This window comes from Salvia splendens, chromosome 4 (assembly GCF_004379255.2).
Source record: "Salvia splendens isolate huo1 chromosome 4, SspV2, whole genome shotgun sequence".
NCBI classification, from domain to species: domain Eukaryota; kingdom Viridiplantae; phylum Streptophyta; class Magnoliopsida; order Lamiales; family Lamiaceae; genus Salvia; species Salvia splendens.
The window spans coordinates 35216743-35358662 of NC_056035.1; the positions used below are offsets into that span (position 1 = coordinate 35216743).

At 38.6% G+C, this 141920-nt stretch overlaps 11 protein-coding genes, 3 long non-coding RNA genes, 1 other non-coding gene and 1 pseudogene across 20 annotated transcripts; 9 read left to right on the forward strand and 7 right to left on the reverse strand.

The window, feature by feature from the left end:
* Positions 1-7331: 7331 nt before the first annotated feature.
* Positions 7332-12886, reverse strand: LOC121799658 (pleiotropic drug resistance protein 1-like). The gene is made up of 19 exons (XM_042199088.1): positions 12819-12886; positions 12485-12644; positions 12298-12374; positions 12171-12224; positions 11957-12047; positions 11301-11884; positions 10863-11179; positions 10575-10777; positions 10401-10524; positions 10193-10344; positions 9857-10110; positions 9417-9749; positions 9038-9328; positions 8875-8958; positions 8645-8778; positions 8343-8570; positions 8047-8218; positions 7720-7974; positions 7332-7662 (listed from the first exon to the last, which is right to left on the reverse strand). The coding sequence occupies exons 2-19, from the start codon at positions 12609-12611 to the stop codon at positions 7405-7407; spliced, it is 3738 nt and encodes a 1245-aa protein (XP_042055022.1). The 5' UTR covers positions 12612-12644; positions 12819-12886; the 3' UTR covers positions 7332-7404.
* LOC121801057 (pleiotropic drug resistance protein 1-like) lies at positions 12641-13679 on the reverse strand. Its single transcript, XM_042200527.1, has 5 exons — positions 13411-13679; positions 13196-13316; positions 13024-13112; positions 12819-12903; positions 12641-12682 (listed from the first exon to the last, which is right to left on the reverse strand). Exons 1-5 carry the CDS (start codon positions 13677-13679, stop codon positions 12641-12643), a joined length of 606 nt encoding a protein of 201 aa, XP_042056461.1.
* Positions 13680-14134: 455 nt separating this feature from the next.
* On the reverse strand, positions 14135-20717 carry LOC121799659. Its single transcript, XM_042199089.1, has 12 exons — positions 20609-20717; positions 20419-20512; positions 20277-20343; positions 20078-20179; positions 19931-19995; positions 18493-18585; positions 18101-18180; positions 17805-18021; positions 17557-17612; positions 16213-16341; positions 14850-15033; positions 14135-14476 (listed from the first exon to the last, which is right to left on the reverse strand). The coding sequence occupies exons 1-12, from the start codon at positions 20665-20667 to the stop codon at positions 14351-14353; spliced, it is 1272 nt and encodes a 423-aa protein (XP_042055023.1). The 5' UTR covers positions 20668-20717; the 3' UTR covers positions 14135-14350.
* Positions 20718-22495: 1778 nt separating this feature from the next.
* On the forward strand, positions 22496-33139 carry LOC121799660 (beta-galactosidase 9-like). Its single transcript, XM_042199090.1, has 19 exons — positions 22496-22856; positions 23055-23150; positions 23243-23355; positions 23940-24006; positions 24414-24506; positions 24798-24941; positions 25121-25209; positions 25662-25767; positions 26051-26138; positions 26270-26391; positions 26551-26715; positions 27531-27763; positions 29346-29461; positions 29924-30021; positions 30574-30684; positions 31460-31570; positions 31852-32057; positions 32160-32508; positions 32777-33139. The coding sequence occupies exons 1-19, from the start codon at positions 22683-22685 to the stop codon at positions 32915-32917; spliced, it is 2622 nt and encodes an 873-aa protein (XP_042055024.1). The 5' UTR covers positions 22496-22682; the 3' UTR covers positions 32918-33139.
* Positions 33140-34020: 881 nt separating this feature from the next.
* LOC121799661 (RPM1-interacting protein 4-like) lies at positions 34021-37644 on the reverse strand. 3 transcript variants are annotated; one of them, XM_042199094.1, is made up of 5 exons: positions 37480-37644; positions 35167-35868; positions 34603-34791; positions 34401-34448; positions 34021-34206 (listed from the first exon to the last, which is right to left on the reverse strand). In XM_042199094.1, the coding sequence occupies exons 1-4, from the start codon at positions 37483-37485 to the stop codon at positions 34416-34418; spliced, it is 930 nt and encodes a 309-aa protein (XP_042055028.1). In that variant the 5' UTR covers positions 37486-37644; the 3' UTR covers positions 34021-34206; positions 34401-34415. The 3 variants fall into 3 exon arrangements, with proteins under 3 accessions (XP_042055028.1, XP_042055027.1, XP_042055026.1); XM_042199093.1 differs by having other exon boundaries at positions 34021-34300; XM_042199092.1 differs by having other exon boundaries at positions 34021-34448.
* An 880-nt stretch (positions 37645-38524) lies between these two features.
* Positions 38525-54473, forward strand: LOC121801058 (annotated as a pseudogene).
* Positions 54474-62851: 8378 nt separating this feature from the next.
* LOC121799662 (probable sucrose-phosphate synthase 2) lies at positions 62852-68167 on the forward strand. The gene is made up of 12 exons (XM_042199095.1): positions 62852-63353; positions 64094-64323; positions 64445-64508; positions 64586-65275; positions 65347-65475; positions 65571-65702; positions 65771-65947; positions 66034-66087; positions 66166-66228; positions 66372-67316; positions 67408-67535; positions 67733-68167. Exons 1-12 carry the CDS (start codon positions 63102-63104, stop codon positions 68013-68015), a joined length of 3147 nt encoding a protein of 1048 aa, XP_042055029.1. The 5' UTR covers positions 62852-63101; the 3' UTR covers positions 68016-68167.
* A 2100-nt stretch (positions 68168-70267) lies between these two features.
* LOC121799663 lies at positions 70268-70939 on the reverse strand. The gene is made up of 2 exons (XR_006050348.1): positions 70819-70939; positions 70268-70729 (listed from the first exon to the last, which is right to left on the reverse strand). It is a non-coding gene; the product is annotated as an uncharacterized LOC121799663 (long non-coding RNA).
* A 21183-nt stretch (positions 70940-92122) lies between these two features.
* Positions 92123-93701, forward strand: LOC121801351. The gene is made up of 2 exons (XR_006050583.1): positions 92123-92620; positions 92947-93701. It is a non-coding gene; the product is annotated as an uncharacterized LOC121801351 (long non-coding RNA).
* Positions 93702-93931: 230 nt separating this feature from the next.
* LOC121799411 lies at positions 93932-95109 on the reverse strand. The gene is made up of 2 exons (XR_006050266.1): positions 94927-95109; positions 93932-94410 (listed from the first exon to the last, which is right to left on the reverse strand). It is a non-coding gene; the product is annotated as an uncharacterized LOC121799411 (long non-coding RNA).
* A 696-nt stretch (positions 95110-95805) lies between these two features.
* On the forward strand, positions 95806-95891 carry TRNAY-GUA. The gene is given in 2 exon segments: positions 95806-95842; positions 95856-95891. It is a non-coding gene; the product is annotated as a tRNA-Tyr (tRNA).
* Positions 95866-99681, forward strand: LOC121799665 (actin-related protein 2/3 complex subunit 4). The gene is made up of 8 exons (XM_042199097.1): positions 95866-96008; positions 96114-96179; positions 96325-96377; positions 96644-96671; positions 97768-97842; positions 98321-98425; positions 98949-99038; positions 99292-99681. Exons 1-8 carry the CDS (start codon positions 96006-96008, stop codon positions 99379-99381), a joined length of 510 nt encoding a protein of 169 aa, XP_042055031.1. The 5' UTR covers positions 95866-96005; the 3' UTR covers positions 99382-99681.
* Positions 99682-102039: 2358 nt separating this feature from the next.
* LOC121797859 (stress response protein NST1-like) lies at positions 102040-104508 on the forward strand. The gene is made up of 2 exons (XM_042196616.1): positions 102040-102525; positions 104078-104508. Exons 1-2 carry the CDS (start codon positions 102127-102129, stop codon positions 104258-104260), a joined length of 582 nt encoding a protein of 193 aa, XP_042052550.1. The 5' UTR covers positions 102040-102126; the 3' UTR covers positions 104261-104508.
* Positions 104509-104836: 328 nt separating this feature from the next.
* LOC121800486 (alkaline ceramidase-like) lies at positions 104837-109581 on the reverse strand. The gene is made up of 3 exons (XM_042200053.1): positions 109321-109581; positions 107290-107620; positions 104837-105597 (listed from the first exon to the last, which is right to left on the reverse strand). The coding sequence occupies exons 2-3, from the start codon at positions 107541-107543 to the stop codon at positions 105084-105086; spliced, it is 768 nt and encodes a 255-aa protein (XP_042055987.1). The 5' UTR covers positions 107544-107620; positions 109321-109581; the 3' UTR covers positions 104837-105083.
* Positions 109582-121911: 12330 nt separating this feature from the next.
* LOC121799668 (O-fucosyltransferase 1-like) lies at positions 121912-127750 on the forward strand. 3 transcript variants are annotated; one of them, XR_006050350.1, is made up of 10 exons: positions 121912-122154; positions 122260-122407; positions 122688-122766; positions 122950-123020; positions 123943-124031; positions 124399-124522; positions 124604-124887; positions 125564-125693; positions 126551-127282; positions 127433-127750. XR_006050350.1 is itself a non-coding variant. In XM_042199104.1 (9 exons), the coding sequence occupies exons 1-9, from the start codon at positions 122147-122149 to the stop codon at positions 127166-127168; spliced, it is 1551 nt and encodes a 516-aa protein (XP_042055038.1). In that variant the 5' UTR covers positions 121912-122146; the 3' UTR covers positions 127169-127406. The 3 variants fall into 3 exon arrangements, 1 of the variants encoding a protein (XP_042055038.1); XR_006050351.1 differs by having other exon boundaries at positions 122263-122407; XM_042199104.1 differs by lacking the exon at positions 127433-127750 and having other exon boundaries at positions 126551-127406.
* Positions 127751-127886: 136 nt separating this feature from the next.
* LOC121799669 lies at positions 127887-129564 on the forward strand. 2 transcript variants are annotated; one of them, XM_042199106.1, is made up of 5 exons: positions 127887-128322; positions 128426-128457; positions 128558-128647; positions 128766-128831; positions 129314-129564. In XM_042199106.1, exons 1-5 carry the CDS (start codon positions 128282-128284, stop codon positions 129451-129453), a joined length of 369 nt encoding a protein of 122 aa, XP_042055040.1. In that variant the 5' UTR covers positions 127887-128281; the 3' UTR covers positions 129454-129564. The 2 variants fall into 2 exon arrangements, with proteins under 2 accessions (XP_042055040.1, XP_042055039.1); XM_042199105.1 differs by having other exon boundaries at positions 127887-128457; positions 128523-128647.
* Positions 129565-141920: the final 12356 nt, after the last annotated feature.

The window sequence follows — 141920 nt, forward strand, 5'->3', positions numbered from 1 at the left end:
AATAAGGTATACTGAACTTCGGTATACCGAAAATTTTGGTAAGGTAAATGTATGATTTTTTCGCATATCAAATTTACGATAAGGTATACGATATGGTGGTTTCGGTAAGGTATACCGTACCTACCCACCCCTACAATAAATCGTGAATTTCTTGAATTGATAATTATGAATATATAATTAATTACATATGGAGATATAACTAAAAATAATTCGAAACAAACTTAATTTAAGTGGCGCTACAGAAAACATAAAAATAATGAATATTTGGTCAAATAACCTGCCACCTCAATTTTAATGGAGTAGTATCAGCACAACATAAAAATTAGCTTCACTGTTCTGGAAATTCTAACACTGAATCAGTCAATTCAATGGAGGAAGCAGTAGTCGCCGTAGCTCTAGGAACACTACGTGATCTTCTATTAGAAGAAGGAAGATTGATAGTCGGCGTTGGCGGCCAAGTACAGGTGCAGCTCAAAGAGATCAAGTGTCTCCTCAGAGATGCCGCCAGTAAACAGCACCAAAGCCAAACCGTGCGTAATTGGCTCTCACAGATCAGAGATCTCTCCTACCGAGCTGAAGACCTCATCCTTGAATACGCAATCAGAATCTCCTCCGATGGCCGCCGCCGCGGCCTTAAGAGCATCCGCAGCGGTGGCGAAAGTCGCCACCGCCGTCCGCGTCGTTGGCAAGGCGAAGGACCGCCGCCGCTGGCACGGCGCTGCTCGATGTATCGAGCACGTCCGTGCCAGCGGACGCACACGTGTCGCCCTCCCATTCGTCAACGGCATAGCCGTTGAGTTTAAAATTTTTTTATTTTTTTTTTAAAAATCGGTTTTTTAATTAAAAAACCGATAAAAAATAAAAAAAAAATTCACTTCCCGAAAAAAATATATCCGTTTATAACCGTTTTTTACACCTTTTTATTTTTTTTTCATTTTTTTTACCCCAAAAATACACAATTTCATCTATAAATATCCTCAATTTCACTCCCAAAAATTCACACTTTCACTACACAATTCTCATCATCATTCTCTCATCTCCATTCTCATCTTCAATCTCTCATATCCATTTTCATCTTCCTCTCACACCCTACAACACCACTATGTCCGGTCTGGACGACAACCCAAGCGGCTCCCACGGTTGGAACCCCGAATGGTTCGGTTCGCAACCGTTTCCTAGTCCGGATACGGAATATTCGGCCCCTCCTCAAACCCAAGATTCGGGCGTTCGGGTGGCTACCGGCCATACCCGATCGACGACCAAGGTGGCTCCGATGGGCGATACGGGTGGACTCCGGAGCCTAGGCCTCCCGTCCCTTCCCAAACGCAGACTCCTCCATCTCGCGCCGGTGTCCGCACACCGTACTCACCGGCGGAGATGGATAGATTGTTCAAGTCGTACTTGGAAATCTCCGAAGATGCGGTGGTTGGCACGAACCAATCCGGCGATCACTTTTGGTGGTGCGTCTCTCGGCGGTACAATGCAAACCGGCCGCCGGGAACGATCGAGCGCAACGAGAGTATGGTGCGCAACTGCATCGGCCCGCACCCTATGTTCCACCTCCACCCCCGAACAACTCGTTGTGGACCCTTTTGTCCCAACTCAATATGGCCGATAGGTCAACTATGACCCCCACGCAACCTCAAACGCACGAGTCCATGATATTGGGTCTCCAAAAACAATTGGGGTTGGTGCCGCCGGATGCGTAGTCTTCCTCGGGTAATATTAGCCAATAATTATGTAATTTTTAATTTTTAGGAGTTTAATTATGTAATTTTTAATTTTTAGTATTTTAATTATGTAATTTTTAATTTTTAGAATTTTAATTATGTCTTTTTATTTTATTTGTAATTTGTAATTTTTATTGTGGTTTTTTTAATGAATTTTGGTATTATGAAAATGTTTTTGTGTAATTGAATTTGTGCTCGTCCTTGCGGAAGAGCACAGTTGTGGGTGTTGTGCTCTTGCCAGAGAGCAGGCATGAATAGTACCGCTCGGGCCCACAACCGTGCCGCTGGCAAGAGCACGGTTGTGGGTGCTCTAAGGAGCGTCATATAGTTGGGAAATTTGGGAACACTGCTTGATTGTGCTTGATGATATTTGGGAAATTTGTCAATGGGATGGACTCAAGCACGCCTTTCTTGTCCGGAATTTGAAGAGCAAGATTTTGGTGACCACGCCCAAACAGAACGTAGCAGAGATTGGATTCTCCGTGGAGCTTGGTCTGCTTAGCTCGGAGGATTCGTGGGAATTACTAAAGAAGAAAGCATTTCTACATAAGAAAAATCCAGGTAAAATCACCAATTCAACTTATATATTCCACTTGATCATTCTGATTGTAAGTCTTTTGAAATCATGATTTTGAATACAGAATTTGCATTGCAAGAAATGTGGTTCTTTGCCCTTAGCAATTTCTTTAGTCGGAGGGGTCTTGAGTAAGAAAACTTGTGTGAGAGAGTGGGAGTTGGTGAATGAAAATATATTTAGAGGTGAAGAGCACGGCGTAAAGGAAAATCAGATTGATGGAGTGCTAAACCCTATAGTTTGAAGCCGTGTTTTCTCTATTTAGGTAGACATAAACCGGATGAAACTATATATGCTCCTGATCTATATAGGATGTGGATAGCACAAGGCTTGATTTTGGATGAGAATTTTAAAGGTAATGATGCAACTTTACCCGATATGGCAGAGCTCTACTTAGGTGAGTTGGTCTCAAGGAGTATTGTTCAGGTTGAGCTTGAGAGCATGCACAACGGTGGACGCTGGCCCCGCGTCCGTCCGTGCCAATGGCAAGGACGAGGCTCGCTGCCGTGCCAGCGAGCAGGCGACGTGGCGGCACGCGATTGGGCAACGGCATAGCAGTTGTCTTTGAATATTTTTTTTATTTATTTAAAATTCGTTATTTAATTTTAAATAATGATACAAAATAAAAAATAAATATTTGCCAAATCCCAAAAATATGGCCGTTTTTTGCCCTTTTTTCTGAATTTTTTTGAATTTTTTATATTTTTTTTCACCAAAATCATCTATAAATACACACATTCATCATCCATTTATCACATCAAATCATCTCCCAGTCATCTCTCATTCATAATTCTCATACAAACTATCAACACATTCATCCCTCACTCAAAACCTCAAATGGATTTCACCCATCTTATGGCGGAAGCGGAGCGCGAAGAACAAGAATACTACGAACAACATCGTGCCGCTTACGAAGCATATGTCGCGACGAATACCCCCGCTCCTCCTCCTCAACGAACTAGATCAACTCGCCGCTACATCTATCGTGACCGGGAGGGAGCCCACGAAAGGCTCGTTGCCGACTACTTTGCCGACCAGCCGTGGTTTCCGGCAGATTACTTCAGGCGCCGTTTTTGCATGTCAAAGCGCTTGTTTATGCGAATTGTCAACGCATTGTCCGCACGTGTTGAATTCTTCCAAACAGGTCCAGATGCAGTCGGCCGGCAAAGTATCACGCCGTTGCAGAAGTGTACGTGTGTCATCCGACAACTCGCTACTGGGAAAACGGCCGACATCTTCGACGAGTATTTGCATATCGGTGAGTCCACTGGAATTCTTTGTCTAAAGAATTTTTGCGAGGGCGTTCGTTCAGCTTTCGGGGATGAATTCCTTCGGGTACCCACCACCGATGATTGCCAACGGTTGTTCGTCTTCACGAATCAGTCCATGGCTTTCCCGGAATGCTTGGCAGCATTGACTGCATGCATTAGAGATGGAAGAATTGTCCGACTGCTTGGAGGGGGCAACACTTAAGCGGTCACAAACGCGGCGGCCCAACATTTATCCTTAAGGCGGTCGCCGACTACCGCCTATGGATTTGACATGCATATTTCGGCGTTGCCGGATCCAACAACGACTTGAACGTGCTCTATTCGTCACCCCTCTTCAATGATGTGATGAATGGTGTAGCATCGGCGATCGACTTCACCCTCAACGGAACTACATACCACATGGGATACTATCTCGCCGATGGTATCTACCCAAGGTGGTCGACTTTCGTGAAGACGCTCAGCAACCCGCACGACCCGAGACGGGTTCTTTTTGCGCAGCGTCAAGAGTCCGCGCGGAAAGACGTCGAAAGAGCCTTCGGGGTCCTTCAACCACGATTCAACATTGTGAAGGCCGCGGCTCGGTTGTGGTACGTGAATAATATAGCCTACATCATGTTCACGTGTATTATCTTACACAACATGATTATAGCCGACGAAGGGCCGAGGGCGACTAGCTTCTACGACGAGGATGAAGCCGGAAGCTCAACAGCGAGGTCTCCCCCACGCCGAGGTGAGCATACGACGGTTGGCCAGAGGATCGAGACAAGGCACACAATGCTCGATACCCGAACCCACATTCAGCTACAAGAATACCTAATCAAACACATGTGGACGAAATTCGGCAACGAGTAGTAGTTTTTTTAATTTTTAGTATTTTAATTATGTCGTTTTTATTTTATTTGTCATTTGTAATATTATTTAGGTTTTTTAATGAATTTTAGTATTATGGAAATGTTTTTGTTTAATTGAATTTTAAATTAATTGTGCTCGTCCTTGCGGAAGAGCACAGCTGTGGGTGTTGTGCTCTTGCCAAAGAGCAGGCAGAAAAAGTGGGCACGGGCCCACAAACGTGCCGCTGGCAAGAGCACGGTTGTGGATGCTCTGACGATGTTATACCCAAACAAAAATTCAAGATATGCAAACTCCATGATGTAGTAGTCATGTTTATCAATGAGGAAAAAGGAGGATTTTGGTGTACAAGTTTTGGATTATCAAGGTGGGAAGTTTAGTACTTTACTGCGGGAAGCTTTATCTTGTACTAAGACACGACACTTGGCTGTCCATTTTAAAACAGAGCTCCAACTAGAGCATGATGAGCTAACTGTCACTAGTGCTGAAGATAGTCGAAAGCATCTTAGATCTCTTGAAATACTTAGTGATATAGAAAAGAGGACTATTGAATTCCCTCCGCAAAGTATAGTTGATTTTTGGAAATTCAAGTTGCTTAGAGGTCTAGTTATCTTGAGGTTCAAATTTGCGGACCGAAAGTTACCAATGGGAATAACTGATCTTGTTCACCTTAGATACTTACGTCTACGAGAATGTGGACTTGATAGCCTGCCCTATTCCATAAGCAATTTGGCCTACTTAGATACCCTTGATTTATATCTTTCCAGGAACGTTCTAGTTCCAAATGTGCTGAGCAAGATGTCCAGATTAAAACATTTGCTTCTTCCTCTTTATGACAAGGAAAAAATTGGAAATTACCGATTGAAATTGGATGATTGTGCAGATGAGCTGGAGAGTCTAATAGGGTACGATAGTTGAGTGCACGAATTCAAACATATTACAAGAATGGAGAATCTACGACGTTTATCAGCATCAGTATGTGACAATGAAAGCTTATCAGCTCTTACGAATGCCATCGCAACAAAGTGGAACAAGTTATCATACTGCACAGGTTCAATCAAGAAGGGTTGAGGATTCACAAGAAGTGAAGAAGGGTTGATGAAGTTGAAGCAAGCATTCACATGTCCCAATATTTATGCCTTGAGAGTTTGTGTGAAGTTAGGGAACCTTCTAGAAAAGTGAATAAGCGCCATTGTTACCTCAAAAATTGTGAAGCTATCATTGTTAGAATGCGAGATTGAGCATGATCCAATGGGGATTCTTGGAAAGCTTCCTTCCTTAAGAGAACTGTATTTAGGGCAAAATTCATTTGTCGGAGAGGAGATGACGTGTCCTGCATCCAGTTTTCCTTTACTCAAAGACGGTTTCTCTAGCTAGATTACCAAACTGGAGGAAGTGGGAAGTGGAGCAAAGGAGCCATGCCTCTTGTTACTGAAATAACTATTACTCGTTGTTCTCGTTTTCAGAAGATTCCAGAGGGATTCAGTAACATTCAAACTCTTCAAAAATTAGTGTTATCTGAAGACCGCATGCACAAGGGTCGAAAACCGCCGGTTCAGGGTCATGAACCGGCGGTTCAAGGGTCGGGGAATGTATGAACCTGAACCGGCCCGCCTAGCTCCCGGCGGTTCCGGTTCCGGTTCAAAAAACCGGCGGGTTACGGGGCGGTTCAAAACCGCCGGTTTTCGGCTTGAACCGCCGGTTCCGGGCCGGTTCGACGAATTTTTTTTTTTTTTTGCATTTTTCAACTTTTCAATTTTAATCAACTTACATTACACTTTTCAAGTTTGTTTTTTTATGAAATGTGAGTAAATAAAATTGAAAAAAATACGGATAAAGTTGTAATTTTATTGAAATTGCATGTTTACAAATTACACGTTACAAGTTACAACAATTACAAATTGAAAACATATGGAGGTCTTGAAGTCTTAAACAAAATTTAAATACAAATGAGACTACTAGTGAAGAACTAATTACAAATGACAAGAAACGATGTTGAAGTTCTTAAACGTATAAGTGTATTATATATATACTCTTAACCGGCGAAGAAGATCTTTCTACATAACTAAATTAAGGACACCTTTAGCAATTCAACTTTAAATGTTGAGTTTCGTCTAACAATCAACAAATATAGTAGAATTGTCAAAAGTTTCCCTCATTTAGCCGTATAGAGAAATATACTTCATCGACTAGAGTATATACAAATACAATTATGTAATTGTTTTTGCATATACAAAAACATATGGCGGTTCAACCCTAAACCGGCGGGTTGTCCACGGTTTCCGTCAGAAAACCGCCGGTTTCTGACCGAAAACCGGCGGTTTCTGACCGGTTTTGCAGGCCTACACACTGACCCTACGGCCTAGCCTCTGAAAAGTTGCCGGAACCGTCAGAAACCGGCTCCCGAACCGGCGGTTTACCCCTCAAACCGGCGGTTTACCCCGCGAACCGCCGGTTCCAACGGCTATACTAAACCCATACGCGAACCCTACGAACCCCTAACCTACGAAACACTATTTAACCCTTTGAACCGGCGGTTCGAACCGCCGAACCGCCGGTTTTGAACCGCCGGTTCAGGTTCAATATATTGCCGAACCTGAACCGGCCCTTCCGACCCTTCAACCCTTCTGCCGGTTCAACCCGCCGGTTCCGGTTCATGAACCGGCGGGCCCGAACCGGCGGTTAACCGCCGGGCCGGGTCGGTTTGTGTATGCCTATCTGAAGTGCCACGATTGAGGAAAAGGCTTTTGGGATCAGGCCAAGGGGGAGTGGATTTTCACAAATTAGGTTTGTACTCAAATCTTGTAATGTTCTTTGCACTCTGTCTTATGCAATTTTATATTATCTCTGTTATATACTAGTATTAGTATTTAGTTTAAATGCAATGATGCAATATGATTATATTATAGTAACATATATAATATTAATACTTGTTACGTCAAATTGTACATGAGCATACATGTTGAAGGAAAGTCTACCTTCACCTTGTCTGGAAGTTAAAAGCCCTTATGGAGAAGGCAAAAATGAAGCCAAAAACTAGAGCAAAGGTAGCTACAATAAGGGCGACGTATCCCACAAACTCTTGCTCGAATCCAAAATAATCTCTTATAAATTGCTCCACAGTTTGATTAGTCTCCAACACATCCTGGACGTCTCCGAATTGTGAGGCGATTAATCCATACAAGGTCCATGCCACTGGACATAGATAATAGTACCATCGCCACCATACCGGAATTCTCTGTTTTATCAACACATGAGATTGAGAAAGAGAGAAAAAAAATTAAAAGTAACTTACAGTTTTAGGGATGAGAAATCCTGAGAAGACGTTCCATATGCCGTAGAAGGCTGAGGAGACTATGGCAGCAATGTTGTGGTTAGGCGTAACAGCGACTGTCATCATCCCATACAACGTGAAATACAGCAATGTCAAGTACGTGAACAAAATGTACCAAAAAAACTTCACCACGCTCCACTCAAATCCAACCATCGCATACACTATAACGCCGTATATAACTGTTTGAATCAAGATATGAGGAAGTTCCACTACAACCTGTCGAGTTTATATAATATTATGAACATGTCAAAATTTATGACACTAAAAATCAAAAGATTTGTTTCTGACCTGTCCGAAAGCATAAGGTAGAGCTGAATACATTCCGGCTGCTCTTTCCCTGTAAAATACAGTTCTTTCTATGGCGACAACTGGCTGCACTGATGATGCATTCTGTACTCCAAGAAATAGAACGGCAGCATACATAGACCCCATAGCGTTGAAGATGTCTAATGACTTTTTCCTGATATAAAAAACCGACCCATGTTACTTAAGGACTGTGGAACCATATATCTGGAATTCAATAACATGATGGTTTCAACACTTTGATTCAGGTAAATATGATGTGGCTACATGTGCATACATACCTTTTGGAGCCAAGATCCCAAAATATGGTCCCGAGCATTAAGGCGATGAATGTTGTGAACATAAGTCTGATGGCAATGTAAGGCGGGTTCCTCGAGTATGAGAGGTGCTGTTTCCACAGGCATGCCTTGCATTGGTTGAAGAATGTTTGTGAATAACGACCACTGAAATGTACATCTTTTGAATCAGGGACCGGTTTGTTCAGCTCTTCGATCAATGCCCTATTTCTCCTGATAAACCAAAATATAAGAATGTTTCGAGTATAAGAAAATGTTTCTCAAGTTTTAACATAATTTTACTTTACCTGTATAGTTCTGAGCTCTTGTAGAGTTGAGCAAAATCAACTCCTAAAGCAGCTTCTTGTGCTATTGAAGTTACCTCCAACATCCATGTAGCAGGGTTGTAACCATCTTTTATTTTAGCAACTCCATCAATTCCCTGTACACAAAATAGTATAAGATCTTGCTTATCGTAGTGAAATTCTTAACTGTTAATCAGAGAATTAACTTATATTATCAAGAAATTTCTCATCACCTCAAAATATTGGATTAGTTGAGAACTATGCCGCCCCAATGGACCCACAAAGATCTCTTCGCCTCCCCGTTTCAGCAGCATCAACTGAATTGGCATTTTCTTCAGGTATTTTCCATGTATGTATATGTCTTGCAGAACAAAAGGACTAAAAGTGTCGAAGTACCTCATCAAATGAATCAAAAAGGTCGATGCTTGGTTGATGAATGGTGCATACAACAGTTCTTCCTGTATCCACCGTGTTTCTAACAGCTCTCATAACTATGGCAGCAGCTCTAGCATCAAGCCCTGATGTTGGTTCGTCCATGAAGATGATGGAAGGGTTTGCCACCAGCTCCACTGCCACGGTTAGCCTCTTTCGTTGCTCAGGCGAAAGACCATTTAAACCGGGAAACCCCACTATCCCACCCCTTATTTCAGTAAGCTCGACCAGCTCCATAACTTCTTCTATGAACATCTATTTATTCATTCATTTGTTAATACAAAGTCAGTGTTTATAACCCTACTAGAATCGTAACAGAAATCAGGGGGATGGGAGGTATGACCTTTCTAGTTGCAGATTGGACCTCCGGTAGCAAACGAAGCCAGGCAGAATACAACAAGGACTCATATATGGTTAGATGAGGAGAGTGAATGTCAGTTTGCTCGCAGTAGCCTGAAAATCTGGCGAATGTCTGTTGCTTCTTTGGATACCCAGATATGGTGATTGTTCCGCTGATATAACCCGTTGTCTTCCTCCCTGATAAAACGTCCAGTAACGTAGTCTTACCGGCTCCTGTAATTCCCATCAGAGCTGTCAAAACACCTGGTCTGAAAGCACCATTTATGCCTTTGAGAAGCTCCAGTTTATCCTCTTCAATGCCATGAGCTTTCATTTCCTGTCACCATTGAGTATTCATTTACATTCTATTTGAATTCTTTTTTTTTTTGAGTTACCATTTGCTGTAAATTTTCTTGAACATTACAGTGGCAATCATGTAGATACCTGTGGCATATCGACTAAGTAGCGGATATCTTCAAAAGTAATTGAATGAGGCTGAAATGGTAAGACCATGCCTCTCTTTCTAACGGAATTTGCCTCGTCACCATCGCCATTTCTGCCGCCTACCACTGGTACGCTATTTTGATCCGCTTGGCTATTCCCAGTTGATGATGGTTGATTATGTTTATTCCATGCAACTTTTGCATTCCTTTCTGCTAATGTTTGTTCAGACAAAACTGGTTGAGGTTTCCCAAAAGCTGCATCAAGATATCCTTAATACTTAGTAATTTGGACATTACAATTACAACACCATATAAAATCAGAAAATTTGCAGCTTACGGTTAAGATACATGAGAGCCATTGTGTCCAGGAAATTGAATAGAAAAACATATCCAACAAGAGCTCCAACTCCGATCCAATACCAATATGCTTCTGGGAAAAGCCCGCGTGACTTTAAGATTGTTACGCCTAATGCCTCCCCGGAGCTTGAGCTAGCCTGTCATTGATTTTTCTATTTTACGCTCGCATAACATTATGTAACATATACTTACAGCCAAAGTGACTTACATGACTCCAACTCTTTCCAAGAAATTCATTCACTGCTATAGCATTCTGCCCGTACATCATTGGAGACGACCAGTAGCCCAATATCCACCATTTATTGATTTTATCTAAGAACAATAAGAAAAATTGTTACTAATATACTGTTATAAATTGTTACCATAAGCACGCCCACACAAGTTTTTGTCGTATTGAAATATACCTCTTGACACAATAAACCCGCCCAAAACGAAAACAGTAACTAAGGAGCAGGTTCCGAACGAATTGGCAACAGTCATGTTTCTTGCGATTGACCCCATCAATCTAAACATCGCAGAAGCCATTTGGTTCGCCCATAACAGAACCAACCAGTACTTAAAAAATCTGAAAATGAATAAAACAAGTTGGATCACATCAGCAAGAGGTAATTATATTTATAACCATATCAAATACTAATGCTTATGATTACCTAGTAACATCAGATTGAAATCCAATGCAGTAATAAGTAGCAGCAGCCCAAATGGCAACATCAAGAAAGGAAATGGGAATCCTCAAGATCCAAGCCGGTAGAGAGTAGGACCACACCGGAAAAAACCCAAGATCACGTTGCTTGTACAACACAGGAAGCCTCAGTATACTCAGTGCCATGTCTGAAAATCCATTGAACATTACTACAATCAGTGTGAAGAACAGAGCGGCTAGGTATATCCCACCGTCTGCTTCTGTTTTCTTGTGCATTTCTGTCCTTAAAAATATCGTCGACGTTATTGCCGCCATCACAACAAGCTGGAACAATTACAGATCAAATAAAATAACTCATCCCAAAAAAAAATCAGCTTATTAGAAAAGAGAGTCTATTTGGTCTGTAAACCAGACCAATATGGAACACTGGAGTCCGTAACAGTACCTGAAATATTCTGAATACGTAAACAGGTGAATTTCTCTTCATAATGAGAAATTCTCGAGAAATGTTAGCTTTCAAAACTTGGATTTTGGTGAGGCCGTATTTGTGAGTAGTTAAAGCCGCAGGATGGCTCTTAGCCTTGTCGAAAGGGACGGATAAGTCGTCCCTCATTTGTGTTCCAACGTGAAACAACCAAAATGCATCGGAAAATTGATCCGCGGAGACAAAACTGTAAGGCTGGTCTCTACGGGCCCAATACTGCTCTTGATCTTTCCTTGATGTTACTTGCTGAAGAAAGTCTGCAACTCCTTTTCTGTCGGGACACCTGAAGCCCAAGCTCTCGAAAAATTCTAGAACGTTCTGTTGAGGGCCTTGGTACACTATTCTCCCATCAGACAAGAGAATGATGTCGTCAAAGAGTTGGTAAGTCTCAGGTGCAGGCTGCAGCAGTGAAATGACGGCGGTTCCTCCAAGAATGTGGACGGATTGTTTTACTGAGTTCACGATTTGAAAGGTGGTCGAACTGTCCAAACCAGTTGATATCTCATCCATGAATAAAGCTCTTGCTGGTCCAACCAGCATTTCACCTTCAAAACACATTTATCTTTTACTTTTCTCCTCTTGTTTGCAGACATTTTAAAAAATTTAATTCAAGTTACCTATTGTCACTCTTTTCTTCTCCCCTCCGGATATCCCTCGAAACAATTCGTTTCCAATCATGGTGTCAGCACAAATGTCTAATCCCAGTATCTACAAACAATTCTCTAAAATAAGATACACATAATACAATATTGTATCTACAATTAATTTGGAAATTTCACATGATTCTTTATGAGCAATTAACCCCTTCACACACATGTGATTTAAAGTTACCTTCATAATATAATCTGTCATTACACTGACCTCCTGCCCCTGAATCGAGGCCGCCTACAAGATCAAAACCATTCATATTAACGAACACGAACATGAGCAGAAAACCATATATATTTTGTCACACTACCTTCATGAAAATGTCAAGATCATGATCTGGTTTGATGTTAGCTTCTTTCTCCCTCCTCAGTAATTCAGATAGCATTTCTGCACATGTCCAAATTTATTACTACTATGCAGATTAACAAACAGTAACAGAATTCGCACTTCCAAATCACGTAGCATGCAAAAATAAAATATATGAGATGAATGGTTACCATAAGCAGTTCCAACTCCTTGACAGCGAGCAGAGTAAGCTAGCGTTTCTCTGACTGTCAATTCTCCCAAGTGAATGTCTTGCTGTCCTATATAAGCTGATGTTCGTTGTGGTATGAACTCCTCCATCCCATGACCGTTGTACGTTATTTTCCCCCTTAACTGCATTGTTTCATGTAGAATGTACAAGTTGAGACCATCTGAATAATGCTAAAGCTCAAACTTGACTCGTTTATATTTCAATTCTAGCTTGAGCTTTATTTATTAAGGCTCGCCAATAGCCAAGCAATTCGGTTAATTTATTAAAATGAACCTATTCATAGAAAGAAGTGTTACCTGTAATTCTTGATCAAGTTTTCCTGCTAGCGCTGTGAGCAACGTTGTTTTTCCAGAACTAGGTGGTCCTAAAAGTAGAGTCATTCTGTAGAAGCAAATATGAAGGGAAAATAAGTACCAACTTATCAAACAAACGACATGAAAATAGTACTCGTACTAACATATTAGTGTTTCTATGTGTGTGGATAAATATTACTACTAATACCTTCCGGCTCTGATGATGCCATTCAGATCATGAAGAACTGATAGTGGTTTCTTTCGACTAGGTAGAATATGTAGCTTTGTCAATAAACCCTTCAACAGTGAATTGGCTCATCCATAATTAGTTTAATTGTATAGAAATCATATATAGTAGGATATATATGATTGAAATGTACCTGGACGATATTAGCAGCGAAGTTGGCTAGTGTTGGGAGTGCTCGGGTGCCCACATAAGTTAGAGCATCAACACTAAGCTCCTCGAAACGAACTTCTACAATCGGAAGATGAATCCCAACCCTACATCAGCACTTCATATTATATTATATGGTTCAGAAGTTGATGGTAACAACTTGTAATTTTAGTCTTGTCATGTTTGAGACTCAGAAGTTACCTGTCGATACGACGTTTGATGTTGAGCAGAAAGAGCTCATTGTCTTGGTGTGCAGTTTTGAGCAGTCTATCAACTAGTTTTTTGGAGTCTGCTAATCCAATATGCATCACATCAACCTCTCTGGCGTCACCTTTCTCTTCCGAATACTGCACACCTTTCCTTATACGCGCATACGTCGGGAGTCTCTGCAGCGCTGCCCATATCAGCGCCGCTTCGTCCTCATCCCCTTCTCTACTCGACCGTGACCATTCTCTGCTACCTTCTTCCATTGATCTTTTTTTAGCAACCTCTATACATATATTTGTATTGAAGACAAATTCCAATTTACTGTTTAGAATCCTATCTCTGCCGCTGTTAATTTTATTTTTATACAAGTGGAATTGCTAAGTCAATGTCGTTTTAGGTGTAAATTGGCCGGCCAAGTTTTAAGTTGGCACTACTACTCGGATATATATGTATGGATTACTATAGCCTATAGCCAAATATTTTTGTTCTTATATTGCTAACATGATTTTATAGACCACATTATGCTGCGAGGGCGTCGTACATATCCATTACTTAGGACATTCTTGTACGGTTGTATTTGTGATTTTCATTCGTTTATTTGTAATTGTATGGTTTTTTATTTGTTGACAAAACACCTTCAACGTCGTTGTGCAACTAACCAATAGCACTCTTAGCCTGATAGAATTAGCCAGAACCAAGCAAGCTGACACGATTGACATTACTACGAAATATAGTTTAGAATTTCTGCAAATAATAATCGGAATTGGCGATTCGACTTCCATGGAGTTGACATATAGGCCATGGCCTGTTCACAATGCACTTGCTACTATCTAATTCCTCTCCGCGATGGAAAATAAACTGCAAATTTATGATGAAAAAAACAGGAAAGGGCAGGGATATATGGTGCTGCTACTTGAGTAAATACAAACTGTATTCACTTGGAGCTGACACTATTGGGCTGTAGTTCTCCACGCATTTGTTGCATTAGTATCTCTTCAATGCTATCAGCGAAAGTCGACATGTTATGGCGTGTGAGTGCGTTCAACGAGTTCGCCATTTCCTAATGGATCGTAACACAACAGAAACATCAAAATTTATAGAGCACAAAAACAACACTGATATGCATATCTGGCAAACATAAAGTTTTTCTTCAGTGATGTCTGCCTATGTAAAGATGTATGATCACAGTGAAAAATGCTTTTTAACCTCACTATTTCGAGAACTAACTGAGAACTGTTTCACAGAAATGCAAGACAACAGTATTTTCAGAGCAGATGAAGAACCAGAAATTGGAAAGCTTGATGGCTCGTACATATATTATATATATAGGGTCTTTGAATAAGCTTGTAGTACTTATGAAATGGTTTAGAATTTTGTTTCACGATGTCCATGTTCACGAAGTAGACTGATTGCATAAAGTGTGCGCAACTTACCAAAATCTTGCAAAGAAAGCTCAAAGAAATTTCTTTAGAATACTGGCTTGTGCTCTTGAGTGATATTAGCTCCAATGCCAGATCTGATAATGGCCAACCTTGAGGCAACTTTATGAAAGCATCAATCCCACCTACCACATGAGCTACTATTGTGTCCTCCCTGTCTAGGTACTCAAACGAGTGTCTGAAAGAATACAATGTTATAACTTGAAAATAATTTGATAAAGAAAACTAATATATAAAAATGTAAAACAAACTAACAAAAGGGAAAATAAGAAATTCCTCCCTATCAATGTTATAGTAACAGTATCACCAAACTGGGGTCATTTGAGTAAGACAACCCTTACAATGGGTACTAGGGGACAACTCACTGGTACACTACTCAAACAAAGGGGTAAATTACAAGAGGTATAAAGAAAGATTTGGCTAGATACAAGGATTTAAAACCATGTTAAAAGCCAAATTCTAATTCGCTAACTTCGTTATCACTAAGAGCATCTCCAAGGGGAGAGGTAAATGAAGAGGTAAAGTCATATAACTACCATATTTACCTTTTTCCATGAAAAATCATTCTCCAAGGGGAGAGGTATTTGAGAAGGTATCATACTTTTTCCCATTTTGAAGAGGTATCTTTACCTTTCCATCAATAGAGAGGTAAAATCTTATAACTACCATATTTGTCTTCTATTCATGAAGAATCATTCTCTAAAGGGAAAGGTATTTGAGAAGGTATTGCACTTTATGTCTTTTAATGCATTAGTACTTATATTTTATTTTTAAAAAAATGATTTACCTTCCCATAGTACCTTTTTCCTTTGGAGTGTGTTAATTTTTGGAAGGGTATATTCCACTTTATGAGAAGGTAAATAGATAATATACCTCTTTCATTTATCTTTCCTTGTTGGAGATGCTCTAACAACCTTTTTTTTCATGCAATTTTCATTTAAATTTTTTTTGTTGAGTTATAGTCCATAAGTTAGGACATGTAGACATGGCAAACTCTTGTGGAATCAGATGATATGTATAGAAAATACAACAGCATTAAGTGAGATATTTTATCATATGATGGTTGTTGTGTCCAATTCATCCATTGTTCTGAAGGCTTAATATATGGATGGTAAAACAGACAGAAGGAAGGAAAGTCACGGGGGCTAAAAGAAAAGAAAAACTAAAGCTGAATTATTGTGTCAAAAGTTCATCACTCTCATTGGTGTTTTTATTTATTGAATATTCATTTTTACAGTTTTAACTACTAATATCTATTAGATTCAACCCCTCCAAGATGACGAATTCAAAACTACACAGGGCAAAGTGAACAAATATTATAAGCTCAATTTACCAACCAATGAACCATAGCACTGACCTCGAGTTATTTGCATGCTTGACAACAAATCGTCTAAGTGAAGAAAGGGCAATTCTATCTTGCACCCTTCTCACAAGAAGTTCCAAGGACGACCTGGTCTCAGTGACTGAGTATGAAGAATAATGCTGCCTGGAGGCACAACGGTAAAAAATCATACAACTAATAAACACAAATCACAATACAAAATAGAATAGACAACAGAGCCTTAGATTCAGCATTTCTTACGAAACTATAAAGATAGGCCTTCAAGCAAATAGAACTAAGATAAACTTGGTGTATATCAATAGGTTACAAAATTTTGAAAGTACATTGATGCATTTCCAGTCATGGTTATTAAAACCTTTCAAATCCCACCATAAGTTATGAGCAGAGGGAAAGATCTAGTTGGGGTATTTATATGTAAACGCATGCTTATATAGATTCTGAGTAAAAGGTCTAGTGGAGCAAAAGTAAGAAAAATTTATGAAGGATAGCTACAACATGATTCATGGGTAAAATCTATGCAGGAAATAACAGGATGCAATATGGAAGCTATACCATTTGCCCTAGTATTGTTATTGTCATTTATTGTGCATGGATGCATATATGTGGCTCTGATATGCGGCCTACGCTACGATACAATTTAAGTCATAACAGCATAACATCAGTCGGTATCCCCTAAAATACAGTGGTATATCAAAAAAACAAAGCATGTTAGAATATTCTAATCTTCAGCTAGATAAATAAAAAAATTAAAGGCTAATTAATTTGAGGAATCAAAATCAGAAATTAATGGGATGAGACTAAAGATGGCTGTAGTTGCATACACAAGAAGGCACTCTCTGATTTTATCTAAGGTGAAAGGTAAACTAATAGATTTTTGCAATAGTTACATTTTAGTTTAATGCCCTGCAAGAACAAAGGAAAGGGTTATATTTCCACCCCTCTAAAAGTAACCATCTGGCATATAATTCACATTCATTCTATTTTTGTCTACTATGCCTTTGGTCATCATTCACTACCTAAATAAACAAAAAAACCTACACCTGCAAAATAAGCCTGAGCATGCTGTGCATCATAGCATGGGAAAATTCCTTAGTGGTGATACAACTTAGCAATTAGCCAATTACAATTTTTCATCATCACTCCTCTCTGATGACAGCCAGAGAGCATTCGGCAACAATCTTTTTCTTGCCACTCCTTGAGCATTTACCTATATGTCAAGGCTTGTTTTAATTCATTGAACGTTCATGATCCCACAGAGACAAGCCAACTAAATATCTCGCTAACCAATTTTAATTATTAACCCCAATACAAACAATAAAAACAAGAGCGAGAAAGACAACGCTGAAAGAAGTTACAAACCTAAAAGCTTTTGTAGCATCAAGAATGTCACCAATGTATACGTCATTTGGAAATATCTATACCATTCAACAGGGTACAAGATTAGTATATAAGATGTTAAATCTGTAAAAACATGATTTTAAACAATCACGAAGATAGTCAAAGAGTATAACTGAAATAGTCAAGTTCAATGTTGGTTGTTAATGTTGCTCTCATCTGAAAATATTTTTATTATGAATTGTAGCCAAATAATGAAGAGCATAGCCCACCTCAGCATTCTTTAGTTCCCATACGTCATCCACAATTTCTATCATCAGTTCATGATTCAATTCCAAGGGTTCAATGATACTTTCGATATCCTGTTTGTGCAGTACAGTTTCAAAATATGGAATATATGTCTTCAAGGATAATCTAATGTTGTTCCCCTCAATCTCGATCACTTTGACACCAGTAAATGCTTCCTCAATTTTCTCAACAGCTTCAAACCTGACAACTCAACAATTAAGTAGCAACTTACAAAGAGAAGGAGAACAATGACACAAAATTTTCTGAAAGGGCCAAAAACCTTTTAAAATTAGAATCAAGATCTTGCAATGACTTCAAAGTTCTCTTCTTCTTCTCAATCTGATGACTCAATTCTAAGATCTGAACATATAGCAGAAAAGGCACAAATGTTCAATAGACAGTGGTTTTGCTTGCCAACAAACATTTGAACTGAGACGAGGTTAAGCAACGGGGGGCGAAGAAAGCGGGCTGCAATTTAGAATATCATCTAAGCTCCATGAAGCTAAAGAAACATACAACTATTATGCCATTTCACTGTTGAATTCACAAATAAAAAAGAAGCATGCTTTTGAGAAAAATAGGATACTAAATTCTCTTCACTTATTTTATCCACATATGATGCTTCACGTATGAAAGTAAGTGCATATTAGTGTTAAACCAAGCTTCATGAACCTTAAAGTTGGAGCTTTGTTCATTAGAAGAGTTAGCACGACCATCTGTTAAAGATGAGAGGTCTATTTGAGTATTCCTGTTTGCACCCTCATTCTGCACAAAGAATATCAAGCTTTAGCAGGTTAGTAGCTTAATAAGAGCAGGTAAAAGAAACATAATATCTCTTCAAGAGTACCAACTACCAACTTATCATTCAAGATCTATGGATTCAATTTTGACTTTTTTAGAGGAAAAGGCCCATAGTTCAGATAAATAAACATATACAGATCAGCATGCCAGAAGAATGATGTAATGCTAGGTATTGTAACTTATTCAAAACAGCCGTTCCATGTTAATAGAGTCATTTTTCTATTTTGGGAAGTTCCAAGTTAATTGAGTCATTTCTATTTTTGGCAAAAAGTAATTCTCCCTTTTACTTTATTCTCTCTTCATCTCTCTTACTTTCTTCTCTCTTACTTTTTTCACCATCCATTTAACACACTATTCTTAAACTCCGTGCCCAAAAGAAATGCCTCTATTAACAAGGAACGGAGGGAGTAGATCTTTGATCCTTCTTTTCCCTCCCTCTGAAATGGTCATCTAAACTGAAAATTGAGGGAGCAGGAGGTGAATATATATTATGTGTCTCAAGTATATTATTTTGATAGAGCAAGCAGATTATACGAATTCCACTTGCCCAACACAGCTCCAAAATTTCACAATTGAAATTTTTTTAGCTAATTAATGGATATCCAAAATCCTATATCCATAGAATATCAATTGAATTACTTACTGCAAAATGCACTTCAAATTTCTCCCATTTTGTGATCATTGATTTTTTCTATTGAAACACATGTTTTTAACTTATACCAGATTGCCTAATTTACTATTGTGCACTTATCTTTCCTTTCTGTATGAAAATATTTCCTTTAAGGCAGAGAATAGATGGGTAATGCCACAGGTGCATGGATTTCGGACCCAGTAGCAATACTATTGCACAACATGCTCTGCTGCTGGAGCATTCATTCCCAACTAAAGTTTCTAGAAGAGTCCATAAAACACTTATTATGATAAAGCATTTCCTTTTTGCGGATGACATTGCATTAAACACTCTCGTAAAGTACTCCATTCGCTTCCTCGTGTTTATTTGGGCATTAAACAGTTTTATCCTTCCATAATGTCCCTCCTCTCACCCCCTCTTCTAGTCCCTTCCACCAACAGATGACTCCCAGTGTTCTACCAACATTCGCTAACCCTGCTACCACCATTTGCTATATTTTATTAATAACATACACTTTCTGGAAAAGGACCCTTAAACCAGGAATAGGCTGGTATTAAAATATCTGAGCAAAAATCATTTTAGCATGCCTATGTGAACTGCAATTGTTTTGGCATTGAAGAAATTACTCTAAGACCAAACAAAAGAATTTCTTTAAATACTTTGGATCAAGTAACGAACCCGTGACTCTATAAATTCCAAATAGCAACATAATTTCTCCAGCTCAGTATCCAGTTTCTCATAGTCTGCATTTCAGGAAAATAACACAAATTTATAAAATACAGAAGTTACATAATTATTCTTAAAAGTGAAAGATGAAATTCACACCTTCCACGCATCTCCTTTGAAGCTCCCCAACTTCATGTTCGACGGCTACACTCTCACCCTCCACTTCACTAAGCTCCTTGTTTAATTGCCCCAGTATTTCATCTAAAGTTTTAAAAATCAATTAATTTTGATTAACCAAAAATAATAAATGTAATAATTTACAATAATACTCCATTTTCTAATAACCAGCATATCTTACCTAGGTCTTCCCGTGAAAATGAGCTTAAATTCGATAACAACTCCGACGAAATCCAATCAATTTTACTCTGAGAAAAAAGGTACAATTCTCAATCAATTCGAAACAAGAAAGAGAACAAAAAAATAGTTTTTCAACCGCATACCTCAAGCTCAAAACCGACGTCGTTTATGAACTTCTCCATCTCCCCAACTCCAAATTCAGAATTTTCATCGACATTTCTGAGCTCCGCAATATCACTGCCGTTCATAGTAAAACAGAGCGAATGTGAAACCCATCATTCTTTATAGAAAATTCCACCATGAGAGTTTGCATTTTGAGTGAAATTGCAGTACCTTTGGAGAACGCTGAGATCAATTAGTTGAGGGGAAATAGTGTTGCTTGGTTCGCTCATGATTTTTTCTCCCAAAATTTTCTTCCTACAGTTATTTGAAAAAAATATTGTCATCTGTCATTTGAAATCCCGCCAAACGACAATGATATAGTAACCTTTTTCCTTTCGATCAAAATCATTAAAATTTAATATGTTAATTAATCTATTTAACCTAAGTAATTTAACATTTTAAGTTTATAAATGTTTTACTTTATACTTCTTTCGCACGTGAACATATAATATAATCAATGTTTTAAAAACCGGACCGGCAAGCGAACCGGCGACGTTACTGGTTCACATTTCAACCGGTCCAACCGGTTGAACCACCGGTCTAACCGTTTTACGGTTACAAATATATATAAAAATATATTAAATTTAGTACATGATTTACAATTAATAATATATCGCAAAACATTAAAGCTTATAGATAATTAGTGATGTATAAATATAAATAATATTAAAATTTAGTAAATATATTCAGATATATATATATATATATATTTAATACTAGTTAGTCTAGATAAAAAATTTAATATTTCATGTATTAAAATAGATAATGTTTATATTAATTTAAGAAAATTTATTTCGTAAAATAATATATAATTAAATACGAATTAAATACTTATTAATTAGTTTAGATAAGATTATTCATTAATGTCAATAGCTAGGGTATATAAATTAAGTATGTAATATAAAAAATTTATTTATAGTAAATAATGAATCTTATATGGTACTAATAATAATATAGGTGGTAAGTAGAGCATCATTAAAATATAAAGAATGATAATTATATATATTATAATTAACAATTATATTAAAGAATAATAAAATTAAAATGAATTAATAGTTTTTGTAGATAAAATTAATGGTTAATGTATAAAAATATTTAATGTTCAAATTGTTCAATGAGCTCATGTGGTGGAGTGGTAGAGGTCTTCTTAACTAGAAGAGAGGTCTTGAGTTCAACTTCTACCAACAATAAATTTTTAAAAAATAGAAAACCGGTTTTTGGTTCACGGTCCGACCGGCCAGTTCCACCGGTTCATGGCGGTTCAATGCAGTGGTGGTTTAAAGGGGTGAGCCGGACCGGGCTACCTACCGGTTCGCGGTCCGACCGATTGAACCGGCCGGTCTGGTTTTTAAAACATTGAATATTATACTTTTGTGTCGCACTCTTTTATTCAGACAATTCATTTACATGTTTTTCTTTTTTCAATGTAAAAAATGGATGTAAGTGTATCGGGATGGGATGGATAGTACGACGTCCATAACTTACTCCATTAAATACGAATTCATAGAAATCATGTTATAGGATTTAAATTCACATTTGTTAAATTGTGTTCAAGCATATTAATTACACATAATTAAATTGTAAATATAACACAATGTATTTTCCCTTCAATCCAATCCCTTCAAGTTATAGTAGGTATATTGTTTTTTCAAACAGTGCCATCTGATTGACGAAGATGAAGAGCATGATGTAACAAGGTTTGGATTTAATTTCACAATCAATTAAAAATAACGGTAGAAAAATATAATTAGCAACATGTATATCATTTGAATTTTCATTACTGCAATGTTGCGTAAAGTCATGCAAAAAAACGTAATTTGGTATTGATATTGGTGAAAGAAAACACCCTTTTGTATCATATTCTGAAAAAAGGAAGTATCCTCCAATCCATTGGTAATTTGGTATTGAGAATTTGAGATTGATGAATGTATTATTTGTATTTTGAAATTAAAATATGAACATCCGTATACCGACCCGTGCGTGTGAGGGGAAAACCCGGATCCAAATTACATGGAGCTTGAGCTTGACGACACTGGACTGGCCCACCAACCTCAAAGCTCTCTCATAATCGCTGCGTAAAAGAGAAACAAAAACAAGTCTTGCTCTCTTGAATATTCCCGGAATTTTATTCCATTCCTGTAAAATTGAGAAGCAAGAGTAGTATACCTGCCACTGAATTCACTTATTCTATTATTAAAGTATGCATTGCTCTCGAAGCTCCTAGCTGAAGTCCAATTGGAAGAAAATGGGGCTCAAATTTCAACGCCTTCTATTGGTATTGATCGTCCAATTGGCGGCTGTCTCCGGAGAGTTTTTCAAACCGTTCAATCTGAGCTACGATGGCAGAGCTATGATCATCGACGGCAAGCGGCGGATGCTCATATCCGGCGGAATTCACTATCCCAGGGCTACACCGGAAGTAATTCATCGCCTAAGTTTGTTTCTACTTTAATTCATTAATCCAAAATACATGTTTACTTGGTAAATTTATTCTCGTTACTATCGTTTGTCGGTGTTTACCACGAACAGTGAACATCCAAAGATAAAATTTCAACCTTTTACATTTTGTCCACTTTTACAAACTTTTGTATCTATCTGATTGTTCAATATATTCTAGATGTGGCCTGATTTGATTTCTAAGAGCAAGGAAGGTGGAGTAGACGTTATCGAAACATATGTATTTTGGAATGGTCATGAGCCAGTAAGGGGACAGGTATAGTTTATGAACTTTTTTCTGCAACTCACTCTTATTTTTTGTGAGCATCAATTAATTTTGTTCTTGATATATATGGCTTGGCTTTTCAGTATGTCTTTGAAGGAAGATATGATCTTGTGAAGTTTGTGAAGCAAGTGGCTGCCAATGGACTTTATTTTTTTCTCCGTATAGGGCCTTATGTCTGCGCTGAGTGGAATTTCGGGTTGGGTTTTTCCCTCCTTGCTTATTTTCATTGATTGCATACTAATCATGAGCAGACACTATTTATCAAAATTTTCATTCACTAATTTTGAGATTCACTAATGTAGTGGGATCATAGTCTTTACTACTATTTCTATATCTATTAGTATAAGCGGGAAACTATTAAGAATGATTATTTAGTCTTCTCTTACTTTAGTTTAGATAAGGGTCTCAAACTTAACACTCGAGAATTGTTAATACGTATAGTAGTATTAATTTTATTAAATTATTATATAATGAGGTTTAGTTTATTGATACCAAGGTTTGATAGAGCTCTACGTTTGATTTCATAATAACAAATTCATTCACGCACACAACCAATGGATAATACAATTATGATTACTTATAGACCATATAATTATCAAATTACTATCTCGCATTGCTAACTTCTCAACAGCATGCTCTGTTTCAAATCATATAAAGATTTTCAAAGATAGCACACTATTTACCCCCCTTGAGCTACAAATGAAACACATTATCTGATTAAACATATTATATATGTGTTTGTGTATCTAACTCATCCTCTTGAGTTTCAATTATATGTAGGGGATTTCCTGTTTGGCTTCGTGATGTACCTGGCATTGAATTCCGAACAGACAATGCGCCCTTCAAGGTTCTCTAAGAGGGAAACATATTTTTTAAGTTGTTAGATATTACCATGATTAAATTGAATTTCATGAAGACTGTATATATCACTAGAGTTCTTTTTTTGTCATGTGTTACATTGATTTATTATTTATTTTCTTCTTTAGCTTCTTCGATGGTTTTATCAAATTCCAACACAAGTTGATCTTGTTGGAAAATTTAAATATGTGCTAATGGTGGAACTTTGATATCATAACTTATAAATGTGGCTACAACCTATTTAGCTTATGTTAACCTTATGAATGTGGCTACGAGATCCCTCCCTAATGTCTTTGAAATCAGTATTCCCTTTTGTAATATGGACATATAGTACTCTATATTAGCCTTTGTTACCTTGTTTTGGATCTAACCATAGCATTGTGTTGTTTTCTCTAGGACGAAATGGAGCGATTTGTCAAAAAGATAGTTGATTTGATGCGAGAGGAGTCACTTTTCTCATGGCAGGGTGGCCCGATAATTATGCTTCAGGTGTGCTATTACTTTCTACTGTCACTTGACTCACTTCTATTTCTTGCTCAAGACTAGCAATTAAATTTCAACTATGCAACTGCGTAGTTGAATGTTTGCCAACTCTTGTTTGATTCCATTCTTTATGATCCTAGAAACAATTCGAATGGAATGAATGAATTAATATGCTACTTATTTCCCGTCTCTTGGACGCTTTAGTACATATCCCCTTATTTATTTTTCAAACAAGGGAAGTACATCAGCATCCTATGAAAATTGTAGCATGGAACTTAATTTTATTGTTATTTGCAGATTGAAAATGAATATGGAAATATGGAAAGCTTTTATGGCTCTAAAGGAAAAGACTACATGATATGGGCTGCTAAAATGGCAGTTGGCCTTGATGCTGGCGTTCCATGGGTCATGTGCAAGCAAGTTGATGCACCAGAGAATATAGTAAATTCATGAATCTTGCAAAATTTACTTTTTAGCTGGATTGTCAGATGATATATTGTGCATGTGGCAGTCAGATGGTTGTTAGGTGGTGGGGGATGAGTTTTTCCTTTATCATCTAATTATCTAATTGGGCCAACCTACCTAGTTAGTCACCTTACCATATTTATATGCCCTATCAGATCGATACATGCAACGGATACTATTGTGATGGTTTCAAGCCAAATTCCAACAACAAGCCAATTATTTGGACTGAGGAATGGGATGGATGGTACGGCGTCGCCTTTGATATTGTTTTTTCGTTCACCAAAACTGATGAGATAAAATCATTTTGACATTGCATGCAGGGCAAGAGATTACAAGTTGTCTAGCTGTAAGTAATTTCGTAGGATCATCAAAGGAATTCAGTAATTATTATGACAATGGCATAACATAGTTAGGGTTGGAAGAGTTTTCATCCAGAATTTTGTCTTGGTCTAAAGTTTTGAATGTTGTCTTGTGTTTACATAAGGAATTTCTCTATACTGCAAGTCTCTTAACACTGATAGGCAGGATCTTCATAAGCCCTTTTCCAATAACTTTCCTAGTCCCTTTCACTCATACGTGGAACAGGACTTATGAATCTGGACTTGAAAGTTTCATTTGAAGCTATTTGTTAGTCTGTATTAAGACCTTGTCCTCAATACTTGAGATTGACGAGCTATTTCTTTTTCTTATTTCAAGGTATACTTGTTGGGGCGACAGAGTTCCCCATCGCCCTGCACAAGACATTGCGTTTGCAGTTGCTCGCTTTTTCCAACGTGGTGGAAGTTTTCAGAATTATTACATGGTATGTTAAATACATCATTAGTGTTCAGGTTGCACAGTACCTAAGATGATGCAATTGTAGATGCTAAGCCATTACCATCGAGAAGGAGAAACATTTCTAACTGTTGAAATCTGGGGACTTACATAATGTGTACCACACATGATCTAAAAGTTCAAATATAAGAGTTTCTATTTATTTTAATCTAACTGTTATAGATTCTTTTGTTGTTTGATAAGAACATTTTAGTAGTTGTATGGCATCTCTTTGACTGGTGAAATTATTTAACTCAGTTTTCTCATTTCAGTATTTTGGTGGAACAAACTTTGGCCGAAGTGCAGGAGGGCCAACTTATATTACTAGCTATGATTATGATGCTCCACTCGATGAATATGGTAGGCCTTACAATTTCGAACTTTCTTAATTAAAAAAAGCTTGTTCTCTCTGAATAATCATCTGCCATCAAGGTAATACATGGATTCTTAAGTTGAGTTCCTTTTTGCTTATTAGTTTCATACCTACTCAGGACTTCTTAGGCAGCCTAAATGGGGACACTTGAAAGATTTGCATGCTGCCATAAAGCTTTGTGAGCCTGCTCTTGTTGCTGTTAGTTCACCTAAGTATATTAAATTGGGTTCCAAGCAGGAGGTATGCACTTATTATATATCTTGGTCAAGTAGTCAAAGTGAAAACTTGTTATGCATACTTTGCTTGGGAATTATGACTCAATTGAGTGGTATGCAGACACTCATTCTTTTTCTTTTTTTCTTTCTGTATTTTCATCTCTCATATAAATACTATTTTCAGGCACATATCTACCAGGATAAGGGACAAAAGTGCTCAGCATTTCTTGCTAATATTGATGAGCATAATTCTGCTACAGTGGTATTCCAGAAACAAGCTTACACTTTACCTCCCTGGTCAGTGAGTATTTTGCCGGATTGCAAAAACGTTGCCTATAATACTGCCAAGGTATCTATTGATTTCACTGCTAGATGATGGGCTTTTCAGTATTGTGCATATCTGAAGCTGTTTTCCTGTATGTAAATGTGAGTGCCACCCTTCCATAGGCTATAAACTGGTCTGGTATATTCGTTGATCTCCTGTGTATCGTAACTTTTAGAGCTTAAAAACATGAAGTATATATATTTTCTCTTGCGATTTTTGATTCTGTTAATTATGAAGTCAACTTTAGTTCAAGCTTTTCAACATCCGGGTAAACTTTAATGTCGCAACGAAAGTAATTTCATCCTCTACTATGAAGAAATGTATATGTGACATTAGTTCTTGTTGAATATTTATATAATTGGAGTAACTCTATCTGCTGGCCATCTAGACTGCTCCACTATGTTATGACAAACCCTACCTGATTCACATACTGTGAGAAATTAAGATGCAAGCTAATTTTAGTGCCATGCAGATGTATTTAATCTAGGAAACAGTGATACTAACCAGAAGTGGGCTTTTATTATGGTGAATAAGGGTTTGTATTGATTAACTTATGGCCTTAGAACTGTTACTTGAAATTCCACTTACATTTGGCTTGCTGTCCTCTAAGGATACAATTATGTATAACAAAAACATCAATTGGTATGATTACGGAATACACTAGCATCATAAACATGTCAGTAAAATTTAAAAAGTATGGAAAGGAAGTTCATAACTTTTCTACATAAAAAACCATATGATATTTACCATATGAGCCTATCCAATTATTGTCAGCATTAAAGCATGTAGAATTTATCATCATCCTTGCAACTGAGCTCTAACTCTGATATTTGGAACAGATTGGTGTACAGACTTCAATTAAGACTGTTGGAGTTGATTCTGTTGCTTATTTAAATGAACCTTTACCTATGAAGTTGATGGCACCATACGAAGTTGAATATATTTCGAAAACCTGGGAGACTGTTAAAGAGCCGATTGGTATCTGGAGCGCCAGAAACTTCACATATCAAGGCATTCTGGAGCACCTGAATGTAACAAAAGACCAGTCAGATTACTTATGGTATCTGACCAGGTATGTTTTCTTGATGTAACTCATGGAAGGGTGATGCAAAATATAACGTCAATAGTTCTCTTTTTAAACCTATTTCCAGTCAGCTTGTTTTGCTAGGAACTGAGTTTGTTCGGATGAAACTCGCATTTGTGTCTACCTTCTATGCAAAATGTAGCAAGGTCCTCCATTTCGCAAAGCAGAGTAGCTTTATCTATCTAATATAGTAAAGGGATTAAAGTGACATCACAGAATTGAAATATGGAACTGAATATGAATAACGATAAAGAAAATAAAGTTCACAAAACTCTGTTCCTGCCCAAGCATTGGAATGCACATGTCAATGCCAAAATCAAGTCCCTTGATATCTAGCAATTAACTTTTCAATTAAACCAAATGAGGTGAGCCTATGAAGATGCCTGAAACCCAACCACATTAAATATATAAGGAACTAATAAATAAAATTGAGATTATAATATTGCTAACGTGGTGCTTTAGGATTTCCTCAATTATTTTTTGCATCTTGAATAATATATGAATGAGCTTCAGCTTCCTAGCTTTCACGCATCTTAGTTTTTTTTAATTAAAATGCTTGATTGGTTTATATGCCCGTTGGTGGGTCATTTACTTATAAAATATTAGAACTGTTTGTAATAGGTGAGTTTTATATAAGGTTCATTGCTAATTACCAAATAAAGAGGTGAGTTTGACGATAGAGTTAATTGCTTATTACTAACTAAAGTTTGATCTTGTTCACCGTTTGATTATTTTTATTAAATAAATGGAACTCTTTTCATATCTAAAATATAATTGCTCCGACATTTCCTTATTAAAAGTAACTATAAGTTTTAATTTTACATTATATTTTTAATGCTCTTTCTTTTCTTTATGTAAATTACATTTAAGTTTATACTAAAGTAAATTTTTGTGTTATAATTTGTTATAACATGAGTATTTTGATTGCTAACTTATAATAACATGTACTGTAGCAACTTATCAAAATATAATAAACTTTTAATTTAGTTTTCAAGTTACAAAAATTATTGTATTTTATTTATATTGCCATTAGTCCCCTCTCCCTGGTGGTCCATTCTTGGCCAGGGTCAATGTTAGAGTAAAAAGGAGATGGAAGGCTGGCAACGAGCAATATGAACACAAAATATATTGATATAATAATTGAAAGGAAACAAAAGATAATCTTGCGAGGCCACCCCTCTCGCGAGGCCTACCGTGTAATACTGTTCTTTTACTAAATTCTAGACTTAGACATCCTCTCAAATCTATAGGTACTTATTTATAGGACTCTCAAAATACTAAGGAAATAAAGATGACATTTAAAGATAGACTTATTGACTTCTAATATTTAAGGATAAGACTTTTAGACTTCTAATAATTAGAGACTAACTTCTGGACTCCTAACTTCCAAACTCTTGATACTTATCACTCAACCATTTGCATATTTTTTCACCCTTTAACTGTACTTTCTGCAATAATTTTTTTGAATCAACTATTAAGGTTTCCGTTCTTATTTTTATTTTTCACTTCTGATTTTGATTGATCATTGACATATGGTTTGTGGTATTTATAAATTTCCCATGACATGCAGAATATATGTTTCTAATGAAGATGTCAAATTTTGGGAGGATAATCAACTCATTCTTGTGCTTACCATTGATAGCATGCGTGATTTGGTATATATATTTGTCAATGGCCAATTTACAGGTATAATATTCTATTCTAATTCGTTTTATGCTCTCCCTCTCTCTCCCAGAAGAAAAGTTGCTAGGCAGAAAAATAGAATCCATTTAGGGAAACCAGAAAGCCATTTGGAATTTATCACTATGCAATCTGTTCTCTGTATGTGCATGTGTTAGATGTAGTTGTGTTAATTTCTTAATTAGCATGAATTCTCTAGAAAAATATCTCAAAATGCTCATAGCTAACAAATGAACACAAATTACTCCCACAACCATTATGGTATCAATTTGCTGTTTCTAATGAAAAATGTACTTCAAATCATTTTCTTCATTGGATATGCTTTATCCAATTTTCATGACAAACATCAGTCATGCCTAATTGATACCATATAAATCTTCATTTCTTTTTTTTTTTATAAATATTTTCCCCACTCGAATTGCTATCATAAACATCAGTTTTGCCTAATTCAAATTTCTGGAACTCAAGGTAGTGCAAGAGGGAAATGGGTAACAGTAACTCAGCCAATTGACCTGAAAGAAGGATATAATGATATCCTCCTATTATCTCAAACAGTGGGCTTGCAGGTAATCTGTTTGTCTGTCTTATGTTATGGCTAAAGATCATCAATTCTAGTACTTTCACAATGGATGGAAAAGTTCTAGTTTAGCTACTAATTTGTTTACTAAAGTTTCAACTATCTTTATACTATCTACTATTATAAATCTGCTTAAAATTATTAATTATATTAACCACTTATATTTTCATAATGTTTACAACTATATATATGATAAAGAATCCATCCACCCCACAGTTTCTTGAAATTATTTCCGTTAAGTTAACTTAGAGGAAGTAGTTTAACACCAATATCAACAACTTTAAATGTTGTTTCTGTAGATTGTTGCAGCTTTTACTTCTGCACTCTGATTTAAAACTTCATGTCAAACGATTCAAACCAAAATTCATATTTTAATGAATTTTGGCGCAAGCATTGATAATGTGTTGCAAGGAATCTTAACAAGAACATAACTTGAAAACAGAGAATTTCTGATTGAACACTACTGGTTTATAGGTAATCATTTCAATACAATAGGGTCTTTATCTTTTCATGCTAAACAGTATTTTTCCCCTCGCTTCAGAATTACGGCGCCTTTCTTGAGAAGGATGGTGCAGGTTTCCGGGGTCAAATAAAGCTATCTGAGTTTAAAAATGGAGATCTTGTTCTTACAGAATCTAACTGGACTTATCAGGTATCAGATCATAGATTCATACTTCTTTGATTTATGCTGCATTTGTTGCCACTTGTTAAATCTTGCAAAAATCTGATATAGTCTCTCCACAAATATATTTTGCATTTTGATGCTGATTCCTGGTACCTCCCCCATGGAGCATTTTCATGGCTCGGCTTACTGCATGATTGGATATGATGAAAGTAAAAAGTTTCTGAGTGTGCATAGTAAAATTTTAATGTATCATACTGGGATAATTATGTGAATGGTTTGTAAGGCAGGCAGTTAGTAATGGTTTGAGCCTATTTTATGAAGATGATGTGGTTTTTCGACTTCCTTCCCTCTTAATACAATAATGTTGCTTTCCTTAGCATTAGTTACTGACAGTAATATGTATGCTAGAGTTTTGAAGCCAACTGAAAGTGGGACTGCTATTTGATCAAACAAAACTTGGAAATTTTACCAAACATACTGTTGTCCATAAGTATAATACTAAATCACACATTCTCATCATTTGATGATCAAAAGTCGTTAATTTTTGTGAACTAGTATTGAACCTTCTTCTTGGCGTCATGTTTCACCAGTAAATTGTGGATCTGATTAATTATGTAGCGGTCATAAGTCCCCATCATGGAAGGATGGTTACTTGTAAGCTTGACAATGAACTTACCAAAGAAACTCCAAAAAGACATTCATCCGCAAAGTTAGAATTTCATCATATTGACTGCATGTGGAGTGTACCTCCATAGCTACAAGCAAACAACCAGTAATGCTAAACGTAATAGCTTGATTGCAGGTTGGGCTGAAGGGAGAGTACTTTAAAATATACGCCATCAATGAAAAGGGAACTGTAGAATGGTCTGAATTGCCACGTGATGCGACTGCAACCAGGTTTTCCTGGTACAAGGTATTGAGTTGGACATTGCCTGAGGCATGACTATCTCTTAAATCATCTCAAGTTTCTCTTTCTTCTAGTTAAAATAATCCCAAGTCATGTTAACTCTTTTCCAATTCATGGGTCTGCATCAGTTGCTCTATGGGAACAAAGGCTCTCCTTTATATTAACACATCCTCCCACAGAACTTTTCTCTATCTATTTGTTTCGGTCTCTTTTCTCTATCTATTTGTCTAATAGAACCTATTTTTACGGTCCTCATCATTGTCCATTCCTACATTTTGTTTTTACAGACATATTTTGATGTCCCTGGTGGAGTAGATCCCATTGCCATCGATCTGAGTAGTATGGGAAAGGGTCAGGTATGGGTCAATGGCCACCACATAGGAAGGTATTGGACGTTATATGCCCCCAAAGATGGATGTCAAACTTGTGATTATCGCGGTGCTTATGATTCCAACAAGTGTTTAACAAACTGCGGGGAACCTACTCAATCCTGGTATTGTTCAAACTGTGCATCAATTCTACTTGAGGATTACGAATGAAGTTAGCATTTTAAATTTAGAAACTTCTTGAATTGCTAGCTGACTTGTGCATACAGGTATCACATACCACGATCATGGGTGCAGGCTTCAAATAATCTTCTTATCATCTTTGAGGAGACAGAAAAGAACCCTTTTGAGATTTCCATCAAATCACATTATACAGAAACCATCTGCAGAAAGGTCTCAGAGGATCATTTTCCTCCCCTACATGCCTGGTCGCTGCCAGAGACCTTGAATGGAACTGTTGTACTGAATCACTTGGCTCCTGAAGTGTACTTGCACTGTGATGCTGGAAACTCAATATCCTCTATAAAGTTTGCAAGCTATGGAACTCCTCAAGGCAGCTGCCAAAATTTCTCTAGAGGCGATTGCCATGCACCCAATTCATATTCGGTTCTCTCTCAGGTATGCACGACAATAATTTTGCTAATCTCATTGCTTCATTATATGCCAATTAGCTAATTGGTCACACTGTTCTCTCAGTCTGTGTCTGTGTGTGTTCTGTCTATTCTTTTGAGTGATTGATTAACAGTGTTGGTAAAATCCGATTACTAGCCATTTCTTATCTTGTTGAAGAAAGGATAAGCTAAGTGCGTGCTAAGTCTTTGACAACATGTTCTTCCATTTGATCATTTCGGTGGAGAATTGAATAAGCGTTAAAACTTACACGCAGGCGTGTTTGGGAAGACAAAACTGTACAATTAGTGTATCGAACGATGCATTTGGAGGAGACCCCTGCCATGGTGTTGTCAAGACTTTGTCCGTAGAAATGAAGTGCTCTCCATCACCAATCGTCACTTCCTCACTGATGTAGTCGCCTCGCCACACCTCCTCCACTTCAATTAGAGGTGCGTATGCGTCTAAGTACATAGTGCAATATCGTTTTCTTCGGCTTACGAGGCAGACGTTGTCAGTTCTATATTTCGGCATTGTAAATTGAAATTCAGCCACAAATGACAACTTTATGTTGGATATTTTTTACACATTTTTCTTTTTTTGCAAGATACGATCAATAAAGGCCATATGTTTAGAAGAATTTATGCTTCTTTGAGATTTTATATTTTCCTTTGAAAGTGTGCAAGTTTTTTAAAATGTTGAGATTTTTTCTGATAAATTATAAAAGAAATTCGTATTTCAAAGCATCTTGTTTTTTAAAATACACACAATGGTTCAAACTTTGACATATTAATTTATTATGGAAATTAAAGGGGCGTCAATATATATCAGAAGGCTAGTTCAGGACTTTCCTTTGAAATTGATGGTTTTGGTAGGAATGGGAGTGGAATCGAGAAAATCGACTAGACTTTTTTGTGTTGACTGTGATGACCACTGTGGAACCAGCTGTTTCAAAGTCAAATTTCCCCTTGGATTTGGAAATTGTGTATGGTAGTAATTCTATTAATCAATTCATATTTTCTTTAACAAATGGAATCTGTGAGCTATGTCACAATAATAATAGAAGTGCATTATGCCACGATTTGGCTAAGAGACACACCCAATTATATAAGGACTTCATGATCAAATTTGAGGATGCATTGGAATCATAAGAGGATGCATGCAAACGTCTTCAAAATCCTTAAAATTTACATATAAACTAATGAGAGTTTGATGCAAAGTTCCCAATCAACAAAGCTTTCTTTATATTAGAAAATATTCATCTTGATTAAAATAATTATGTATAAAGTTCCCACTCGTTATTACCCTCAATTAATTTATGTCACTACAAAAAAATTAATGTTTACCGAGTAGCCAAAGTGCGTAAACTAGCATGCACCGAGCATCGAGAGTGCTCGGTATTTACTCATCTACCTTGGAGTTATATGACATGTTCTTATTATGTTTTGTAATTTATCTTCCCTACCAAACTGCTAATGCTAAAGACTAAAGAGTGCTAGTCCACCAAAACAGAGATGGAAATACACAAAGTCATATATCATTAAGAAGTCAATTGTCCAGCTAAATAGATTATACATAACGATTAAATAGGAAACAAATTTCAAACCGATGAAGCTCAAGTGAACTCAGACAAACAAACTATCTCCAACTCAAAACGCCCAAAATTGCAAGAAAATAGCATTTCATCAGAGGCATCAAAGGGACCAACTGAATAAAAAGATTACAGGAAAGCAGAGTAAGTTGAACTTACATTGGAAAAAATTTATATCAGAGCCTGTCTTTCTGAATAAAAATATCAAGTCTGTCATAAAAAATTGTATGACTGAGTAATGCAATTTGTGCCGCCGCGCACAAGCTATACAAAAAAAGAAATGCCTTACAATACGACTGATCTCACATACCATGTCTAATCATTGTCATCTTCTAGTCCACGAAAAGCAAAAGCACCCCTACAATGAAAAACATAGTTTTTGAAAATTTACCATTTTAAGATTAGCAAGTGATATCCATGTGAACGGCTGAATACATTAATCATCTATGGAAAATAATTACTCTCTGATACTTTAGAAGTGTAAATAAAATAAGCTGAAATTACATATTTACCGTGCCATTTTCATTTGCTTCCTTCTGGGTACTGGAATAAGATGTTTCAGTCGGCTTTACAGGTACCTTTCCTGTCTCGTTGTTTTTCTCTTCTCTTACTAGGTTAAAAACTTGAGTGTAACCTTCTGCTGCTGCAGGATCAGTCTCATCCCAGTCACCAAATTTGGGAACAGCAGGGCCTCGATCAGGCTGCCATAAACACGAGAAAATGAGGAAGAGACATGAAAGGTCAACGTAGTAGAAGTAAAACCTCTAGCCAAATGGTATTTAATTTCCACACACTCAGACTACAATGTAATATTTCACAAACTACTAGCATCAAAGGCAGCGAATCTAAAAGGACTAACTCTTCATGAATGGTGTATTTCAAATAATCAGACAAGACTCGAAACCTCACAGTCAAAGATCTCTACAAAGTACCAACTTTAATACTATCATATATACTTGAAACAGCCAAGGAGTTTTTGAAACAATCTACCTTAACCTGTGAACTAATTAATCTCCACAAGAAAGACATAAAAGCAGTTTTTGAAGCATGTGCAAAGAAAATAGGTAAAACATTACTGAGTCATCGCCTCGTGTAACTGATCTCAGCCGAGACCTTCCAGGAGTAGTGGGTGCTAAACTTAGGCTCCCATCAGATGTAGCTTTCCTTTCCCACGAAGGAGAAGAAACTCCAATATTTCGTCCTCCAACTCTTGCCTGGGAATGCGGATGTAGTGGTGAATGATCGGTACTGCGATCAGACCCTACACTGTTCCTTGCATGCCTCTTAGGTGTTTCACCAGCACTCGAGCCACCATAGCGATGGTGAGGTGAGTTGGAACTATTTCTTCGGCCCGCAGTCTCATGACGCAATGGAGAATCAGTTAGCCTTCTCATTTCACCGTCTTCTCTGCTAGACCGCCGATCATGCCTTGGTCTACGGATTTCTATAGGCTTCAACGCTTCTACTTCCAATTTATCACTTCCAGATTGTGAAGAGTTATGCCTTCTATGAGATGCGTCATTTGCAGGTTTAAGATTGACTACATCTGGGGAAATGGTTGATTTCCTTACTTCACCCTCTTCTTGACTAGAAGGTCGCTCATGCTTTGGATTTTTTTCTAAAGATGTTTTTTTATCCTTAGATTCAGCCTCAACACTGTCATCGGGATTCATTTGGTAAATCTGACCACCCTTCTTATCCTTCCTTGCATTATCAAAATACATAGTGTAGGGGATTTCTTCAGTTTCCCAGTCACCGAATTGAGGTACTTGTGCGCGCTGCTCGAAAATCAAGAATCAATATCAAGAGTAGGGCCATGCTATGTCAACTTAGTGAATAGACATTCAACCACTTTGGACAAAAGTAGGCTTCAGTTTGTATTCCAGATAACATTACAAATATCAAACACTGATTGGAAGGAAATACATACAGCAATTACTTGATTATAGCATGCATAAGATGACAAGGTCATAGGCCAACTCTCAGGTGATGAGACAAAAACTTGTTCCAGGGAGGGGATGACGTTAAATTTATAACAACGCAAACATATTTTTCTTACTTCCAGTTCTAGGAATTTTCTATCTCTGTCCCTTTTTGTAAAGGCCAAAACATGGATTTTTCCATCACATGTTACAGTTTGATGATATATATGTATGACACTCAAGGCCATACGGATTTTACTGATCTTGGAGCCTATACCCATATTAACAATTGAAAGCATTAAGAAGATCAAACATGAGCCAAAAACTCAACTTGTTTGTAATTTTTCTATGAAAAATGGAAGCAAACGTGATTTTCTCCTTTGAGCCAGGTTCAAAGTATTCATCAACAGTTAGTTCTCTCTGTTTCTAGTCAGCGTTATAATTCCAAACTAGAGTTCTTTGTTTCTCCTAAACTAGTAATAGAATCCGAGAAGGAAAAACCTAACAATGTTGTGTCAAATTTCACATACTTTCTTGTCCTATACACCTATAGAATTAGAACCTTGTACTTAAACCAGTACAATCAAAATCTGAAAATAACTATACGAACTAGCAGTATAAAATATGAAAAAATGCCAATATTCCCACATTGATAACAATGTAACATAGAATTGTTATGTGTTATTTCTGTTCAGTTTGTGGGAAAATAACTTTCTAGGTAGAAATTTTATCCTATCAACAGTTCAACACACATATTCATGTGTTTTTTCAAGAAATAGAGTACTAGAAAGATAACAACCATAATAATTGTATTACTATTTCTTTGCAGCATTACCCATTAACTTAAGTTTCATGATCACATGACTTAAAGCGATCTAGCTAAACACTTTATGCCTCTGTCTTGCCTCTACAAAACTATTCTTAATAAGATGCTCATCCCATGAAATGAAATCAAACAAGAAGAAAATATCTCGTCAGGGAACGACCAGATCCGAAGTTCATATTTTCATGTAGAGTAGCCTGTTACTATCAGAGTTGTGAAATGATGAATCAACTACAAAATATTAAAAAAAGGCTAACATAATCTATTATAGCTTTAGCATTAACCATTTATTGATGTGTTGCAAGGATCCAGACAAATAGCCATCCACATTGCCTATATTCCTCATACAAATAGCCCGCGTATATAATCAACAAGTAGCAAAAATCACAATAAATCTCAAACCATATTCATCTGCTGACATTAAACAGAAGCAGCCTCCTACCGCACAACAATTTGCAGAGCATAACTCAACTTCTTCAATCAAATCACAACACAAATAAAATAAAATAAATCAACTATTAACAAACGAGGAAACACCAAATCAAATGGAATGCAACCCCAAAGCATTAAAAACGCAGCAAGGTTTAGCATTATGGATCAATTAACAACTAAAAATCGAGCATAGATCAAGAAATAGCACTTACAGCCATAAATCTTTGTGAAAGAAAACCAAAGTTTCGAGCGAGAGGGGCTATAGATTGTAGAAATTGCAGAGGGGGAGCGGCCGTGAAGATTGAGGTGATCAGTTGGAGTGAGAGAGAGAGATAAGAAGTCAAGTTGGAAGTAAAAACACGTCCTGCTTGTGTTTGTGTTTGTGTTGGGTGTATTTAATGACATCTCAGCTGTACAACAATATAATGGATCTAAGAGCATCTCCAATAGCAATAGGACAGCCATAATTTAGCCACAAACTCCTCTTGACATATCATCAAAATTAAAAACTCTCCTGTCACATCAACTGGACAAACAATAGGCTAGCCACAATAAACAAAATTATAAAAAATAAATAATTAACACTCACACAAAATACAGAATTAAATTTACGACACAAATACGTGAAAACTCAATAATAATATTTAATTTAAAAAATACATTAATTAAAAAAAATACATAATTAAAAAAAAGGTAGATTTAAAAAAATACATAATTAAAAAAAAACTAACGTCGTGCAGTCCTCCGCGCTCACAACTCTTCAATTAAATCATTTTGGAGTCGAATATGAGCATCACTTGGCGCATGTCGACATGTGCTTGGAGGCGGCCGACTTCATCGTGAGGTACCTCGCTTCGTACGTTGGGGGCAGCCACGCCGTGGCTTGGACCGGCTTCATTATCGTCGTTGGCCCAACTAGTCAGTTGTACACCTTCATCTTCGACAATCATGTTGTGCATGATAATACAGACGTACATTATATCAGCAATGCAGTCTACATGCCACAAACGCGCTGGACCCCTAATTGCCGCCCATCGAGACTGGAGCACACCAAATGCGCGTTCCACGTCCTTGCGCGCCGACTCCTACCGTTACGCAAAGTAGGCCTTCCTCTCATCTGATGCGCATCTGATCGTCTTCACAAAGACGGGCCACCTAGGGTATATCTCATCCGCCAAGTAGTAGCCCATATCATGCCGGTTGTCGTTGGCGACAAAACTGATGGCCGGACCGACGCCCTGGCACTGCTCGTTGAAAATGGGCGATAAAACTGAAGCCCGTCGGTGACGTCCGACCGGACGTCCGCCATTGGAGATGCTCTTATAGTACTACTATTGTATTACTCCATCCGTCTCACAATAATTGTCACTCTTATTGTGAGCACAAATTTTAAGAAATGTAAAAAAAAGTTGGTTGAAAAAGTTAGTGGAATATGAGACCCACTTTTTTATATTGATTTTATAATAAAATGTAAATGAAAAGAGTTAGTGGATTGTGAGACCTACTTACCATTTATAATAAAAATAAAGTATGATAATTATTGTGGGACGGACCGAAATAGAAAAGAGTAATAATTATTATGGAACAGAGGGAGTATTTAATAAACTAAATTAATGTTTTATGATTTTAATTCAGAGTAACTACTCAGGATTTTGCTATTTGCATATTTGTAGTTTTTGGAATTTAAAAATATCATTTGCAGTATTTGGACTTTGATGTTTGACATTTTTTAATCTTTTATACTTTTATAGGACTGAAATACCCCTAACACATATAGGTCATTTTAACAGTTACTACTTTTTTTACCAACTCATTATTTTATTTTGCATTATATATTAAGTCTTAAATATCTTTTATTTTTATCTTTACTAGTGTTATCCCCGTGCTATGCACGTGCCATTTATTTATTTTTAAATTTTTTCAAATTTTTAAACAGTAAGCTATAAAGAAAATAATATAAATAAATATATATGTAACAATAATTTAATCTTATACAATATAATTACAAATTTAGATTTTTTAAACTAGCCTCTCACGTTTAGATTTTTTAAAATTTGTTAAAAAAATTCTGAATTTGTAGACAAAGAAATGGTTTGTTTGTACAGGTGCAGGAGAAGTATACCAAGGAAATGGAAGCATTGAAGAAAGTAATTGGAAGCATGTTGATGGCTGCGGAGTCTACCAAATTGATATTGATATTGATATTGATCGACAAAATTGAGCGTTTGGGAGTCGCATACCATTTCGAGAAAGAAATTGAAGAGAAGCTCAATCAAGTTTATGATTCTGCAAAGGAAGAAAAAGATGATGACTTATTCACTACTGCGATTCGATTTCGTTTACTTAGAAGTCATCAGTATCATGTTTCTTGCCGTATGTCGATTATATATCATTCATATATTATTGTAAATATTTAAATATCACCTATTTTCGGTAGGATAATATATAGAGTAAGGGCCAAAAGTGATCCTAAACATATACACGATTTTACGATTATGATCCTAAATATTATCTTTTGAATTATTTTATCCTGAACAATTGAAAACGAGACGGATTTGGTCCTTTTTGGACGGCGCCGTCTAAAACTAACAGTCAGCCCCTGTTTATGTGATTTTGACTAGATTAAGTTACTAATTACGTTTTTTAGCACCTAATTTTATAACCTAATATTTTGTTTGCAAATTTTTTAATGTAAAATACTTTTAACTACCAAAAAATGCAAAAAATACAAAACTAAAAAAAATTTCTCTTTTACGTTTCTCATTCTGAATTAAGAAGGCAATTTACACAAATTGAAACCTAATTCCAAAAAAAAAATTAAAAAATAGAATCAGCGCAGATTCACGTTGCCGCAGTTGGTGATGGGGCAGACGAGCGAACACGGTGGGATTGCAGAAGCTTGAAGGCGGAAAGAGTTTAGAAAGGGAAGGAGGAGAAGAAGTCGAGAGAGGTGAGTTCGCCGTGGAGAAAAAAATAGGAGGAGGAGATGGCCGCTACGTGCTGTCGCACGGAGGAGACGACAGCTGCACTGGCGGCAGAGTGAGATAATCAGCGACGAGAATGTGGAAGAAGAAGGAGGCGCCCCCTCTCCTTTCCAATAATATTTTTAGTTTGCTAGGGTTAAAGGACATCATCTTCTCTAAAAAAATTTAGAATAATAATTCTAATTCTAAATTGTTTTGAAACAATTAATAAATTCTAATTCAAAAACCTAATCCGGTCAAAATCAACTAAATAGTCGTTGATTGTTAGTTTTAAATGACGCCATTTAAAATCGTCATATGTTCTTTACTCAAATATATATCACTTTCATATTAACACATGCATGCAGGTGTTTTCAACAAATTTGTCGAGAAAGACTGCAAATGGAAATCAGAAAGGCTTAGCAGCGACATGGAAGGCATGCTAAGTTTGTACGAGGCAGCTCATGTCCGTATCCACGATGAAAAAATATTAGACGAAGCTGCGAAATTCACGGTTGATCAATTGAAGAAAATGTTACCAACACTAGAGTCTCCCATAAAAGAGAAAGTGGAGCAAGCTTTAAAGCACTCCATTCATTTTAAATAGACTAAAGTCTCAATTTGGTCCTTAACATATTGCGTTTTTTTATTTTTGTCCAAAACATTATCTTTTGAATTATTCGGTCCCTCACATTTGAAATCGGATAACATTTGGTCCATTTTGGACGGTTCTGTCAAATTTTTGACGGTTTTAATTACCGGGTCACAAATCCGTCACTAATCCGTCACAAATCCGCCACTAATCCGTCACTGAATTGCGAAACTATCCCTGCGGTGTACAGAATTTACTCAATCTCGCATCGCGCGGCCAGCTCTGTGAAGCAGTTGACGCCTTGCCCTATTTATCTAAAGGAGGCGTTTTGCTCAACTACAAAACCATCGCCTCTCTCCTCCGCCGAATTGCCGATGAGAAGTCGCTCAAGGCGGGGAAATTGGTGCACCTCCATTGGAAGCTGACAAGATCGAAGCATCCCGACACTTTCCTTGCCAATCATTTGATAGAAATGTATGCGAAATGCGGCGATCATTCTTGGGCGCGGGAGGTGTTCGACAAAATGCGCGTGATGAATTTGTATTCTTGGAATAATATGCTCTCTGGTTACGCGAAGCTGGGGATGGCGAAGGCTGCGCGGAAGGTGTTTGATAAAATTCCGGAGAGAGATTTCGTCAGTTGGAACACGATGATAATGGCGTATGTGCAGAGCGAGAGGTTAGATGAGGCTGTAAGTTGTTATTTGGAGCTGAGAAGGTCGGATTGTGGGTATAATGAGTATAGCTTTGCTGGGGTGTTGACGGTTTTTGTGAAGTTGAAGGCTTTGTGGTTGTTAAAGCAGCTGCATTGCCAAGTTTTTGTACTTGGATTCTTGACAAATGTTGTTCTATCGAGTTCTGTGATGGATGCGTATGCGAAATGTGATGAGATGGGAGATGGGAGATGGGAGAAGGTTGTTCGATGAGATGAAATGGAGGGATGTTCTTGCTTGAATGTGGTGAGATGGGAGAAGGTTGTTCGCGAGTATTAGTGACGGATTTGTGACCCGGTAATTAAAACCGTCAAAAATTTGACGGAACCGTCCAAAATGGACCAAATGCGATCCGATTTCAAATGTGAGGGACCAAATAATTCAAAAGATAATGTTTTGGACCAAAATAAAAAAAAACGCAATATGTTAAGGACCAAATTGGGACTTTAGTATTTTAAATATACGGTTTAACATTTCCATTTACGAAAGTGAGGATGGAACGGATGATAGATCACTTCTCAAACTAGCCAAAATAAATTTCAATTTCTTGCAGAATATCTACAGGAAAGAACTGGCTGAATTAACCACAGTGAAAATCAATTATATATGTGATTCTTGACCTTAATTAGTTTAAGACATGCTTTAATTTGTGGGTATTTTGGTGAAGGTGGTGGGATAAATTCGACCTAAAGAATAAATTGTCATATGCAAGAGACAGAATTGTAGAATGTTATCTTTGGGGAACTGCCTTCCGCTACGAACCTCAATACTCTTACGTTCGAGTAGCTGTCGCCAAAAACACGCAACTTGTGTCAATTATGGATGACACTTATGATAATTATGCTACACTCGAAGAAGATGAGCTTTTTACCGCAATTTTGGATAGGTACGCAATAATATACTCCGTACTTATATATACACATGCACGTGCATATAATTTTTTTAAAATCATATAATAAGAATAATTTTCTACCTAAGATCTTTCAAAATTGTACAATATGTAAGCTCCAATATATATTGCACGCACTATTTTACTACCTGTAGTTATACACTCCATGTGATGAAGAAAAAATTAGAGTGAAAGTAATTATCACACTTTTAATTTTCTCAGGTGGACTTTGAATGAGATTGATGTGCTCCCGGATTATATGAAAGTTGTTTATAGATTCATTATGAGTATATATGAAGATTTAGCACTAGATGCAGAAAAGCAAGGAAAATCCTTCGTTGTTCCTTACTACACAGAAACAGTATGGCTTAGTATTAATTTCCACTTCAGTTTACACAAGTTTATTTGAAAAATCAAAGGCGTGCATTAACCGAAAAGTAATGTTTAAATTAGAAACATAGTATATATGTTTTGAATTTCGGGACATTAATGTTTGTTTTGTGAGAATAAGGTGAAAGAGATTGGTAGGGCTTACAACAAAGAGCAGAAATGGATCATGGAAAGGCAAATGCCAGGTTTTGAAGAGTATATGAAGAATTCAATGATTACGAGCTGTATCTATGTGTTGTTCACATCTCTTGTCCCTGGCGTGGAATCTGTTGATGAAAAAGCAGTTCAATGGCTGCTCAGTGAGCCCAACGTCGTAATCTCCGCTGCTAAGATGGGCCGAACCAACGATGACTTAGGCAGCCATGAAGTAAGAGATGCTAATAAAATGGGATGATTGTCATTCAAATCACAGAATTTGTATTAACAAGCGCGAGAATAGGGATGGAAAACTGGCAAAGGTTATGAATTGGTACATGAAAGACAAAGGTGTATCGAAGGAAGAGGCTATTTGTGAGTTTGTGGAATTTATTGAAAATGGATGGAAGGATATTGATGGGGTACGTACTAAACAAGCCCAATAGCAGTGACGGCCCATCAGCCCAAAGCCCAAGGAAGAGTATCAGTTCGGCATTACCAAAGAGTTCGGCCCCAGCCTACAGCTCGGTAAAAGCCAACCAATCAGTTCGGCATTACCAAAGAGTTCGGCTCCAGCCTACAGCTCGGTAAAAGCCGACCAATCAAGCTCTACTCTCAGATCGGCAAAAGCTGCTCGGCGATAGTTCAGAAGTTCGGTCTCAGTATTCGACCGAACTGGGAGATAGTGGACTCATGCAGAACCTCCACGACCTCCACTACATGATCTATTTAGTGGTGTCAACTCATGCAGGATAGCGGACCAAACAAAGAGATAGTGGACCCATGCAGGATCTCATGACCTCCACGACATCCACTAACTTAGTTAGTGGTGATGCAAGCCACGACCTAGTTAGTGGTGATGCAAGCCACGATCTTAGTTCAATGTATAAATAGAACTTAGATCAGATAGAAGAGGGCTTCTCTAGACATAAAATATCATATAGCAAGTCTGTATTTGTAAGCTGGAAAACCAGATCAAGCAATACAATCTTGCCCTCCTTTCTTCCCGTGGACGTAGATTTACCTCAGTAAATCGAACCACGTAATTCCTTGTGTCGTGATCTATATTCATTACCTGCATTTACTACTATCAAAAATTCGCCCAACCATCACTGGCGCCGTCTGTGGGAAACAGAGAACCAAATTTGTGATAAAGCGAGTTTTTGATCCTCTTCCACCAAAAAAATGCATACCAGATCACGTAACACCCATAATACCGTTCGTGATAATCATGAGGAAGCTAGTCCAGCCCGCAGGTCTGGAAAACAGCCTCGGGAGAAATCTACTTCCAGTTCTCACGGAGAAGGAACAAGCCGCTCAAAGACTCATCGCACCGAGTCGTCCCAGCAGCCCGATTTGAACGAGGCTGTCAAATTGTTTTTGGCCGAGAAGCAGGAAGAGTTCTTAATCTTCCTGCAAAAGAGCCAAAAGCCGGAGACGAAAACGGTGGATTCTCCCTCCTCATCCAGACATGAAAGTCACTACCGCAGTAGTGCTGTGTCTTCCAGGAAGAAGAATCCTCAACCCCGACATGTTCCTGTTCCTCCTCGGCACCGGAATCACAGGAGAACTCCATCTCCTCCATAACGAAGAGATGTCGGGTTCGCCATGTACGGAGCATTGAAGACTCCGTTCTCGGACGATATCACCCGAACTCCCTTGCCACAGAACTACCGAACTCCGTCGATGACTTATGACGGGTTAGTGGATCCTCATGATTTCTTGGGACGCTATCAGTATAACATGGCGAACCAGGGTCTCAATGAGGTCCATATGTGCAAGCTGTTTCCCGAGCTGCTTATCGGGAACGCAAGAAGGTGGTTCGATAGCCTCCCCCAAGGCAGCATTAGATCTTACCGAGATCTAATGGATGCTTTCCACAGGAGGTTCTTTCAGAAAGCGGAAGCCCGAATCACTTCGGCTCAGCTGCTTTCTATACGTCAAGGTCGCGACGAAAAGATCAGCGACTTTATGACGAGATTCCACCAGGAATGCCTACAAGTAGATGATCTCAATGATCTACTTGTCATTTCGGCATTCCAAAATGGAATCCTGCCCGGAGCTCTCTACAGAAAGCTCGTGGAATGCAGTCCGCAAACAGCTCAAGAGATGTGGGACATTGCGGACCAGTTCTCTCGTGCCGATGAGGCAGACCGTCGCAAACGGTCTTTAGACAGCTCATCCCGAGGAGACAGGAGGAAGCCCGATCATAGCGATCAGGGACATCCTCGCCGAACTCCTTTTGGCGATCAGGGACATCCTCGCCGAACTCCTTTTGAAAGGATTCAAAGGACTCCGGTGCAAGACCGATTGGGGCCACGTCTCAATCCTGAGAAGCCGCCCGCTCAGTTCGTACCATTGAACAAGTCGAGAGCGGAAATTTTCGAACTGCATTCCGATATGTTCGAAAAACCAAAGCGGATGACGAAATCGGCCGCGCGTCGACCTCAGGATCAATATTGCTCCTTCCATCAAGACCACGGTCACGATACCGAGGAGTGCCGACATTTGGCTGCAGGTATTGACGCTCTTGTGAAAGCAGGAACGTTAAAAAAATACCAAATCAAGCAGCCGAAAAAGAACAAAAAGCAGAGAGGTGCAAACTGCGCTCCTCAGGATCTGAAAAAGCAACAGGACCCCGAAGACGATGACGAGCTGCAATATGATGGAGTAATCCTGACTATTGATGCTCTCCCTGCCGGGAAGACTAAATCGTCCCTGAAGTCAGAGCGCAGAGGCTCCAATCGAGAGGAGCCAACGCATAAAAGGCTGAAGCAGGACGAAGTGATTACATTTTCAGATGCAGATCCCGTCCCGGCCATCTCTCCTCATCAAGACGCTATTGTCATCCAAGCCGGAGTGGCAAACAAACTGATCCACATAGTGTTTGTGGATACCGGAGCGTCAGTCAGCGTTCTTTTTAAAGAATGTTTCGATAAATTAGAAGTGGATCCAGCTCGGCTCAGTCCGGCTCCACTTCCTCTGAAAAGTTTCGCCCAGGAGGACACCCGCCCTGAAGGTATTATCAGCCTTCCGATCACGGTGGGAAAAGCGCCTACAAGCTCCAGTACGATGATCGAGTTCTTTGTGGTAAAAGCTCGGTCCCCGTACAACATCATCTTGGGAAGAGACTGGCTCAACGCAGTTCGGGCCGTTTGCTCTACTTATCACCTCACCATCAAGATTCCCACTAAAGGTGGGATAGCGGTCATCCGAGGTGATCAAAAGAGAGCAAAAGAGTGTCTGCAGATTGCGCTTAAAAGTGCCGAGCAATCAGATCGGCATCATCAAGCATAGCAATCACAGCAGCCGGAGTCAGAGGCAAGCGAAATGACCGAAGTCATACCAGAGTCGAACTCAATGACCGTTCAGTTATACGAAGATGATCCATCCAGAACGGTCAAGATCGGTTTCGCGGGAACGCCCCTACTCCGGGAAAAGACCATCCAGCTCCTCAAGGAGTACAAAGATGTCTTTGCATGGTCTCCGTTGGACATGACCGGAGTGCCCCCTGAGGTAATCACTCATCGATTAAATATTGATCCTTCAGTCCGGCCAATAAAACAGAAGCAAAGACTCTTTGCGGCAGAAAGAAATCAAGTCATCCATGACGAAGTCCGCCAATTATTGAAAGCGGATGTATTATTCGAGGTGAAATATCCTTCTTGGGTGGCCAATCCTGTGATGATCAAGAAAAAAGAAGGAGGATGGCGGATGTGCATAGATTTTACCGATCTAAACAAGCACTGTCCTAAAGATTGCTATCCCCTTCCGAACATAGATAAAAAGTAGAAGCTTTGATCGGCTTCGAAATTTTCTGTTTTCTTGATTTATACAAAGGCTACCACCAAGTTTTAATGGATGAGAATGATGCTTCAAAAACGGCTTTCATTACTGACTTCGGCATCTTTGCTTATAAAAAGATGCCATTCGGTTTAAAGAATGCCGGAGCCACATATCAAAGGATGGTAGATAAGCTTTTTCGGCATTTGATAGGAAAAGAGGTTGAAGTGTATGTCGACGACATAGTCGTCAAAAGCAGAAGCACTTCGGAGTACGAAGACAACCTCAAATCCACCCTCGACGTGCTCAAAAAAGCCAACCTCAAACTCAATCCCCAAAAATGTACCTTTTTGGTAGATTCGGGAAAGTTTCTGGGTTGTTGGGTTTCAAAGGACGGACTCAAGGCAAATCCCTCAAAAGTTCAAGTTGTTCTGAACATGGCGATGCCGAAGTCCATACATGATGTGCAAAGGCTAACTGGATGTCTAGCCGCACTGAATAGATTCCTTTCCCAAGCAGCCGAAAAGCAACTACCGTTCTTCAAAGTGTTGAAAAAGGCACCAAAGTTTGAGTGGGGAGCCGAGCAGAAAAAGGCTTTTGACGAGCTCAAAAGTTATTTAGCCAAGCTTCCAATTCTCTCTGCTCCAACAGATGCCGAAGTGATATTCTTATACTTAGCGGCATCAGATCAAACCATTAGCGCGGTGCTTGTACGAGAAGAAGGCCTAAAGCAGCTTCCCATCTACTTTACAAGCCGAGCATTAAGAGGTCCAGAAACAAGGTATCAACCTCTGGAAAAAATTGCTCTGGCGTTAGTAAATGCAGCAAGGAGACTGCGGCCATACTTCTATGCTCACAAGGTATGCGTCTTAACCGATCTGCCACTTCGGCAAGTTTTGACCAAGCCAGAAGCATCAGGCAGAATCGCCAAATGGGCCATAGAGTTGGGAGAACACTCAATAGAATATCTACCTCGGAAAGCCATCAAGGGACAAGCCTTGGCAGATTTTCTTGCAGAAGCAAAGTTCGATCAAGCAATCCCTGTTATTGCCGAACAGAAAAATCCTGCCAATGACGAACTAACACAGCCCCAAGAATCCGAAGTAGAACCGCCGGACTGCTGGAGTGGATTCGTAGATGGAGCTTCGAATAAGACGGGAAGTGGAGCTGGTATTCTACTTATCGCTCCCGACGGACACGAGGTAACTTATTCACTTCGGTTCTTATTCCCAACTACTAATAACGAAGCCGAATACGAAGCCCTCCTTGCCGGACTTCAATTAGCGCAAAGTCTATTTGTCAAATCTCTCAAAATCCATTGTGATTCACAAGTCATAGTGAATCACATGCTGGGTACAAGTGAAGCCCGAGATGAGAGGATGAAAAAATACTTGGACAAAGCGCAAAGCATTAGCCGAAGTTTCTCTTATTTTCGGATAATCCGCATTCCCAGAGCGGAAAACAGCCGAGCAGATACTTTAAGTAAGTTGGCCTCATATCCGAGCTCAAAGGTGGAGGAATTACTACACCGAAGCATTGATGAAGCTGAGGTACATTCAGTAACCAGCTCGCCGAACTGGATGACGCCGATCTTACAGTATCTAGATCAAGGACAACTGCCCGAGGATAAGAGAGAAGCTCGGAAAATCACATGCCGAGCACTTCGGTATGAACTTCATGAAGGAGTCCTATACAGAAAGTCCTACCTTCAACCGTTATTGCGATGTGTAGGACCAGAAGAGACGGACTACATCCTTAGAGAAGTTCATGAAGGATCTTGCGGTAGCCACATCGGAGCTAGAGCTTTAGCTAAAAAAGTTCTGAGATGGGGATATTATTGGCCAACTTTGGTACAAGAAGCAGTGCAGCTCGTCAAGACATGTACGAAGTGCCAAATTCATGCAAATATCCCAAGGATGCCGCAGACCGATCTATGTGCTATGCAAAGCCCTTGGCCTTTTATGCAATGGGGCATAGACATAGTAGGACCACTACCACAAGCTCCTCGGCAAATGAAATTCCTTATCGTTGCCGTGGATTACTTCACGAAGTGGGTGGAGGCTGAACCATTAGCTACGATAACGAGCTCGAAGGCATTGGATTTCGTCTGGAAGAACATAGTGTGCCGATTTGGCATACCCCACATCCTCATTTCGGATAATGGGACTCAGTTCACCGACAAGACATTCAAGAATTGGTGCCAAGAGCTGAATATTCAACAGCGGTTCACTTCGGTCTCCCACCCACAAGCAAACGGACAAACGGAGGTAACAAACCGTATCTTGGTGAAAGGGTTAAAAGCTCGGTTAGAACAAGCCAAAGGACAATGGGTAGAAAATCTCCCTCAAGTCCTATGGTCCTACCTAACTACACCCAAAACCTCCAACGGTGAAACTCCGTACAGTCTGGTGTACGACACTGAAGCCGTGATTCCGGTTGAGATCGGCATACCCAGTCCCCGAACTCTTAATTTCTCAGCAGAAATGAATGATGACGGACTGAGAGCCGAACTAGATCTGGCCGAAGAAAGAAGAGAATTGGCCTGCATAAAAGCAGCCAAGTACAAGGAGCAAGTAGCCCGGTATTATAACCAAAGGGTGAAAAAGCTGCAATTTCAAGTGGGAGATCTCGTCTTGAGAAACAACGAAGTAAGCCGAGCAGAAAAGCTGGGCAAACTCGAACCCACATGGGAAGGTCCATATCGGGTGTCAGAAGTCCTCGGCAAAGGGTCTTACAAATTGACTCACATGTCAGGAGAACAAGTACCCCGAACATGGTACATTTCCAACCTCAAGAAGCTCCATTTGTAAGAGACAGTCCGGTCAGTCAGTCTTGTGTCTAGTTCGGTCCTAGGGGTATGTGCTTTCTTTGTTTTTTACTTGTTTTTTATGTTTGTCTATGTGCGTTTTGTTCGTCTATGTGCGTTTTGTCTGTCTATATGCGTGTCGTCTCTTACAAATGTTACTGAGGTATCTTGTTCTTCGAAGGCTGATCCCCTTTTTAGAACATATATAAGCCAACGATTGTGAGTCCAAGCTTCTAAGGAGGATACAAGACCACAATTCAGCTTAAGAAACAAGCAGTTCGTCTGAAACGAACTGCAACAAAGGGAAAGTCCGATCCACGCGATAAAACTCGCCGAACTAGGACAAGGGAAAGTCCGATCCACGCGATAAAACTCGCCGAATTAGGACAAGGGAAAGTCCGATCCCCAAATTAGGACAAGGGAAAGTCCGATCCGAGCGATAAAACTCGCCAAATTAGGACACAAGCTTAGTCCGGTCAAAGAAATTTACTTCATAAGACCAAAGACGAGTCCGGTCAAAGAAATTTACTTCATAAGACCAAAGACGAGTCCGGTCAAAGAAGTTTATTTCATAAGACCGAGGATCAAGTCCGGTCAAAGAAGTTTACTTCATAAGACCAAAGACGAGTCCGGTCAAAGGAGCTTACTTCATAAGACCGAGGACGAGTCCGGTCAAAGAAGTTTACTTCATAAGACCGAGGACGAGCACGATGAAATTTTTTCGCTGAGCTGTAAATACGCAGTGATAGAAGCGAAATGAAGATTTCATTTATTAAAACTTGTTCGGCATACAACTCCGCTGCCCTACGAGAAGGCGTTACGCTATTACAAAGGACTATTCTACTGTCCCTGGTTGCTAAAGTTGAGCCATCTATTCACAAAATCCTCGTGAAGCCGAGTTCGGGCGTTCCGGGCAGCTGAAGAATAAGCAGGTCGACGAGATGCTCTGATCGACCTACCGCCTCTTCCTTGAGTCCGGGAAGTACTGGCACCTCGGCGGCGAAGAGTCTCTTCACGAAGCATTTGTTGATCTTGCTCACTCATAATCACAGCTCCTCTACGAACTTCAGTCCGTCCTTGTCTTGACGTTTCCGGTTGCTCCTGAGTCCGTTCTCGTCTTGACGTTTCCGGTTGCTCCTGAGTTCGTTGCTGATTTGGAGTAGGATTTTGAGCAAGTGGATCAGAGGTTTGAGCTGGAGTATGAGCATCTGTTGGCGGGAAATGCCTAAGGAATCTCTCGATTGAAGGACGCCGGGAAAGAACGATGTCGTACCGAGAAGCCCATCGCCGCAATGATTTCACAACTTGTTGGCAAGCCGAGCTCTCCAGCGCATTGTTCCTCCGGAGTACGTGATATTCCTCCCACAGTTCGTCAACTCGTTCCTGAACTTCAGAGATGGTCATTCCCCCGCGCCTGCTGATGAAATCCTCATATGCAGTCCTCTCAGCGACGGCAGTGTTCAGCTCGGCCTCCAGATCTTTCTTTTCGGACTCTAAGTCCTTATTGTCGGCCTCCAGCTTCACTAAACAAGCCAAGAGTTCGTCATTCTTCATCTGGTCAGCTATGGCTTTTTTCTCAGCTTCGTCTAAAGCGGAAGAGTACAGCCGCTTCCAGTGAAGTACCTCCAGCTCCTTAAAGAGTTAAGAATACAAAGCAGCTATGTCAGTTCGGCATTTCAGTTTACTGAGCAGGTAGTAAACCACAACAGGAGTAAAAGAGAGTACGAAAAGCTATACGAAGACACAAGTGCAGAAAGAAGAATTTTTTCATTCATAAGAAAAAATTTTTTACACAAGGAGGGCTTCAAGGCCATTTTACAAGAAGGAAGAAACTAAACTAAGAGAAGGGAGACGAAATCATACTTCGCCAGCTTCGTCTCCGGCTCCTCGGTGAGGTTCAGCTTCCTTCTCCTTGTCTGCCTCAGCTTCAGCCTCGGCCTCCCTGCTCCCCCCAGCCTGCTCGGTGCCCCCATCACCGATCAGCAGCACCTCTTGCTCGGCCTGCCTGTCTCCGGTCTGCTGATCAAGCTGCTCGGTCTCACCCTCTCCGTGGAAAATTGGAGCGGGTGAAACTGGCCCTAAGGAGGCAAAGATAGCCTCCATATTCTCGTCCCGGTCAGCTCGGCAACTACGAACTCGGTCAGCAGAAAGCAGGACCGAGGACGAAGCAAGCTCCTCAAGGAGCGGCAGACTCTGGAGACGAGCTGCTATCTCTCGGCCGTACAGCGGCAGAACGACTTCGGGCCCCTGCTCGGCATTATCGGTCATCAGTTTCAGCAGATCACCGACAAAGGCCGAAAATTGATTGCTCAGAAAGAGTTTCTCCGCGAAAGCACGGAGAACCTCCCCTTGGGCAACCACGGCGGCAACATCCCTCCGTTTCGTCTGCTCTCGCTGGATGACGAGCTGGTTTTTGGCAAACTGGGCTTCATCCTGGGCCGAGATCCTAGCAGCTCTGGCCTTCTCAAAGTCTGCCTTAGCCTGTTCGGCCTGGTGACGAGCAGCCGCCAACTTCCTCTGCATTTCAGCATAATCGTTGGACGCTTTGGAGAGTTCAACGGCGACGAGCTTGGAGAGCATATCGTTCCTCTGAAAATGGAAAAAGGAAAAAGTCAACCGAGGGGCCACAAAAAATACAGGAAAAAAGCAAGGCCAGAAAATCAAGAAGACAATTCACCTCGGCGAAGTCCGTGGGCCATAAAAATGGCTCACAGATATGCTCCGAAGGAGGCGCCAAGACCACGTCTTTCTCTGGCGCTCTTGGGGGCTTCTGGGTCTTCCCCTTCCTACTTGCCGAAGTCGACTCCGGCTTCTTTGGATCCGAAGAGGTCTTTTGCCTCTTCGGATTCTTCTCGGCATCAGGCGCCGAGCTGGTAGACTTCTCTTTCTCCGGCTCCTTAAGCTCGGAGGATTTGCGGCTAATCTTATTCAGCATGTACACTGCCAAAAAGCAAGAAAGCAAAGTTAGTTTTCGCCACAAAAGCAGTAAGGCACAAAAAAGAATTCCTCACCCTCGGTCTCTTCATCCGAAGACGAGGAGTCGAACACGAAGTCGCCCTTGACGAGCTCAGACTCCAGGTACTGCTTCCTAATCATAGGAATCTTATTGAGCTCGCCCTCGAGCTCGTCCAACGGTTCTAACCGAGGATGAGGAATCACGGACTTCGGCCCTCTCCAAGGAAAGCCCGGAGCCGCTGTCCTATTATAAAAAAAGAAGCGATGTTGCCACTTTGGCCACTTGGTTTTGCAGAAGGCCCTAAAAGGCTGTAAAGGGATCAAGTAAAACCAAGATCCTTTTCTCTTAAACTGGAAAAAATTAAGGATTGCCCTCAGAGACAGATCCTTGTCTAGCCTACGCAGTTCGGCAGCAAAGGCCGATAAGTGCCTCCAAGAGTTCGGAGTCACCTGACCTAAAGGGAGTTGAAAAAATCTAGCAGCTCTACAAAGGCAGGGGGAAGAGGGAAACGAAGCCCGCATTCCAAGCCGGCTTCATAAACGGTGGCGTAACCCTCCGGCGGCGAGTCAGCCCTATGAAGGTCGTCGGGAATCGCAACCTTCCCCCCAGGAAAAAAATATTTTTCGTGTAAGGATATCACAGTATCCTTACTCAAGATGCTGTGAAAATACTCTACGGTCTTCTCCCCGGATTCCTTCCGGCTAGAAGACCCCTTATCCCCTTTCCTACCGCTACCTGACTCAGAAGAAGAAGAAGAAGACATGGTTCTTACTCTTTGAAAGTCTGAAGAAATTCTGAAGAAATTCTCGAAAGCGGAAGGAAATTTTTACGCAAAAGAGAGAGATTGCAGAAGAAGCAATAGCAAAAGTGTTCAACTGATGAAGAAAGGACGTATTTATCAGATTCGGAGAAGATTTCAAAATCATCGCACCGTTTCGAATCCCACCTTTTCAGGATTCAACGGCCGGATTTTACTGTCGCATTTAATGCAGTCACGCGCAAGGCACGTCCCCTGACGTCAGCCTCCCCCGTACCTTTATCCAGAATGCCGAAGTGACTCGCTTCGCCGAAGTGATTCACTTCGCTTTTCGGGGGGGTAGTGATGGGGTACGTACTAAACAAGCCCAATAGCAGTGACGGCCCATCAGCCCAAAGCCCAAGGAAGAGTATCAGTTCGGCATTACCAAAGAGTTCGGCCCCAGCCTACAGCTCGGTAAAAGCCAACCAATCAGTTCGGCATTACCAAAGAGTTCGGCTCCAGCCTACAGCTCGGTAAAAGCCGACCAATCAAGCTCTACTCTCAGATCGGCAAAAGCTGCTCGGCGATAGTTCAGAAGTTCGGTCTCAGTATTCGACCGAACTGGGAGATAGTGGACTCATGCAGAACCTCCACGACCTCCACTACATGATCTATTTAGTGGTGTCAACTCATGCAGGATAGCGGACCAAACAAAGAGATAGTGGACCCATGCAGGATCTCATGACCTCCACGACATCCACTAACTTAGTTAGTGGTGATGCAAGCCACGACCTAGTTAGTGGTGATGCAAGCCACGATCTTAGTTCAATGTATAAATAGAACTTAGATCAGATAGAAGAGGGCTTCTCTAGACATAAAATATCATATAGCAAGTCTGTATTTGTAAGCTGGAAAACCAGATCAAGCAATACAATCTTGCCCTCCTTTCTTCCCGTGGACGTAGATTTACCTCAGTAAATCGAACCACGTAATTCCTTGTGTCGTGATCTATATTCATTACCTGCATTTACTACTATCAAAAATTCGCCCAACCATCAGATATAACTGCAGAGTGGGCTAAGGGAAGCAGCTGTGTGTGTAAGGAAATGGTGGAAATGCTCCTTAACTACTGCCGCATGGCTGAGATCACTTACAATAACAAACAAGATGGCTACACCGATCCTAAAAACTATTTGGGGCCACTGATTGCATCTCTTTATGTGGATCCTCTCCACATTTAATTGTGCAATTTAACATCTTTTATCGAGTCGTTAGTCCAGTTAATTGCGTCGACTATTTAATTTTATACAATAATTTCCGGGTTTTCTTTGTCGGTTCTTTCTCGGATCGAATGAAGAGTGTCGCACCGCATAGGGTCTAGATATTTATAGTCTTGTTATTCCTTTTACAGTTTAACAAATATAATTACTTTCTTCAAAACCCTGATTTGCCTTCTCCTACCCTTTCTGTCTACCGTACGTTAGGGCATCAATAACCCCGTCCCCATTTCCGGCCCCAAGTCCCCTCCACGTCATCATTCCTCTACAGTTGCGGCCCAGGCCCCAACTGCTGTAACCCTGGAGGTTGCGGCCCGGGCCGCAACTAATAAATGACACTATTCACAACTCCAACCTATTTTGAACGTAAAATAAAATACGTTGAGCAATTATAACACGAGCAATTCATTTTTATTACAAAAATAATAAATTATAAACTAAAAAATATACAAAAAATTAGAGTAATAAAAAAAATGCAAAAAAAAAATAAAAAAATTAAAATTCTGCAATACACGTTGCCCTTCTCCATCTCCTTCTTCCTCTTCCTTCTTCTTCCCCCTCTCCCCCTTCTTCTTCTTCTTAAAAATGCAAAAAATAAAAAAAAATTAAAATTGATGAAAAAAACGTCGCCCCTCTCCATCTCCTTCTTCTTCCTCTTCCTCCTTCTTCCCCCTCTCCCCCTTCTTCTTCTTCTTCTTCTTAAAAATGCAAAAAAAAAAAATTTAAAATCGATGAACAATAGCGGCCCGTCACCGTGCAACCCCCTCCCGGGCCGGGACGCGGGACGCTCCCCAGGCCGGTCACGCGTCACCGGGACGGGCCTGAGCCGTGCCGCCCTTCCGTGTAATGCATGGGACGGGCCGGGACTCGCGAGATGCGGCCCGGCCCCTTGCGTTACGCATGCTCTTACCTCCTCGGGACACCGTATGACGTCAATATAGGATACAGTAGGTTAACAGTACAATACACACAAATGTTTTAAATAAAAAATCAAACACAACACCATCGTATAAATTTTTTTAAAAAAATTAATTGTTGGATCCATCCAAGTTAAAATGATAATTGATTTATTAATTTTAGTTAGAATTTATTTATTACAAATTGGAGTTTGTATTGGACAGATTGTTAGGAAATAAAGACAATAAATCGAGCCATAAACATACAAACTTGTTTACCCACTTTGATACGATAATGTATTGATATCGTGAGGACATTGCGTATAACAAGAGGTAGATTTGGTTTAGTTTGTGCTTGGATTTATCATAGTTTTCCTTGCTTTTATATATGTGTGTTTTCACCAATATGTAACCCGTTTGTCGAGTTTTGCCGTGGAAAAGAGCAAAAATAGGTGAAATAAGAGAAGTCTTCGAATTGACAAGTTTTGGAGTACAGAGAATGTCACTCGCTCGAAACTTTAAAAGCTTATTATTTTAACAAAGAGTGAACTACTTCATTAGTCCCCACTCCATAACGTTTGGGGTCGTAGCACTATAGACCCCTAACAACAACAAAAAATATCGGATGACCCTAAGATTTAACATAATCACGAATATAATTTTTTTAGCTACTTTTCGGACGAAAATGCCAAAATCATCTGAAGGGCAATTTAGTCAAATTGTGTCTGCCATACATGCACACCTGCACACTCTTATGTCACACCTACACCAAATCTTCAAAGAACTTATAGCATCAGTAGTGGCAGACATCCGCCATTGCGTTGACTCCCATGGACGTCCGCGCGGAATTCCTGTTTATTGCATTAAATGTTTTTTTCCCGGTTCCTATAAATACATCCCGTTGAACTTTACTTCATTCGCACCACTTGTATTAACAAGTTTTTCTCTCTCTAAATTTCTTTTATATATCCGTAATGGCCGGTATTGGTACTGGTAGTGGTAGTGGTGGTGATGGGCATTATGAACACATGATGCGGCTGATTCACGCACGTATGCGGGATGCCGTGGAGAGGGAGGAACAAGCGGCCTATGCGCCGGCGGTGCCTCGACCCATCCACCGTCGCACTATGGTACCCCGAGACCACCTCGCTGCCCACCGTAGGTTGTACGCGGATTACTTTACGCCGGAGCCACGGTTTGGGGAGAACCTATTCCGGCGACGGTTTAGGATGCATCGTCCGCTCTTTCTGCGTATCGTGGGCGCTTTGGAGCGTCGATACGGGTATTTCAGGGTGCGGGAGGATGCGGCTGGTAAACCCGGACACACGCCGATTCAGAAGTGCACTGCTGCAATCAGGCAGCTGGCATACGGAGGCGCGGCCGACATGTTCGACAAGTACCTCCACATCGGCGAGACGACTGCCCGAGAGTGCCTGAAGTATTTTTGTCAGGACATTAGAGAGATATTCGAGGATAGGTATCTTCGGAAGCCTACCCCCGAAGATTGTCAAGCTATGTTGGATATGCACGGGAATCAGCACAGGTTCCCGGGGATGTTAGGCAGCATAGATTGTATGCACTGGGAGTGGAAGAACTGCCCCGCTGCCTGGAAAGGGATGTACACTACTGGTTTCAAGGCCAAGAATCCCACGATGTTCCTTGAGGGGTAGCTGACTACCGTTTGTGGATTTGGCATGCCTATTTTGGAGTAGCCGGGTCGAACAACGACATCAACGTCCTCCAGTCGTCACCCCTTTTCAACGACTAGTGCATGGGCGTCGGTCCGACCGTCAACTTCATCGCCAACGGCAACCAGTGCAATATGGGCTATTATTTGGCGGATGGGATATACCCGATATGCCCCGTCTTTGTGAAGACGATCAGGTGCCCAGCAGATGAAAAGAAGATATACTTTGCGCAACGTCAGGAGGCAGCGCGCAAGGATGTGGTGCGGGCATTTGGTGTGCTCCAGGCTCGATGGGCGGCAGTGAAGGGTCCAACACGGCTATGGTACATTGACAACATCGTCGACATCATGTACGCATGTATTATCATGCACAACATGATTGTCGAAGATGAAGGTCCAGCACTAACTGATTGGGCCAATGATGATGATGATGCTGATGCTGCGGGTCCAAGCCACGGCGTGGCCACCAGCAATGTACACATGGGGATACCCCATGACGAAGTCGATCGAGTCTGTGCATTTGCCGACATGCGCCAAAAATAAGCCCATGTTCGACTCCAGAAAGATATTATTGAAGAAGTATGACAGCGGAGGGGTCGTCGTTGAAATGTATTTTTTTTTAATTTGGTGAAATGTACTTTTCTTTTTTGAATGGAATTTTTTCCCTATTTGTGTCGAAATTTTATTTCCGTAAATTGTTTAATTCCGGAAATTGTTTAATATGTGAATTTGTGAATTTTTTTTATTGTGGGAATTCCGCAGGGGAATTCCGCCATTGTGCAGTGGGAAGTCCGTATGACGTGGCAGTGCAGTGGGAAGTCTGTATGACGTGGCAGGAGGTGTTTTTGGGAATTTCGCGTGGAATTCCGCGGGGAATTTCGCGCCACTGCTGATGCTCTTATTTTTCTATTTATTAGTAAAGTTATTATATTTTTTATTGCAAAAATACCGTCTCAACAAAAATAATAGCCGCATATAAAATCAAGGGATATTGGTCTCTAAAATTATGTATTTTGCTCAAATTTAGGTATTTTCCATGAACTTTAAAATTGGTCTAAAAATATCATAAACTTTACATTTTGTTTGTTACTTCCTATGTCGGACCATCAACATATCCAACCAACTTCCAGGCATTTTTTTATCATACTTGACACTATTAAATCAACGTGATTTTCTACATAGATTTTTATCCTACTTGTCACGACCTTAAAAAGTAATGTAAAATATTATAAAATTTCACGATTGCCACGTATAATAAGATTTTTGCCGAAGATTTCTTATTTAGGCTGCCATGGGAAATAACAAACAAAATATAAAGTTTGTGATTTTTAGACCAATTTTAAAGTTCATGAAAAATACCAAAATTTGAGCAAAGTTCATAATTTTAAAAACCAATATACCTGAAATCAATATCAACTCCCTAGTTTAATAGATCATTGAAAAATCTAAATAGTTATCATTTTAACTATTTTTATAGTAATAGTATTTCATAAATTGCTAAGTGCAACAGAATGAAACTTCACAAGTATAATATTCTTAGAAAGAAAATAACTTTTTGAATTAAAACGTCAATTTAATAATAAAAAAAACGCCTTTATTTGAACGAAATTACACGTGTCGACACGTGAGATAGACAGATTAAGCTATATTGTTATGAATGACTCTTTATTTTCTCGCGTCGTCCTCATGATAACTCGGCTGCCATTGTTAATTAAATTTCTTCTTCTTCTTCTTCTACAATTTCAAAATTCAAGCCCCCCTTCCCATTCAACTTCCGACGATTTACTCTCAAAAATATTAATTTGGTGAGGGCCGAAGATAGTTTCCAGAAATTTCAAACATTTGAACAGTAGATATTTGAAAAAATTAAAAAATGGCTGCAGGTTTACAAACTGTTTGCAATGGCCTTCGATTGTGGGTTAACGGTCTGTCCTTGATCAATACATAAAAATTGATTTACTTGCTCAATCATCCTAAGCTGAATAGCAAAATTGTTAGAAAGGAGTGACAAAAATGCCTTGGCATGAGGGTGTTTTAGTCCGAAAAACCTCATTCGTGATTATATTAAACGTTAAGGTCATATGAGAATAATTTTTTAGGGGTTTGTGGTGCCAGAATCCTAAATGTTACGAACTAATTGGGCAGTTCACTCTAACAAATTTCAAACGTTATAATAACATCTGATATGTAATCAACTTACCCCAAGGATCAAATCCCACTACTGTCGTGTAGTTGCAACACCTCTCAGGCACAAGTGTGAGGTCTTGGGAGGTGGACTTCCGACAGGCAGTGGGTTAGGCCATCCCCTTAGCAGTGTGTATCCTGATTTAACCTCACTCACAATACTGTCGGATCGAGACTGGGGGCCTTAGAGTTGAGATTTCAAACTTTTTTTTTATGAACTTACCCCATAGTTTGTAACGATCACCTAATTAATTGAAACAAAAATAATGCGGGCACACACTACACACACATGTGCGAAGTACAATTCAGTGAAAGAACAAAAAGTGTTAGCTAGTGAAAACATGAATAGATAGATACCCTTTCCTTAAATTGACAAAGTGTCACTCCCTATATACATGGAATCCATCTGTATCACAAAAATATACCTATTTCATTGGAGTAATTGCTCTGTAGCTTTATTTGCTTGAAAGCTCGGTGCAACATGAGCTGTTGATGATAATAATAACCGAAATTATTACAATATGATGGAAGCTATTGCGAAAGCAACTTGTTTGAACCTATTCTTAGCAAAAAAATGACAACAAGATAAAGTTTGGTTGATTGTGGTTATTTTCAACTTGGATGATCATTTTTCTGCCACATATACTATTTTCTTCTAATTCCCACATTCATGATAATTTTTATTTGATGTTAAAGGCACTATTTTTAGCCTCGCGCTAAGTGGTAGGCTTTACTTTGATGAGTTGATCGAATGAATCAACAATATAATGGTAAACTTTTGAGTGGTGAGTCAGTTCGATAAATGAAATATACTAGTATAAGAATTTACTAAGGGTAAATTATTGGAAAAATCATAAATTTAGTTAAATTCTAGTACGTTCGTGTGAACTTTCGGTGAACAATTATGATCACCAATATTTGACTTTTTTAATCAAATGACGTTGTTTTTAGTATGGACGATATTGTTTAATTCACTGACGATGACGCACATGTATATACTCACTCCGTCCCATCATAAGTGAGATGTATTTCTTTTTGGACCATCCCACTATAAGTGGATATTTCCTTTTATTGCAAAAAACAAATAATACTTTGTCTCTCTTATTTTATCATCTTGCCTATTTTTTTCTCACTATTTTTTTTCTCACTCCTATTTTATTCTACCTCCATTTTAACCACTAAATATCACTATCTAAAAACAGGGGTGAGATCCCCTGCTGTGTTTAAAAACACAGCACCAAATGCTGTGCTATGAAACGCACAAATTTAGGAATAAAACGGCACATTCTCTCCACTTTCTCAATCTTTTAATATTTTATTCTTATTTTTATATTTTTAAATTATGAAGACAATGAATGAGTTGAAAGTATATTACCATGCGTGAATACGGAGTATAATATTGCTAAAAAATGTCAGTACTACTATATTAATTTGTTAAATCGGAAAATATTAATGGTAGGTATCCTTTTTGAAATAAAATATTTAAAAATAATAACTATAATTAATAGTGTTTAAAATTGAATGCCCAAATTAAATGTTAATCAAATTATCAAATACTATAAAATAATTATTAACGAAAGGAAATATGAAGGATAGAAAATGATATGCTATGCCCTTTATGTGAACAACTTATGTGAGTACCATCCTCGTTTAACACATTTTACATTTTTAGCATTGTTTGTTTTGTTTTATAGTTTGATTATAATACATTTAAAATTTAAATGTTATAGGCCACAATCCTCGTTCGACGCATTTTTAGCGTTATTCAATTTATTTTATAAAATTCATAAAAGTTCGATTTGTAGTTTTATTTTTTATTTGAGAAAACGAAAAATTCGCAACTTTGACTTTTATAAATTTTATAAGATTAAAAATACCAATAAAATTTTTAAAAATGTATTAAATCAAACTATAAAGCAAAACGAACAACACTAAAAATGTGTTGAACGGGGGTGGTGCTCTCATAAGTTGTCCACATAAGTTGCGTATCATGTCATTTTCTACCCTTCATATTTCCTTTCGTTGTTAATTATTTTATAGTATTTGATAATTTGATTAATATTTAATTGAGGAATTCAATTTTAAACGGTATTCATTATAGTTACTATTATTTTAAATATTTTATTTTAAAAAGGATACCTACAATTAATATTTTCAGATTTTACAAATCTTTCAGTAACTGAACGAAATAAAAAAATTAAGATACTACACTTACATTTTTTAGCTAAATTTATTCACTACTTACTCATGCTAATACTTTCAATGCATTGTCTTCATAATTTAAAAATATAAAAATAAGAATAAAATATTAAAAGATCCAGAAAGTGGAGAGAAGCAGCCGTTTTATTCCTAAATTTGTGCGTTTCATAGCACAACATTTGGTGCTGTGTTTTTAAACACAGCAGGGGATCTCACCCCCTAAAAACATGGCAAAAAATAAATGCATCACTTATGATGGGACAGAAAGAGTACAATTTTCGGCTACCATATAATTTCACCAATTTTTTGCTAATGATTAGGAACAAATTCCGAAATTCATGATTTTTTGGTAATTTAATCAACTCAAAAGCATGCATGCAAATTTCATGTAACTAAAATTAGATAAGTATTATTGATTCTGTCGCTAAATCTAAGTAACACATTTTCATTTTTTGGAATGTAATGATACTACGAATCTATCACTTATCTACTATTTCATTTATTATTTTATTTTATTTTTCATTTTACTCATAAAACAGTGCAAGAACTGAACATTATAGTTATAGGTAAATTTATTTATGCTCAACTCCACAAAATTAGTGTAAAAGAAATAGAAATCCACATAGGAGGGAGTACTACTTAGGCAATCAGGCCAGAGTGTGTTGGAATTTCCCTGACGTGTCATGAATCCATTTACTAAAGCAATGAAAATTTCAACAATATCCAAATTGGTTAACCAATGAACCGATCAATTATAAGATATCGATTTGATTCCAATTCTGTCTTACTCGGTTAATTGACATTTTAGTCCGGTTAGAACCTTAGTAATTGAGGTGGAAAATTGGATCGTAATGCGGTGCTACCCAAAAATTGGATTCCAACTAATGACTGCTCTTTCGTTTAACAGTATTTCTTTCCTCTCTAATTTATTCTAAAATGTTGGCAAATTATAAAATGTAGGTAGTCTGAATTTACCCAGAGCTTTCATGTATGCATGCGTATGAGACTACCTGCCTTTGGTTTCTCTCCTTTACCTTGTTGAGTGTTAGTACATTTTTTATTCTGGTAAATTTATTTTCTTTTGGATAAATATCAAATTTTATGTCCCGCCATTTGTGATTTTCTGCATCAGGAAGATGATACGTCGCCTTTGTGTCGTTTACTCGCCATTTAATTAATTAATTTATTTACAAATTAAAAATTGGAACTCCCGATTTATATATCGGTGAAGCATCTGATTAATGACGAAAATTGGAATGCACGATGATGAGCCGTTAAACCTCCGCAGATCTAGACGCCACGTGTAAATGAAGGGACCCGCCTATAACTGCCATGTGGTTATCTCCTTCTTTCTTCTTCTCCCTCGTTTCACACACTCACACACCAGATTATGTTGATTTCAATTTTGACATGCCACATCACCATCAACTCACCCTTCTCTGCCTCTCTCAATAGGATTATATGAAGCAATGAAAACGAGAAACCAAAAGAAACGAAATCGAAAAGCCAACATCACCATCACCTACTTGCATGTGAACTCACTCCTTTTCCTTTAAATCACATTCATTTCCAACCCAAATTAATCTCCAAACTAAACATCTCTCCCTCCTGAATAAATAATAATACATGGCTGGAAACGAGTGGATAAACGGTTATTTGGAGGCGATATTGGACAGCGGCGCCAAGCCTTCCCTCCGCGAAAAACACACTTTCAATCCAACCAAATACTTCGTCGAGGAAGTCGTCACCGGCGTCGACGAGACCGACCTCCACCGCACATGGATCAAAGTCGTCGCCACCAGGAACACCAGAGACCGGAGCTCTCGCCTCGAGAATATGTGCTGGCGTATTTGGCACCTCGCCCGCAAGAAGAAACAGGTCTTCTCTGTTTCTACACTCATCATTTCTTCTATTTCTGCTTAATTGTCGAATTCTGAGTAGGATTTTTGTTTCAAATATTTTCTGTTGCCTTTTGGCCCCTTTCTTTAATTTGATTGATGAACACCATTAGTACTATGTTAACACTTGCAAAAAAGTGTTTTTTTGTCAAATACTGTTTGTTCTCTTGCACCTTTTTCTGCTTCCTCACAGTTTTATTCTATAATAGTCACATAGCTCCATTTCAAAGACGCTTTCTTATACTCCCTCCGTCCCAAGGAAGATGACCTCTTCCTTGGGCGGCACGAGAATTTATGCAACTTTATTTTGCGTGTGGAGTGGAGAGAGTAAAGCAAGAGAGAGAGAATAAAGTAGAGAGAAAGGGGTTTTCATTTACAGTAATGAGTCATCTTTGTTGGAACAAACCAAAAAGGAAAGTGGATTATCTTTAATGGGACGGTAGGAGTACTACTAGTACTATATTTTACTTAAAATAACTCAGTTTTATTAGTCAATTGAGTTGGTTGCTAAATCTAACTGAACAACTAAGCCTAAAAATCTTATGTAGCCCTTCTTTTATTAAGGTGTCTTTGTGACTCAAATGTATGCATCTTTGATGAGTTTGTCTTCGAAATCCTATTCTGGCCTGCATTTTTATGTTGGTTTAGTAGTAATTAATTGCAATTGCGTGGTGTCCAGAGACATGGTCGTGGCTTTAACATTTGTGTTTGGTTTGGTAGTTGGAATGGGAGGATGTGCAACGGGTAGCGCACAGGAAGTTGGAAAGAGAACAAGGTCGCAAGGATGTAACGGATGACATGTCCGAAGATCTTTCTGAAGGTGAGAAAGGAGACATTATAGAAGCAGTTAAACCGGACAGTCCCAGGAAATGCTTGGATCGGAACTTCTCAAACGTGGAAGTATGGTCCGAAAGTAACAAGGAGAAGAAGCTTTATATTGTTCTCATAAGGTGCAACTATCTTGTTTTCCGAAAATTCATTACACCAGTATTTTGCTAACATATTCTTTATGCTGATTTTATATATTGATTGTGTATTATAATGTCTGATTGTGTTTCTCGTCTTGGTTAGTCTACATGGACTTATCCGTGGTGACAATATGGAACTTGGTCGGGATTCTGATACCGGTGGTCAGGTAGTATGGTCACATATTATACAACCAATAACCTTCTCTTCTGGTGGTTTAGACTAACAAGTTTTGTTCGATGATAGATAAAATATGTTGTGGAACTTGCTCGAGCACTTGCTAAGATGCCCGGTGTGTATAGAGTAGATCTCTTCACCAGGCAAGTATTGTCTTCAGAGGTAGATTGGAGTTACAGTGAGCCAACAGAAATGCTAAGTGCCGGCCCTGAGGATGCCAACCTTGGAGAGAGCAGCGGTGCTTATATCGTGAGGATACCATTCGGGACCAGGGACAAGTATCTGAGAAAAGAGTTGTTGTGGCCTCATGTCCCAGAGTTTGTTGACGGAGCACTTGCTCACATTCTCAATATGTCTAAAGCTTTGGGAGACCAAATTGGTGGAGGGCAGCCGGTGTGGCCGTATGTGATCCACGGTCATTATGCGGATGCAGGGGATAGTGCTGCTCTCCTTTCGGGCGCCTTAAATGTTCCGATGGTTTTGACAGGGCACTCACTTGGTAGAAACAAGCTAGAACAGCTGCTTAAGCAAGGAAGGCAATCAAAAGAGGATATTAATTCAACGTACAGGATTATGAGGAGGATCGAAGCAGAAGAGCTTTCTTTAGATGCTGCGGAGCTGGTTATCACAAGTACTAAGCAGGAGATCGAGGAACAGTGGGGGCTGTATGATGGTTTTGATGTAAGACTTGAGAAAGTTTTGAGGGCTCGAATGAGGCGTGGAGTTAATTGTCACGGTCGTTTCATGCCTCGAATGGCGGTAAGCATAATATGTAGACCTTTATTGATTTTTAAGATTGAATCAAGAGCTCAAATCATTATTACTTGCAGGTTATTCCTCCCGGGATGGACTTCAGCAATGTTGTGGTTCAAGAAGATATTGCTGAAGGTGATGGCGACATTGCGGCACTAACAAATGAAGCTTCATCGCCAAAAGCAGTACCTCTTATATGGACAGAAGTAAGCATCATATCTATGTTTTCTCTTATTTACCATCAGAATAATGCACTCCAGTCGACGTATCATACCAAATTCTTTTTACTGGGCTTCCTTAGGTGATGCGTTTCCTGACCAATCCACACAAGCCGATGATTCTAGCACTATCACGTCCTGATCCAAAAAAGAACATAACAACTCTTGTGAAAGCCTTTGGAGAATGTAAACCATTACGAGAGCTTGCTAATCTTGTAAGCCGGCTGACACTGTTTGTTATGAATCTATGCACAAAATAGGCTCATGACTAATATCATTGCAGACTCTTATAATGGGAAACAGGGACGATATAGATGAAATGTCCGGAGGAAATTCTAGCGTGCTCATTACTGTATTGAAGCTAATAGATAAGTATGACCTTTATGGGCAAGTGGCTTTCCCTAAGCATCACAAGCAAAGCGATGTTCCAGAAATATACCGCCTAGCTGGCAAAACAAAGGTTTGTTTGAAACTTCAGTTACCAGATTTTAGTACACAAATATTCTATGATCCTTTCTCATTATCTGTTGAATATGAATGCCACAGGGAGTCTTCATAAATCCAGCTTTTATTGAGCCATTTGGACTCACACTAATCGAGGTTCGTTTTTAGTTGTACAGCTGATATATGATATGATAAGGTAGATATGGTCTGTGAATTTTTAGTTCGGAATTACAGGCTGCTGCTCATGGACTTCCGATGGTGGCAACAAAAAATGGTGGACCGGTGGATATCCATCAGGTAATAAAGCTGCTGACATTTCCTAATTATGCATTGTAATCTGATATCTTCGGATGTTAATTAACACAATATTATACATACAATTATAGATATCTACATTATGAGGTGTTTTGTTTAGTGATGCAGTCGTTTTTATAATATAGGCACTACATAACGGACTACTCGTAGATCCTCATGATCAGGACGCGATTGCTGACGCACTTCTTAAGTTAGTGGCCGAGAAGAACTTGTGGCACGAATGCAGAAAGAACGGCCTAAAGAACATTCATCTTTTCTCGTGGCCAGAACATTGCCGAACATACTTGACAAGGGTGGCAGCGTGTCGGATGAGGCACCCGCAGTGGCAGACTGACACTCCAGCAGATGAACATGCTGCTGAGTACTCCTTAAACGACTCACTCAAAGACGTTATGGATATGTCGTTGAGGTTGTCTATAGATGGTGACAAAACCTCGTTGGACGATTCACTTGATATGTCTGCTTCTGGCGACAACCAAGTGCAAGACCAAGTCAAGAAGCTCTTGAGCAAAATGAACAAACCGGAGCCAGGGGCACAAGATTCTGATGCTGATAGGAAATTGGGTGATGTGCCAAGCAAGTACCCAATGCTGAGGAAACGACGTAGGCTAATAGTTTTAGCAGTCGACTGCTATGATAGCAATGGAGCGCCTGAAAAGAAAATGATTAATCTGATCAAGGAGATCGCAAAGGCATTCAAATTGGATGCACAATTTGCAAGACAATCGGGGTTTGCATTGTCGACAGCTATGCCAATGTCAGAGCTGGCCGAGTTTTTGAAGTCGGGAAATATCAAACTAACGGATTTTGATGCTTTGATATGTAGTAGTGGTAGTGAAGTGTATTATCCAGGCACTTACACAGAGGAGGGAGGAAAGCCATGTCCTGATCCTGATTATGCGACACATATTGAATATCGATGGGGTTCAGATGGTTTGAAGAAGACCATTTGGAAGCTAATGAACACAACAGAAGGATTTAAATCTAGTCATCCTTCTGGTGTTGTTGAACATGATTTGAAATCGAGCAATTCCCATTGCCTTTCGTACGTTATAAAGGATCTCAGTAAGGTCTGTCCTACAAAACATGATATCTTAATCAATTAAAACGTTATGGATGAGAGTTGAACTTAAGTTTGATTATACTACTTGTTTGGAACAGGCCAGAAAAGTCGACGATTTGAGACAAAAGCTTCGGATGAGGGGCCTGCGTTGCCACTTGATGTATTGCAGAAATTCCACAAGAATGCAAGTCGTCCCTCTTCTTGCATCGCGATCACAGGCTCTCAGGTATTCTAACCAGTTAGATAATAGCATCGTTATTTTCCTTTCCACTTGAGTCTCACTAATTCTGAATTAGAAGATGGTTTTAACAAGTTTTCGTGATATTTTCTTGTTGCGTGATATACTTGAGATAAAGCATTTGGTTCCTTGTGTTTATAGCCGGCTATAGATGATGTTAAAGAGCTTATTTTGTTGTTGAATAGGTATCTGTTTGTGCGTTGGCGACTAAATGTGGCGAACATGTGTGTGGTTCTTGGAGAAACTGGGGACACGGATCATGAGGAAATGATATCCGGAACGCACAAGACTCTGATCATGAAAGACGTTGTGGGAAAAGGATCGGAGGAGCTGCTGAGAACGCCGGGAAGCTACCTAAGAGACGATATAGTCCCAGAAGACAACCCGCTGATCGCGTATATCAAAGGAGGGGCTGCAGCACGGGAGATATTTGATACATTAAGGCAGCTCTTCAAAACAGCAGTGTGAGAAACACTTACCATCTCTGTATTTTGCTTGCCAACTTATTTGTATTTTAGTAGATCTAGGTTAAGACACTGCCATGCCCATGAACAGACTGTATTATTATTAACTTCAAAAATTATAAATAATCTTAACCAATTTATTGACCCTGTCGTGAATTTCATGTACTATGGAATCTCCTCACATTCATAAAATACATTTTAAAATGTCACAATATTGCAATCTTTAAACAAGGAAATGTAATTGTTCTATACGTACGTAGCTCTAAATATTGCTATAGTCATCAGTTTCAATGACTTCACCATCTATCTTCTCTGATTGTGAATTAAAAATTGGGAATTGTTGGTAGAGATAGAGATTGGAGTGTGTATTACTGTTATAAGCATGCAATTAAACACATTCGTAGCGATATAAATATTGTCCCTTTTATTCACAACAATAAAGCAAGCAGAGTGAAATATGAGCTAAAATCGCAATTCACATGTATTTTACATTTCCCAATATGAGATTTATTAGTGAAATCAAACATGAGACATGAATGTTAATGGGAGATTAATTCAACAGCAATTGCAATAAGGGAGCTTTCCTCTTCCGCTTCCACAGCAGCCATTGGGGCATCTAAACGGAGGCTCATTTTCCATCATAGCAATATTTTCTTTCTCAGCTGCAAAAAACCAAATAGTAAATGTTTTACTCCTTTAATTACCCCAGTACGAAAATTTATAAATACAAATTTACTCATTAGATAAAGAGTAAATGATAAAAATATGAAATACAAAAAACATTAACCGAGAAACATTGCGAGAATCTTGTAGAATATTTGGAATTTATTTTTATTTTAAGTATAAATAAATAATTAACTTAAAGATCAATTATAAAATTCCAGGGGATAATTCCATGAGAGTCTAACTTAAAATAAATAGCATGTGGAACAGTCAAAAATAAATGTTCCGTTATTGAAAATTTTGATTAGGAAAAAACGTAACTTTCATTACCTAACTTAAAGGAGTTATTGACTTTAGACAAAAACGTTGATAAAAGTCATTGAGTTTGAATTTAACATATATACTGCTTACCTCACAAGGAAGATGACCCCTTCCTTGGGCGACACGAGAATTTATGCAATTTTATTTTGTATATGAAATGCAGAGAGTAAAGTTATTTCTATTTTTAATAATGAGTCATCTTAGTTGAGACAAATCAAAAAGAAAAAACGATAATCTTCAATGATATGGAGGAAGTGCATCCAATTCACTAAATACTTTTCTCTCTCTCTTAATTTTCTTTCTTTTTTTCATATTTTTAGCAACGAGAAAAATCCATGGTAATCCCTATGATGTGTCTGAGACTTGTTATCAAACGTGCATATCAATCCATTATTTCGCTATATATATTTGCAAAATAAGATATATATTTAATTAGGATTGATTATGATTATAAATATAGATATTTAATTAGGATTAATTAGGATTGATATTTAACACAAGAGAAATGATATGCTACATACCTTATGTGAGCATCACTCTCGTTTAACGCATTTTTAACGTTATTCGTTTCGATTTATATATTTAGTTTGATTCCAATGCATTAAAAAATGGTGGAATTTTCAATTTCACAAAATTCATATAAATCAAAGCTCGATTGGCTCATTTATCTATAAATTCAAAAAAATTAATAAACTAACAAATTAAGCTTTGATTTTTATGAATTTTGTGAAATTAAAAATTTCAGTAACATTTTTTAATGTATTAGAATCAAGCTAAATATATAAATCGAAACGAACAACGTTAAAAATGCATTAAACGGGAGTGGTGCTCATATAAGGTATGTAGCATATCATTTCTCTTTAATACAATTCTTTCTTCACTCATATGCTTTATTATGACTTTCTGACTTTATTATGTTTCCGTTTAACTTTTTAATTAAATGTGATCAAAGAAATATCTTTCTTATAGCGGGACGATGCGAGTAATAAATAGGTATTCTCTTGTCCAGAAAAAAACAATGCTACTCAGTGGAAGTTGTGTTAGAATAATGGACAATGCTCGTCAATGCATGGGTAGGAACTAGTATAATATAGTTATATTTCCATACGGATGTAAATAAATGAAAATAACGAATTTCAAAGCCCCCATTAATATGTGCATGTATGTATGTCAAGAGAATAGTCTAAGTAATTCTAATTATGGCTCCACCTCTTTATATGACATAAAAACATTAATTTTAATTCTGCAAAAGTCGGTGAACACATCCTAATGTTTGCAAAACAAATAAATAGCCCATTGTTCATTTTAAATCACATATGAGTAGAAAATAGAAAAACCAAGAGAAATAGTATCACATAAGTATTCCATGATAGTACTATCATTTATCTTGAGTTGGGGTGAAAATGAGTTGATCTTGATCCTATGACTCCTTACTTGAAATTCATAAACCATTCTTTGAATTTCAAAATTGTGTTTTTGTAACGACAACACATACACATGCTATCATCACCATATCGCGACGTGGACTGTAAATTAACTGACTCATCATTACATCTCCACTCTAATGAAGTGCAAATTATCATCGTGGATTGGTTGGATATTGATGTTGATGTTGATGTTATTAACCGCAGCAATGGCAATATGAGGCATCTTTAATGTCACAACAATCGGAGCCACAATCATACTCGTTATCAGTTCCTATCACTTCATCACCTATCTTCTCAGATTCCTTTGCTGAACATTACCAATTACAAAATGAGTACTAATTAACACTTGATATATAATCTACTTTCTGCAGAGTATTGAAAAAAGGATATACTCACATCTCGCTGCAACTTCCGACGAGGTGAGAAGCACTATCACTAATAAAACAGCTATAAATACATTTCTTTTGGAAACCATTTTTTGATCTGGAAATTTAATGAGTATGTATGTAAGTATGTTTTGATTTTGTATCACAAGGCTTTCCTTCCACTCTGTATTTATAGATACATTATTCAACCAATGAACGGATTGGTCTACAAAGTCAAACTGGAATGTGTTAGCATTTAAGAGCAAGTGGATGTGTATATCTATATTAAGTCATTTCTACTGATAATAGTTTAGTAACTAAATGTGTGTATTTGGTTTTATTTTTTTGATATACTATAGGATAGAAATATCTATTTTGTATATAAATTAAAGACAATGAGTAGGAACGATAAAACGCTTTCTAAGCCAGAGGACTAGGCGGACCCTCAATCCGTTCATTCCACACAAAGTAGCTTCATATTATACCCAAAAGTGGTGAAACAAACATGACTAACACCAACAATCTAGCCCCATTATAAAACTTATTTATGTAGATATAATAATCTCTCTTTTATGTTAACATTTTTAATGTGTTGATGTGCTAAAAACTGAAGTTCTGATTTTCATTGTTTGACAATTAAATCAATAAATATAATATATTATTCACGGGTTGAAAATAGTGTGTGAAATTGAAAAATAAATGAAGACTTTGGGGTTTGCCAATTGATTCAACGAAGACTGCGTCGGATTAAAAGCGACGGGTGTGCTATAAATAATGTGAAAATATAAAAGTGCATTCGAGGAAATTTCCATTGACGTTTAATATATATGCATACACTAACTAGCACAATGTTACATTAGTCGATATATAGATATATAGAAATAAAAGTTGTGTATAGATATATAGATATATAGAAATTTCCATTGACGTTTAATATATATTGTTTGACGGAAAGTTTAATACACTGTTGCGAAATTTAACAATCCAAAAAGTTTTATACGTACATCAAATAAAAATAGCCAATTAGAACATTTAATTGTCCAACTCAAGATTGATTAAACGTCGTTCATATTCAGTGTCATGTTTTTTTATTTTTTTTCTACTAGTAATACTTAATTGTGTTTGTGTTTCTGCTTGCCATATGATTAATATCTTTAACTTTTGAATATGTTCTATACTCCATATTATAAATATAGAATCCTTAGGAATTAAAAATACAAAGCCTAATTAGTCTATTGGGTTAGACTGAAACCCAAATGTTTAGGATTATTGTTGGAAATTTATGAACAGATTAAATATCAGTTTGATTATACTGGACCTGATTAGCCCACAATCCAATGAAACTTTTGATTAAACTGGACGTGATTAAATATCAGATTAAATGAAACTTTTTTTGTAAAAGAAAAAATTTACTTAAAAATAAAAATTAGACTAATTTTGTAGGACATGCCAAAAAAAAGCCTATTATTTATGGAATGAAAGAATATTGGTTATTCCCCCACATCGGCAAAAAATGGAGTACTACTCTCTCCGTCCACCATTTAAGAGTCATTTTGACTCGGCACGTGTTTTAAGAAATTGTTTAACTTTGTGAAGAAAAGTAAAGGAAGAAAGTGAGTGAAATGTGGGAGCTATTTAAAATATTAGTTTTATATTAGATTGTGAGTGTAAAAGTTGGTGGGATGTGAGATCCACAAACTAAAAGTGGAATAAAGTAAATGGTTCTATAAATCATGGACAAACTAAAATGGCAAAAGAGTTCTTTAAATAATGGACGGAGGGAGTATTACTTTTTTGGGACATGTGTTTAAATAGAAAGGTCAATGGTGAATAGTGTTGTGACTGAGTAGTATAACTTTTAATAAAGTAGTTATAGATAAATTAAGTGATGTGTGTGAACTAATGGTCATATTAATAGCAAGAATTGAAGATTAAATCCTACCGTTTTAAACGGACATAAAAAATTGAATTCAAAGAAAGTACTATAATATTATTACTCCATATATTAAAACATTTTATCTGTCTCAAATTAGTTCAGTCGCATTTCTTTCTGTGATATTCCAATTTAATTGTATCATTTATTTTTATAGCAAAAAATAATACACTTGATCACTCTTATTTTATCATTTCTTCTATTTTATTCTCTTTTATATTACCAATTTTATTTTCTCTTTTATTTTATTATATTTGTATTTATTTTATTTGAATGTACATGTTTTTAATCTTTGTGCTAAAAAACACTTTAACTAAATTGGAATGAAGAAGAGGATAATAATGTGATAATAAAAGAACGAGACACAATTTTCTTACTGTATATTAAAATTGCGTATTACTCTCTCTTTTCAACCCACTTCCATTTGTGGGATTAGGAATCAAATGAGAATTTTGATAATAAAGACTAGTTCGTGGGAAATTTCCAAACGCATAGTGTTGTAGTAACAAATTTCTACAATATCCCCAATATAAAAAAAATAATATTTCTAATTCATTTTATTCCCACTTTAATTTCATTATATTAAGAAGAGTGTTAATTTTGTAACACTTGTTTGACTTTGTTCAGTCGTAATAACCCGTTGTTCATTTCATTGACTTTGAAGTATTGACATTTGAGGTGCTTTTGCTTTAGATCTTTTTTTCAATTTTTTTTATGAAAATGCCCTCAACCCATGAATGATATATTCGTATATTTTTACATTTCAAATAATATACTTCCTACGTTTTCAATTATGTTTCCCAGTTTTCCATTTTGATTCGTTCCTTATTGATTGTTTCACTTTTACACTTTTCATGATAATGGTCTCACGTTCCAGTAACTCATACTCCCTCTGTCCCCAATTATATTCTTGATTTCTCTTAAATCATCTAGATCTAATTCTCAAGTTCTTCACAATATAGGATTCGTTGTCTCTAGATCTATCAATTCCTTGTACTAACTCATATCCCTCTTTAGGCAACCACTTAGAAGAAAATGTTAGTTCTCGAAAACATAATTAAAAACTGATTTAAAAACAAAATACATACAATACACTCATTATAAGCTGCTAGAAAATCCTAGGGATCTAAAAGAAAATAAAATAAAAATGAAAAAATTAAAAATAAGTTTGGAAAAACGGTAAATTGTGTTCCACACCTATACTTCCATTTTATTTCATCTTTTATCTGCAATTTTAATTTTATGTTCTAATTATAATTTGGTATTTGATCTAGGGCTAATAAAAACCAATTAGGGCACATAAGTATGTTTTAACATTGAATTATCTAAGGATTAATCATTTGATAATTAGAAAATAGGAAAGCGATGGGAGTGTGTGGTGGGAACATATAAGTATAATTTTGGTTCAAGTCATTTTACTTCCACAGATCGTTGTGAATTAATGGACCAAGGAAGAGTATTCATAAAACAAACTGGGTGATCTAGTCCGTTTTTCTCTTAGCCCTATGTTGAAAATTCACTCAAATTAAAATCAAAATCGATATATAATCGCAGCATCAGCGCAAATTATATGCTTAATAAAAATTTTACGCTGTTTCTTTAAATAGGTAGTCCGATTTCGAAATGAGAAATTTCGGAATATGGGTTCAAATTCGCTGACCTTTCGAGATAAGGGATTCAATTCGCTTACCTTTCGAAATATGGGTCCGAAACATGCGAATTTTTCGGAATAAGGGTTTTACACCTTTTTATATTTATTCTCTTCATTTTTCTTATTATTTCCCTGAAAATAATTATAGATTTACTAAATTATCCTTTAACCAATCTCTAAAAAATTTCATTTTACCCTCTCCGAACGATCCGCCTCCGCCTCCGCCCTCCACTTTATGAAGCACAGAGTCGGTGAATTTCCTCTTGATTTTTCCAGCAATTTTCTTGGTGTTTTTAAGCAAGCCCGCTTGTTCTTCTTCTTCAAAAGTGAGCTTTCTTGAAACGCCGGCGCCGCAGTGTGGGGGCAGCAGAGGGGACCAGATGGAGCTCTGGGCGTAGTTGAAAATTTCCAAGGCGGAGTTGTCGGAGAACTTGCGGAGGAGGTCGTTCGACTTGGAAGGGCCGAGATACTCCACAACCGTAAAGAGTGGTAGCGGAGCGCCGCCGCAGGTGATCACAGGCATCGGAAGTGGCGGAGATAAAAATTTGTGATTAGGCGGTTTTTACTTGTCGAGAAAGAGTAGAGCAATTGAATTTGGAAGAGACACTAGCCCTTGTTTATAGGGTTTAGCCATTGGTGGATTGAAGTGTAGAAGATGAGTTAGGGTTTTAATTTAAGGAGGAAGAGAGACGACGCATTTGAGATGCAGAGCAGAAGCTGCTGTTGGGAATTATGAAGTGGAGGGTGGAGGCGGAGGCGGATCGTTTGGAGGGGTAAAATGAAATTTTTGAGGGATGTGTTAAAGGATAATTTAGTAATTTATAATTATTGGAAGGAAAATAATAAGAAAAATGAAGAGAAGAAATATAAAAAGGTGTAAAACCCTTATTCCGAAAAATTCGCATGTCTCGGACCCATATTTCGAAAGGTAAGCGAATTGAATCCCTTATCTCGAAAGGTCAGCGAATTTAAACTCATATTCCAGAATTTCTCATTTAGAAATATAGTATTACTATAACCGTGCGCAAATTAGATACTATTATATATGTCCACTTTGAGATTTAAGTTTGTCTGGCTTCGAATTAAGACTTTCGGACTTGGCTGAAGTCAAACATGTTGGAATATTAAAATAAATACACTTGATTTTTGTAATAGAATTATCTATCATGGAAATATTTAGATGTTATAGAATTCTATAGAAGTATGTAAGAAAATATCTAGATATTTTAGTAGAAATATATCGTGTAGAATTCTCTAGAATGTAGATTTTTTCTAGTAAGATATCTAGATTTTACTGGAGAAATGAAACTCAGTATATAATAGTTCTCACCAAGGTTTCTCTTCTAGTGCTCCCATGTATAATTTTGGATTCGCCACACATTATAATATTTGGTTGATCCGATCTAGACAGTGAAACGCAACTCAGCTGGTAAGACATTTCCTCTCCAACCGATAGGTATGGGGTTCGAGTCATCATGAGAATATATGGAGAACCATTATTAATCTTCTAAAATGATGTAGCGGCACAGTTACAAGATCTATAATTTTCTAAAATGATGTAGCGGCACAGTTACAAGATCTACAACAATGGTTACTAGATGTAGCGGCACAGTTACAAGATCTATAATCTTCTAAAATGATGTAGCGGCACACTTACAAGATCTTCAACAATGGTTACAAGATATAGCGACATCTATACGATAAACTGTTACAACAATACGTAACTTCAAAATCGAGTGATCGATTTTCTTCACTCTATTCCGTTTTTAAAATAACATCTTTGTTTTTAATTTTTTGCTTAAGAAACTTTATCGTATATAAAAAAATGATTACTGAAAAAATTATTTTACTTTTTGCAGAATATGTTATTTTTATTAAAAACCATCCCTTAATTTATTTGAAGAAAAATCTCAATTACTTTTTTATATAAAAAAAGACATGCATCCTAACATTTTCTATATAATTTATGTCTCATATTTAAAAAATATTTTTGATATATTTATGTACGGTGATTTGAAATCTATATCAAGAAAATAATACAAATTTAACAAAACAAAGCCTTATGAGCTACAAATGAGTGAAAAAATGTAACAAAGAGTCAAAATAAAAATAAAAATAAAAATAAAATCAAAATAAATCTATAAAAGAATGTAAAAAAGAGGCTAAAAATGAGTGAAAAGAAAATGTAACAAAGATTAAAAATATATAAAAAGAAGTCCTAATAGATCTATAAAAGAGTGTAAGAAAGAAGTGGGTAGCCGAAGGGAATCGAACCCACGTTTCCTACGCACGCTACAATTGAAGGATCAAATCGAACCCACGTTTCCTGCGCTACAATTGAAGGATCAAACCACTGGTTCAGTTATAATATAGGTCATATGTGTTACTTACATTATTACCAAACTTTTGGGGTACACTCGTACCCCTTGCTCCTTACTAGATCCGCCAGTGTCCAAAAATATGGAAGCCACTATGTTACTCGATGATTGGTTAAAGGCAGACATGCGAGAACAAGAGCTAGATTGGGACACTCAGGGATGTTTAAATTTCTCGTGCATGCTAGTTTCATTCAGTGGATGACTCATTAATTGATATACTGCATTGTTATTCATAATAAAATCCGACATGAATCGCAATGAAATGAAAATCTATTCTCAATCCACATGATCATCAACGTGATTTTACAATCCCCAACATAGATTTGTGGAAGTATTTATGAAATTTAACACCAATTAATCCGATAGGCATAATAAGATCTCAACAGCAAAGGCAAAATCGAGTTCCTGTTCCACAGCACCCATCGAGGCAGGTATACTCAACATCATTTTCCATCAGATCCACGTTTTTCCTTTCAGCTGCAATAAAACCCTAATCAAATTTTACTTCGTTTATTGGTTCAAAATACTAGTACTACATTTTAACATATGAAAAACTACTCTAGTAAATATTTAAAAAAATAAATAAAAATCACTATCATCATTTTTGTTTCATTTTGAAATCAAAGTATTTATCTCAAAATTTCAACAGTGTAGTATATCCATAATTTCATTGATTTAAAGAGAAAGAAAGTATGCTTACATGCAACATTGTTGGACGTCTCAGCCAGTTGTCTCGCATCTGCAACTTCCATAGATATGAGAAGCGCCATAACACACAAAACACCAATAAATACAAATCTTTTGGAAACCATTTTTGCTTAGGAAATTAATGTATTTATGTTTGATTTTTTTTATGAGAAGGCTGTGATCTTTAATTCCAGGCACTCTCTACGCCAATTTATAGATAACTTCTTTAACCAATTAATATATTAATTTTTCATAAAACTCTGGTTCAACGAAGACTGGGTTTTGTTGATTGACTTGATGAACGTGTGTATAAGCATATGACTTTGTTGCAGAATTTGATTATCCTAAGAAAATCAGGAATAAGAAAAAGATGGAAAAATATTATTATAATAGCTAGTGAGATCTTATTCTCTAGGTTGGAAAAGATGGGAAAATTGAAATATTATCATACCAATATATGATATTTATCATGATAATATTTTCGTAAATTCGATTAAAATTTAGTAGCTCCATGTTTTTCCCCTTCCTATCTGGGAGAATAATATATTCATGTGAAATGGTGATAATTGGAGAATTTTATGTTTACTAGTATACCATTTCTATCAAAAAGAATAAACTTAAAATTCATGATGTTTTAACCAACAACGTCAAACGTTAATTGTGTCAAAATTACTTGAAATTCGTATTGAACTTGCAAAACATGCTAACGAATCAAAAGCATTGATTTGGCCATGACGTAGGATGGATCTTGGCCATCTGGCACTATATAAAATTTATAGCTTTTAGAGCTATATTTTAATTTTTTGTAATTTCATTTTATTTTCTTTTAAACTAATTATAAATAGTGGTCTCATTGTTTTGTAGTAGTCAGTTTTTAATAGTAGTATTAATATTAATATTTTGTAGTATTATAAAGATGTTAAAGACAATTCAAATTTGGGAATGGACTGTATTAATTTGGAGCGTGTAAGAAAGAAGTAGATTATTAATTTCATGTACGTAGATGGATTATTTTAACACTTGGATATAGGACATGCGCGTGTTAGTTGGTAGATTTAATTAATAACGAATTTATATGTCCACATTTACACTTGCATTAGAATTAGAATATGAATATGGGAAGATGTTGGTCAAGTCGTGCTGCTTCTTAATTCGTCTACATTTCCACTTGTATTAAAATATGAATATATGAATATTTTATTTATAAAATTGATACAACGCTACATATATGCATAATTGCATATAGAGATTGGATGTAGAGACAAATGGCGGATCAAAAATTTTTTGTCTGGGGTACGTAAATAAGTTATCCAAGGACTTAGGAGCTTCAAATCTGGTTGATCCTCTTTCCAATCAAAATTAAATTAAAAGAATTCTTTGTATAAAAAATTAATAACTTTTTAATGACACTTAGTTCGTTATATATTGAAATTAGATAGCTTTGGTGTTAATATTTGAATGATTTCACTATTTGTAATGAAGATTTTTAGATTTATATATTATGTTGAATAGATGTAGTACTACCACATTAGAAAAGAATTAAACTACATTAGAAAATTCAAATAATAAAAAAATACTATAGAAGATAAGTGCATTAGAAAAGAATTGAAATGATTAAAAAAATTATACATTATGCCAAAAAAAATGTATTAGAAGAAAATAAAAAAGTATATGCGAGGATATTGGGAAAAACAGAAAAATATGTGTTAGAAGGATACTAAAAATTGATTGTACTATACTCCCTCCGTCCGCGAATAGGAGTCCCGTTTTTCCATTTTGGTTCATCCGCGAATAGGAGTCCCGGTTCATAATTACCAAAAAATGGTAAAGAAACACCACATTTCACCAACTCATTAGACTCACGTATCATTTAAAACTAATATATACAAATGAGACTCAGAGCATCTGCAACGGTGAGCACAAGCTCTCCGTTCGTCCTTGCCGCTGGCAAGGACACGCTTGTCCGCCGCTGCGCTCTTGCCGATGGCACGGACATGCTCTTAGCTAAGAGCACGTCCGTGCCAGCGAGCAAGGCGACGTGGCGTGTTTCTATTGGCCGTTGGCATTTTCTTTTTTTTTTCTTTTTTAAAAAAAAATTGAAAATAATACCAAAAATTAAAAAAAAATTCGGATTTCCAAAAATATAGCCGTTTTATTACCGTTTTTTTGAAATTTTTTTGAAATTTTTTTAAAAAAATTTAATCCCAAAACTATCTATAAATACACACATTCATCATCCATTTGGACGAAATTCGGCCACTTATGAATTTAATTATGTAATTTTTAATTTTTAGGATTTTAATTACGTACTTTTTAAATTTTAGGATTTTAATTATGTAATTTTTATTTTATTTGTAATTTGTAATATTATTCCGGATATTTTTAATGCATTTTAATTTTGTGGAAATGTTTTTATTCAAATTGAATAATAGAATGGTGGGGTCCTTGTGCTCGTCCTTGTGGAAGAGCACGGCTGTGGGTGTTGTGCTCTTGCCTAAGAGCAGGCAGAAAAAGTGAGGCCGGGTGATGGGGTACGAACTAAACCCTAATGGCAAGCCCAATAACAGTGACGGCCCATCAGCCCAGAGCCCAAGAAAGAGTATCTGTTCGGCACCAAAGAGTTCGGCACGACCAAAGAGTTCGGCACGACCAAAGAGTTCGGACTCAGCCTACAGCTCGGTAAAAGCCGACCAGTCAAGCTCTCCTCTCAGATCGGCAAGAGCTGATCGGTAAAGTCCAGCAGTTCGGTCTCAGCATTCGACCGAACTAGGAGTTGGTGGACTCACGAAAGGCCTCCACGACCTCCACTATACCCACGATCTATTTAGTGGTATGAAGCAGTTATTGAGCAGTTATTGCTCACCCACGATCTTGTTAGTGGGGCTGCAAACCACGATCCTAGTTCAATGTATAAATAGAACTTAGATCTGATAGAAAAGGGTTAAGCTCTCTAGAGATAAAATAGCATATAGCAAGTCTGTGTTGTAAGCTGTATTTTCGCAGATCAAGCAATACAAACCTGCCCTCATTTCTCCCCGTGGACGTAGATTTACCTCAGTAAATCGAACCACGTAAATTCATTGTGTCATAATTCTCTACCAGCATTTACTAACATCAATAATTCGCGGATCCATCACTGGCGCCGTCTGTGGGAAACAGAGAACAAAATTTGTGATAAAGCGAATTTTTGATCCATTTTTTCCACCCAAAAAATGCATACCAGATCGCAGAATACCCGTATTCCAGCCCGTGAGAACCAGGAGGAAGCCAATCCATCCCATAGGTCGGGAAAACAGCCTAGGGATAAATCCACCACCAGTTCTCATGGCGAAGGAACAAGCCGCTCCAAAAATCGTCCCACTGAGTCTTCCCAGCAGCCCGATTTGAATGAGGCTGTTAAGCAGTTTTTGGCTGAAAAGCAGGAGGAATTCTTAACCTTCCTGCGAAAAAGCCAAAAGCAGCCGGAGACGAAAACGACGGATTCTCCTTCTCCCTCCGCACAAGAAAGTCACTACCGCAGTAGTGTCGCATCTCCCAGGAGAAAGAATCCTCAACCCCGACATATTCCAGCTCCTCCTCGGTACCGGAATCACAGGAGAACTCAATCTCCTCCATACCGACGAGATATCGGATTCGCCGTGTACGGAGCACTGAAGACTCCGTTCTCGGACGACATCACCCGAACTCCCCTACCACAGAACTACCGAACTCCGTCGATGACTTACGACGGCTCGTGGACCCTCACGATTTCTTGGGGCGCTATCAATATAACATGGCGAACCAGGGTCTCAACGAGGTCCACATGTGCAAGCTGTTTCCCGAGCTGCTCATCGGGAACGCGAGAAGGTGGTTCGATAGCCTCCCCCAGGGCAGCATCAGATCTTACCGAGATCTAATGGATGCCTTCCACAGGAGGTTCTTTCAGAAAGCGGAAGCCCGAATCACTTCGGCTCAGCTGCTTTCCATTCGTCAAGGTCGCGACGAAAAAATTAGCGACTTTATGACAAGATTCCACAAGGAATGCCTGCAAGTAGACGATCTCAACGATCTGCTTGTCATCTCGGCATTCCAAAATGGAATCCTGCCCGGAGCTCTCTACAGGAAGCTCGTTGAGTGCGGTCCGCAGACAGCTCAGGAAATGTGGGACATTGCGGACCAGTACTCCCGGGCCGATGAGGCAGACCGTCGTAAACGGTCGTTAGACAGCTCATCGTCCCGAGGAGACAGAAGGAAGCCCGATCATAGCGATCAGGGGCATCCTCGCCGGACTCCATTTGAAAGAATTCAAAGGGCTCCGGTGCAAGACAGATTGGGACCTCGTCTCAATCCCGAGAAGCCGCCCGCTCAGTTCGTACCGCTGAACAAGCCGAGAGCGGAAATTTTCGAACTGCACTCTGACCTATTCGAAAAGCCAAAGCGGATGACGAAATCAGCCGCGCGCCGACCACAGGATAACTACTGCTCCTACCATCAAGACCACGGTCACGATACTGAGGAGTGCAGAAACTTGGCTGCAGGTATCGATGTTCTTGTGAAGGCAGGGACATTGAAAAAATACCGAAGTAAGCAGCCAAAGAAGAATAAAAAGCAGAGTGGTGCGAACTGCGCCCCTCAGGATCCGAAAAGGCAGCCGGATCCCGAAGACGATGACGAGCCGCAATATGATGGAGTAATCCAGACTATTGACGCGCTCCCTGCCGGGAAGACCAAGTCGTCCCTAAAGTCAGAACGCAGAGGCTCCAATCGAGAGGAGCCAACGCATAAAAGGCTGAAGCAGGACGAAGTGATTACGTTCTCGGCTGCTGATCCCGTCCCGGCCATCTCTCCTCACCAAGACGCCATTGTCATCCAAGCCGGAGTGGCAAACAAACTGATCCACAGGGTGTTTGTGGATACAGGAGCGTCGGTTAGCATTCTTTTTAAAGAGTGCTTCGACAAACTAGAAGTGGACCCAGCTCGGCTCAGTCCGGCTCCGCTTCCCCTGAAGAGCTTCACCCAGGAGGACACCCGCCCTGAAGGTATTATCAGCCTTCCGATCACGGTGGGGAAAGCGCCTACTAGCTCCAGTACGATGATTGAGTTTTTCGTGGTGAAAGCTCGGTCCCCGTACAACGTCATCCTGGGAAGAGACTGGCTCAACACAGTTCGGGCCGTTTGCTCCACCTATCACCTCACCATCAAGATCCCCACTAAAGGAGGGATAGCGGTCATCCGAGGTGACCAAAAGAGAGCAAAGGAATGTCTGCAAATTGCGCTTAGAAGTGCCGAGCAGTCAGATCGGCACCACCAAGCATAGCAATCACAGCAGCCGGAGTCAGAGGCGATGACCGAAGTCATACCGGAGCCGAACTCGATGACAGTTCAGCTGTACGAAGACGATCCATCCCGAACGGTTAAGATCGGCTTCGCGGGAACGCCCCTACTTCGGGAAAAAACCATCCAGCTCCTCAAGGAGTATAAAGACGTCTTTGCATGGTCTCCGTTGGACATGACCGGAGTGCCCCCCGAGGTAATCACTCATCGGTTAAATATTGATCCTTCAGTCCGGCCGATAAAACAGAAGCAAAGACTCTTTGCGGCAGAACGAAATCAAGTCATCCATGACGAAGTCCGTCAATTATTGAAGGCGGATGTGTTATTCGAAGTGAAGTACCCTTCGTGGGTAGCCAATCTTGTCATGATCAAGAAAAAGGAAGGAGGATGGCGGATGTGCATAGATTTCACCGATCTAAATAAGCACTGTCCCAAAGATTGCTATCCCCTTCCGAACATAGATAAAAAAGTAGAAGCTTTGATAGGCTTTGAAATTTTTTGTTTTCTTGATCTGTACAAAGGATACCATCAAGTTTTAATGGATGAGATTGACGCTTCAAAAACGGCCTTCATTACTGATTTCGGCATTTTCGCTTATAAAAAGATGCCATTCGGTTTAAAGAATGCCGGAGCCACTTATCAAAGGATGGTAGACAAGCTTTTTCGGCACCTGATTGGAAAGGAGGTCGAAGTGTATGTTGACGATATAGTCGTCAAAAGCAAAAGCACTTCGGAGTACGAGCACAACCTCAAGTCCACTCTCAACGTGCTCAAGAAAGCCAACCTCAAACTTAATCCCCAAAAGTGTACCTTTTTGGTAGATTCGGGAAAGTTTCTGGGTTGTTGGGTTTCAAAGGACGGACTCAAGGCAAACCCCTCAAAAGTTCAAGTTGTTCAAAACATGGCAATGCCGAAGTCCATACATGACGTGCAAAGGCTAACCGGATGCCTAGCCGCACTGAATCGATTCCTTTCTCAAGCAGCCGAAAAGCAACTGCCGTTCTTCACGGTGTTGAAAAAGGCACCAAAGTTCGAGTGGGGAGCCGAGCAGAAAAAGGCCTTTGACGAGCTCAAAAGTTATCTAGCCGAGCTTCCTATGCTCTCTGCTCCAACCGAAGCCGAAGTAATATTCTTATACTTAGCGGCATCGGATCAAACCATCAGCGCGGTGCTTGTACGAGAAGAAGGCCTAAAGCAGCTTCCCATCTACTTTACAAGCCGAGCATTAAGAGGTCCAGAAACAAGGTATCAACCACTGGAAAAGATTGCTCTGGCATTAGTAAATGCAGCAAGGAGACTGCGGCCATACTTCTATGCTCACAAGGTATGCGTCTTAACTGATCTGCCACTTCGGCAAGTGTTGACCAAACCGGAAGCATCAGGCAGAATCGCCAAGTGGGCTATAGAGTTGGGAGAGCACACAATTGAATATCTACCTCGGAAAGCCATCAAGGGACAAGCCTTGGCAGATTTTCTTGCAGAAGCAAAGTTCGATCAAGCAAGTCCTGTTATTGCCGAACAGAAGAATTCTGCCAATGCCGAACTAGCACAGCCCTTGGAATCCGAAGTAGAACCGCCGGACTGCTGGAGCGGATTCGTAGATGGAGCTTCAAACAAGATGGGAAGTGGAGCTGGTATTCTACTTGTCGCTCCCGACGGACACGAGGTAACCTACTCACTTCGGTTCCTATTCCCCACTACTAATAATGAAGCCGAGTACGAAGCCCTCCTGGCCGGACTCCAGTTAGCGCAAAGTCTGCTCGTCAAATCTCTCAAAGTCCATTGTGATTCACAAGTCATAGTAAATCACATGTTGGGTACAAGTGAAGCCCGTGACGAGAGAATGAAGAAGTATTTGGACAAAGCGCAAAGCATCAGCCGAAGTTTCTCCTATTTTCGGATAATCCGTATTCCCAGAGCGGAAAATAGCCGAGCAGATATCTTAAGTAAGTTGGCCTCAGATCCGAGCTCAAAGGCGGAAGAATTAATGCATCGAAGCATTGATGAAGCCGAGGTACATTCAGTATCCAGCTCGCCGAACTGGATGACGCCGATCTTGCAGTATCTGGATCAAGGACAATTGCCCGAGGATAAGAGAGAAGCTCGGAAGATCACGTGCCGAGCTCTTCGGTACGAACTTCATGAAGGAGTCCTCTTTAGAAAGTCTTACCTCCAGCCGTTATTGCGGTGCGTAGGACCAGAAGAGACGGACTACATCCTCAGAGAAGTTCATGAAGGATCGTGCGGTAGCCACATCGGAGCCAGAGCTTTAGCTAAAAAAGTTCTGAGATGGGGATATTATTGGCCAACCATGGTACAAGAGGCAGTGCAGCTCGTCAAGAAGTGTACGAAGTGCCAAATTCATGCAAATGTCCCAAGGATGCCGCAGACCGATCTGTACACTATGCAAAGCCCTTGGCCTTTCATGCAATGGGGCATAGACATAGTGGGACCACTTCCTCAAGCTCCTCGGCAAATGAAATTCCTTATCGTTGCCGTGGACTACTTCACGAAGTGGGTGGAGGCTGAACCATTAGCTACGATAACGAGCTCAAAGGCATTGGACTTCGTCTGGAAGAACATAGTGTGCCGATTTGGCATACCCCACATCCTCATCTCGGATAATGGGACTCAGTTCACCGACAAGACGTTCAAGAATTGGTGCCAAGAGCTGAACATTCAACAGCGGTTCACTTCGGTCTCCCATCCCCAAGCAAACGGACAAACGGAAGTAACGAACCGGATTCTGGTGAAAGGGTTAAAAGCTCGGTTAGAACAAGCCAAAGGACAATGGGTAGAAAATCTCCCTCAAGTCCTATGGTCCTACCGAACTACACCCAAAACCTCCAACGGTGAAACTCCGTATAGTCTGGTGTACGGCACTGAAGCCGTAATTCCGGTGGAGATCGGCGTACCCAGTCCCCGAACTCTAAATTTCTCCTCAGAAATGAATGACGACGGACTGAGAGCAGAACTAGATCTCGCCGAAGAAAGAAGAGAATTGGCGTGCATAAAAGCAGCCAAGTATAAGGAGCAAGTAGCCCGGTATTATAACCAAAGGGTGAAAAAGCTTCAATTTCAAGTGGGAGATCTCGTCTTGAGAAACAACGAAGTAAGCCGAGCAGAAAAGCTGGGCAAACTCGAGCCCACATGGGAGGGTCCATATCGGGTGTCAGAAGTCCTCGGCAAAGGGTCTTATAAATTGACTCACATGTCAGGAGAACAAGTACCCCGAACATGGCACGTCTCCAACCTCAAGAAGTTCCACTTGTAAGAGACAAAGTCCGGTCAGTCTGTCTTGTGTCTAGTTCGGTCATAGGGGTACATGTTTTTATTTGTTTGTTTTTTTTACTTGTATCTTTTACTTGTCGTTTTATAAAAGTTTAAAGTTTTTTTTTTTTTTTCTTTCGTCTTTTTCATTTTTTCTCTATGTGTTTTGTCTCTATGTGCTTGTCGTCTCTTACAAATGGTACCAAGGTATATCGTTCTTTAAAGACTGATCCCCTTTTTAGATCGATTATTAAAGACTATTGTGAGTCCAAGCTTCTAAGGAGGATATAAGACCACAATTCAGCTTAACAAGCAGTCCGTCTGAAACGAACTGCAATAAGCCAACGATTGTGCGTCCAAGCTTCCAAGGAGGATACAAGACCGCAATTCAGCTTAATAAGCACTTCGTCTGAAACGAACTGCAATAAGGGAAAGTCCGATCCACGCGATAAACCTCGCCGAATTAGGACGACCGAGTTCGGTCAAAGAAGTTTACCTCATAAGACCGAGGACGACCATGTCTAGTCAAAGAGGTTTACTGCATAAGACCACTTCGGTTAACTGGGAAAGTCCGATCCACGCGATAAAACTCGCCGAATTAGGACAAGGGAAAGTTCGATCCCGGCGACAAAAATCGCCAAATTAGAACACAAACCAAGTCCGGTCAAAGATGTTTATTTCATCAGACCAAAGACGAGTCCGGTCAAAGATGTTTATTTCATCAGACCAAAGACGAGTCCGGTCAAAGATGTTTATTTCATCAGACCAATGACGAGTCCGGTCAAAGAAGTTTATTTCATAAGACCAAGGACCAAGTCCGATCAAAGAAGTATACTTCATAAGACCGAGGACAAGTACGATGAAATTTTTTCGCTAAGCTGTAAATACAGTGTTAGAGGTGGAAACAAAATTTCATTTTTCAAATCTTGTTCAGCATACAACTCCGCTACCCTACTATTACAAAGGACTATTCTACTGTCCGGGGTTGCTAAAGTTGAGCCACCTATTCACAAAATCCTCTGGAAGCCGAGTTCGGTCGTTCCGAGCAGATGAAGAATAAGCAGGTCGACGAGATGCTATCCTCGACCCAACGCCTCTTCCCCGAGCCCGAGAAGTCCTAACACCTCGGCGATGAAGAGTCTCTGCAATAAGCATCTGCTGATCTTGCTCGCTCATAGTCACAACTCCTCGGCGAATTTCAGTCCGTCCCTGTCTTGACGATTCCGGTTGCTCCTGAGCCCGTTCTCGTCTAGACGTTTCCGGCTGTTCCGGAGTTCGTTGTTGACTTGGAGTAGGATTTTGAACAAGGGAACCAGAGGTTTGATCTGGAGTGCGAGCATCTGTTGGCACGATATGCCGAAGGAATCTTTCTATGGAGGGGCGCCGAGAAAGAACAATGTTGTACCGAGAAGCCCAACGCCGTAGTGATTTCACAACTTGTTGGCAAGCCGAGCTCTCCAGCGCATTGTTCCTCCGGAGTACAAGATATTCCTCCCACAGTTCGTCAACTCGACTCTGAACATCTGATATGGTCAATCCCCCGCGCACACGGATGTAATCCTCGTACGCAGTCCTCTCAGCAATGGTCGTATTCAGCTCGGCCTCCAGATCTTTCTTATCGGACTCTAAGTCCTTGATATCGGCCTCCAGCTTCACTAAACGAGCCAGAAGCTCGTCATTCTTCGTCTGATCGGCTATAGCTCTTCTCTCAGCTTCGTCCAAAGCCGAAGAGTACAGCCGTTTCCAGTGAAGTATCTCCATCTCCTTGGGTACAAAGCAGCTATATTAGTTCGGCAGTTGTACCGAGCAGATAGTAAAATACAACAGGAATAAAGGCGAGTACGAAAAGCTATACGAAGACAAGTGTAGAGAATTTTTCATTCACAAGGAAAATTTTACACTAGGAGGGCATCAAGGCCATTTTACAAGGAAGAAACTAGACTAAGAGAAGGGAGACGAAATCATACTCCGCCAGCTTCGTCTCCGGCTCCTCGGTCTGGTACAGCTTCTTTCTCCTGGGCTACCTCAGCCTCAGCCTCGCCTCCTGCCGGCCTCGCCTCCGCCTCCTGATCGGCCTCCTTCTCCGGATGCCCGGCCCGCTCGACTTCGGCTTCCTTCTCCGGATGCCCGGCCTGATCGACTTCGGCCTCCCGCTCCAGCGGCTCGGCCTCACCCTCTCCGTTGTAAGTCGAAGCGGGTGAAACGGGTCCCACGGAGGCAAAGATAGCCTCCAGGTTCTCGTCCCGATCAGCTCGACAACTCCGGACTCGGTCTGCAGAAAGCAGGACCGAAGATGAAGCGAGCTCCTCAAGGAGCGGCAGATTCTGAAGCCGAGCTGCTATCTCTCGGCTGTACAGAGGCAGCACGACGTCGGCCCCCTGCTCGCCCTTATCGGCAATTAGCCTTACCAGACTACCGACAAAGGCCGAGAACTGGCTGCTCAAAAAGAGTCTCTCCGTGTAGGCACGGAGACCCTCTCCTTGGGCAACCACGGCGGCAGCATCCCTCTGTTTCGTCTGCTCTCGCTGGATGACGAGCTGGTTTTTGGCAAACTGAGCTTCATCCTGGGCCGAAATCCTAGCAGCCCTGGCTTTCTCAAAATTTGCCTCAGCCTGCTCGGCCCGGTGACAAGCAGCCGCCAATTTCCTCTGCATCTCGGCATAGTCGTTGGACGCTTTGGAGAGTTCGACGGCGACGAGCTTGGAGAGCATATCATTCCTCTGAAAATGGATAAGGAAAAAAGTTAACAGAGGGCACCAAAAATACAGGACAGAAGCCAAGCCAAGGAATCAAGAAGACAATTCACCTCGGCGAAGTCCGTGGGCCATAGAAATGGCTCACAGATATGCTCCGAAGGAGGCGCCAAGACCATGTCTTTCTCTGGCGCTCTCGGGGGCTTCTGGGTCTTCCCCTTCCTATTTGCCGAAGTCGACTCCGGCTTCTTTGGACCCGAAGAGGTCTTTTGCCTCTTCGGATTCTTCTCGGCATCAGGCGCCGAGCTGGTAGCCTTCTCTCTCTCCGGCTCCACAAGCTCGGAGGACTTTCTGATAGCCTTATTCAACATGAACACTGCCAAAAAGCGAGAAAGCAAAGTCAGATTTTCTTCGTTAAAGCAGTAGAGCATAAAGATAAAGAGAAATCCTCACCCTCGGCCTCTTCGTCCGAAGACGAGATGTCGAACACGACGTCGCCCTTGACGAGCTCAGACTCCGTGTATTGTTTCCTAACTATGGGAATCTTGTTGAGCTCGCCGTCGAGCTCGTCCAACGGTTCAGGCCGAGGGTGACGGATAACGGACTCCGGCCCTCTCCAGGGAAAACTAGGAGCCGCGGTCCTATCATAGTAGAAGAAGCGATTTTGCCACTTCGGCCACTTCGTTTTACAAAAGGCCCTAAAAGGCTGTAAAGGGATCAAGTAAAACCAAGACCCCTTCCTCTTAAATTGAAAGAATTTAAGGATCGCCTTCAAAGACAAATCCCTTCCTAACCTACGGAGTTCGGCAGCGAAGGCCGACAAGTGCCTCCAAGAGTTCGGAGTCACCTGGCCTAAAGGAAGCTGAAAAAAATCTAGTAAATCTATAAAGGCAGAAGGGAGGGGGAAACGAAGCCCGCATTCTAAGCAGGCCTCGTACACGGTGACGTAACCCTCCGGCGGGGAGTCAGCCCTGTGATCACCGTCAGGTACCACCGCCTTCCCCCCAGGAAAAGAGTATTTTTCGTAAAGGGATATCACAGTATCCTTACTCAAGATACTGTGAAAATACTCTACGGTCTTCTCCCCGGATTCTTTCCGGCTAGAAGACCCCTTACCCCCTTTCCTAACGCTACCCGACTCCGAAGAAGAAGAAGAAGACATTTTTCTTACTTTTTGAAGGTGAAGATAGTCTGAAAAAAATTCTTGAAAGCGGAGAGAGAATTTTCGCAAGAAAGAGAGTATAGAAGACGCAACAGCAAAAGTGCTTCAATGATGAAGAAAGAGCGTATTTATCAGATACGGGAAAGATTTCGAAATCGTTGCGCCGTTTCGAATCCCACCTTTTCAGGAATCAACGGCCGGATTTTACTGTCGCATTTAATGCAGGCATGCGCTAGGCACGTCCCCTGACGTCAGCCTCCCCCTTACCGTTATCCAGAATGCCGAAGTGACTCACCTCGCCGAAGTGATCCACTTCGCTTTTCGGGGGGGGTAGTGATGGGGTACGAACTAAACCCTAATGGCAAGCCCAATAACAGTGACGGCCCATCAGCCCAGAGCCCAAGAAAGAGTATCTGTTCGGCACCAAAGAGTTCGGCACGACCAAAGAGTTCGGCACGACCAAAGAGTTCGGACTCAGCCTACAGCTCGGTAAAAGCCGACCAGTCAAGCTCTCCTCTCAGATCGGCAAGAGCTGATCGGTAAAGTCCAGCAGTTCGGTCTCAGCATTCGACCGAACTAGGAGTTGGTGGACTCACGAAAGGCCTCCACGACCTCCACTATACCCACGATCTATTTAGTGGTATGAAGCAGTTATTGAGCAGTTATTGCTCACCCACGATCTTGTTAGTGGGGCTGCAAACCACGATCCTAGTTCAATGTATAAATAGAACTTAGATCTGATAGAAAAGGGTTAAGCTCTCTAGAGATAAAATAGCATATAGCAAGTCTGTGTTGTAAGCTGTATTTTCGCAGATCAAGCAATACAAACCTGCCCTCATTTCTCCCCGTGGACGTAGATTTACCTCAGTAAATCGAACCACGTAAATTCATTGTGTCATAATTCTCTACCAGCATTTACTAACATCAATAATTCGCGGATCCATCACCGGGCCCACAACTGTGCCCGTTGGCAAGAGCATGGTTGTGGATGCTCTCATATCCACTCACATTTCTTAAAACCCCATACCGAAAAGGAATGAGACTCCTTGTCACTCTACAACCAATTGCCCGCAATCACAAACGTGCAAATGAAACTAATTGAAAAATGTAAAAAATTGGGAGAGTTACATCCGATGATGTTTCCGAGATGGAGAACGTTATTGACATAAGGCAAAGCGCTGGTGATCATCCATCTCTTGGGAATGTTTGTTAATAAGAAATAATTTGGAGGGTTTGGGCTATGGTGTGGAAGTCTGCTTCTGCAACAGAGGACGAAATGCTACGTAACTGAGGGAATGTATGAGGGTTTTAGAGTATTCTATTCACAGTGCGCACCTCCCATAAGTAGGGCTGGAGAAAAATATCGAAAAAATGATATATCGCTCGTATCGTATTGAAAAATATCGAAAAATTATCGGATTTTCGATATATCGTAATTTTCGATACGAAACGATACCGTATCGTAAGTTTTCGATACGATAACGATATGAATTTCCTTATATCGCGATATATCGTTTTATATCGAATATGTGATATATATCGATATTTTCGATATATCGTTTTATATCGAATATACGATATATATCGAATATACGATATATATCGATATTTTTGATATATCGAATTTCGGTACGATATATCGTTTATATCGAATATACGATATATATCGATATTTTCGATATATCGAATTTCGGTACGATATATCGAAATATCGATACGATAACGATATAGATATCCTCCATATCGAAAGTTCGATATATCGAAATTCGATATATCGAAACTTTCGATACGATAACGATATGAAATTCTTTCATATCGATATTTTCGATACGATATACGATACAACGTTTTCGATACGATATATCGTATCGACCCACCCCTACCCATAAGCACAACTCCCAAATAATTTTCATCATAAATAATAAATCAATTGTATTATATGTAATTAATTTTATTAATTAATAAATTAAAATTCTTCTTATTTTCATTCAAAATATGTATATACATATTACTTTTGGAATGTAGCAATTGATTAGCCCCTAACTTTTGTGACGCCAATTTGTAAATATTGAAATTCAGCAAAAAGTACAATTTTTGTAGTCAAATAAATATACGGATATATTAAAATGACAACCTTTTAATATAACACCATACCACCAATATCAGCCCTAGGATCTGGAAATTGGACGGTTGTTTTTTATTTTTCTTTAATCAAATTAAAAGGCTGATGGGCATAATAGGAATTATCTCTTCTAATTCATCTTCACACCATTCACGTCAATTTCCTTGTCATTCTCAACCCAAAATCACGCAAGATATTGCAAATCACCCAACCAATCTCGATTTTGATTCTCGATTCTGCAATATCTAACTCCAAATTACACACGACATGTTCAATCCAGTTTGAATTCATCTCAATTCGAGCTATCAATCACACGATCAGTTCAATTAATTTCAATTTGATTACTCAATAATTGCAAGCGATTTCTCTGCATTCACACCACTCGTGCAATCGCTTTTTGTGCTCTCTGCAATTCACTCCACAAATTCGTTCGAATATGGGTGAATCGATTAGCAACTTTAATTTGGATGTTTTTCCAGAATGTGAGCTTTGTCAGATTATCAATTGTCCATCGATTTTTCATGCGTTGTTGCGATGTGGATTATTTAGATTCAGTGATGGATTATTTGCCGATTTTGTCAAATTGAAGAGTAGTTTGTGATTTTGATTGACGAGAAGTTTTTGGTAAAGTATCGTTCTGTTACTGTTTCTGTTTAGTAGTTTGTACGAATTGTTGTTTTAAGTATTACATCTTGCTGTTTATGTAATTATATATTGCAGTCAATACTATCTGAACTAATTCGGCTTATGTTTTGTCATATGGTTGCGTAGTGTTCTATTTCATAAGGCATAATGCAGAATATTGACCTATGATTTTATAGCAATGCTCTGTTTCTGTATTTCGTATTTTGTATGCAATAATTGTTGATTTATGTATTACATGTTGTTGTTCTACTTATTGTATATTGCAGGCAATTATATCTGAACTAATTCAGCTCATGTTTTCTCAGTTGATCCAATTGTATTTGCATGTGTGCCAGCATGCCCCGGCAAACTCTGGCCATATGTTGGTAAGAAAGTCCTTACATTAGATGAGGGCTTTGGCTTTTATGAAGGTTAGCCGATGTTGTTCGTGGACCAGCTCGAAGTTTGGGAGAAACTGAAATTCCATCAGATCCAAAGCAGCTCTCAAAGAATAAAATTGCTGACATTTTTTTCAGTTACATGAAAAAATCTAATGGTGATAGTGCGATCATTGATTCTTTTTCAGCTGGAATGGATGAGCTTGGGAAGAGTCTTTTGACAAGAATCCATGAACTATCTTTGACAGACAAGGGTAACACAGTTGAAGATTTCTATTTTATTGAAAAGGTGGTTGTGGTTGAATTACATCCACCATCAGTTGTGTCGACCAAAGGTTCGGCAAGTGATCCTAAAAGTCGTTTGGTGTCCGCGAAGGAGAAGGCTATAAAGTTGAACAGCAAACCATTGAGTCAGTGTAAAAAATGTGGAGAATTAGGTCACCATGACTCTTGGAACTGTGGCCGACAAAAGGGAAAATAAAATTGTTAGTTCATTTTTTCATTACCAGATTGCAGTCTTATACATTGTATATTGCAGTATTAGTATCGCCATATTGCAGTCTTATACTTTGTATATTACAGTATTAGTATCGTCATATTGCAGTCTTAATGTAACGATTGCAGACCACACTATTTGTTTCAATCTATTATTTCCAGAAGGATTAATTATTAATTTTATACTATTGTTTCCGGGTTGCCTTCCATTTCAGTAAGAAGTGTAACTTCAATCCTTTTTAATTACAAAATTTTACATTATCATATTGTTGTGTTGTTCAATGAATGTTGTAGTACACGGCTATATGAGTTGCAGTGCACCTAATAACAATATTCTGTATAATGTTGAGGCGAATTCTTTACCTATATTTAATCTCAAGCATGCAAGCATTTTATAATTAACTGAAATCAAAACAACTACAAAAAAAAGTCAATCAAATTAAGTCACTCACATTGTCTACACCAAAACAAAACTACAAAACTACATGTTTCAATACTGAGTTCATTCACACAGCCAAGATTTCATTCGTGTTCAAAAAAGCCAAGAATTCATTCATTGTTTATGGTTCCTTGTACTCCGCAACCATATTCTCCACATCTATCGGTCCTCTCTTTTTTGCCTACTCGAACTGATGTGAGGCAATTCTCAACACACAGCCAAAGACCCTATTGTCGTTGTTATACAACATTGATGTACAATATTTGGCACGAAGAAGCTGCAAAGACTTTGATTGTTTGTTTGTATGATCACATTTCCAGTCGGTGACCTTCGTTCCCATATGGCGCATTGCATAAAGGTCACAACATGTGGTGTCATCTTTTGTACTTCATTTCAGCTCTAGAACATTCACTTTTGCTTTTCGGGTGATTTGTCCGTAGCTAGAACATTCACCTAAACTACAAAAAAAGATAGTATTTCCATCATGATAACCAATACTGCAATATTGTAAATAATGCACTGCAATATTTGGTGATAAACAATACTGCAATATTGTAAATGATGCACTGCAATATATAATCGGCAATACTGCAATATTAGTATCACGTATATAACCAGCACAACTCAGTTGTTGTTTGGGCATGCAACTATACAAATTCGTAAAAGATAAAATATATGAAACTGGAATTCCTAGATGCACGTCACAACCAACCAAAATCTCAGTTCCTCTAAGCTTTCCAAAACATCAACCAAAATCTCGCAAAACCCCAGATCTAAACAATAAATTTAGCAAACAAACACCAATCAACATTAAACAAGGCATAAATTGAATGAATAATAAATTAAATCTCACAGCAACATCAAGGATACATGAATAAAAATCGATTAACACATACATAAATCTGCATACACAAATAGAGTAACATTCTCAAAACCTATTTCGATCAACACCAAACGGAATCCGATTAACATACCTTGTGGGTGGTTTCGCCGTTTAATTGTTGTAGGCGTTTGGAATTCCTGAAATTAGAGGTAAATATCACAATTCACGGTGTAGTGGTGGCTGGAAATTGAAGATTCACAGTGTACAGGTGGAGGCGGCGGGATTTAGTGAATTAGGGTTCTCTCAATTTGTGAATATCGTTGTGTGGGAGAGAGGGGGGGGGGGGGGGGATTTGGAGAGTGACATTATTTTTGGGGGATATCCCCAATTTGATTCTATTTCAAATATATGAAATGACTAAAATGCCCACGACAACAATTCCTAATACACTAGACAACAATCTTAGGCGTTAGATTTCCGGATCTAACAGTGTATATTGGTGTTATGTTGTTATCATATCTATGGTGGCACCATAGTGTGTCCCAATAAATATATATTTAAATGTTTTATAAATATTGAAATTCAGTGAAGTACAATTTTTTTTTGTAGTCAAATGAATGTATATTTAAATGTCGCGTTATAGCGGACTCAGAAATTTTTGGATTCAAGCATAACTATTTTATGGCTAAACCAACTCACACACCAAAGTAATGTATTTTTTGTTATGTCACTCTCTTAACCACAGTAGTAATATTTTGATAATTGGTTTGATGATACTTATGAATTGGTAAAAAATGCTCTAAATTTTGGAAAATTGTCTAAACTTTAATAAAATTAAAGCAAAAAAATGCTTAAAAATTTGAACCGCGCGTTTAATCAACGAGAAATTTGATAAACACAATTGAACTATGAAATAATGGACAATGTCAACTAATAGATGGATGAATTAATTCAAGTCTTTCACTCTCCCTTACACCTATGTTCTCTTCCTCCTTAAATTAAATAATATTTAATCTTGCCTCATAACAAGCCGACCTTAGCTCAGTTGGTAGAGCGGAGGACTGTAGTGGTTCAGCTGTTATCCTTAGGTCACTGGTTCGAATCCGGTAGGTCGGATTTTTTCTTTTTAAAATTATTTTGCATTTTTACTTTGATAAAAATTTTATCTTTCAATTCATCCGAAAAATCAACTTCTCTCACTACTCCTGCCCTTTTTCTGATCGAGCGATTATGGTAAGATTTTCGTGTAAATGTTTTCCTTCACATGTCGATCTTTTCTTCACTGAATTTCATCAAGATTATTCCTTTTTTTTTGGATCCTGTGGTATAACTCTGTAGGCGAACTCATTGAGATTGTACCTAACATGCATTCGGAATACTCTAGAGGCTGCCTTGTGCTTGCAGGTGTGTTTTAATTCATTTTCACTTTCGGGATTCTACGAGTTTATTTTGGATTGGGAAATTGCGTAAATTTTCCGGGTTTTCTTGCTCAGTATTTGTGGATTTGATCATTCTGTAAATTCTTTTTTTTTTGGTTTGGTCTCTGTAGAATTTTCCCTGTCAAGAAGTGGAAAGGCACAATAAACCAGAAGTTGAACTCAAGTATGGATTAGTACTCCTTATTAATTAATAGTACTACCAATTTAATGGCGGTTACTTCCATTTGTTGTGTTGGACGAAATAAGCTTTAATTTTAGAATGTGGTGCACAATAAAATATGTATGCTTTAGTAGATCTTCTTCGCCCTTTGATATGCTAGAATTTGTATCAGAATGTCTATTTGGTTTATGAATCAATTTAAGATTCAGCATTAACTAAATGCATAATCACTTCCATGGAAAACTTTATCATTTGCTTTGTGGTTTCAGGACCAGTCCAGAGCTTCTACTGAATCCAGTAAGAATTCTTATTGCCTTATTATGCTGCAATTTTTTCCTTACTTAAACGTAATATGTTCGGGTTGGTTCTTGGTACTGATCTATATGACTGGTCCTCTATTGGTTCTTGTTACTAATCTCTATGGTCCTCTAGTAAGTAAAAAAACTTGAATCAGTTGAAGAACTGCAGACTAAGTAATTTTTTGTACAAGCCATATAACAAGAGCTTTATAACAAAATAACTGGACTTCGTTGGACCGTATTTACAGAGCCATCAGATTTAATCTACTTTGAAACTCTTTCGTTGACTGTCCCTTTTCTTTTGCTTTCTTCATTGTGCTGACTATATTGAACTTGATTTGGCAACTTAAAACTACAAATTAAAAAGCTGTTTCCTTACATTTTTTGGTGCATAATGCATTCTAAGAGTTCTTGTGTGGATGCCCAGTTTTAGTTAGTATTACTCTCTGCGATTTGTTACAAAATGGTGCCAATATCTGCATCGCATACTTTACTGCAAGTGCTATATGCATTGCATAGCATTTATCTTATTGGTACTGATGCCAATTTCTAACTCTTTGTCATTTTTAGTCTTAGTTTGAGGTCACCAGTATTTTTTTCCTTAATTCAGAACTTCTGTAACTATTTTAAAGCTATGAGGCGCTAACTACGCTTCATCTTGTATATCTGCCAAATTTGGGTCCTGTGAGATGGAACATTAAGGCTTGTTCACTTCAAAGATTTGTAATTTGGTGGATTGTTTTTCTTTGCAGATATGTTGGACGTGATAAAATTTATCATTGTTTCCTTGTATACTACATGGGATAAATCATACTCCTATTTCACTTCTATGGATTGTCTACTTATTATACATTTAGATTGAAAGTCAATTTAATCAGTGGTCTTGAGTTATCATCTAAGTATTTGAAATCTAGAAAAGTAAAGATTTTTCATAGTTTGACCATTTCTAGCAAACCAACCATATCTACCAAATTAAACAAGGCTGAAGAGTTTAACATTGGAGAGTTCTTTTACTTTATGAAACTATGGTTTCTTTTATTCTGTCTTTGAGCTATTTTATGCTTCATATTATGTTTACTCTGTCTTTCTTCCAGGTTCTGATATGTAGAAATGAAGCTGAAAAATGTTTGATAGAAACATCTATAAATTCATTACGCATTAGCCTTAAGGTAAATTCCGGTAAGCTTCATGAGTTTATTGGAAATGTATATACTATATGTTCATGGCCTGGTGGTGCAGACTCAGCATATTATGCCTAATAATATAGTTATATCTATATCCTGTGTTGCTACCAGTACAAGTCATACTTTTATGAGTCCTATTCGATTTCTGCTAAGTTCAAGGTGGTCTTTAGTTTAGTTAAGAGGAGGGATGGGGGCAACAGAGATGATAGTGGTGATTGTTGAAATTTATGGTTCCTGAAGATGTTACAATCATGCTTCGACAGATGTGATAGGGAGGGCTTCCAATTGTTGTAGCCTGGACTTTTTGATTCATAATTAGCATGGGAGTGACTGACTATTTAGTGCTGTAGAGTGATCAGGTCTTTAGTTAACGCTTTCAAGCTAACTATATCTTAACACAAAATCTATTTGGATGTCTCAAGAAATGAGAAACTTGACATTCTTTATATCATTGTTGTTATAGGTTAAGCAGGCAGATGAACTTGAGAATATACTGACAAAGAAGTTTCTTAGATTTTTGTCCATGAGAGCAGAAGCATTTCAAGTTTTAAGAAGAAAACCGGTGCAGGTTTGTATTTTTCTTGTACTATTAGTTTTTTGTTGTTGTCAAGCATCAGAACCAATATTAACTGATATTATATGCTCAGCCGTTCTAGTTTTTCATTAAAGCCCAGTGGTTTGATAAGTACGTGCCTGCTATTCTAACAATGATGGACAAATACTGGTTTGTAAGTGGGTTTGATTGACTCTCCAGAAAGGACATAAAAAACCAACCATAAGCTTATGTTGTGAATTTTGGAGTTATTGGAATTGAGAACACTATATTTCTTTGTTTTCTTATTCTGAGTTTCCACATATCCATTACTACACTTGGGTATTAGAAGGATATCTATGCATGTACATTGAGCAGCACTTATTCCTCAATTTTTTTAGATCCCCATGCATTGCCATGTGAATAGTTTTCACCTTCATAAATATGAATATATTAATCTCAATATAGCCTTGCCGATATACTGTCAGTTTTGCTGATCTTGTATTACCAAGACATTCCCTTATGATCTGTATTTCTTTTAATTTGTTTCGTTCATCAGGGGTATGACATCAGTTTCCTCATCACCAATTATCACTGCGAGGACATGCAGAAGCAGAAACTGATAGAATTTATAGTTCAGTTCATGGAGGTAATTATATTAAGTAATGAAGCATCTAACATTATATCTAATAAAAGTATAAAATGTATACTTAGTTATAAGTATTGGCAAAATGAAGTGTTGCTAATAAAAGGATAAAATGTATACTTGTTTTGAGTGATGCAAAATGAAGCCCTAAGTGTTGCTAATAAAAGTATAAAATTTATACTTGTTATCGATCATCACTCAAAACAAGTGGCAAAATGAAGGCTTCTAACTCCTAATTCACATCTCTGAACTGCAGGACATCGATAAAGAGATTAGTGAACTGAAATTGTCTGTGAATACACGAGGGAGACTAGTTGCTACAGAGTTCCTGAAGCAATTCATCTGATCATTTCCCCATGAGTCGAAATCTCGCATTGTAGCGTATGACAAGTTGTGGCACATTCTTGGAAATGCAGAATTCCGAAGGCTTTAGCAACGTTGAATGGTGGGTTGTTATTACTTGCGTAAATTCAAGAAAAATCTTGATGCGTATCCTAAAGCGCTATACCATTAAATGTTGAGTTTGTGATTGAGATAAAATTCACAGTTCGGTCGTAGCAATATTTTGATATACAGTAGTGGACTTAATGTTAACATTCACTAAACACATTTATTTTTTTAATTTGTGCTATATTTTGGAAGATAATCCAGACGAATGCATTCAGTTATAGTTGGCTTTTGAGCAATATTGTTGAAGTACTATAATCTAAAAGTTTGTCAAACATATTTTTTTCGTTGCATTTAAAAAGATGTTAAGTTTGTCAAACACATTTTTTCCGTTGCAGACAGAAAAAAACGTTGGTGGGAATTCAATTATTTTTATAATTTTGTAAACATGGGTTAAATAAGGGGTAAAACTTAAAAGATAATTTTTTAATAATTTCACAATTTCTAATAGAAGATAAAAAGAAAAAAAAAATCAATTCACACATAAGCTTAAGCCCTGGTGAGGCAATTTAGTTCCACCATGCACATGAATCTCTTTAGATGAGAGAATCACTTATTTTATCAACTACTACTACTACTACTAATATGTATCTTTTCATTGTTTTGGTAGCATACTTATAAGTTATTCCGGATTATTATTATAGATATTATTATTAGCATATCTTATCTTAACCAAACTAATTCATATCCTCAACAAATAGTTACATACAAACATGAGCCAACCATCTTCCTTCTTCTTTCCAATATGAGAGCATCTCCAATGGTCGGCGTCACCACCGGAGCGCCGATTTTTCGCCCACGCCGGTTTGACGCCGAACCATTGGAACCGGCGTGGGCGAAATCGGCGTCAAAATCGGCGTCGCCATGCCGATTCCCGCGCTGACGCCGGTTCCCACGCCGATCCTCACGGGCGCCATTGTGGCTCCCGGATCGGCGCCAAACCGGCGTCGGATTTAAATATTTTTTTTTTTTTTTCGCAAAACACTATATATACGCGCGTTGAACCTCATTTTCATTCGCACCACTTGTTTTAACGAGTACTCTCTCTCTACCTTACTTTCTGTACAAGATCAATTTAAGAAATGAGTAATGCCGGTGGTAGTGGTGGGGATGCGGATGAGTACGAGCGTATGATGAACGAAGAGCTTGATGCCTATTCAAAAGTGCACTGCGGCAATCAGGCAGTTGGCCTACGGCACCGCGGCAGACATGTGGGACGAATACCTCCACATCGGTGAGACGACTGCCATCGAATGTATGAAGTATTTCTGCCAGGGCGTGATCGAAGTATTCGGTGATCAGTATCTCCGAAAGCCTACCCCCGAAGATTGCCGGAATTTGCTGCGGATGCACGGGGATCAGCACGGGTTCCCGGGAATGCTAGGCAGCATAGATTGTATGCATTGGGAATGGAAGAACTGTCCCGCTGCCTGGAAGGGGTTTTACACGACCGGCTACAAGGGAAAAAATCCCACGATGATCCTCGAGGCCGTGGCTGATTACCGGTTGTGGATTTGGCATGCGTATTTTGGGATAGCCGGTTCGAACAACGACCTAAACGTCCTCAACTCGTCGCCCCTTTTCAACGAGCAGTGCCAGGGCGTCGGTCCGGCCATCAGTTTTGTCGCCAACGGCAACCAGCATGATATGGGCTACTACTTGGCGGATGGGATATACCCTAGGTGGCCCGTCTTTGTGAAGACGATCCGGTGCGCATCAGATCCGAAGAAGGCCTACTTTGCGACGCGGCAGGAGTCGGCGCGAAAGGACGTGGAGCGCGCATTTGGTGTGCTTCAAGCTCGATGGGCTGCAGTTAAGGGACCAACGCGTTTGTGGCATGTCGACTGCATTGCTGATATAATGTATGCCTGTATTATCATGCACAACATGATCGTCGAAGATGAAGGTGTACAACTGACTGATTGGGCCACCGACGATAATGAAGCAGGTCCAAGCCACGGCGTCATCACCGCCAACGTACGAGGTGGGGTACCGCACGATGAAGAAGCCCTCCTCCAAGCACATGCCGACATGCGTCAGACGGAGGCTCATATTCGACTGCAAAATGATTTAGTTGAAGAGTTGTGGGCGCTGAGGACTGCAAGGCGTTAGTTTTTATGCAAATTTATGTAATTTTTTAAATGTAATATTTTTAATTATTGTACTTTTTTTTATATTAATGTAATAAAAAAATTTTAATATTATTATTCGAATTTTCCGTATTTGTCTCGTAATTTAAATTCCGTATGTTGATACAAGTGTAAATTAAATTATATAATTGTTATTAGTGATGTGGATAGGTAGTGTGAAGGCTATTTGATGGCTATTTGATGTCCAGTTGATGTGGCAAGCTGATGTGGCAGGAGAATTGTAGTGCTGATGATGTGGCAGTGTGAAGGCTATTTGACGGCTATTTGACGTCCGTCAGCATTGGAGATGCTCTGATAGAGAATCTATAGAGTGTGCACAAGATATAAAATACTGACGTGGAGCAGGCGCTCACAAGAGTCGCCCAAATTTGTTGCTCAGCAGATCAATTCTCTATGAATAAATAAGTAAAATCAAAATACAAAAAATTGGGCAAAGCAACAGAACCAAAACCCTTTCAACGGAATCCCTCCCTCACACACACGAACACGCACAAATGTCGCTCTCTCGTCACCTTCTCCGGCGTGGCTCCTCCGATTCCGCCGCCCTCCGTCACTACTCCACCGCATCTGGATCCTCACTCGCCCACCACCACCAGCACGAATTCGACCCTCCAAGCTCCTATATAAACTCCTGGAAGCCGCCGCGAAACCCCAAGGAAGCCAACAGGCAACTGGCATTGCTCCGCCGCGATTACGATCGCAAAATGAAAGAAATCCGCAAGGATTATATCAATGAAATGGAGCTGCAGAGAATCGAGAAATTACGGAAGGACACGGCGAGAAACGAGGCGCTGCGGATCGCCAACGAAGAGAGGAGACTGGCCAAGGATGCGAAGAAGAAGGCAGAGGCCATCGAGAGACAGGCTGCTGAAGAGGAGTTCCGGCAGATGTTGGTATGTTAAATTCATTCGATTTCTCTAAAATTCGATTTGATTGTTATTCTAAGAATGAGGCATAACAACTGAGACTGTAATATATTGCATAATTTACCAGGCATAGCATACAAGACTACAAAGTATAGCATTTTTCATTTCCGTTGGTATAATTCGCAAAACTAGTTTTATTATTGTTCTCTGAGCTTATACAGATTCTATTAGTTCTAACTTCTATAAGAGAAAATTGTTGTTGCCAAAATAACCAAACATACTCTTCTATGCATATTTCGCGGTGTATTAACTTTTCTGTATGTATTGCGTTTGAAAATGAAGATTTTTCTGGCCATTGTGAGTGGACTTGCGTTTGTTTGTTTGCTTAGTAGCATAATTTCTAGGTATATTGATATGTAGTGTGGTCACTGTGGGGTATGAGTGTAGTTTTTTCTTAAATTTGTTTTACGAACTTTTGTCATTTATAAGACTCTTCCCCTTGAACTACATTCATTACAAAAATCAAACTGAACTTGTGCTAACCTTACAGATTGCAAATTTCTGCTCTTTCAATCACCAGAAGGTCATTTTAAGGTTCATTTTGGCATGTAGCTTGTTGTGCAGTGACTAAATAGTCAATGTAGTCTTAATTTGTCACTCCCAAGTGAATTGTTCACGAATAAAACCCTATGTATTGTTAAATTTGTAAATTAATATGTTTAGAATGGTTTGGGAAAAATACTTTTATTCTACTTTACCAAATAATATGAGTTGAAATGACTGTGTAATCCCTAAAAATAAGCTACAATGTTCAAAATACTCCCTCCATCCCCTAAGAAGAGTCCTATTTGGTTTCGGCACGGGTTTTAAGAAATGTGAAAAAAAGTAGATTGAATAAGTTAGTTGATATGAGTTCCACATATATATATTGGTTTTATGATAAAATGTGAGTGAAATAAGTTGGTGGAATGTGATACTTACTATTTATGGTAAAAATGTAATAGGATTCTTAGTGGGGGACGGACTAAAATGGCAAAATAGGAGTCTTAATGGGGGACGGAGGGAGTACCTCTTAATGAAAAAAACTCTTTAAGATGGTCATCTGATTAGGAAAGTCGCCTGAAAACAAGTAGTATGAGGTTAAACATGTAAAATTTGCAAAAGTTTGCCTCTTTCAACCGAAAAAATGAGGTTTCTAAGTTCAAACTCCAAAGACAGGCATTATTCTGGTAGCTTCTTGAATGGTATGTGCTGTGCTGCAATTATTTGTAGTCTCAACCATTGCCTAAACTACTTTTTATCATTTTTTATATTCACTGCTCAAAGTTCAATATAAGGTAGTACATTGATCAGACTTTGGAGTTCCAAATTTTATGATATGAAAAGTTAGAAAAGGTCATAACTTGATCATGATTTTTCCCAATTGTGAAATATATTCATCAGCCCAGTAACTGTTTCCTTCTACTAGGAATGTGCAAAGTTGACATTGAATATGTGAAAAACAAAAAATACCAGCATTGTAATTATTCTGAAGATGAAACCTAGTTGCATATGCTTTAATTTTTTTGATGTGATGCAGATGAAAGAAAGAGCAGAGAAGCTTGAATACTGGAGAATGAGAGAGAATAAGATTGAGGAGCAAAAGAAAGAGAAGAAAGAGCTTTTGCGTAGGCAAAGTTCAAAGTGGATTGACGAACACAATCTAGTGAAGACAGCAGTGAATGCAGTGTTTGACAATGTTCCACTCCCATATCCCAAGTAGTGTGTGTAGACAGCTTCATCCTTAGCTCTTTTCGACTTTGGATCTGATCGTAAGGCCTGCCCAACTACTAGTTACTTGTTCAAGTTAAATGCTGTCACGGTACTAGGGCAGCTGGGGGAGTTTTTATATTTTCATCCTGGATTTAATCCTTTAATCATACGAAAGCGTAATTGCTCTCTGTATTTTTGCAGCATTGATGCATCATTTTTAGATGTGTGGTGTGGAAAAGACTTGTCTGAGTTTTATAATTTAGCCTTGCCCAGAATGGGTGAATCAAACGGTTATAATAATCAAGTGCCGATGGTTATAACCGGTTCTTAATCATCCAATTTTTCATTCTTACTATAACATTTTCAAAGTAAAAAAGTTGTCAGTCGACTTTATCATAGTATGATTAATAATGTTATTATATGTCTATATTCATTTTCAGTTTAAGAAAATGAGGTTCGCCGTTTAATATGTCTAACTTGGCTGGTACAAGGAGACTTTATATGAAACCATATCGACCTTTTCATTTCCGGTGAACTAATTTCAAAAGTTTGAAAAATCCATGTAAAAACACTATATGCCAAAAGATTAGAAATTCAGTTGACTGTAATTAGTTGGAGTAAAATCTACTACTAGTTGATAAATACGGTACAACCACCAAACGCTATTTTTACAGTCAGAAACTTCATCAAGTTACATCAAGCTATCATTTACAATGCATTTTAATTCTGGAATAGACAAAAATGAAGAGATAAGTTGCCTTCGTCAGTCAACAGCTTAGTGCTAACCCATTCCAAACACAACTTTCAGTTCTACCAAGCTGCAGTGCCTTCTTCTATTGAGCCTTTGGTTTCTGAATCTTCACATATGCGAAAATTCCCAAGAAATAGTTGACCTTCGGATCCCATCCCCGTTGCTGAGCACGACAGTACATCAAGAATGCATTGGCAAAGTATGAGTTGAACCCCATGCATATATGCCACATTGCATGGCCCTGGGGATTGAAGTACCAACGAGAAATGTCCTTGCAAAACAGACGGTCAACTAGCCAGCAGAGACTCCCAACTAGAAGGGTGGCAACATACAACTTTGCAAGTCGCTTGGCTGACCTGTCTTCTGTGAGGATATAATACTTGTACATCCTCGGAACACAAAGAAGACAAAGCAGCACATAGTGCACTTTGAAGCCAATGTGAAAACGAACGAGAGAATGAGCAACGGCAAATAGTGCTCCATAGAGGAACAAAAAAGTGGGCATTGTACTCCGATAGTGCCAATCGGGTGAATAGAGGATGTAAATATAAAGGAGCATTTCCCACACCATAGGTGTTTCGTCACCTTGCTGTTGCCTGGAAAAAAGAGTTTCAAATGTTTGTCAAGATAAAGATTGCAGGGTAGCACTTTTCACTAGATATCCTATGATTGGATTGAAATTGAAGGCACATTCATGATAGCAGATCATACAAAGAAATCATGAATCTAGACAAATTTTAATTTAAAAAAAAAACTCATCAATCACATTACTTTTTCTGTGTTACTACATGATCACAGAACAAGAACCAAGAAGACCAATAATACAGCATTACTAGCATTTCCTTTGTTGCCTCACTAATGCTATTAGCTATGCAAACTTCAATCAATTTATGCAGCATACACAAATAGTTGTGATCAATACACTACTAATACATATGTACAGAAAAATTGATTCCCAGGCCACTTGTTCATCAGATAGTTCTAATACACCTAATTTAACCAATGTTGATGAATGATTTTTTATGATATCCATGAAGGTGAAGAGGTTGCTTTAAGGATCTAGGGAGTAAAAAGAACAAAAACAGGTGAAGCAACTGAATTCGTCTCCATCAACTAAGTTTATCAGCAGATGCCAATCAAATTATGCGGCGATACTCCATTCAACATTTCCCAACTAATATAATTATGATTGCACAACTAATCTATAATTTTATAGATATTAAATTCCACCTATACATATAATCAACCTTTCACCAAACAGCACTCTCATATCCCAATGTGAGAAATCTCCCCAAAACATCTAGTCATCATATTTCCTTATACTTCCATATAATACTAGTCTCTTTGCTACAACCATTTTTATTCACGCAACTGAAAGTACACCAGAGTAGAAACACAAAATCTGATTTTAGTTGTCTGGACAGGCAGGTATATATGCCCCAAAAGTTTAGTAGCACAATAACTTATGCCAGTCTTATTGAAGGATTTATCATCCATACATTAAGATCCATCATAAGAAGAACATTAAGCTGCTTGTTATATTTCTAAGTTGCTGTCTGCTATGGTTTACCTAAACATGACTACATGAGCTGTTAAGTGTTAACCAATCAACTGTCCAGCAAAGCCACCAGAACAAGCGAACGAACCGAAAGCTTGACCTTTTTTCAGTAAAAAAATAGTAACTCAATTTGTAGATAGAGATTCTAGAGATTTGTGAGAGCGGGCTACCTTGTTTGTACAGTAAAACGGTAACAGGCAAGCTACGGAGGGGGTTCTATATGCCTAACAGAAATAGATAATGACATTAACATTGAGCTATTACTTCGATGAATGACTAATAATAAAATTAAGACTGGAATACCAGTATTGGTTTTTTTTCACTCCTTATGTCAAATTAGTTAAAGAAAAAGTAGTATCTACAGAAAATAGGGGGTCACACTGGTAACTCCATACTTAGAACAGCATTTTTCTAGAAGCACATAGCATATTATGTGCTAGTATCTTGTGGCATTTGTAAGGATTTATATTACACCAAAGTCATTATTATTTTAATTTGACTAGGTATAAATAATTGCTTAGGTGCTTACTATAGCCCCCAACGGTCCTAATAGCATTGGTTCACAAGTACTATTTACAGGACTTTTCTCATCTGACCCTGCCTTCATATTTCATGTCTTGTTTACACCACCCAAATAAAATAGTATATGCACACTACAAGACACACTAATATTATGCACATTACAAAATGGAACTTGATCAGAAGAAAGAAGGGAGAGATAAGAACTTACAGTCGCTGTAATGTGGCGTGATATAGCATACTGCCAATAGAAAGTATCATATTTGATATATGAAGTACACAGAACCTCTTCTCAAAATGCTGTCTCAATGAATTCACAAGACCAATGAGTGCTAAAAGGATGCCTGGAGCAATAGAGATGGTATTGAAAAACTCTGCAATATAAGATGAGTAGACGTAATTTGGCTCACACCACTCATGTGTGGATGTGACAGGGCCCCAAAAACTTGACACATCATCTGTCATATCTCAATATATAGGCCCAGATGGGATTATCCTTTCTGAAGAACGCCTCAGGACTTGAATAATTTCAACAAATCCTACTGAAAAAATGCAAGTAGAAGCCGTGTAAGTAGACAAGCAATAGTATTTATCGAGCATGACCTTTCTTTTTCTTGCTCTTCAAACTAATCAAAAGATGCAACCATTTAGGAGGCTGAAAAGGATCAATACAAATCAATCAACAAGATATTCATAGTGAAGGTGAATGGCTCTGTTAAGTACAAGGTAGTTGGCATTCTTTCGACTGGATATGCATTATAGACTTGATAAAACACGGAGATGAATACTTCTCTATTCAACATCAAGTTTCAAATGTAGATGATCCACAAATATTTTTGTTAATAACACAATATTTTCAAAGTGATCCAACAGCAGAGATTGCTCACTTGCTCAATGGATTGGCCTAGAGCCATAGACAATAATATAATAGCAGTACATATATTTTAGTGTAGAATTTCATACACAGTTAGGCATACGGGAGTAAAAAAAACCTCAGACAAATAGCAAATAGAGCCTCTGACCAACAATAAATATTCACACGCTTTACAAATTACAAGACACTGAAACACTAATATATCAGTTAGTTATGAGCAAAAAGCTTACGCTGCGCCAGAGCGGAACTTTACTCAGAGAAACTGGTTGGCCAAAAAGATTTGGATTTTTCCATCTCTGGGTATTATTCTGGCACAAGCCACAAAGTAGACGATTTACCATAGAGTGGTAGAACCTTACAAATTGTACTCCTATAACAATTTTTTATACACTCCCATCACAGACGCGTGACAAAATTGGGTCTTTGAGCAGGCAGAGGAAGCTTTAGGATTCAACTAGGTTATTTCTCTCTTCTCCTATATCATTGATGAGTCTCAGTAAATTTATAGTTATCTCCAGAATAGTTTAGTTAGTTGCCATGTCGAGTAGGATGCTTCATGGATTGAGGGCTACTTCATTATAAATAAGAGGCTAGCCATTGGATAAAACTCAACAAACTGACTTCGGAATTATGGTAGGCTGGTAGACACTAGACAGGGAAGAGCATCTCCTGAGTTTGTTGTTCTTTCTAACCATTATTTCAATTCTTGAAGATTGTTACCCAGTATCAATCAAAATTCAGTATTTAATTTTCAATTTTGAACATTTTCCTCCGTTTGGTCCGAAATATAATCCTTCACATCTGCTTGGGGTATCAAGACAAAGCATTTAATTAAGCATCCTGCTATACTGCGGTATAGCATGTCCAGTTAACACGGAACTACTTTCTAGAAACTGGTACACGCAACACAGCAACAATAACATTGGACGAACAATATATTCACAAGAACTACCGATTTCCTTGACCACAAGAAATCAAGAAAATCTAAACATTCTTCAACTTTTAAGAGGGCCACGTTTACAAAATATTTCATTTTTCTGGATAATTGAATGGTTAGAACTCAAGTACACGTTCACACACATACACACACACCCGATTCAGTATTTTATATCAAAAAAATTAGTTACAATACAATATGTATTTTCTCCAAATCACTAGGGAAAATTAAGCAAAAACAACAAAGGGCCATAAAACAGATGGAGGAAAGGCATAGAAGTTAAGAACTCAATGATTCTGCAGACAGAATCCCAATTACTATTTTTATATCACAAAAAAGAAAAGAAAAAAGAAACCGACAGTTTCGCACAACAAAATGCAGTTCCAGGATAACAAATTGTGCGTAGAAGACATAACACAAACAGGATTTACCTTTGCACACAGATCTGAACGGCGTCGTCAGCACACACACTGGAAAACTTGAAATTCGGCTGGATGGATGCAATTGCACTGCTTTAAACGTAGATATCAATCTGCATTCCCATGCGAAATTGAAGCAGAATTCGATGATCTCCTCTCGTTTTCTCTTGGAACAATTTTCAGTTCTAGTGTAGAAGAAGGGTTGGAATTCCAAAATGCTTGATTTTGACAGGATACGATTAGTTCCCACGCGCGACACCGCGCGTATTGAGAGTTTCGTGTTTGGACTGCGGGTGACAAATTAATAGAATCGCCTAATAAAATTTAAGCGCTGGGAAATAGGTTTACAAATTTAACTTTATTGTCGTCAATATAAACGGGGACGGCCGCCGCAATTAGTGGAGTATAAAATTTAAAAAAACAAGGTAAATAAATACTTCCTCCTTTTCTTCAAAATTAAATTTTTTTAAATGATATGAATTTTAATATAAAATTAGTATAATAAGAATATAAAAAAGAAAATGTGTAATAGGGAGTTAATATTAGTCGACCTTATAAATTCGCCAATCTCCAATCCATTTTTTCTATCACATTAGAGTGTCCACTATAGTATAGGTGCGCCGGCCGCCCCCGCCGGCGGGGCGGTCTATAGTGAGCGGGAAGTCCGCCCCGAAGCGGACAAAAAAAGGGGGCGGAAGGCCTTCGCGAGAACGCGCCGGTCGCCGGGCGGCGGGGCGGACGATTTTTTATTTTTTAAATTAAATTTAATTTACCTATAAATACACCACATTTCACTCATTATTTTTACACCATTCCAATTCTTCACGCATACTTTCTCACTTTCTCTCACTAAAATTTGTGGATTCCATTGGTATTTAAAATGAACGATTTGTGGAACGAGGCGTGGAATTCTCTGATTCAAGAGGTGCAGAACGACGCCGACGCGGAGGATGCGGCGCGCGCGGCGGAGTGCGATTCACTCGAGATTTTCCGTCGAGACTACTTTGTGGATAACCCCCGTTATCCACTCGAGATTTTCCGTCGGCGATTCAGAATGTCGCAACAGCTCTTCAACCATATAGCGACGAATTTGACGGAGCGGTACCGGTGCTTCACCCTCCGAAGTGATTGCACTGGCCGGATCGGGCTGTCTACTCTTCAGAAGTGCACCGCTGCAATCCGGCAGCTTGCCTACGCCGGACCGGCTGATATGTTCGACGAATACCTACAGATGGGTGAGACGACGAGCCTAACGGTGCTCAGACAGTTTTGTAAGGGGATCCGTGAAATATTTGGTGGGGAGTTCCTACGAAAGCCCACCCTTGATGAGTGCCAGAGACTGCTAGATATGCACGGTGCGGTTCACGGTTCCCCAGGAATGTTAGGAAGCTTCGATTGCGTGCATTGGGAGTGGAGAAACTGCCCGGTGGCGTGGAAAGGCCAGTTCACTACTGGTTTCAAAGACAGATATCCCTCGATGATCCTGGAAGTCGTTGCTGACTACCATTTGCGGATCTGGCATGTGTATTTCGGTGTTGCAGGTTCGAACAACAACGTCAATGTTCTTCAGTCATCGTCTCTATTCAATGATGAGTGCCGGGGGGAGGGTCCCGAAATCAGCTTTGTAGCCAACGACACGCAGTACAGTAAGTGATACTATTTGGCAGATGGGATATATCCTTGGTGGCCCGTATTCGTCAAGACAGTTTGCCGACCGGTTGGACCGAAGAAACAATATTTTGCGCGAAAACAATAGGCTGCTAGGAAGGATGTTGAGCGAGCTTTTGGTGTCCTCCAAGCGCGATGGGCCATTATACGGTGCCCGGCATGAGTTTGGCACGAAGTTGATGTTGCGAATATTATGTTAGCATGTATCATATTGCATAATATGATAATAGAAGATGAAGGATTTGCTACAGAGCGCTAGACATCGGAAGATAGCGCAAGTACAAGTAACGGTGTTGCCTGCACGCTGATCCAGATGGGCGTACCACGGAGCAATGAATATTTGATCCAACGTTTCACTGATATGCGCAGGAGCACAGCACATACCGCACTCCAGGCCGATTTGATTGAAGAAGTTTGGGCACGTAGGGGAGGTGGCGGCGCAGTGTGAACACCATCGTGATGTTCAATAGATTAATATTTCGTTGTATAATTTTTCCAGTACTTTAATACGACGAAAATGTAGTGTTTAATTTAAATTTCTTCACTTATAGCCATTTTTTTCTAATTACGTATAGTCCGATAATTTTAATTATAATTGAATTAAAATAAACGAAAAAAATTGGGGCTATTGGAAGTGTCCACCTATAGTGGCGGAAACCTTTTTTTTGGGCGCGGACAAAAAAATCTGGGGCTGTGGACGAAAAAGGGGGCGGGGCTATTAGAGTTGTCCGCCTTATAGTGGACACTCTTAGGGCCCGTTTGGTAGCTATGTCATGTTTCGACTAGGCATGATACAATTCATGATACTTATCATAGTTTCAATTAGTTAAGAAATATATATTGGGTGTTTGGTAGATTAAGATAATTGTGAATTATCTTATTTAAGTGTTTGGTTCATGATGTGTAATTTTCGAGCTTTTATATTAATGGATTTAGAACACACAAGTTTAATAAAATAGCTCTAATATTACAATCTATCTTCAAGAGTACAGAGTCGATTGTAGTATTTCGAGTGTCGAACCACAGGGAGGCGTAGGCTATTTAACAAGGTTTGACAAGATTAATAAACAAATTGAAAACTAAAGAATGAAAATAGAGAAACTCAAGAGATAGAGAACGTTGCTCCTAATATGCTCCAGATGTGAATTAACTTAACGGACCAATTAACCTATGGATTAAAGATTAATCTAATGAAAGTTGTAAAAATCTCGTTCATTCTACTCACACTGAACATGTTCATAGATGCTTGAATTTAACCTTGTTGAACACTAAGATCAAATTCGTACTCATCAGATTATCACTCCTACAGACGCATAGTAAGCTCTAATCCAACTTCTAAGTTCCAACGTACATGATTCATTTACAAAATCAATTAAACATTCCTACATACGCATAGTAAATATCCAACAATTATTGTAACGACATGTAAATTAACTTATCCAAGATTCATATGCTGAACACGATACAAATCTTAAACTCTTCATCTACGTTTCCACCTTTTAACCAAGTTAAAGAGACATTGGCTAAAAGACAAGGTTGAATCATAAATCAGGCCGGAATTATAATTCAACGTAAAAGCACCGTAGAAAAGATCATAGAATAATATTAATCCATAGAATCCTAAAGTAATTTACATCTTTCACAAATTAGGAGCAACGTGAGAATTTAGTTACACATCAACAACCAATAAACAAGAAGAACTCATGAAATTGATGTGTAGATGGTAGCGAATCTCCTCCGGGATGATGAAGATTGGATCTCCATTCCTTTGCAATTTTCGTCCCACCGTCACCTCTTCTCCCCTCTCACGTCACTTCACTCTCTCTCTACCCCCCTCTTTCTCTGCCACCTTTCTTTCTCCCCGTCACCTCCCTTTTCTCCTTTTTCTTTTCTCAGCCTTTTTCTGCCTCACGTTCTCCAAACCGTCAACGAAACTGCAATATTGCAGTTTGAATTAATTCACCCGGCCGGGTATAATTATTAGGCATAAAATTAACCCGGCCGGGTGGCCAATTTTGAGGACTTGCTGGAATTTTCGTATTCTGAAAATCATACCCGGCCGTGTATAATTATTAGGCATAAAATACACCCGGCCGGGTGCCTCATTTTGAGAGCTTTCTGGACTCACGACGCAAACTAGGCAGTCTGTCATATTGGGAATTTTGCACAACTTTTTTCACCATCCGAGCTTCATTCCTACATCATAAAACACACTTTTGCAAGCATCAAACTATATAAATCATGTAAAGTTAGGGGAATAAAAATGTACAATTTGATTCACATCAGTTCAACAAGTCACAAATAAGGATTAAAATTGTAATTGTCAAAAATATCCTCATTAATTTTATTTAATTACTTAATTATCCTTATGTTGCCCTAATAATTCCTATAAGTATGGGTTATGTTACCCTAATAACAGCCACAACCGCTCTTTCTGTATTATCAACACACTACCTTCACTTCTGAGCAGTGCTTCCATATCACGAAGAATCCGGTGAGTTTACTCACTTCCGTCTGAACAAGTAGGCGAATTAATTTGTTCAAATGTCCATTGTTGATGCAGTAGCTGTCCATTGTCCATTGTTGTTTATGGAGTTTATCGAATTCAGTAGCTACTTTTATCTATTAGTGAAGTAACTTGTGCATTTCTCATTCACATTGTGGCAGTTTGAAATGACTGATGCACGTAGAGGGAACAGAGGTGATAGGACCAGGCGTAGTTGGTCCGGAAAGGAAGAAGAAATCTTGGCTGTAACAATGAAGGAGCTTGTGGCTCAAGGGTGGAAGTCTGATAATGGGTTTCGATCGGGATACCTCAAGTGAAGAGTTTTTACATAAGATAGGCTTCATCTTCAATAATCAAACTTGTCTGCACAAAAAAAAATAATTTGCATAGTCACAAATGTGCTTCACACCCCGGCAGAATAAGTTAGTTGTGAATGGACGATTCTGTTTTTTTAATGAATGAATGTGCTTATGATAAAGAAAAAAACAAAATGTGCTTCCAAATAATGAAACAGAATGTATAACAACTACTATTCTTTTGAGGATGCAACCAAGAGTAGTAAAATAATCATCCACATTCAGCTTTTAAGGGATTAACTAAGCTACTTTAGACATACGAGAAAAGGATGAGAACCCAAGAAACAGAAAGATTATGAAAGACTGGAGTGTTGGGTATGTTGGCTATGTGGGGATATGCAGAGAGTAACAAAATCTTGTTAGGATTCGAAAAGGCATTTGGAAATTTTCACAAATATAGAGTTCAGAATATGGTATAACAGCATATGCATCAATAAAAATTCATTCTTTGTTGCTATTGGGGATAAAAGTATGAAATGGTGAGTCGGACAAACTCAATCCTTTGCAGGCGTACTGTGAATATCTGTACCAAACTTGAACAAGCTCAAGAGGCCCAAGTTTTACCAAAATCTGGAAATAGGAAAACGCAGATAGAGCTGCAATGTGTCCAAGAGATAATGAAGTCACACAATTAGAGATTGGAGAAATAGTATAACAATTAGAAATTGGAGAAATTAGCGTTGAAATAATCCAAGACATTCGAGGGGTTTTTTTCCAAACATTTCAGATAAATCTTGAAGAATACTTGCAAAAAACCTAACCTTGATTCAGAAATAGAGTCGCGGGAGAAATGGAGTCTCGCCGGAAGTAATGGAGTCGCCGGATGTTTGAGTCACCGGAAAGAATGGAGGGAGGGAGGGAGAATGTTTTGTGAAGTGAGGAAGAGTTGTTATGTTTTGTGAAGTGAAGAATTTGTGAAGTAGACGTATGTTTTATGAAGTGATGGAGTGAGGAAGTGGTGTTAGTTTTGGATTAGGGTTAGAAAATTTTAAATTATGGGTATAAATGTATTTTGCAAAATTAACTAGGTATCCTTGATATGTAACATGCCAAAATGGGTGGTTACATAACATGTCAAAACATAGATTTTTTAATGGGCTTTGTGCGGGCCGGATACAGAACACGGGCTATTAAGTTTATTAACATAGCTACCAAATGCACAAATAAACCCAGATTAATCCTCTTATCTAATCGTAACATAGCTACCAAACGGGGCCTTAGGGTATCCACTATGGGACCGCCTCGCCTATAGCCCCGCCGGGGGCGATCCCGGGGCGCCTTATAGTGCAGGCGACGTCCGCCCCTGGGCGGACGAAAAAAAGGGGGCGGATGGTCATGCGGCGAAACCGGGGCGAGGACGTGCCGGTCGGCCTTTCACCGCGCCTATAGGCGTGCCAGCGATAAGCGCGCCGGCGCCCCTCGAAATTTGTTATTTTTTTAAAAAAAATTAACTCTATAAATACCACTCCTCCACCACCCATTTTTTCGCCATTTTCACACACTCTCCCTTCATTCACTATCTACACTTTCAGTATCTAAAAATGCACGGTGGAAACGATGAATCACCCGGCTCGCAGGAATCGGGCTATGGCGGCAATCCTTCACAGCCGTCGGGCGGCTATCCTTCACATCCACCGGGATATGGCGGCTATCCTTCTCAGCCGTCGGGGTATGGCGGCTATCCTTCTCAGCCGTCGGGGTATGGCGGCTATCCTTCTCAGCCCTCGGGATATGGCGGGTCTCCGTCCCAGCTGTGGATTTGGAGTCAATCTCCCCCGCCGTGGGCATCGAGTCCAAACCTTCATCCATCTCAGTCGTGGAGGTCTTCTCCAACGCCCCAACCTTTTCAGCGGAATCTGAGTCGCTCAGCGTTTGGAGATTACAGACCCAACCTCGACGCGCTTAACCAGCCGCGTCCAGAGTCCCATTTCCTATCCAGCCAATCTCCTTACACCGAAGCAGATCAAGACGCACTGGATACCATGATGGGTCTGCTCAGTTCCGGCGTCCCAGATATGCCTGCAGCACCCGACCCGAAGCAGTGCCGGGGGCGGTGGCGGTATTGGCGGCGGCCGCGGTGGCGGTGGCTCAGGCAGCGGCGTCGGCAGTGGCGGTGGCGAGGGCTCCAAACGGGGCAAGCTCTACACCAAAGCGGAGTCCATTGCCGTGGCGAGGGCGTGGGATGCCATCACATCGGACCCCATAGTGGGCACCGATCATACCGCGGGGAGCTTTTGGAGGCGCGTCCTGATGGCATACAACGAGTTCAAACCTGCCGGCGCCCGAGAGCGCGACCCAGAACAGATCCGCAAAAAGTGGTCTAAGATTCTGCCGGCTACCAAGCGGTTCGCGAGCATATACCAGAACAACCTTCTCCACCTTGATAGTGGCCGAAGCGAAGCAGATGTGAAGGCCCTGTCGATGGGCCAATACAACACGGAGGGCTGGCCGAAGTTCACAATGTGGGAGAAGTATCTAGTCCTCGCGGATTGTCCGAAATTCAAGGATATCTGCACGCAAGAGGTCACTGGAGCTCCTGGGCCGAAGCGTACAAGACACAACCTTGCCGGGGACTAAAGCAGCGGAAGCGACTCGCACTCGTTCGAGCAGAACGACGAGCAAGTCGAAGAGCCCGCCGCTATACACACTAGGCGAAGACGACCCCCGAGACAACATGCCTCTATCTGCAGCGCCAGAGGGGCTAGAAGTGCCTCCCGCCTATCGTCGGCCGCGTCTGGATCGCGCATCTCGCAGCCCGCCCCAATCCCACAGCCTATGGTTCCTGGTCCCCACGAGGTCTTGAGGGAGAACCTAGATGTGCAGTTGATGCAACAACTGCAAGACGTCTGTAGCAAATACCTAGCCACCGATAACCCGTACATCTGGAATATATACCATAAGCTCATCACTCGGATTGAGCGTCGTCTAGGGTTGGCTGATGATGCTCCTAGGGCAACCGCAACCGGCAGCAGCGAGGGAGGAGAAGGAGAAGAAGAAGAAAAAGAAGAAGAAGAAGAAGAAGAAGAAAAAGAAGAAGAAGAAGAAGAAGAAGACAAGGAAGCCGACTCCGACACCGAGTAGACGGTGGCAGAGTTTTTATTTGTATTTTATTTTAAATATTCGTTGTATAATTTTACCATTTTCAATACAACGAATATTTGTTCCCAATTACCTCGTTTTCTAATTATTTACGTTGCGATGATTTTAATTATACTTGATTGAAACTAAAAATATTTTAAAATGAAAATTGATTACAAAATTTGGTAGCTATTGGAAGTGTCCATCATAGTGGCGCAAATAATTTTTTGGGGCTGTGGACAATAAAATTAGGGCTGTGGAAAAAAAAGGGGGCGGGGCTATTGGAGTGTCCGCCTTATAGTGGACACTCTTAGCGCTTGATCTTTATCTAGAAACTAGTGTTATCACCCGTGTTATGCGCGGGACATAAGATTTTCAAATAATGAATACAAATTTTAATAAATTTATAGGAAAAAAAATTCATAACATTATGAACACTTACAAAAAGAGAATGTCCTTATATTATCCCACTCCAAATGAAGCATTTGGACTTCGACATATGATTTTTATATAGTTTTAATCAACTGATATGAGTGGAGTAAATAAAATAAAATAGAGGATATCATTGCATGAATTTTAGCACATCTTAAAATGCATGGCCAAAGGCCAAATGAATTTCGATTAGGTATAACCCGATAAATTATAGGGTTAGGGCTATATTTTTACAACCCGAATATAAAACGGGCTATATGGGCCAGTCCGAATGGGTCGGCAGGTTAGGCGGGATGGCCAGATATGGTTGCGGGTCAACCTGACGGGTTACACTTTTCAATTAAAAGAATAAATTGAAGATTTGTTTTGAATATAAACCATGCTTTCATAATTTTATTAGTTTTTGCTTTCTTAAATTTTATGGATAAAATTACTCATTTTAGAAATCATAATGAATACTACAAACGAATTCAATTATATGCTAACACTTTTGTGTTTTGCAAATTTATGATTATATTTTTTAGAATACATTAATATTGAGATTATTATTTTCCAAAGTTCATGATATTATATTTAAAATATTATTATTATTTAATAAATACCTATTTTTATTTTCATTTTTTTATTTTATACTCCCTCTGTCCTTGTTATTAGCTCTTTTCTTTTCTTTTTTTGTCTCGTTTTAAACTATTTGCACTATTATTTTATGTAAGAATTATCATATTTAATTAAAATATTATAATTAATTAAGTGTCACTTATTGAGTGTTTCCTTATTACACTTAAATTATTAATTTAATACACTAATTACTCAATTCTTAATTTACGGTTTAAAAAGAAAAATGTGCGAGTAGCATGGGATGGAAGGAGTACAATAATTGTGTTATCATTATAGTAATAATTATATTGTTTACAAAACAAAGAAGATTAAGTAATTCAATTACTTTATTATGTGAAGTAGTGGAAATGAATTCTAAGTTTTAATAAAATAAAAATTGGAACTAAGCATTGTTGAATTTTTTGGCCCGATTAGCCCCAAACCCAAAGGGTTAGGGTCGAAAAATTGCAACCTGTCAGAATAACCCAACAACCCGAGCGGGTTGGCCCGATTGACATCCCTATTTTCGATATTAGACTGAGATAAAAAAAACTAAAGTAGATCTTTGAGAAACAATATCTAGGGGTGAGCATTGGTGTTTCAGTTCGATTTTTTACTCAAACCGAACCAAAACCGAATAAAACCGAAAAAAAACATATATATATATATAATATAAAATCAATATTATATAGTAATATATAGTAAAAGAATATACTGTAATATAATGAATTAAATTAATAGAATATATATGAGGATTAAAACATTGATCTCTACGTCATTTACAAAGAGAGCTAATATATTCTAAGAACATATAGGATTGAACAGTAAATTGGCATCAACATCGAATAATTAATCTACAATTTATAATATTCAATTTTGATTTAAATAAAAACTTCTTTTATCTTATTTAAATTAATACTAATTATTAGTTTATGTTTTCCTAAAAAAATATTGATATATTATATAATGTTAAAGCACTAATACATTTTAACAAAGAAATAACATAATTTGTGCATGATAAAGTAGTTATGTATATCATCCCAAGCCTAACAAATTAAAGCCCATATACGAATCATAGTAGTGCTTAGTATATTAGGTTACAGCCCAACTCACTCTAAGCCCAACAACTATAACCCTAAAAATACTAACCCTAAAGGAGAACACATAAAAAATTCATCTCCAATCAAATCGGCGCCTCCTAACACGCCCCCGCCACATCTATCTCTTACTCCATCTCCGATTCAACCGGTCTTGCTAGCACTCGCACTCCGGCCATCTCCAGTCTCGCCGACCTTCCCCAAGACGATCCTCTGCCTCCCGACGCCACACTGTCAACAGCCCCATCCGCATGCAAACCCAGAAATGCTCTTTTCTACCACTGTCAACACCGTCCCGACTAAGATCTCGGCAGCACTCCGGCTCGCCGTCGTATATATGGATCCGTGTCCGTTTCCTATTCTTTCGACAATTTTTCTTACTCAGGTTCGGTTCGGAATTATTACCTTTTGCATACTTAGCTTGTTCAATTCTATTTTGGCATGCATGTAGTTTGTAGTTTCTGTTAGAGTAATGCCAATATGTGACTTGTTCAATTCCTAAATCTACTTTCATGTTGTAATCTTTAATTATTTGTAAATGGCAATGTCTGATACAATTTCCAGCTGAGCTTGAATTTGGGCTATCATAAAATCAGTCTAGACAACAAATTTCATCCAAGACGAAGAATTTTTCAAAGAAAATAAGATTATTTACCTCTTCACTTTATTCTCCATTTTTAGTTGTATTCAAAGTTGAATTTATGCTGCATTTTCCTCGTGAAACTGCATCTTTTTCTCTTCTCTTCCTCTATGCAAAAGATTTTTCATATTATATTCTTTTCAGCTTTTCAACATCAAGAATGAATTCTCCTCCTCCTCCTTTGTTGTCTGAAATACTTTTAACTTTACTCCTTTATGTTTTTTTACTGCAATACTTCAACTGGCTGAGAAGATGCTGGAGCAAAGCCAAGTAATATGCACACTGTTTTTTTTTAAATTAGAAAAATACTAATGCTATATTATAAATATTTCCTCATCTTTGATCTTCTTTTTTTGCAGCCCAACAGATCTTAGGATTCATGAAGAATGATTTTATCCCGTGAAGAAAAATAGATACGACACAAATAATAGTATAAAAAAATTAAATAATAAAGACAACAAACAAACAATAAAACAACTGAAAAAAATAGCCAAAATCAAATACAAACGCAAGGGAGAAGAAGTAGTGAAAAAGATAGTTGAATAATGTAATTTTGGAGAAGAGACTGAAATGGACATGGAAAACTAATTGATGATGATATGTATTTATAGAAAAACTTAGTGCCTTTGGCTCTGTTTTTAAATTTGAATCAAAAGTCACCGTTTTCTAAATTCTTAGCTTGTATGGTACTACTCTGTAATCTTTCACACTTTCCCAACATCTGCACAAAATAGCTCTCAAAATAAAAAGCTTTCACAATATCCCATGCCATGCTCTGTCTTAAGTTTCTGGCGTGCAGAGTAATTTTTTATTGCGTGAACAATTATCTAACAGTTTTCCCGCCAAAAAAGGCAGAAGTGGTATTTCTTCACAAAACTGTCACTTTAGAGCATCCACATTGGTTATAGCCCAGCAATAGCCCAGCCATAGCCTAGCCATAGCCTAGCCACAAACTACTTCTGTCACATCATCAATACTAAAAATCCTCCTGCCACATCAGAAATAGCCCAGCCATAGCCTAGCCATATCATAAATAGCCCAGCCACATCAATAGCCACATCACTAATAACACAATATACGGAATTTGTACAGATCCATTTCTCGGTGTTGATCTTGTACAGAAATTAAGATAGAGAGAGTACTCGTTAATACAAGTGGTGCGAATGAAAATGAAGTGCAAATAGCGTATATATAGTGTTTCGAAAATTAAAAATCAAAAATAAAAAATCCGCTGGGCGATCCGGGCGCTGCAATGGAGCCGAGCGGATCGCCCAGCGCATAGCCCAGCGGTTTTTGACCGCCTAGCGCTAGGCGAAATTGATTTCCGGAAAACCGCTCGGCGGTTTTCGGATCCTCCAATGGTTCGCCTAGCGACCGCCTAGCACTGGCGCTCGGCTAGGCGGTGCGCTAGGCGCCATTGTGGATGCTCTTATATAATGATAGATTTAATACTATATATATTATCAATATGACTTTAGTGTGGAGTGGATACTATATTTATTTGGGTTATCAAATCAATGTATACTTAATGTTGTATTTTCAATGTTATATACTTATATACGTCTTTGAGGGAGTACTTACCAATGAAACCATCATATTGCAATTGTTTTAGTTTATATCATACCATTCCCATGTATAATTTCAAAGATTATGAGAATGGAACCAATGGCTATATGTAGTCATTTTTCTATTGAGATTGTGAATTCTTATTGACTTTGGTAAGATAACGGGTAAGAGAGTTTTTAGTGATGACGGGAATATCATTCATTCCATGATACAAAAGATCTTGACTTATTTATTCATTAATACTTAAATAAAATCAGCATAATATAAAAAACAAATAAAAGCAAAAAGCTTTATTTCTCATAAAATTGAAAGTTAGAATTGCATTCTTACAAGCCATCCAAACCATAGTTTTAGTAAGTATCATAGATAATACCTTGAGGGGGATTATTGCGAGCAAATAGAAAATTAGAAGCGGGCTTCATGATGAACAAAAGTGAGTAGTTATGTTGTCTCATTCATCATCCAGCCATTGGAGAGAAGGGCAAGACAAACTCATCCTTTCTTTTGTTCAACACGCTTGCTTTGTCTCGGTGTGTACACTATTAATATTCATTTATCTAACTTATTTTTTTATTATAACTTTTTTAATTAACTTTTTTTTATTAACCAGTAGTATTAAAATTTGTGTTGTAGAGTATATGTGTATTTGGAATCTAATGATACAATATAGAGTCGTTTAAATAGGAGGCTTCTGATTTAATCATCGGATCTGATCTACAGCACATAACCGACCATAGAATCCGATCCACCGGGAGTTCGATAATCATCGTCATCATTGATCTAGCTCCTTCTCTCTCTCTCTCTCTCTCTCTCAAACTTCTCGATCCTAATCACTACTGCTAAGCAGAGCTACTGAAATTCAAGCTTCCATTCACCCATCCATAAATAAACTTCGAAAATGAGGAGGTAGAAAAATATGCCCACTTTTCACTCACTCTATTAGTTCTTGTTAATTTTTTATATATTAAGAGCTCGGATCCGCTCAACTTAATGTGTCTTTAACTGTTACAGCAGATTGGGGCATAGGCACCAATCAAAGCAATCCGGAGTTAAGGGTATGTTTGGAAGGCTATCGTTTGCTGTAATCGTTCTGGTGATCTGTACCGTTTCGCTGTTGTCCACTGTAAAGAGCAACACGCGATCCATCTCTCGATCCGAGGTACATATATTTAGCACGTTGATTCATTCACACCGGTTAAATTTTCAGTGAGTTGTTAATGTGTTTTGGGGTTTTACTTGGCTGAAGTTATTGGCGTGCAGAAATTGGCTAATTTTAATAGAATTTGAAAATGTGGCTAAGTGGTTCAAAAAGGTGTTGTACTTATTTTTCTTGATTGGAGATGACAGAATTAAGGGCTACTTTTTTTGTAATATTGCAGTAGCTGCTTTTGTAGTAAGGAACCATGATTAAGTTGTGCTTATTTGTTGTGTATAAGCAGATTGACGTCGATGCGCTTTGGGATACAGCTGCTTCTGGTGGATGGAGGCCATCATCTGCTCCGAGATCTGATTGGCCCCGTATGATTTTCTTTAATATGTCTTGCATTCAGAAGTTTGTTTTCTGTTTGGATTCTTTGGGTTGAATTATTTTGTATGCCACTGGTTTGATTTATTGTTTCTTGAAATTCATGACTATTTATTGAATCACCTTCCAACTTCTATGTATGTGATGTTGTTCTTTGTGTCCTTCTGCTTGAGAAGCTCCCCCAGCAGAAACCAATGGGTACTTACGAGTTCGTTGTAATGGTGGCCTCAATCAGCAAAGAAGTGCGGTAAGTAATAAAGTCTTAGTAACATAAACTTATGTTCTCCCTTACAGTACTAGTTTGGTTAATAAATTCTTCTATCACTTCATTGTCCATATCTTTCATTTATGCACTCATCATGTGCCATTCTTTGATTTTGAATCTTGGGGAATGTAAAGACCTCAAGGGTTTTGGGTCCCTTAAAATGAATTCAGTCAAGGCCTACATGCTTCTTAAGTTATATGGACACTCATTTGTCTTTTGTTATTCTATAGATAATTAACGTGAAAACTAGTTCATTGTGTACTAGTTAATTCAAAGTTCATAAAGAAAAAAAGCTATTCTACGTGTCTTTCACCATTTGATAGAGGCAAACTCTGGGTTTCTTAGTCTAAGAATAAAGCTTGGAAAAACTCTCTTCGTTATATTTTCTTGAAATAAATAGTGACTTCACTTTTATCTATGTGCTTCATCAGTGAATTTATTTATTTATGCTTCCGTTAGAAATGAAACTGTTATGGTTTTTCGTTTATTGTCACCCTTCATGTTTACCAATTAGAAACTCATATGTTTATCTTATTGTAGGAAAACACCATCTTAATGAGTTTCAGAGATCTAATATTCAGACTAAAGCTTGTCTGTTACCAGTTACATTTTTTGGTTATAAAACCATAACGAGTCTTGCAAACATCAGTATAAAAGACCATCGGAGTATGCAATCTGTTTATGTGTTTCACTCATGGCATCTGTCTTTTGAAAATCTCATATTGACCTCATAGGTAATACTAGAAAAAAGATCTTCATCCAATTGACTTCATAGAGTACGAAAAGAACATTTTGGTTTATTTTCAACCTGCCCCAATATTATCAGAAACAATAGTTTGTCATCTTGAATTTATAATTTGTTGGTGAAATTTGTCTAATCAGGTTAACTTATATGGTATTCTAGATCTGTAATGCTGTGCTAGCTGCTCGAATCATGAATGCTACTCTTGTACTTCCTGAACTGGACGCAAATTCCTTCTGGCATGATGACAGGTGCTAATTTCTAAACATATGTTTCATATATGCATATTTTAGTTTCCATATAATCTTCTATTTTACTTGAGATTCTGAAGCTTTAGTCAATATTTTTACTAGACCATGGTGGTGATTGAAATGTTTATGAACTCCAGTCTCAAATAAACCACTTTCTTCCGTGTAATTCACTGTCCTGAAAAGCCCATGTAAATTCACTGTCCTGAAAAGCTAATCCCTAATGGGAGATCCTGCATTTCCATTGAACTATGATAAATTTCGGGGCATCACATAAGTTCCAATAAATAAACGCATTTAGAACTCTTTAGTCGATCTTATTTCATTACAACTGAGTCTTTGTATGGATATTATATATTTTCTTCTGCAGTGGTTTTCATGGTGTCTATGACGTCGAGCATTTTATCAAGTCTCTGAGATATGATGTACGAATAGTGGAAAGCATTCCCGAAGTCCGGAAAAATGGGAAGACCAAGAAGATGAAAGCTTTTCAGGTGAAAGAAGCTCTTCACCATTGGATAAATTTTGCAAATGAAGTTTTCACTGTTAGATATTGACAACATTTTTGTTATCAGATACGGCCTCCTAGAGATGCTCCAGTCAGTTGGTATACGACAGATGCTCTGGCAAAGATGAAAGAGCATGGTGCTATTTATCTTACACCGTTCTCACATCGCTTGGCAGAAGAGATTGATAACCCTGAGTACCAGCGCCTAAGGTGCAGAGTTAATTATCATGCCTTACGGTTTAAGCCTCACATTATGGAGCTCAGCAACTCAATTGTGAATAGACTTCGTGCACAAGGTCATTTCATGGCCATACATCTTCGTTTTGAGATGGATATGCTGTCATTTGCTGGGTAGGTTCCTATATGGCTCCACTAAGAGTCAGAATAAATTGTTCCAATTTTTGGGTTACTTTAATGTTCCCTTTCTCATTTGCTGAGTATAGGTACAAAGTGAGCTAGATGAGAATTGTCTAATTTTGGCTTGTTGGCGCTCTGTTGTGTCACAAGCTAGTAAATCTGCTTCCTTATTATACTCGTGTCAGTTAATAGTCATTTAGCTAGAAAACATTTATGGAGTGATCCATTTATTCACGATGACAGCCTGAACCATCAGCAACATATATGAATAGCGGATATATATGTAGAAATCAAGTCTTCAGTAATTAAATATTATACTAGTATATTTTTTCTCTAACAGCTTTAGCTTTTTAGATGAGCTGGTTGTTCAAATAGTACTAATGGTGGCCAAAACAGATCCTGGATTCAGAACTCACTGCCCCCCCCCCCCCCCCCAAAAGAAAAAAGAACGAAAAAGGAAATTGTTCTGCATCTTCGAGATTTCTGAGAAAAATAATTTGTCTGCTGCTGAATCAAATGACTTTATATTTCGGCTCCAATAATGACGAGTGTTCCTCATCTCTGTTGCTCAACATTGCATGATAATGTCCTGAAAAGAAGTTGGGAGATTTTATGGAAAAGATATTCGTACCTGATAAGTTTAAGCCATGCAACTTCTGGTTTCTTTCAGGTGTTTTGATATATTTACTCCTGAAGAACAAAAGGTCCTGAAGAAATACAGGGAGGAAAATTTTGCGCCAAAAAAACTTGTTTATAGTGAGAGAAGGGCGATTGGAAAATGTCCTCTAACTCCTGAAGAGGTAATCCTTCAACTTGTCTTATTCTGTTCACTGTCATTTGCATGCTTGAGGTATATCAAGTATAATGGTTTACTGCTGATATACCGACTGCTTCTTTAAGTTAAAATTCCTTCCATTTTCTCAAAATAAACAAATTGCTTGTACCAGAATAAAAGTAGCAGGAGAATACCACATAAGAATTCTAGTTTTTAGTTTTGCTGGTGTTTTACTAGTTAGTAGCATTCCTATATCTCCATGCTGTGAATGCTTTTTTGGAGGTAACACAATCCTCTTAAACATGAAAAAGCATTCTCTAGTAGATCTGTAGAATCCTTTTGAGCAGCATAAATATTTGAACGGTTTACCTAAGCAACTCTTTTACCTGAATACTATCAAAAGTTTTGTGCATGATTTTCTATAAATTCTGCTTCCTTTCTATCCATAATAATGCTGGTACATCAGATTTTTTTTCTCTCTTTCTTTTTTGCTTTTTTCCGTATAATGGTTGTGACAACAGTTTATAATAAAGATTACTTGTCATGAATTAAATCTCTTGATGTGCAATCTACTACAACAGTAGCAATCAGAGACTGATAAATATCTCTTTTCAAAGAAGGCTCAAAGTAACAAATCTTGGATTCATCACCAAGTTGCATAATGTGGTTTTGGGGCTAGCTACTGGTGTTAACTCAATATACTCTGTGTATGTGCATAAAAATGGGAAAATCTCATATATTAAATGTGGACTACTGCTCTCAATCATTATCGTGATAGATTTATGGCTGTGATTACCAAAGCCATAATCCATGTAAATTACACTTACTCAGATGATAGGGAGAATTATCAATTCACTGAAATGATGCTCTAATGACCTGCAGGTTGGTCTGATCTTGCGATCTATGGGTTTTGACAACTCGACCAGAATATACCTTGCAGCCGGTGAACTTTTTGGTGGTGACAGGTTTATGAAGCCTTTTCGGTCTTTGTTCCCTCGTCTTGAGAACCACATTTCGTTAGACACCAGTGGCGAACTGGGGAAGAATAGTCGTGGTTTGGTGGGCTCGGCTGTGGATTATATGGTCTGTCTGCTCTCAGACATATTCATGCCAACATATGATGGGCCAAGCAACTTTGCAAATAATCTTCTTGGCCACCGCCTTTATTATGGTTTCCGTACAAACATAATACCTGATAGAAAAGCTCTTGCTCCAATATTCATTGAGAGGGAGAAGGGGCACACAGCTGGTTTTGAAGAATCTGTTAGACGAGCAATGCAAAACACGAACTTTGGTGGACCTCACAAGCGGGTCCAGCCTGAGTCCTTTTACACGAATTCATGGCCAGAGTGCTTTTGTCAGATGTCAGCAGTCAATCCGGCAGACAGATGTCCACCTGATAACGTCCTGGATATCTTGGACAGTCAGTTGACTACAGGGGGAAATGATGATCAAGAAGAATCTGCCTCATCAAACTCAACATCCGTCATAGAAAAATAGGATTAATAGATACCAGCACTAGTTAAAACATGTTGATAATCCCTAGAGCTACATCACGATGCCGAATTGCAGTTACTGGTAACTGGTGGTGGTTATTCCAATTTGGCACTACAGGTACTTCTTTTACTAGTTTTCACTTCTTGTAGCGATGTAGGATGCATTCGTCTATTGGTCACTTGTCCACATTAAATATTTATCGTGAAAGGAAAAATCCTATGGAACATTATAGAATCTTTCATTTGACAATCTTTATACCAATTGCAGTCCATGAGTTGAAGAAATTAAGAAAAGTAGCCACAATTAGCTTCGGAAGTTCTACATAGACTGAGCCGTTGGGTGAAGTAGAGGAGGATCTGAGCACTGTATTTGGATATAAGCATTTTTGCTGGACCTGACCATATGTTCTTGTAGGATGATTTTTCACACCAAATGTGCTGTATTTGTAAATGGAACCAAAACCTTTTTCCTCCAAATCTTTCCACCCCTTCACTCCTCTTTGTGACTACTGCTCAGAAGAAGAAGCCCATCTTGGAGTTTGTTGTACTTGTTAAAGTTTATTCTAATCTTTGTCTTGTTTTGTTACTCTCTTCTGGGTGAAGCAGTCAAAGAAAATGAGATTTTCCGACCATTATAAATAATCACGTAAAATAGGGGTGATGATGGTTCAGACATGATAGAAGTATTTGAACAATCATGCACGTTCCCACTGTAACCTTGAAATAAATGTTGCAATCTGATATGACTCTTCAAGTGAGTGCATGGATGGATTTAGAGTTTAATGGATTGAGCTTATTCTTTTATCACGTAATCCTTCAAATTTGACCTAAGAAAATAGGAACGTGTTACCATGGTAGGGTAAAGATTTAAAAACACGGTCACACATGAAAGTCTGCTAAACCGTGTGATTGAAAAATTTATCTACGGCTACGAGTACTACTTTTTATGCATATGCATACTATTGCCGGTGGTAGCAAAGACCCCTCAAACTCAAATCATATCGTCAAAACCCCTTGAACAGTTTTTTACTTTTCCGATTATACCGCGGCGATGCTACTCCGACGATCCCTCGCCATCTAAGCTAAAGAGTAATAGTAGGCGGGAATATTACTGAGGATGAGAGTACTGAGTATCTTGCTAAGAAGGCTCAAAAGAAGGTCCAACTTTTTTCCTCCCTAATTTTGATTTTGAATTATTGTATGTAAGTTATTGTCTTCTGATTTCCTGGTAATGAAAGTTGCGAAGAAATTGAAATTGCAGAGCAAAGATGTCTCCGGTTATTCGAATGAGAAGTGAGTCCCGATTTATTCGCTTTATTATTTTTTATAGTATCAGTTGGTTCTGAAGTTTCTTGTAGTGCTGCGCTGAACGCCTTCTTTGGCATTAAATCAGTTAGTTTGAACGCCTATGTAGAAGTAACCGGAACAAGTTCAACCCGCATTCTCGCCCTTGTAACATCAGTAATTGGACTGCTTATGGATGGTATTACTTAACTAATAAAAACATACGGGTTCAAGTTTATCTTGCTATATTGTCTGGTCCATTGTAGTATAATATAGATGGGTTAAAAGTTTCCCTGAATTTTCAATTTGAATATCAGATTCGTGCGGAGAAAGAAGATTGAGAAGGATGTGTCGCAGAGAAGAAGAGGCAGAGGGAAAGAAAGGTAAGATTGTTACTTCTATCATGTAGTAGTACTTTTTTTCTCTGAGTTGGGGCATATCGAGTAACCTTAAACTCTATTTAATTATTGTTGGTGGACTGACACTGACTGTATATATAGTAGAAACAACATAAATAAGGGGTAGAAAATAATGGAATCAATTTGTTTCACAATGGGTAATCTACTAATTATTTGTAAGGGGATGCAAATACTTCATCTCTATGCCTGTATTCAACTTTACCATGCTTTTTTTTGTTGAACTTTTGACTGGTTCAGTTACATGTTTCACCTAAAGTTAAAGGTTTTTCCTTTTCGTATGCATGTTGGAGTGCTCCAGGTTCATACAATGTGTTTTGGCTGCAATTTTATGCTGTAGTGTAGGCCTATAGTATGATAGGATTACAAATTTTCATATGTTTTGAAAAGCTTAATGAACTACAATAAGATGAATTGGCAGCAACTTGATGAGCAGGTTTCATATGTAGGCACTAGGGCCTCTCCAACACCTGTAACGGAAGTGGAGGCCCCAGATGAAGAAGAGCTAGCTGGATCATATTCACCACAACTATTGCATGGTGATGAAGATGAAGATGAAGATGCTAAGAGGACAAGGCTATTCTGGTAAGTTGGCTTTAATTTATACGTATAGTTTATGCTTTGATGAGTTGTAAGGAAGTTTGTGGAAAATACTCCTTTATGATGCTTTTATGATGGAAAATACTCCTTTGTATTTTCATATTGCTTGTCTCTCTTTCTCGCATCTCGCAATCTATCCCTTTGTTGTTGGAATAGACCGGTCTCGTCTTGCGGCTCCTCGTAGCCAGTGACGGAAGCAGAAAATTAAGTAAGCCGGGGCTCAAATTTTGAAAAATAATGCTCCCTCCGTCCCCAAAGAATATGCACTTTGGGTTCAGCGCGGGTTTTAATGTAAAATTTAGACCTAGGGATTCTATCGGTTCGGTCCCGACAGAACCGATTAGTCAGTTAACCGACTCCCACTTTGGAGAATAGATCCTACCTCATTAGAAAAGAAAAAACTTTCCAAAATTAGAAAGTGCATATTCTTGTGGGACGGACTAAAAAGGAAAGAATACGTATTCTTGTGGGACGGAAGGAATAATAATATTAAATTATTTAATTTTGCATATAACTGTTTTTGTAGTCCCATGTCACTATTTATATTTTCCGCATTAGATTCAACACTTGCAACATTAACTCTTTCATACTACAATTAGTTGAAACACTTAGTTGAATCATTCCTTGATTTTTAAAAAAATACCGATACACAACTACTACTAATAACAACAAGATTTCTTAGAAAATATATTCACATATTAATAAATTTATTAACTAAAACTTGCACAATTCAAACAATTTATACTATTTCTAAGCACTATAAAAACAATTTTATACTAATTCTAATTCCAATTCTGCCAAGCCCAAGTGCATCATTAGTTTTTATAGCCCAAAAATAAAAGCAGCCCAGCAATAAACGCAGCCCAAAACTAATAAGCCCAGCCCTTATCTTCTCCAACCTAGTTCTATTTTCAATTTCACAGATGCAGCGGCGCTTGAAGCTCTGGGGCGGAGACCGGTCAGAGAACAGCCGTATTAGGGAAGGGTCGGAGTCTGGTGCCGGCCAAGCCCCCGCTGGCGCGTGGGCTTGGCCCTACGTGGTTCCGTCACTGCTCGTAGCCACTCTCCACGATCTCCCAAACGTCGTGGGCTCCCTGCAACGCTTTCATCTTGATACTCCAATTATCGAAACTGCTCTTGTTGAGCATGAGGACTTGGAACGACGACAAGTTAGCCATACTTCAGGTAGGAACTTATGGCTTTGATACCACTTTGTTGGAATATATAAGATATATGTTGGAGGAGTAATTTAGTTTGGAGGAAGTATTTGAGAACAGAATGGGTGGAATATATGGGAAATGATTTTGGAGGGGTGATGTGGGGAAACTAAGACACTTTATTTCTCAAACTTTCTCAACTTCTCGAAAATGGTACAACTATGCCATATTTATAGGCATGCATTTCATATTCTAGAATTCTCTACTAGATTCTTTAATATTTTATATCTATATTTTTTCTCCATAAAAATCTAGATATTTTCCTAACATTTTAGGGATTCTACTAGAATATCTAGATATTTTAATACCTACTAATTCTAGAAAATTCTACATAATATCTATAATCTAGAGAATTCTCCTAAAATATCTAGATAATTTTAACACCTACTAATATCAAGATATTTATCATATCTAGATAATTCTACTTCAAAAATCAAGTTTAATTTTATTCCAACAATATCATCATCTTGATTGTTGGTTTGTTGTGTGGCATTCATTCATTCATCACACTCACTTTTTTTGACATAGTTTGCTTCAATGGATTATTGTGTTTTCTATAGGTATAATCAAGTTACATGTGATGAATAAACAAAATAATTTAGATATGTTGAAACTTGAAACAAGAAAAAGGAAGTGAGCTTAACTAAACAATCTAGATATTTGAAAACCAAGATTTAAGGCAACCAGATTACGCACTTACTTTTTACTTTAACTAAAAAAATTGAACAGTATATGGTTGAATATGTATAAAAAGTAGGAGAATATTTATAATATTATATTTTGAATTTAGTATAAATAAATTACTTTTTGATGTTACATTTATTTAAAATAGGTTTGGATTTGCTTAGATATATCCATGAGTATGCTCATTGACATTTTAGCCTAAAAAGTCAGAAGATTAAAAAAAACGTTCCATTTGGGGGAATCTTTTTTCCCAAACTTCACCTAAAATTAAATTTTGTCAATACTTATATTAATGCAAATTCTTTGCTTAATCAAATTTTAACAAAATAATAAGGTGATAGAATAAAATTAAGCAGTTTCTTAGTATACGATTTATTATAACTATAATTTCTTATCAAAGATGGAGAAAGGTGTATGAAGATCAATAATATACTCATTTGTCAAAATTATAGATAATGACATAAAATAATAGAGAATCTTCAAGGCATTATGAGATATCTAAGCTAAAATGGAAATTAGCATATTCATGAACACACATAATGATCCTTTGTCAAAATTTAAAATCACAACCTTGATATGGAAATTATTAAAAACACAACCTTAATATGCAAATCATCCCAGATAGCAAATTCAACAGCTTGGATTTGAAGGCACACCTCCATAGACTGGTGCCACAACCTCAATTACATCCTCATCCTTCAATCCAGCCTTGATAATACAAGTCAAACAAATTAATTATTAGTACTACTATTTTCTATAAAAAAAAACATGGCTAGACCAAAACACAAACATTTGAGTATTTAGTTAGAATAAATAACCTGAGCAACAGTTCCGCCACGAGGAACACGATTACCCTCAAAGTAGAAATCCACAGTTCCATACTCAACTTGATTTTCATTACAATAACTTTTTAGCAACTTCTTTATTTCCGTCTCGACCCTAACTCTTACATACATTTCATTCCCAGCCTGCAATTTCCATCACTACTAATTTATTTATAGATATAAAAATTCCAACTTCACATGGGAAACATAATCTTGATGAAACAAATAAACATAAATCTTAAGTTAATAAGCCAAAAGAAAATGGTGTATAAAAATTAAGATGGAACGAGAAGTTATATAAATGAATGCCTGATTCTTGAAGGAAATCACAATTCTTGAATCAGCCATTGAAGTCTTTCCTTGAGTCCTTCTCTTCGCTTGTTTGAGAAAGAGAAAGAAGGGCAATAAAAGAGAGAATTTATGTAAAGGACTAGATATAAAAAAGACTATTTCTTTATGTGAAGTTTTACATCAAATGATCCTTATATGGGAGCAAGAAAGACCCAAAATGTTGGCTTGAAACCCTAATTAGCTAAGATGCCACTTGTATTTACAACTGTATATATCCATTTCATTACCTCGATCATTCAACACGTATTCATATTCGAGAATTTTAATTTGGAGTACGGCAAATAATTAAAGCGACTTGAATCTTGAAACTTGAAGGATGATGTTTCACTTTTTTATTTGTTTTTCTATTATAACTATTGTCTTTATTAAATGTAACTATGTTTTTTTTTCTTAAATGAATGTTTTCTCTTTTTCTCCTACATTACCCACTTTATCTATTGTTCTCTTATATTTTTATCAATTTTGCATATAAAGTCGTGTCATCCAATCAATGAAACTATTTTTAGATTATTACTATTATTTAAATCACAATATTTGATCTTGTTATTTCAATGAACTTTTCAAATGTAATAAAGAGGTTTCAATATTTTGTTATATGGGTTGCCACTAATCGAAAACCACGAATTTCGAAGTTGCTGATAGTTGCACTCATCATTATTTGTAAGTTTTGGACGTCAGTTCGTATATTGCTAGTAATGTTGGTTGATATTCGTATGCTTAAATGTGTTTATTCGCAAGTGTTTTAAAGCTAAGCCTTTGATTCTCTTAACTAATATTTCAACTGAAAGTCTAACAACTTTTGTTAAATTTAAAATTCTTTTATAGTGTGAATCTATAAAATTAAAAAATTCTTATATCATCTTAATTGATTTTGCTACCTTCCTTAATTATACACATAAAGTCATCTTCCTTAATTATACACATAAAGTCATCGGGACCAAAAGTCAACTGATAAATAAGTATAAAAATTTAATTTTGCATAGACAGAGATGAGAATGAAAAACCAATCACATAAATTATGAGAAGAAAAAGAAATGAAAGTAAAATAAAAAAAAGAAAAAAAATGACGAGGAAAAGGTAGGAATGGGAGAAAAGAGAGATAAAAAAACATCAAATGGATGCATAAGAAATAGAAAACATTAATTAATATAAATGGATTTAATTATACCGAAGAAATACATGCATCCAACTGAGAATTTTTCTTAGTCTCCTCGTGTTAGAGGAATTCTGGATTTCTCTACTAATTTAAATTATGAGATTTATTAACTTGTGCTAAAATAATCAAAAACAAAACCGAAGATTTAACTTTCTCATAAATAAATTAATTACATGGGGTAAGGTTTATTAGACCCAAAACTTCAGTTTATTCACGCACCCATCACATTAATTAATATCTGGAGTTAGCCCAAACTTAAGCGATTGATCGGCCGCATTAACTTAAGCTGACCCAAACATTTATTTGAAACCCCAAAAGAGTCGGTCGGAATTTTCCCGATCTGAAAAGTGAAAACCCTTGCCTCTCTTCTCTCTTCACTATTGTATTTAAAGATGGTAAGTAATCCCCTTAAGCCCTATTTTCTATTTAATCATTTAAGTTGATATTAACCCATTTCTCGACGAAGCAAATGACAGAAGCGAACAAATCCTTAATTAGTTAGATCCCAGGCTCAACTGTTATTTCTAGTTAATTTACTTTACTATTAAGTAATAAAGGAATTAGCAGTAAGATTTTTGAAATATAACTTATCAATCATCAATCCTTTTTCTAATTAGTCGGTGACTACATGCAGAAACTAATCATAACTTGCTATCTAAGTGGCTGAAATCAAACTAATCCTTTTAATATTTTTATCATTATATTCTTATAACGATGTCAAGTGCAAGCAGTAATAATACTTGATAAATAAGCTACATTAAATATGGACTGTTATGTAGTACAATGAAATTCAGTTTATAGAGGAGCGGCGTCGGAAGAAGGCGGTAAGCCGGCGGTTAACGTTGGGGCCATCCTGTGAAATCTGCCAACCCAAATGGTGTGGACTGTTTTGCCCGATTTTGTATTCAGGTTGTTAAATTAACAATCCTAGCAAAAACAAATATGAGAATTTGACATGAGAAGCAATGATATAATCTTGGTAGCTACAACCTTAACTACTCACTAAGGAATCCGCTCAAAACATAACAGAAACAAAATGCGGTTAGTGTTTTAAAACGAGAAATTTCCGAATATGGGTCTTAATTCGCTGATCTTTCAGAATTTGAGATTAAATTTGCTTATCTTTCCGAATTTGAAATCGAGGCATGCGAATTTTTCATGGTAAGAGTTTTTTAAAAAAAATTTCTCCTTTCTTCTTATTATTTGCCTCACAAAATAGATGAATGGACCAAATTATCCCACGTAAAAAAAACCCCAATTCTGAAAATTTTAGACTCTTTCGTTTTACAGCGAAAATGTAAAATACCTTGCCTGGCTAATAATTTATTACAAACACCCCTAGGTTAATACATGAAGTAAAGTGCTTTTTATTTGATTATTATGTGCCCATTAAACTTAGAAATAGCTAGAATACTGAGTTGAATTTCTAAGGATTTTGAAATTGTTATGATCTTTTTCAAATGCGGCATTTATATGAGTTGAGAAATCTGATGACCCACTTTGGGTACTGGAATTAGGTCCCGAAATAGCTGGAATACTTGGTTGATCTTTCTCAAATGTGGCATTATAATGGAGCTTTTATTGTTTTAGATAGTAGTAATTATAATAATACGATATGTTTCAGTGCAGTAGAAATTAGTTCATTTACTTGCCAAAGAGCAATTGGAAACTATTGGAGAAGTTAGTAGCGACGCAAAAAGGTTAGAATGCCTTGATGATGCTGATCCAAGTGGATGGGTATTCATGCATAATTTATGCACTCTTCTTCCTTTTGTAGAATCGGAATTGGGGTTTTAAAATATGGGTAGTTTATTCCATTCATATATTTTATGAGGCAAATAATAAGAAAAAAAGATTAAAAGTCGAAAAATCTTTATTCTGAAAAATTCGTGTGCCTCGATCCCATATTCTGAAAGGTAAGCGAATTTAATCCTAAATTTTGAAAGGTCAGCAAATTGAGACTCATATTCCAAAATTTCTCTTTTAAAACATGGGTTGTTAACAAACATTTTGATCTAAAAATTGCATACTTTTCCTTCATGGGATCAAACTAAACTTTCAAATATTTTTCGACATAAAGATACTAAACATAAAACTAAGAAATTTAGAGAAACAACATAAGTTATTAAAAGCCATTCGCTTTAAATAATAACAACGTAATAAAGATACGTTGCTAAAGCTGCTGGATTGCCACCTCCACTCCGATGTTGCATGGCAGAAATCTCATCTCCATCTTCTATTCCAAGCTAGTACAAATTTAAATGACAAAAAAGTTAGTATATGTAAAATTGGGTAATAACGTAACATGCATTTTATTAATTATATAGAATAGGATTTGGATGCTATATCCTATTAGAGATAGCTCATCTGCAAGACACGAGCAGCCTCATCTCATGCTCATGCATGTAGTGTATCCGAGCTCAAGTCTCTACAGCTGTCAGTGAGCTGTACTAGCCGTTGGCATTGGCGGTTAATCTGTTAGGCTGTTATGTTAGTTTGTTAGTTGCATAGAGATGTTATCGTATGCCTTTGTTGTATGTACACCATCACAATCTTAGTATATAAGGTGGTGATCAGTTGTAATTCATTATTCATTCAATAACAGAAAATATCTTTCTCTCCATAATATTTTTCTTCCTTCATTCTTAAGATCAAGTCATGTTCATTATCTTGTTATGGTATCAGTGACTATCATCTTCCGCATCTGAGTTCGAGTTCTTCATATCTTCAAATCTTCATATCTCCTTATCTCCTTCACGATGAACAATCGAAATCGTCCAGCTCCATCCGAAGATACATCGAGTCCTTACTACCTCCATCCGAGCGATAATCCTGGCATTCTCCTTGTTCCACAGCCTCTAACTGGATCAAATTATGCAGCATGGAGCAGATCATTCACAACTGCGCTCCTTGCCAAAAACAAACTTGTTTTTGTCGATGGATCGATTCTTCGCCCTGCTCGTGATGATCTATTGTATCAGTCATGGATTCGATGTAATAGTATGGTGATCTCCTGGCTTCGCAACTCATTATCTCCACAGATTTCTTCGAGTATTATGTATCTAGATGATGCATATTCGATCTGGTTCGATCTAAAGGAACGGTTCTCTATTGGAGATTCAGCTCGAATCTACCAACTCAAACAACAATTGATGTCCCTTTCTCAAGGATCAGCTGATGTTAACACCTACTTCACTGACCTCCGCATCATTTGGGATGAATTCAAGAGTTCACAGCCTATTTCATGGTGTACTTGCTCCAGATGCACCTGCGATAGCGCTTCGAAGTGTAATCGGTTTCAAGAGAATGACTGCACTATGCAGTTTCTCATTGGACTCAATGCCTCCTTCTCTCAGATAAGATCTCATATACTCTCCATGATTCCTCTTCCTTCATTGTCTAAAGTGTTCTCCATGGTTATTGAAGAGGTTTACGAGGTGCGTAGGTGTCGTTCAAGTGAGGATATATCCTACTGGCAGGATAAAGATCCTAACTAAGCCTAGACCTCGTCTTCAAAGATTCCTCAACCCACTTCTACTGATCAGTATAGTGGAGGTAAGGGTCGAATCCCACAGAGATGGTGCGTTTAAACTACTGCGGTGATGTTTTGGAGGGTTGGTTAGCTACCACGCTCGGGTTGAGTTTCTACCTAGGCGAGTAATTAAAGGGTGGCGTCCTACTGACTAGGATGGGGGAGCAGATCATGGAATGCAACTGTGTACGTGGAAATGAGGGGACATGGTGTAACAGAAATTGTTTGGAAAGGACGGTATTTCTATTTTTGGCTAAACAGAATATTCAGAGTGTAGTGGAGGTAGTGGTGACTAGGCTGACAGATCTGCAGGTACAACCAGAGGTGAAGGACAAAAGAAAGCAAAAGTAAATAAAAGTAAGGTGGTCCCCAATCTGGATGTAGACATCGTCTTCTCCAACAACACAACTTAAACTCAGATAACAATTCCAGATCCAACCCGGCAAACGCAGATTAACAACTCGCGAACACAGATCTAAAACTAAGAAATTAAATCTGAAATCAAACGCTGAAACTGGACTTCTGCATGCTGGTCAACATGAAAGATCGATTCAGAAAATAAAACGAAGCCTTGCATGCAACGATCTACTTCCAGATCAAATAGTACTTGTTTACCTATCCTAAAGTAATTTGTTACGTAACAGAATTTAGAGATTTAGCACTTAAAACACCGAGGAATCTTAGATCTAAGCTAACTAGACAAGGAAAGAAAAGAACACTACAATGAACGAAACGGAAATCAACTTCATAGCATTAACACGTTCGGATATCCAAAGCAAGCATTTCAAAACAACAAAATCCCAAAATGTAACAGAAATCCAACGTAAAGACGGAGAACTAATTAAACTACGAAAGCAATTTAAAGATTGTTTGCCACTCCGGGCGATAAAATCTCTGACTGGAACTACGATCTAGCTAACTGGAACGGACGATGACTGGAACTCGGGAACATTCTGAACGTCAGGTGATCATGGCTCGGCGAGGCAAGAAGTGGACACGGCTGAAAGGCTGAAATTACCGAGAGAACTCTCTACCTAAGGATGATGGTGAAAATCCCTCTCTCTCCAACTTGGCTGCCTTTTATAGGGAGGCTACCCTTGATTTTAGGGTAAATCCTCGCTGCAATTTGACTTCTTTGCCCTTAATTGTGGGTAATCCGTCCCAGCTATCCGTCTTCTTCATCTCAAGCCGTTTTAGCACGTATACGGATCAGTATGAGACCATGCTGGCGCTTTTTCTACCCGAACACTCCGGAACTTCCCTACTGGCCAGAACACTTATCCTGCACACTTTGAGCAACTGCTTTGCAAATATAATCATTTAAACCTGTCATACTGACCAGTAACCGAGGCCTAGAATACGACTTATCAAACTGCTCACACTTACCACATGCTTGCCCTCAAGCGTGAAGAACAAACAAAAAGCAATAAGTCGCATTCTAGCCTGGTTACTTCCCTGCCCGACTCTACCTAAAACTGGACTCTAGACTACAACGACGAAGAAGAAAGAAAACACAAACACAAACACAGAAATACATAAAACACTAACAGATTGGGCTACATTTTCAACCATCCCTCCCCTCGGGATCAGGTGCAATCCGGCCTTAGACAGCCTTGAACTTCTGCCGCCCCCCTCTTTCTCTCCCAGTCAGTACATCTGCTTGTCAAGATCGCCCACACTCTCGGTCAACCACTAGGTTCACTCAGTCACTCGCACCTCACCAGGAACGTTAGGACTGAATTCTCTCATCATGCTCAACCACAATTGCTTTGGACTTAGATCTCACGTGCAGCTACTGAAGGACTTTAAGGCTTGTAACGGGGCTGTTGGGTTGTAGTGTTTTGGGTAGATGTTCCTAAGGCTCTAAGGTTCAAAAACTTCTATTTAATTTATGAAGGGGGATTGTGTGCATCAGGCTTCTGATCAGTTGCTTTTCTTAGCTGGTGCTTCTGGCTTGAGTTTCCAACTGGTTAGTAGGCTTCTTGTGGCTTCGCCACCCTTATTCCTTCATTTTTTTGTGTGGTCAAATCTCTGACCATTTTCTTATTTTCTTTCTTTCTTCCTCTCTTTTTTTTTTCGTGGCTTTGCCACCCTTATCCCTTCCTTTTTTTGGACCTGGAATGTCTCCCTGGTCGATTTTCTTCTAACTTTCCTGCCCAGCTGGTTTCTGCTTTTTTCACACTTCTTCCTAGCCAGTAAGCTCCATTTGTTTCATGCCTTACACACAGTCCCAGGGGCTAGGGGTGTTTTTCTGGGTATAAAAGGTTAAGAAAAAAGGGTTCTAAAGGTGGTGGTTTTTTTTTTTTTTTTTTTTTTTTTTTTTTTTTTTTTTTTAAGGGGGGGTTCCTACTGCCTTCAATATTTGCTACCCGTGATCACTTCACCCTAGGCAAATTGTGGCAGCCTCTCTTTTCTTTAAGTGTATGTGGAAAGTGGTTCCACTTTAAGGCTTATAACTCACATTTTAGAGGGCTTTCGTGTTTGCCTCTAAGTGTGGGCTTTTCTCTCATACTCACATCATCCATACTGGTCAGGAGGTACTAAGGAGAGTGGTTTCGGTTTTCCAGCTTGTCTTATCTCCCTCAATTCCCTTCACCTCCAGCTCAGGACGGTTGAGTTTTAAGCCCAAATCAGCACACAACATAAAAAAACTAGACCTAAAAAACACAAAACGAGCACAAACACAGAACACACATATATGCATCATACTGGCCATTACGTCCCCCCTCCTACTTCACAAGTGTCTGCCCCAGATAAGGCTGTGAAGTGGAAAAAAAAGTACTGGCCAGTATGGTAGACACACAGACAACAAAATAACAAACAAAAATAACAACTCAAACAGAAACTTCTCACACTTAGGCTATGGAATAGGCTAAGTGGGAGAGGTTTGAACACCGGACAAAATCCACTAAACAAAGAAACACGTATATACAAAAGAAACACAGAAAACATGCTACCAAGAAACAAACCCTAACTTCTCACACTTAGACTATGGAATAGGCTAAGTGTTATGAAGTGGGGTTTGCTCGCAAACACAGATTATACTACCTAACCGAATACCACAACATAACAAAAATACGAAAAGTTAAAAAAGCTTAAAAAAAAAAACTAACTTGGTCAGTAGGGGGGGGTCTATCGAAGTCGCCTGCTCCTTCGTGGGGCAGGTGGTGCAGGTTGTTCCTTCGGGTTGTCCTCTTCCGTTCCAGTTTCATTTTCCTTCGCCGGCTCCTCGGCTCTTGCCGGCACCTCGGCGTCCGCTGTCTCTTGCTCATCTTCTACTCCGGTCTCTTGGATATGTGGTTCATCAGTCCGGCCACCATGGCCACTCGGTCCTGCAGCTTGCTCCTTCCTCAGGTAGGTCATTTCTTCTAAGATGTTATCCATATTGGCTAACATTCTGTTCATTGCTTTTTGCATCTTGGAGTTTTCCTCCCCGAGATCTGATACTATAGCTTCCATGGCCGCCTGTCTCTGATGCATCATATCCTGCTCTGCAGAGCCCTTCAACATCCTTTCCACAACTCCTGCCAGCTTGATCACCTCTGCCTTCAATTGCTGATTCTCCTCTGCCATTTCAGTGACTGTCCTTTCTAGAGCGGCTTGCTTCTGAGTCAGTATTCTCTGCTCCGCAGACTCCTTCAATACCTGTTCCATTTCTGACGCTAAACGAATCATCTCTTCCCTCATCTGTCTATTTTCCTCAGCCATCTTTTCCACAGATTGTTCAATTCTGTCTCGCCTCTGGTCATGTCCTGGTGCTTCCTGAGCTGTTGTTATCCGAGCAGTGGGTATTGCCTCTTCTCCCATCGCATAAAAGTAGGGCACGCCCTGCCTCATGTACACCGTGTTCGTTCGGACGAACAGAGGGATGTCGAACAATCCTGGGGCGCTCACCATCGTTAGTGGGGTTAGGTCTTCGTCCTCCGAAACGGTGATGTTGTTCCTCATGAAGATTCCCAATATATGGCAGAGGGAAATATTCCGTGCTGGGTGAGTTGCGACGAGGTGACATGTGTATGCAGTCCAGAACCCTAAGTGCAGCTTCTTGCCCTTTTTTGCACACCATATAAGGTACAACTCCGTCATTGATGTCCGGACTGCCGAATTAGACTGCCCCAAAAGATTGTAGTCTAAAAAAAGTTGAACCAGGCGTAAAACGGGGTCGCTAAGGTGGATCGATCGGGAGATCGTGGATTGGAACTGCCCTGCTCCGGGGTGAGTAAGTTCCTCCCAAGCCGACTGGGGCTCAAATTCCACATGCCGGCGGGGAATCCCCCGCTCCCTGTTTCTCCATTCAAGTCCTATTGCCTCCTCCAAACTGCATATACCCAACCTCACAGTCCACTCAATCAGATTCATCCTAATTTCTCCTCCAAATACCCTGAAGCTAACACACTCTATATCCAAATCAGTTGTGACTTCGAATCGAAAAGTTGCGAAAAACTCCTTGGCCAAATCGACCGGGACACTTAACTTCTCATTCCTCAACAACCATTCAAAACCCAACTCATGCAAAAGGGCTAGAAACGATTCACTAATTTGCATCTCATCTAAGGATGGGAGATGAATTACCTTTCCACACTTAACCTTCTTGCCTTTTGCGTTCTTTGTGCGGTAAACTGACTGGAGCTTCTTGTCGTCAAACAACTTCATCTCTTCCACAACGTCATCCGTGAGTTCCACCGTCCAACG

Excerpts from the sequence above, each read along its gene's own strand:
- LOC121799662 (XM_042199095.1), top strand. The coding sequence starts at position 63,102 with ATGGCTGGAAACGAGTGGATAAACGGTTATTTGGAGGCGATATTGGAC. Across the intron at positions 65,476-65,570 it reads TACCTCTTATATGGACAGAA|GTGATGCGTTTCCTGACCAA; the intron begins GTAAGCATCATA and ends GGGCTTCCTTAG. Across the intron at positions 66,229-66,371 it reads GACCGGTGGATATCCATCAG|GCACTACATAACGGACTACT; the intron begins GTAATAAAGCTG and ends TTTATAATATAG.
- LOC121799658 (XM_042199088.1), bottom strand. The coding sequence starts at position 12,611 with ATGGAGGAGTTCATACCACAACGAACATCAGCTTATATAGGACAGCAA. Across the intron at positions 11,180-11,300 it reads ACGTATTCAGAATATTTCAG|CTTGTTGTGATGGCGGCAAT; the intron begins GTACTGTTACGG and ends TAATTGTTCCAG. Across the intron at positions 9,329-9,416 it reads TCCAATCTGCAACTAGAAAG|ATGTTCATAGAAGAAGTTAT; the intron begins GTCATACCTCCC and ends ATGAATAAATAG.
- LOC121801057 (XM_042200527.1), bottom strand. The coding sequence starts at position 13,679 with ATGGAAGAAGGTAGCAGAGAATGGTCACGGTCGAGTAGAGAAGGGGAT. Across the intron at positions 13,317-13,410 it reads ATCAAACGTCGTATCGACAG|GGTTGGGATTCATCTTCCGA; the intron begins GTAACTTCTGAG and ends GTGCTGATGTAG. Across the intron at positions 13,113-13,195 it reads TCGCTGCTAATATCGTCCAG|GGTTTATTGACAAAGCTACA; the intron begins GTACATTTCAAT and ends TCACTGTTGAAG.
- LOC121799668 (XM_042199104.1), top strand. Across the intron at positions 122,767-122,949 it reads TCCGAGATCTGATTGGCCCC|CTCCCCCAGCAGAAACCAAT; the intron begins GTATGATTTTCT and ends CTGCTTGAGAAG. Across the intron at positions 124,888-125,563 it reads GATATGCTGTCATTTGCTGG|GTGTTTTGATATATTTACTC; the intron begins GTAGGTTCCTAT and ends GGTTTCTTTCAG.
- LOC121799659 (XM_042199089.1), bottom strand. The coding sequence starts at position 20,667 with ATGAGCGAACCAAGCAACACTATTTCCCCTCAACTAATTGATCTCAGC. Across the intron at positions 20,180-20,276 it reads ATTTTCACGGGAAGACCTAG|ATGAAATACTGGGGCAATTA; the intron begins GTAAGATATGCT and ends TTAAAACTTTAG. Across the intron at positions 14,477-14,849 it reads GCTTTCTTTGCAAGATTTTG|GAAATGGCGAACTCGTTGAA; the intron begins GTAAGTTGCGCA and ends ACGATCCATTAG.
- LOC121799661 (XM_042199094.1), bottom strand. Across the intron at positions 34,792-35,166 it reads TTACACGAGGCGATGACTCA|CCTGATCGAGGCCCTGCTGT; the intron begins GTAATGTTTTAC and ends TGTTTATGGCAG. Across the intron at positions 34,449-34,602 it reads AAGCAAATGAAAATGGCACG|GGGTGCTTTTGCTTTTCGTG; the intron begins GTAAATATGTAA and ends TTTTCATTGTAG.
- LOC121799669 (XM_042199105.1), top strand. The coding sequence starts at position 128,396 with ATGAAAGTTGCGAAGAAATTGAAATTGCAGAGCAAAGATGTCTCCGGT. Across the intron at positions 128,458-128,522 it reads TCCGGTTATTCGAATGAGAA|TGCTGCGCTGAACGCCTTCT; the intron begins GTGAGTCCCGAT and ends AGTTTCTTGTAG. Across the intron at positions 128,832-129,313 it reads AGAGGCAGAGGGAAAGAAAG|GCACTAGGGCCTCTCCAACA; the intron begins GTAAGATTGTTA and ends TTTCATATGTAG.
- LOC121797859 (XM_042196616.1), top strand. The coding sequence starts at position 102,127 with ATGTCGCTCTCTCGTCACCTTCTCCGGCGTGGCTCCTCCGATTCCGCC. Across the intron at positions 102,526-104,077 it reads AGGAGTTCCGGCAGATGTTG|ATGAAAGAAAGAGCAGAGAA; the intron begins GTATGTTAAATT and ends GATGTGATGCAG.
- LOC121799665 (XM_042199097.1), top strand. Across the intron at positions 96,378-96,643 it reads AAACCAGAAGTTGAACTCAA|GACCAGTCCAGAGCTTCTAC; the intron begins GTATGGATTAGT and ends TTGTGGTTTCAG. Across the intron at positions 98,426-98,948 it reads TAAGAAGAAAACCGGTGCAG|GGGTATGACATCAGTTTCCT; the intron begins GTTTGTATTTTT and ends TTCGTTCATCAG.
- LOC121800486 (XM_042200053.1), bottom strand. The coding sequence starts at position 107,543 with ATGACAGATGATGTGTCAAGTTTTTGGGGCCCTGTCACATCCACACAT. Across the intron at positions 105,598-107,289 it reads CACGCCACATTACAGCGACT|GCAACAGCAAGGTGACGAAA; the intron begins GTAAGTTCTTAT and ends TCTTTTTTCCAG.
- LOC121799660 (XM_042199090.1), top strand. The coding sequence starts at position 22,683 with ATGGGGCTCAAATTTCAACGCCTTCTATTGGTATTGATCGTCCAATTG. Across the intron at positions 25,210-25,661 it reads ACTGAGGAATGGGATGGATG|GTATACTTGTTGGGGCGACA; the intron begins GTACGGCGTCGC and ends TCTTATTTCAAG. Across the intron at positions 30,022-30,573 it reads CTCAAACAGTGGGCTTGCAG|AATTACGGCGCCTTTCTTGA; the intron begins GTAATCTGTTTG and ends CCCTCGCTTCAG.